Raw genomic sequence first — 144,179 nt, 5'->3', positions numbered from 1 at the left:
AGGTCTCCTAATAATATAATTTCTCTGGCATTTCCTATTTTGACGATTTCATCGTTGAACTGTTCATAGAACTCATCTTTGTTAGCTACCAGTGCGTCCTCGTTTACACCATATACTCCCAAAATAGTTATCCTATAGCCATATATGTTCATGTTGACCTTTATCATTCTTTCATTTATTCCTTCCCACGATGTTATGTGCTTTCTTAATGTCCTGCGTATGAAGATCGATATTCCTTGTTGAGCTCTTATGTGTTTTGGAACTCCACTATAAAAATGATCATAGTAGCCCAATTTCTGTGATCCTTGGCCTTTCCTCTTAGTTTCTGTCACTACTGCGATGTCCATTTTCGTGTATTTTAGCTCTAGTATAACTTCATCCATTTTATTTGAGAGGCTTTGAACGTTCCACGTTCCAAAATTCATAGTCCTTTTTCGTCGCTTTTTTCGTTGCCGAGTGATCCGTCCATTCATCCGAGTCTGACTATTGGGTCGTTTAACATTTGCTTGTTTTTACAAGTATCGAGGAGTTAGCCCGATGCCTTAACCCCCAACTTGGAGGACCAGGGTTTGATTTCAGAGTTCCTTCTCTTAGAGAGGTTGCTTTCTCCACAGCTAAGGAGTCCTCTCTACCCCACTTCAGTCATTTTTTTACAAGTACCGAGGAGTTAGCCCGATGTCTTAACCCCCCCTTGGAGGACCAGGGTTTGATTTCAGAGTTCCTTCTCTTAGAGAGGTTGCTTTCACCACAGCTAAGGAGCCCCCTCTACCCCTAAAATTGCTGATAGATGGCGCTAATAAATCGTATTTTTCCAATTAAAGCGCCATCTATCAACAATTCTGAAAAATGTTTTGAATAAATGTTGCTTAATTTTTCATGACGAATCCGAATCTGTAATAAAAAGTGGGGGTTGCTATTTAAGATTTTAAAGTTACCCCCCACCCCACCTCCAGGGGATGGGTTGGAGGGTCATGTTTGGTGTTATTCGATAGGTTTTTGAAAAGTATTACAAACCATTTTTTTTGGTTTCTCATTTGGAAGTGTATTTCTCGAGATATTAGACCGTTTCTATAATTTACCTGTGGTATCAGGATAAATCGTTTTTCCCAATTATAGCGCCATCTATCCACAGTTCGAAAGAATAAAAGTTGCTTACTTTTACGTAACGAATCCAAATCTGCAAGAAAAACTAGGGGTTTTCATTTGAGATTTTAAAGTTACCCCCCACCCCACCTCCAGCGGTGTAGTGGGGATTGGTGTTTGGTGTCATTGGATAGATTTTTGAAAATGATTGAACACGTGTTTCTCAGTTTTTCGATCCGATGTTTAGTTCGCGAAATATTCGACCGTTCCGCTACTTTTGGGACACCTTGTATAGGGTGAGGCAGATAACTGGCCTATTAGAAATATCTCGAGAACTAAAGGCAACAGAATCATGAAAATTGGAATAAAAGGGTTTTGAAGGATGATCTATTAAATGAAAATATTTTCATCTCTTTGCAACTTCCGGTTATACCGGAAGTTGATTATAACTTCGTTTTTTTAAATGGGACACCCTGTATATTTTTACATTTTTGGATTCTCTTCGATGTCTTCTTTCTTAAAATATAAGGTTTTGTAATATTATACAGGGTATTTTAAAAGATAATTACGTTTTTTTATTAATTTCGTAGCAACATTCACACCCTGTAGAATTGTAGTAGTTGGACATCTAAAACTCTACTTACGTTCAAATGATTTTTAATATACTCTACTATTGTTAAGAATCATTAGTATAGCTAAATTTTTAATTTTAGTATACAGGGTTGGTCGAAACTCGGAATGAGTATTTTCTGAGTTTTCTTAAATGGAACACCCTGTATTTTTGTATTGTAGTGAAATGATATTTTATAGTACTTTTTTATTTTTTAAGCATTCCCTATACCTAACTGCTTTAGTTTGTGAGTTATTGGTGATTCAAGCTAAACATTAATTGCAACAAAAAATACGTAAAATTTTATTAGGTTGGCCGTGAAAATACTCAATCCCAAATAATTTTTCAGAAATAAATACATATTAATCCAGACTGGTTCTTAAAATTACCAATAATGGTTTAGCTATCGAAATACCTACTTAGTTAAGATTGTTGGTGCGATTAACAATTAAGCACAAATTAAAGCAGTTAGGTATAGGGAATGCTTAAGAAATAAACAGGTACCATAAAATATCATTTCATTACAATACTAAAATACAGGGTGTTCCATTTAAGAAAACTCAAAAAATACTCATTCCTAGTTTCGACCAACCCTGTATACTAAAATTAAAAATTTAGCTATACTAATGATTCTTAACAATAGTAGAGTATATTAAAAATCATTTGAACGTAAGTAGAGTTTTAGATGTCAAACTACTACAATTCTACAGGGTGTTAATTTTGTTACGAAATTAATAAAAAAAACGTAATTATCGTTTAAAATACCCTGTATAATATTACAAAACCTCATATTTTAAGAAAGAAGACATCGAAGAGAATCCAAAAATGTAAAAATATACAGGGTGTCCCATTTAAAAAAACGAAGTTATAAGCAACTTCCGGTATAACCGGAAGTTGCAAAGAGATGAAAATATCTTCATTTAATAGATCATCCTTCAAAACCCCTTTATTCCAATTTTCATGATTCTGTTGCCTTTAGTTCTCGAGATATTTCTAATAGGCCCTTTATTTGCCTCACCCTGTATATACAATACATACATAACATAACTTGGTAGTTGTGCACCTAAAACACGGCAAAAACAAATTTTTTTGAAAAAATTAATTCAAAAAGTTTATAAGGCAAAATTGACCATACTTTTGCATAATTATTTATTACTAATAAATGCATTTTTTATTCACTTTTTTTAAACAAATTTTAAAGTTCTTGCTCAATCATGCTCTTTCATTTGACACATGTAGAGTGATTCTAAAATAATTTTTTCTGACTTATGTTATTGCAAAAAAAAAGCTCTCTGGGATAAACAATTTGAATAAAATTTAAACAATTGAATGAATCGCTTTGGAATTTTGATCACATTTCATATTAAGCACCAAAGACCAAAGCTGAACACTAATTTTTACAAATATAAAAACCATAAGTTGCACTGTTTTCCATTGATTTGAAAAAAACGGAAAAAAGTCAATTTTTTGACACTAAATTGTTTATAAATAAAAATGGCCGCCAGATCCTACACAGGAAATAGTTACAATTTGTTCTTATAGGCAGGGCCGCGTTTAGGTCAATTGACGCCCTAGGCAATTCTCTAGTAGCTTCAAGCATGTACCATTTTTGCGAAAAAAAAATTGCAAGCAGATTTTTTTATTTAAATAAGAATACATAAAAATTGTCATTCTAGTTCGATCACATCAGATTTCTTTCTTGATTTTTCTTTGGAAAAATCATCTACATATAATGTCATAATTTATCGCCTTTGTTACGTCACTTTCTATGGAAAAAATCGACAAATTGTTAAGACGTTCTTGCGTCATACTTGATCGGAAATTATTTTCATGACTATTTTAAATTCTTGACATTTTCGAAAATGACTTTTCAGCGGACACATTGGTTGGCAACTGGGAGACACAAATAAATGCGCAAAGCAATATCAAAATTAGGGAAAATATCTTTCAATCCACTCTTTTTTAAATATTTAGATATGTCAATTATTGGTGATTGCTGATTTTATTGTGGTATCCAAATGAACCTTTAAGTGAATGCATTCAAGTATGAATGATCTATTAGTACAGTCAGTGAGGGTATTTGGCTCCGAATTCCATCCTACTGCATCAATTTACTTGATATTTTCACTGTAAATAGGGAATAGCTCAAGAAACAAAGTCTACGCTATATCCTATGACGCTTTTAACTTAGGGGTGGTTCCCACCCGTTCTCGGGGGGGAGGGGGGGGGGGGTGGAATTTTTTTTTATCAAACTGACACCAGAAGTGGCCAGAGAACCTAATTCTAAGCAATAACTGTTATAAATTTTTTTAGAAAACTCGATACTTTTTGAGTTATTCGTGGTTAAAAATTTGCCATTTTCATTGAAAAATTACAATTTCCGAAGACTGTTTTTTTGGGAATACCATAACAATTGTTCATCTAACGAAAAAAACTAAATAAAACATTTTTGTAGTTTATGAAAAATCAGAGAGATTCATTTTTTCATAAATCTTCTAGTTTTAATAAAAAAAGAGATAGTATGTTAAAAAAGATTTTTTTTGGTGCATGCTCAAATCGGTGTATTCAACTTAAAATAACAGAGAAATTGTCGATTTTAGGGGTATAATGCTACCAATGTCTTTTGTAGTGCTTGAAAAGACCTTTAAAACGAGAACTGTTAAATGTCCGTTACATTTAAACTAGGCGAGATATGGTGCAAAAATTCTTGTGATGAATGTATTTTAAGGAAAAATGAGAAGTATATTTAACCCCTCATCCAACAGAATTTAAATGCATCGTTTTACTTCCAGAATACCTTCTACTATAGTGTTATTTCTATATTCAAAAAGTTGGACGGGTTTTAAAATTAATGGTTTTTGAAAAGAACAAGATCAAATTATAGAGCGCATTTTTAAATTTGCTTAAAATTCTTCCTTTTTCTTTATGTAATTCGAAAGTGATAAGAGATACGTAAAAAAATACCTTACAAAAATGTAGGTTTTCTTTTAGATAACAATTTTATTTTTCTTTCATTACTGTATCTCACTATCATTTTCTAGTTACATGGAGAAAAAGGAAGATTTAAAAAAAAATTAAAAATGCTCTCTATAATTTGATCTTATTTTTTTCAAAAACCGTACATTTTGAACCCGTCCAACTTGTTGAACATAGAAATAACACTATAGTAAAAGGTATTGTAGAGGCAAAACGATGCATTTAAATCTAGTGGATAAGGAGATAAAACATATATACTTCGCATTTTATCTTAAAATAAATTAGTCATCCTTTTTTGTTGCATCATATCTCGCTTAGTTTAAATGTAATCGAAATTTAACAGTGCGATCGTTTTAAAGGCCTTTTAAGGCAGTACTTACAAAAGATATTGATAGCATTATACCCTTAAAATCGACCATTTCTCTGTTATTAAGTTGAACACACCCATTTGAGCATGCACAAAAAAATTCTTTTCACCTACCATATCTCTTTTTATGTTATCACTAGAAGACTTACGAAGGAACGAATCTCTTTGATTTTTCATAAGCTACAAAAAATTTTTATAGTTTTTTTCGTTAGATGCATAATTTTTAAGGTATTCGCAAAAAACCGTCCGAAAAGGCAACTTTTTCAATGAAAATGGCAAATTTTCAACTACAAATAACCCAAAAGGATTCAGTTTAAAAAAATTATAGAACAGTGCGCCCGTCGCCTTTGCGGTGCTGCTGACGGCCCAATAATCTCTAGATTTACTTCTGTCCTTTTTGAATGAATAGTGTTAAGAAAATGCAATTTGTTTTCTAGAAATGAATGCCCACTTATATTCCATTGATGGATGTACCATTGTAACGATTAGTTATTACCATCGTTACTAAAATATTTATTCCAATAGTAACTAGGTATGCAACCAACTTTACAGACAATTGTATTGAAAGTTGCAGTTGATCGACGACAAAATTGGTAACTTTTGGGGAATTCAGAACCTAGAAGTTGGTTTGTGTGTCAATACGGCTTCCGGCTGACGTGATTGTCATTGAAGAAGGGGCTATTCGTGACTTCAATCTCGGCTGTTGTTGAAAGCAGACCCATCAGCCATCACGCCAGTGGCCATTACAGAGAATATAAAATTTTAGTTGAAATGTTTGAATAGAATATACGTTTACGTGGGAAGAAGTTGTTTTGTTCTTGGTTGTTAAGTGGTTTTGAAAAGAAGAGGTTTTTTTTTGTTTTCCAACACCTTTTTGAAGAGTAATGGCCACTGGTGGAGATCAAGATTAAGTCAATCTTTTTGGATATGGAATAGACGATTATTTTGGGTTATTTGGCATTGGATGGATTTTATTTTTTTTGTTTTGGAGATAGACAGTTTTCCCGGTGCTAGGAAGTACCTCCTTGTCGCACCACATCTTCGTACCTTCTGGTTGGTGAGAAGTACTCCCCCTAAGGTAGAGGAAACCCGGAAGATACCTTAGTTGGCTCTCCCGCATCAACTTAACCGGAGTTTGGAGAAGCCACAGGCCTACTTTTTGTAGAAACGACAGGTTTTATTATTAAAATTTACATTTTCAATTCTTCTACATTACATATTTCAACTTTAACATTTTTAATAACATATATAATCTTAATAATCATATAAATTCATTTTTCTAAAATCAATTAACGTAATCATAATCAATATTTTTCTTTTCCACAACTTTTATATGTCATTTTCATTATTGTATTTGTATTCTATTTTATTTAAAATAGTCCGGAGATCATAACCTATCTGGTAAGATACTGTGCACACTATCTCGGTTATTATCACAATATATCAGTATTGTCCGGTGTATCGTTCCGATCAGATGTGGGATTGTCAACCAATATTGTAATCCTCCTTAATAATAAGTTTTTGTACACACATATTTAGATCCATTAACTGTCTTGGTATAATAAATTCAATATATTTGCTTTTCTCTACTGTAATATCTGTGTAATAGACAGGAGCGTACTAGCCTAGTACGTCAGGTGGTTAGCTAGTTTGTATAAAATTGTATATAGGGGTTATAGGTATTTTTTTTTCATTAAATTTGTTGGTTGTACATACTTATATGTTTTATTATCCTACCTTTTTAGTAGTATTAGTTAGGTACAGCAATATAGGTCACGTGGAGAGCAATATATTCTATTCTTTCCTGGCGCTCAACACTACTTCTGAATATCTTCTTGGTCAATAGTTCTTTTCTTGTCATTACTCCTTATATTAAGTTATTTTCTTTATCATTCAAGGATTTCAGTAGGTACCGTCTTACTAGGGCGTGCAAATACGGCCTGATCCTTCCCTGAGCCCTACTGTTTAGTCTCTTCAATTTCCAGCTAGCCTATTTTGAGGAACCTTCCATAAATAAGTAATTACCCTTTAAAGCTAGATCTATTCTGCCACAACACAACCTCATTTTTGTTACAATTGGCGCCCAACGTGGGGCCCGATTTTCAGTAAGACAGTACCTTTATTTTGTTGCTTATTGTAAATTTTTCTAGTAAGTATCTTTCTGGTTCATTGTTGTATATTTTGTAATTATATAGATACATTTTGATTCCTTTTGTATGTTATTTGGAAAATACACTAGTGCACTTATATTGCTGTATTGGTACTATTTTAATTTATTTAAAATTATAATTGTAAATCTTGAGTAGGATAATATTTGAATAGGTGTATTGGTTGACATTTCGGTCTGGTCGGTTTGGTGATACCTGGATATTTATTTTTGAAAAATTTTGAATTATTTATTTTTTGATATCTAGGTACATTACTACTTTTGATTTAGGTGCAGCCACAATATACTACAGTTAGCTAAATTTTTGTTTACCATACCTATATATAATTTATAAAGTTTTCATTTTTTTTATATACATTTTCGTTTAAACATTTACCTAAATTATTTTAAATATCTACCCCAAATATATATCTCGGTTATATTTGGTTTGTCGGTTTGTTAGGTCGTTAGTTTAGCAGCTCGTCGGTTGAGCAGCTCGCTTAGTAGATTGTCGGTTAATTGGGTCGTTAGTTTGTTGGGATGGGTTCGGTTTGTCGTTGTTGGGTTGGGTTTATTGTTACTAATTCTTTCCCTATCACCATGTGTACCTTTCAGCCAGAACATTTGTTAGTTAAGGAGTTAGATTATGAGCTGAGGATAAGGGAAATAGAGGTTGAAGAAGCCGCTAAATGTGATAGAAAACGCAGTCTATTGCGTGGTGCTCTTAAACAGGAGCAAGGAAATAGGAGTTTCCGTCAGATTTCAGCTGCAGCTATTCCTTTCCTGGAACAACAACAGGGAATAAATGAGACACTAGAGGATCTTACGCAAAAGATAAATAATTTTAGAGGGACTGTCCATGATAGCATGTATTCTAGATACATTTCACGTCTTGCTCATATCTCTGGTCGTGTCCACTTATTATGTTGCTCAGATGAGGAGCAACAACTTTACAAACGCTCTATGTCCATTAGGATTCTCAGTTTAGAAGGTGAACTTGATTCTCGCGTAAATCCTTTAGCCACCTCCACTCCTGTTTCTTCGGTTCAAGCCTCTAATTCCTTGTTACATCCCAAGCCTGTGCAGGTACATAAGTGGGGAGTTTCGTTTTCTGGTGAAGGCCACTATGACAAAGTTATTTCATTTTTGGATAGGGTGGAATGTCTCCGTGTTTCAAGAGGCGTCAGTGAAGAGGATCTTTTTTCAGCTTCTGCAGAATTATTTACTGGCCATGCTTTTACGTTGTTTATGAACAACCGTGGTAGCTTTACCACTTGGACTGATTTGGCTCAGAAACTGAAATCTGACTTTCTGCCGTATTCTTTCCAGACTGATCTCTTAGACGAGATCAAGAACCACAAGCAGAAACCTGGAGAATCAGTGACCATGTTTATCAATACTATGTTAGGCATGTGTAGTCGATTAGACACTCCTTTAACGGATAGTTCGAAAATCAAAATAATTCTAAAATGTTTGCTACCTTTTTACCATGCCCAATTAGCACTGGTTGATATAGCCAGTATAGAAGACCTCACAGAAAAATGTAAACGCTTAGAGGAAACTCTATCTTGGTCTCTTAATTCCCCTACCACTTCGCAATTCAATTCTGGTCCTGTTGGTTTTAATTCTCAACCCTCAAGAAATCGTTCTTGGCAATCTAGACCCCATACACTGAATGTGTTTGTGACTACTTCTTCTTTTTCATGCTGGAATTGTCGGGAAGCTAATCACGCATTTCGTGATTGTACCAGACCCCAAACGCGGATTTTTTGCCACGGTTGTGGTAGAGACAACACATTAAAACGTAACTGTTTTAAGTGTTCGGGAAACGAGCATGTAGAGGCTCGTACCCTGAGCGTTCCTCAAACAGCAGCACCATCAGGGAACATGACCGCAGCTGTAGACGAAGCTTCAGGTCCAATACCCGCCAGCAGCTCGAACACCTCTCAGGAAGGAAGAAACACTTCCAACCGGAGACCAGCACGCAAACCGAAATCAGGGAAAAAGTAATTGTTAGTAACACTTCAGTTGACTCGTACGGTTCGCTTGATCGTAGATTATCCCCTCCAGTCTTAAACTGGAATTTTAGTAATAAGCATAATCGAGACAAGGAAACAGTTCCAAATTCTATACCAGGTTGTATGTTTGTAAATAATAATAATATGTCTATGTTAATACCAGATAATTTTGAAAATAAATCAGATATTTTGGATTTTGATATAAATTCGTTATTAGTTAGGAAGCATAATGATAACCGACCTTATCTTGAAATTGAAATTTTAGGACAATCTTGTTTAGCTCTATTAGATAGTGGCTCTAACATTTCTTTAATAGGTTCGTATTCGCTGAAATTGTTAGAAAATACTGATATTAATGTTATGCCTATTTCTTCTCTGCAAGTCTCTACTGCGGATGGTGCAATCCAGTCAATTACAGGTAAATTTGACACAGAAATCGTAGTTGCCAATGTTCGGAAAATGATTACATTTTATGTTATCCCTTCAGTTAAAAATTCTATAATTCTTGGCATGGATTTCTTAAATGCATTTAATAGTACATTAAACTGTTCAGATTTTTCGTTATTTATATCTTCCTTTAATGTCGCAACTGTAAGTGCCATTCGTGAGTTCTCTAGTTTGTCTAGCTTAGAACAAACCCAGTTAGAGAATATTATCTCTAAATTTTCTTCTATCTCTTCCAAAGATAAATTAGGCCGTACACATTTAATATCTCATACTATCGAAGTGAACACTTCAACTCCGTTTAGACAATATCAATATCCCATACCTCAGGCATGGCAAGCAGATTTAGGTAAAGAAATTGATTCGATGCTCTCTCTAAACATTATCGAACAGTCAAATTCTTCGTATTGTTCGCCGTTATGGATGACGAAGAAGAAGGATGGATCATTCCGAGTATGCTTCGATGGTCGCAAACTTAATAGTATCACTACTAATCGAGATGCTTATCCCATCCCTCGGATAGATATAATTCTGAGCAAACTTCAGAATGCCAAATATATCTCTTCGATCGATTTATCCAAAGCCTTCTTACAAATTCCGTTAAGCGAAGAGAGTAAGAAGTATACTGCTTTCGCTGTCAGTGGTAAAGGGTTATTTCAATTTGTCACAATGCCTTTCGGTCTAGTTTCAGCTCCGCAAACAATGTGTCGTTTAATGGACTTGGTTATTGGTCCCCAACTCGAACCATTCGTATACTATTATTTAGATGACATCATAGTTGTTACTCCTGATTTTTCGTCACATATTGAAATATTGGAGAAATTATTTTCACGCCTTAAAGAGGCTAATCTCACTGTTAATTTAGAGAAATGTAATTTTTGTCGTCCTAATTTGAAATTTCTAGGATATGTTGTTGATCATCAAGGTTTGAGAACAGACCCTGATAAAGTAACCGCTATTAAGGACTTCCCCATTCCTAAAACTACTACACAACTACGTAGGATCTTGGGCATGTGTGGGTACTATCGTCGATTTGTGCCTTCTTATTCTACTTTATTATCACCGCTTACTGACCTCCTTAAAAATAGGAAAAAGGGCCAGACTATCACCTGGACTCCTGAAGCTGATGATGCTTTCCATCGCATTAAAGAAGCTCTTACCAGTGCTCCTGTCATGACGTCACCTGATTTCAGTGAACATTTCTACCTCATGACTGATTGTTCGAATACCGCTTCAGGTGGTGTACTCTTTCAGATGAAAGATGGTTCTGAACACCCCATAGCATATACTAGTAAGAAGCTTAATAAGGCTCAGAAAAATTATTCCACTACAGAGCGTGAACTCCTTGCTATTATCCACGGCTTGGAGGCTTTCCGTTACTATTTGGAAGGTCGTAAGTGTACCCTTATTACTGATCATAGTTCTTTACTCTGGATGCATTCTATGCGTAACCCATCCCAACGTTTGTCTAGATGGATTTGTAAGTTGTCAGCCTTTGATTATAATATCGTCCATCGTAAAGCAAATGGTGTTGTAGTAGCTGATGCTTTGTCTCGAACATTTGATGTCAATCTTCTTGACTTATCCACTTTAGTTCCGGATGCATGGTATCAGAAAATGGTGGAAAAGGTTACCCAAGAACCTGATCAGTATCCTGATTTTAAAGTAGAAAATAATATCCTTTATAAGCATGTCGTTAGTTCAGTGGAAGCTTTGTCTAATATGTCTGATTGGAAAATTGTCGTCCCAACAGCAAACAGGGATGAAATCCTTCGTAGTTTTCATGATAATGTGACATCAGGTCATTTCGGTTCCTATAAAACATTTAGTAGGATAACAGAATTATATTATTGGCCTGGCATGCGCAACTATATTAAGAAATATATATCTAGATGCAAAGTTTGTGCTACTTGCAAGCCAAGTACTATGCCACAAGCTGGATTAATGGGTACTTTTAGGAACATTGACTTCCCATGGCAGATGATATCCATGGATCTGATTGGACCATATCCTCGTAGTTACAATGGCTATACCTATTGTTTAGTAGTTGTGGACTACTTTACTAAATTTCCACTAGTTTTTCCTCTTCGGAATGCTACTGTCCCTGCCATTGTGAAATATTTGGAGGAACAAGTCTTTTTGTTGTTTGGTGTTCCCCAAATTGTGTCTTGTGACAATGGTCCTCAATTTGTGTCTAAGGCCTTTAAGGATCTTCTAACTAAGTACAAAGTTCAGAAGATCTTTTATAATGCTGCATACCATCCGCAAGCTAATCATAGTGAGCGAGTGAACCGCAGTATTGTAACAGCCCTTAGATCGTACACCTATCCAGATCACAGAGCTTGGGACCAGTATATCCACTCCATAGCTCAAGCCATAAGAACTTCGGTCCATGAAGTTACTCAATGTTCTCCAGCTTATCTGAATTTTGGTAGAAATATTGCTTTGTCTGGTGATTATTTTGGTTTAATTTCAGACAATTCCACAAATCTCCCTCAGATCTCTGAGAAACTTCATCGTTTAGATGATGTTCAGACTTTGCCCCCAATATTTGCAGACATCAGGAAGAAGTTAAAATCTTCTTACCTTAAGTCACAGAGTCAATACAATTTGAGGAAAAGAGATTTGCGATTCTTTGTTGGTGATCGGGTATTAAAACGTAATTTTGTTAAGTCAAGTAAAGGTGATGCTATTTCTGCCAAATTTTGTCAGAAATATGTCCCATGTGTTGTCAGTAAAGTAATCTCTCCTTTAATATATGAATTAAAAGATAGTTCGTCCAACAGGAAACTTGGTCGATTTCACATAAAGGACTTACTACCAGATAATACTGTCAACGACTTAGAAACTTCGTCGTCAGAAGAAGAAGATTAACTTAACAATATTGATCAAGTTAATTCCTCTTTCTAAATTTTAGAAATACTCGATTGTTCAATGAATAGGTTAACGATTGGATTTTGATTTTAGTCACCAGATAGGTACTCTATGTTTTATCTATTATAGTAATCTTTCTAGCTTTCCATATTCTATGTATCTGAGATGTCATTAGATTATTATTGAGATTTAGCTTAGTTGGGCTTAATATTGAACTGGTATGGAACTGTAACACCTTGTATGTGATTATGCTTATATATGGCATCACTTGTAGATTAGTGTATCTACATAATAGGTTTAGTTTATGTTTATCTGGTGTTGTGTTTAATTTTGTAGGTTCTACTGGAAAGTTATTCCAATGCTTGGTATGATTCCTTGGTACATTAGCTTATTTTGGTCTAAAGAAGTCATCCTGATATTTGTTGTGGTAAATGCAATTTGAGTATACAGTGTGATTCCAAAGTTATACTTCATTAATCAAAAATTTAATTAAGTAGTTGAGATAAAATTTATGATAAAGATTATGAAACCATGTTGTTATTTATCGTATTGAACATTTCTTAGGAAAATGGTTTGCCTAGCTTGGCTATGCAAATACGTGGGTTCGAAACTTGTATTACTTATCAACTGTGCACATGATAGGAAGCAGATTTCATGGGTCACCGTTGCCTAGCCCTAGGTCATACCCTAATCAGTTCAGATGCTGAATCTTTATGAAAGAATGTTTAATCATCATTTTAATCATGCACTAGGCATTCTTATTCGATTTTCAGTGTATGATCATTCTATAGAGACTTAGTCTTAAACTTGTCTGTCTATTGTACACTTATTATTCTTAGTTTTGCTATTTGATTGTTCTGATAATAATGTGACTTCTTGGATATCAGTCCTATGGAAATATATAGCTTTTGGATGCACCAAGGGATTATTGTGTTTGAGCATCATCTTTCCAAGAAACTCATCTTTTTTGGTTCATATATGTACCTTAGGGTCAGGATCAATATCCTGTTCTCTGTGAGTAACTAGGGAACATTTTCTTAATCTGCAGTTTCTTTAGAAATTGATTTACTTGTTCTCTAGTATTTCCATAATTGGATTTATTTATAAGAGTTATTAATATGTGACTTCTTGAATTCTTTCATGAGAGATGACTTCGAAATATTGGTTAGCTTCTTTTCTGGCCATTCTTATCAATCTGTTGTAACTATAGCTATAGTTAGAGAATCCCAGAGTAAGCTAACTTCTGTTAGGTCAACTATTCCATTAGTTACCCTTAGATAGATCTCCCATTGAATCTGATACAAATCTGATGATCGGTTGAGTTAGGGTCATGGTAAAAAAATATGTAATCATCATTAGTACATTTAGTACTAGGTGTAGCGTTGCTCAATTAAATCTGCCTGATTGTTCCACCTTGGATATGCTTCAATATAAATCTGTTGTCCAATGTCGGATCAATTTAGGATAAAAGGCTTGCTACAATAATTTCCTTTCTTGTCAATAACTCTTATATTTATTTTGATATACTATGGTCTATGTTGGCTTATTGCGAATTGGCTACGAAATCTACTAATTGTTCACTTTGGATATGCTCTATTTAAATCTGTTGTCCATCGATAGAACGATCTTGTATTACTCGTCCCATTCGACATTTTTTTGATTAGGATTTATCTGAATTATGTAATTTAGAAAAGGGTTATAATAAACCTTAAATATGTATGTTGGTACCATATGTGATATATTGGTCATTAGGACAACTCCATTTACATGACTCATAATTTGCGGTTAGGTATAATCGATCGAGTCAAATGTAAGTGTGTATAAGTTAGTCGTTGTATAGGTTATGTTTTGTTTTGCAGTTATGAATATGGTTATTATGGTGTTCTTGTTGACTATAATTTGGGGTTTTATAAAAATCTACTGAATCAACTTGAACACAATTTGGTCTTTATGATGTATGCCACCGAGAACTTGTCCTACGAGTTCTGTGTCACCAATATAGGTTATTTTAGAGTAGAGTAGTATTCTTAGATTCGTAGTATATTTGAGATATTTGGTTATTCACGCCTGTGTTGGATCCCACAGCGTGTGATTTTTTTATGGATACTTGTATTGAGTATTTATATATGTATAAAAAAAAATTGTTCATTAGATCAATTTTTTTTTCTCCGAGTAACGGGGGAATGTAACGATTAGTTATTACCATCGTTACTAAAATATTTATTCCAATAGTAACTAGGTATGCAACCAACTTTACAGACAATTGTATTGGAAGTTGCAGTTGATCGACGACAAAATTGGTAACTTTTGGGGAATTCAGAACCTAGAAGTTGGTTTGTGTGTCAATACGGCTTCCGGCTGACGTGATTGTCATTGAAGAAGGGGCTATTCGTGACTTCAATCTCGGCTGTTGTTGAAAGCAGACCCATCAGCCATCACGCCAGTGGCCATTACAGAGAATATAAAATTTTAGTTGAAATGTTTGAATAGAATATACGTTTACGTGGGAAGAAGTTGTTTTGTTCTTGGTTGTTAAGTGGTTTTGAAAAGAAGAGGTTTTTTTTTGTTTTCCAACACCTTTTTGAAGAGTAATGGCCACTGGTGGAGATCAAGATTAAGTCAATCTTTTTGGATATGGAATAGACGATTATTTTGGGTTATTTGGCATTGGATGGATTTTATTTTTTTTGTTTTGGAGATAGACAGTTTTCCCCGTGCTAGGAAGTACCTCCTTGTCGCACCACATCTTCGTACCTTCTGGTTGGTGAGAAGTACTCCCCCTAAGGTAGAGGAAACCCGGAAGATACCTTAGTTGGCTCTCCCGCATCAACTTAACCGGAGTTTGGAGAAGCCACAGGCCTACTTTTTGTAGAAACGACAGGTTTTATTATTAAAATTTACATTTTCAATTCTTCTACATTACATATTTCAACTTTAACATTTTTAATAACATATATAATCTTAATAATCATATAAATTCATTTTTCTAAAATCAATTAACGTAATCATAATCAATATTTTTCTTTTCCACAACTTTTATATGTCATTTTCATTATTGTATTTGTATTCTATTTTATTTAAAATAGTCCGGAGATCATAACCTATCTGGTAAGATACTGTGCACACTATCTCGGTTATTATCACAATATATCAGTATTGTCCGGTGTATCGTTCCGATCAGATGTGAGATTGTCAACCAATATTGTAATCCTCCTTAATAATAAGTTTTTGTACACACATATTTAGATCCATTAACTGTCTTGGTATAATAAATTCAATATATTTGCTTTTCTCTATTGTAATATCTGTGTAATAGACAGGAGCGTACTAGCCTAGTACGTCAGGTGGTTAGCTAGTTTGTATAAAATTGTATATAGGGGTTATAGGTATTTTTTTTTTCATTAAATTTGTTGGTTGTACATACTTATATGTTTTATTATCCTACCTTTTTAGTAGTATTAGTTAGGTACAGCAATATAGGTCACGTGGAGAGCAATATATTCTATTCTTTCCTGGCGCTCAACACTACTTCTGAATATCTTCTTGGTCAATAGTTCTTTTCTTGTCATTACTCCTTATATTAAGTTATTTTCTTTATCATTCAAGGATTTCAGTAGGTACCGTCTTACTAGGGCGTGCAAATACGGCCTGATCCTTCCCTGAGCCCTACTGTTTAGTCTCTTCAATTTCCAGCTAGCCTATTTTGAGGAACCTTCCATAAATAAGTAATTACCCTTTAAAGCTAGATCTATTCTGCCACAACACAACCTCATTTTTGTTACACCATGTTATTTGATTTCAATTTTTATATACAAATATTTTTTGTACAGTATTTTTGCCGCCCTCTCATAATTTGCCGCCCTCTCATAATTTGCCGCCCTAGGCAACTGCCTATATTGCCTAATGGATAAAGCAGCCCTGCTTATAGGTATTACCTTATTACCTATTACCTGTCGAAAAAACGTTTCAGTACCCTGGCTGTTGAAGTGTTACGAACAGGGTATATTTTTACCTTATTACCCTGGTCCAATTATGAAACTGGACGTCTAACATTTCTTAGGTTGTTTTTCTTGCTTTTCGTTTTCTTTCCTTATATTTTCCTAAAAATAAGTCAAATATGTTTTGAATAACGCAATAAGTCTCATCATGGTACTCGATTTTTCTGGTTTCTTTTATTTAATTTAATTTTCATTAGCGTAAGTTTATCAATAAGTATGAAATTACGTTTTTTTCCTCAGTTTATGATAGCATTTTTATTTTTCTAGTATTTTGTATCTAATTAAATTTTATATTATTTTGTAACCTTGTCCTTAAGGATCGTTTAAACACAGCGATATATCAAACAACTTATCAAGGTCAATCGAGTTGTTGCAACTTATCATTGTGTGTAAACGGTGCATCGCACAACTTATCAAAGTTGGAGTTGGGTTGAAGGTGGTATCGCATTGAATCGCAGCGTCTAAACAGCGTTTCAACTTGTCATCACAACTAGTTGCTGTGACTTATCGTTGTGTTTAAACGACGCTTTAGTAACAGGGCTTCATGTTTCTTAATTAATTAAATATAAACATAGTAAGTTTTCTTTAAGTATAGACCAAGAGCCAATTATAAGTCACGTCGATATGGAAAAGATATATATCTTGAGGTTGGCCTACCGGTAGGCATCTAAACATTCCGTATATGTATTTGGAACCTAGGAGTTTTCTATTGGTTCGTTGCAGCACGCGGTAATATTTTAGCCAATAGGCGGCGAGGTTCCAAATGCATATACGGAATGTCATTTGGTCCCAAATTCATATACGGAATGTTAAATATTCGTACACCGAAAAAGTTAAGTTTTTATTAGAGTCTGTTAAAAGGATATTGATTTTAAAATACTTGTTACTGTAGTATTAAATAAAAATAAAACAATTATAGTATTTGGAATGTTATTTGGTGTAAATTCATATGCGGAATGTTAAATATTCGTAGACCAAAAAATGGGACTTTTTATTAATCAGTTAAAGGAGACTGATTTTAGAATACCTACTTTGTTAATGTATTATTAAAGAAAAATAAAACAGTTATTTGGTGCGAAATTCATAAATGGGATGGTGTAGATTTGAGAGACTTATTTCTTTATTTGACTGTTTCGCTTTCTAAGAATTTTTAATGACTTGCACGTGTTGTTAAGTATGTTTAGATCTGTTTCAGCTATTCAATTCAATTCTGTTGAAGTTTAGGGCTGTGTGCTATCAGACGAAAATAAATGTTAACTTGGTTATAACGTTTGCGGTTGTGTTTTAAATATTATTTATTCTATAAAATATTGTATATTTACATAATATAATGGATTTGCCAAAAAGTTTTAAATACATTGTAATCAATGAAAATAAGTACCGAGTCTACATTAGAAATGAAGAAGACATGAATAAATGGCTAAATGAATACAAAAGTGTATTCGCTTCATAATGACCATCATTAAATGCTCGTTGCATAATATACTATTAAAAACCAGTCTCATTTTAACTGGCTTTAATAAAATATCGTCTTTTTGTTCTACGAATATTTAACATACCGTATATGAATTTCGCACCAAATAACATTCGCAATACTATAATTGTTTTATTTTTATTTAATAATACAGTAACAAGTATTTTAAAATCAATCTCCTTTTAAAAGACTCTAAAAAAACTTATTTTTTTCGGTGTACGAATATTTAACATTCCGTATATGAATTTGGGACCGAATAACATTCCGTATATGCATTTGGAACCTCGCCGCCTATTGGTTAAAATATTAGCGCGTGCTGCAACGAACCAATAGAAAACTCCTAGGTTCCAAATACATATACGGAATGTTTAGATGCTACCGGTAGAGGACTCAAACGTAGACGAAACAAGGCTAGCACCTTTTGTAGAAAATTTCATAGACAGAAATTTTCTACAAAAAACACAAAGCCGGATGGAGAAAAAATAAATCGACCATAGAAAAGATTTTTACTCTAAGGCAGCTAGCTTCTTGAAAGGATCGGAATTCAATAGAACTGTCCACAATCTCTTTATAGATTTCCGTCAGCATTAAAAAAGATCATATGTGAAATGCAATGGCATAACTTTCAGTTTCAAAAAAGCTTAACCAGCTGTTATGATATGATGTAAATGGCTGTAGATCGAGAGTACGGATAAGTAACAAACTCTCAGAATCGTTTGAAATAAGAAGTGACCTTAAACAAGGAGACGCGCTGTCACCCACATTTTTAATGACAAAACCACCCCCAGAGCAAGCCAACCACCTTCAGAGAAAAATTCTAGGTGCGCTACTGTTCCTTGGATGCGTTCCGTTTTTTTCAGGTTTATGATTTGGTCACCTTAGTCTAGTGTAACATTTTATTCTATTTTATCTTGTCCCTTTTGTCTTTACTATCAGTTGGAAAATTGGATAAGGAAGTGAAGAGAATATAGGACTAGAGATAAATCAGTACAAAACAAAATACATGACGACAGGGAGGATAACACTCAGAAATATCTAATAACACAGAACCATAAACTTGAAACTGTATCCACCTCTAAAAACCGGAAAAGAAATAACAGAGGAAAGAATTCTGAAAGCAGAAAAACATTGTAATATGAAATTAATAGAACTCTGCTGAGAAGCAAGACTCTTAGTATAATATGAAGCCTATATAAGACCTTATTAAGGTCTTATATAGGCTTCATATTATACTAAGAGTCTTGCTTCTCAAAGACCTATTTATATAGGACGGAGATAATGATGATGAACAAGAAAGAGGAAGATAGCTTTCTGAAATTTGAAAGAAAAATAATGAGATCAATACTGGGCCACAATATAATAAGAGAGGGAAAAATAAGAATGAAAACAAATTCCGAAATTGAAGAAAAATTAAAGAGAGAAAATACAGGGTGTTAGTAAATAAGGATGAAAAACTTTAAGGGTAATTCTACATGGAAAAATAATGACAGTTTGCTCTATAAACGTATGTCCGCAAATGCTTCGTTTCCGAGATACAGGGTGTTGAAATTTTTATTTCAAACTGCAAATTTTTTATTCGTCTAAGACCGATTGAAATATGAAAATTACATTTGGTGGGTTTTAAGAGGTAGTTATGGCGCATTTTTTGAAAAACAAATAACAATTTTGTGTATTCATCATTGGCGCGCCTACCATTCAAAACAGCGAGATGTTTAAACTATGGAGAAACAAACAAAAAATACGTATCGATATGCCTAAAAACCAAGATTATTGAAAACAAGAACATTAGAACGAAGTATGGGATAGAACAAAAAAAAATCAGTGAATAAAAAATACGAACATGAACTGTAATCAACATATTATAACAACAGGTCCGTAAGAATAGAAAAGGACCAATCGCAAATGAAATGGTAGAAAATTGCTGAGAGAAAGGTGTCAGAGAACATAATTGGGGCTAAATACCAATATTACAACAAGCAAATGAAGAGAAAAGAGGGTGAAACGGATTTAAGAGGATGATGGTCACCTCTGAAACAGAATGAAATATAAACTCTTTCATTTTTTAGAAGATGAAGTTTTCGATCCTCATAGCATTATTAATAATATTTAGAAAATATTAAAATATTACTAAAAGATTTTTAAATTGAAAACTTATTGGTCCATTTCCTTGGTAACACCTCCAAGGCTTCTAAAATTTGCAAGCCAAATGGATGCTGAAGCGAAGAAGACAAGAGGGAATTCAAAAAACTTACAATTCACTCACGACCCCGTCTGTTCAGCTGGTAAATTCCAACAGAAAATGGACCTAGTTACTCGAAGGAGTAAAGACCAGTATAAAAATAAAATAAAATTTTTATTTTTAATTCAGTTGCAATGCGAAGGCAAAACAATCTTACTTTTCAATTAGAATACGGAGCGCAGTCCAGTCCTCTGAATCGCGATTTTCGGCTCTTATTGGAGCCTCATCGGAGAGAACGTAGGCTTGTTCTCCATGGAGAGAGGACTGGACTGCACTCCGTATTCTAATTGAAAAGTAAGATTGTTTTGCCTTCGCATTGCAACTGAATTAAAAATAAAATTTTTATTTTATCTTTCATTTTCTATTAATTTACTTATATTGTGAGTAACCGGAATCAACTTTCGATGGAATTTTACATAAATAAATTGGCGGGAGGTGACTTGGAGGTGAATTTTACCTAAATAAATTGGCGGGCATCTTGTAGAGTTCCTTTCGTCTGCTTTATTTATCGTCCGTTTGCTTTCCTTCAATATTTCGGATTTTTTGTTTTCCTGTTAGACAAAAATTTGTTATGATATGGCTGTTCAAAATTTGCATACACTCGCGATTAGTGACTCGCTCAAGCCATTTTAACCACAGCATTTATAAAAATAAGCACTTTGAACCAATAAAACTTATAGATGATATAAATAAAGAATACATAAGCAAATTAATTTGTGAAGCGGGAACGATTAACTTTATTTGGGATGCTAATTAGGGGGTAATTTTCCCGATTCTTTTTACCAAAAAATAAAAGGAACCAGCAATATTTTGAGCGTAACTTACTTTTAATGTTAGAAGTTAAAGCACGGATTTTGCTTGTAATCATAAAGTTGGTTCCACTTTATACAGGGTGTCCCGAAAAGATTGGTCATAAATTATATCACAGATTCTGGAGTCAAAAATAAGTTGATTGAACCTCTCTTACCTATATACAATAGTGCACATAAAAAAGTTACAGCCCTTTGAAGTTATAAAATGAAAATCTATTTTTTTTTCATATATCGAAAACTCTTAGAGATTTTTTATTGAAAATGGACATGTGGCATTCTTATGGCAGCAACATCTTATAAAAAAATTAAAGTGAAATTTGTGCACCCCATAAAAGTTTTATGGGGGTTTTGTTCCTTTAAACCCCCCCAAACTTTTGTGTACGTTACAATTAAATTATTATTGTGGCACCATTAGTTAAACACAATGTTTTTACAACTTTTTTGCCTCTTAGTACTTTTTCGATAAGCCAGTGTTTATCGACATATTTTGAATATTTGTCGAAACCACCACATATTTGTATATGGTTGAGTACGATTATAGAGACCTGTTAGTAATCTGAAAATGTATTTATAAGTTGCATTTTTAGGTATACTTTGAAAAAGAAGCCACATCTCGATAAAAGGTGACTTGTCAAAAAAAGACTAAGAGGCAAAAAAGTTTTAAAAACACTGTGTTTAACTAATGGTACTACAATAATAGTTTAAGTGAAACGCACACAAACGTTTGGGGGCTTTAAAGGAACAAAACCCCCATAAAATTTTTATGTAAATATATTAAAAAAGATGCCGCATCTCGATAAAAACTGGATTATCGAAAAAATACTAAGAGGCAAAAAAGTTTTAAAAACGTGTTTAACTAATGGTATCACAATAATGAATTGATTGGAACGTACACAAAAGTTTGGGGGGTTTAAGGGAACAAAACCCCCATAAAATTTTTATGGGGTGGACAAACTTCACTATAAGTTTGTTTTAAGATGTTTCTTCCACAAGAATAATACATGCCCATTTTCAATAAAAAATCTCTAATAGTTTTCGATATATTGAAAAAAATCGATTTTCATTTTGTAACTAAAGGGCTGTAACTTTTTTTATGAGCACATTTGTACTAAGGTAAGTTAGGTCCAAACGAACTATTTTCGACCCCAAAATGTGTGGTATAATTTATGACCAATCTTTTCGGGACACCCTGTATTTTATGATCTAGGACTCATTGTGAAACAAATCTCTATCTGAATAGTAGGAAGAAGAAATTTTATCATTCTTATTCTTATTTGTTATAAATGTACATTTGAGCGGTCAATTTCCTTTTTGTATAAGGGTGGTTCGCCAAAATAAGCGGCATATTGTGTAACTCGCTTTTTTTTAAGTCCTTTACATACTGTGTTTCAAATTGTGTTGCCAAAGTTAAGTTATATAATAGATGAATGTACGCCACTTAACATTAATTAAAAAAAAAAGTACTTTTACAAGCATTGTATGCAATTTTAATGTCAAAATATCAACTCCGAGGCTGTAACCCACCTTGGTTTTTGATCTGTTTTATAGTATTACACACTGAAAAGTTACAAAATAGTGGAGTCAATGAAGGTTTTCACCTCCGATTTCGTTGAACCTCCATCGATTTTCATGAAAATTGGTAAGTATGTAGAGGATACCTCAAGAAACAAAGGTGACATGGTACCAACTTGCGCTTTTACCCTGGGGAAGGGGATGCCACCCCTTCTCGGGGGTGGAAATTATTTTATTAAAAATAATACCACTAATCGATAGAGGGACAAATTATAAGTAAAATTTGTTATATAAAGTTATTTCAATAAATCAATAGTTTTTGAGTTATTAAAGATCAAAAGTTTTGATTTTTCCTGAAAAGATCCATGTTTTAAAGCAGTTTTTCATAAATAACTCAAAAACCATAAGTTTCTTCAAAAAAGTTGTTATTAGCAAAATCGAAGATAATATAATTATAAATAAGCTCATTATTCGAAAAATCCTTTATTGCATATACAAAGTGAGTTATATGCAATTGAATGTATATTTTTTTTCCGCGAGTACTCAAATCTTAGTATTCAAGCTTAAATAACAGGAAAACGATGCACTTTGTTAAATATAGATATTAAACATTTTAATAAAGTACTTAAAGGTAACTATCAAAAAGCTATATAAGAAGTCGATAGCATCAAAATTAAGCAAGTTATGATGGAAATAAGAGGACTTTTTCAGATTTTTAGGGAAGAATGAAAAATGAAACATACGTCATTTCCACAAAAATTAAAATTTATAGTAACCCATTTAAAACTTTATTTATTTTAACATGAGTAATAACTTCAACAATTTTGACCGGTTTAGAATGCATATTTTTGAAAAAAAATACGATTAAAAAAATTAGAATTTTTCAAATTTTCGTGAATTTCATTTTCTTTTGATAATAACTCCAAAAATACTCGATATACTTAAAAGATGGTAGACAACAAAATTTTAGTTTTAACTTTATTTAAGCTTTTTCTTTTTTTAATATTTTTTTACGACAAAAAATAACCGAGATAGAAACATTTAAAACCTAAATTTTACTGCGAGAACCATGTAACCGGGGCCCTTTCACCTTGTATTAAAAAAAAATAAAGGATTTAGAAAATTATGTTTAATACAATGTTATAGAACTTTTACTTAGCTTTGTAATGGTTTTTGGATACATCTCATATTTCAAAATTTAACGGAGTTATTTTAAAAAAACCAATAACATTTTCTTTGAAAAAATTTTATAGCGGAGATTTTGTATGTATACAGGTTGTGGAAAGTCCAATTAGTCGTTTGTTGTAGGAGATACGAAAAAAGTTTATTTAGGTGAGATTGGGGCATAGATAATATCAGAATTTAAATACATTTCCAAATATACAGGGCCACCCATATTGACAGGGTGAAACAAAATTATCTTTTGTTTAATGGAACACCCTGTATATTTTTACATTTTTGGATTCTCCTCTATGTTTTATTTCTTAAAATATCAGGTTTTGTGATGTTATACGAAGTAGTTTAAAAGATAATTACGTTTTTATTTTCAAATTTCATAGCAATATTCACCCCCTGTATAATTGTAGTGATTTGACATCAGAAAATCAATTTATGTTCAAGTGATTTTTAATATAATCTATTATTGTTAAAAATTATTAACCTAGCAAAACGTTTAATTTTAGCTAATACAGGGTTGGTCGAAACTGAATGAGTGTTTTCTCAAAGTTTGAGAGTATGAGTTTTCTCAAACGGAGCAGCCTGTAATGCCTGTAATGAGCATTGTAATGAAATTATTATTTCCCACCCTGCCAGTGAGAACTGAATTTATTTTTGAAATCCCTAACTTTATGTCTTTAATTATTTTAAATATTGTAAACGATTAAAAAACAATCAAATTAAATTGAAATGAATAACCAGTGTATATCTTCCACATTTACTTCATATTTAACGTAGCCTGTACCATAACATTGCACAGATTATTATCCCTGTATAGCAACGATATACCATGAATGTGAATTCATACTTGAGAAATGTCCTATATCCAGTCTCACAAAAAAAAGGGATTCCTCAAATATAATATATATGCAGACAAAATCAGCCAAAGTGATTTGCGATATCTAATTAAAGGCCCTACCAAGTTGGTTTTGTTGAATATAGCATGGAAGCACGACGATACTTTAGTGATAAGCGTATTTTTCGTAGTAGCTATAGTATGTTGTTTTATATTATGTATTACCTATATTAAATTAGTTTTAGTATGTTTCGTTTATCTAAAAAAATGTAAAACAAACAAAAATTCTGTTTTTCTTGTAGTTGTTTTTTCGTATAGATATCGTTTTATATTGTAGTAAATTGAATTTAGTTTTAGTATGTTCCGTTTGTTTGTAGAATTATATTTAATTAGATTTGCTTTAATTACTAAAATAAATAAATTTTCAATTAAATTTTATGTATTTGTGGAAAAGGAAACCTAGCATTAGCGGCCACATTTCTATAACGGCCAATTGTTTTCTATTTTTAGTGGCCGTTATTGTCAGGCTTTACTGTACCAATAATATTTTATTAAATTATGAAATATTATTTAAATAAAAAATTTATAAACTTGATAAAAGAAAGTTTGCTTAGAATTTACTCCTCTATCTAATTATGGGGTTATTTTTAATAAAATAGTGTTCACCCATGAGAAGGGGTAACATCCACCCCCAGGATAAAAGCGCAAGTTGGTACCACATCATTTTTGTTTCTTGAGGTATCCTCTAACTACTTACCAATTTTCATGAAAATTGATGGAGGTTCAACGAAATCAGGGGTGAAAACCTTCAGTGACTGCCTTTTTGGAAATATAAAAGATTAATTTTTTTCGTGATTGTCGATTTGCTAATTTTCTGATTTTTGGTTGCTATAAGGTTTAAAAAATTAATAAAAATTATAAATCATGCACATAAATGTAAAAAAATATTTATTTTACTTAATTAAACGAGATTACTTGAGCCAGAATGCTGAAATCTGCATTTTTATCATTAAAAAAAAGGTGGATTTCACCCCTAAAATGCAGAAAGCGCAACTTGGTGCCATATCACTTTTGTTTTTTGAAGTATCCTATAACTAATCAACAATTTTCAAGAAAATCGATGAAGGTTCAAAGAAATCGTGGGTGAAAACATTCAGTGACTACACTTTCAGAAATATAGAAGAATAAGGTTTTCGTGATTTTCGACTTGTTAATTTTCGGATTTTTGGTTGCTATAAGGTTTGAAAAATTAAAAAAAAAATGTAATTCATGCACATAAATATAAAAAAATATTTATTTTTCTTAATTAAACGAGATTACTTGCGCCATAATGCGGAAATCTGCATTTTTTACAATTTAAAAAGTAGGGGTGTATTACACCCCTAAAATGCAAAAGCGCAAGTTAATGCTACATAACTTTTATTGCTTAAGGTATCCTCTAACTACTTACCGATTTTCATGAAAATCGATGAAGGTTCAACGAAATAGGAAGTGAAAACTTACAGTGACTGCACTTTCAGAAATCTAAAAAATAATTTTAAAAAAAGGGGTGTATTTCACCCCTAAAATGCAAAAAGCGCAAGTTGACACTATGTCACCTTGACCTGAGGTAATAACTCATATCCACCTTCATTGACTCCACTAAAAGTGCAGATTATTTTATCAATAATTAATTAAAAACCCAATGTAATTTAAAACTGTCAAATTAATAATTCTCATTTTTAAAATTAAACCATAAAAATCTACTACTAAAAACTGTAACCAACTTTGTGCATCAACACCGAGGCCTCATGAAAATATATGAAAATTTAGGCCAAACTGCACTATACTGTATGGCAGGCAGCTTGACAAGAGAGGAACGCTTCAGTCTAACCCAAATTGTGGAAGAAAGTGGACGAACATAATATCGTTAAGCGATAGAAACATTTTCAACTTGTCTTAAGCTAAGCGTATGTTTTTATACAGTCAACACCGAAGCCTTCGTAAAAGCTTAATTTCGCTAATTTTTTAATATGTTTTTCTTCTAAGTATGCGCTATAAAGTTTTTTTGACACACGATGAATAAAGCAGAATTATTTTTAATATTTTGTAGAAAGTAGAATTAAAAATATATGAAATCATCAACACCGAAGCAATCAACTCCGAAGCCCAGTCGTGCCTCGGAATTGACGAACGTGCCTCGGAGTTGTTTAAAGTGTGTGAATGGTCATTCTTAAACTAAAAAAATACAATTTAAATTTAGTCTGATATAGGAAAAGGGTTACTGGGTAAGCTGTCAAGATGTTTCGGTTGGTTTGGTAATTATCTTCTTTTTATAGAAACACTGGAGTACGACATGAGGTCACATGGGTGTCAAATGATGGAAGAACACGTAACCAAATAGATCATGTCCTCATTGATGCAAGACACTCTAGTAGCATTATTAATACACGAAGTATGAGAGGAGCTGACAGCGATAGTGATCATTTTCTTGTAAAATCAAAGTTGAGAACACGAATATCAGTACAGAAGATGGAGCAACAAGAACAAAGAGAAAGATGGGACATAGAAGCTCTTCAAACACCAAATAAAGAACTGGAGTACCAAGTAGCCATAAGCAACAGATTTCAATTGCTGGGAGAGGAAGACCAAAATGTAGACCTAGGAGATGCATGGCAGCGAGTGGCATCAGTGATAGAACAAGCAGCGAAAGAAACCATTGGGAAAAAGAGGACTCGCCCAAAACAGAAATGGTTTGACAAACAATGCGAAGAAATGCTGGAAACAAAAACTCACAAAAGAATGAAAATGCTACAAAACCCTACAGATGAGAACAAAGCAGATTTTCGCAGAACGAGGGCACAGACAAGGCAACTACTCAGAACTAAAAAGAGAAGCTACATAGAACAGCAAATACGAGTAATGGAAATAAGTGGCGAGAGGAATCAAATAAGAAAATTCTTTAGGGAAGTGAAGACAGTCAGACAAGGTGGAAATGTTGGGGTAACACAAGCTATGAGAAATGAAGCAGGTGAACTGATAATGATGGAAACAGAAATCGTAGAGCGATGGAAGGAATACTTTCGGAATTTACTAAATATTGAAAGTGAGATGGAGGAATCAGAGACTACATTTCATTCTGCAGATGTGGAAATACCACCACCAACACTCCAAGAAGTAAAGAATGCAATAGCATCTCTTAAAGATCACAAAGCACCAGGAAATGATGGTATAAATGGAGAATTGATAAAAAAAGGAGGAAATTCAACCGAGATGTACACCAAATCTTCGTAGATTTCCAGCAAGCATATGACTCGATAAAAAGAAGCAGACTATGGCTAGCAATGCTAGAAATGGGAATACCAAGAAAATTAGTGCAGCTCACTCAAATGTGCGTGGCAGACTCATATGCACAGGTAAAGATAGGAAACAGAACATCGATGCCATTTAGTATAACATCAGGGCTTAGACAAGGAGACCCTTTATCACCATTGCTATTCAATTTGGCTTTAGAATACGAAATAAGTAAAATATCGTCTGAACTAACAGGGGGATTCGCAAATCGAGGATCAAAACTATTGTTGGCCTTTGCCGATGATCTAGATGCAGTCGCTCATTCTACAAGAGACGTAAGAGAGGTGTTTTCACAGCTCGAGGAGGAAACAGGTAACCTGGGCCTTCGAATAAATGAAGAGAAGACGAAATATATGCTGGTGACCAAAAATCCAAGACCAAGAGTTAGGCAGAACGTAACTATTAATGACCACAACTTTGAAGTAGTGAAAGAGTTTAAATATCTGGGAGCAGTAATCACAGAGGACAATCACATAGAAAAAGAGGTCTCAGCAAGAATAGCTGCGGGAAATAGAGCATTATACTCCCTATCATCATTATTAAGATCTAAGCTTCTGAAAAGACAATCTAAATTAAGACTGTACATGTCAATTATTCGCCCAGTTGTTACATATGGGAGTGAAACATGGACTCTACATCAGCGAGAAATAAATATATTGCTGATATTTGAAAGGAAAGTCCTCAGAATGATATTTGGTCCTCAAAGAGATGAGTTGACAGGAGAGTGGGGAAGGCGCCGCAATGCTGAATTGGTGACTCTATATGGTACTGAAAACATCGTCAGACATATAAAAGCTAATCGGATAAGATGGGTAGGTCATGTAGTAAGATCAGAGGAAGACAGAGTGCTAAAGACAGTGTTCTTCGAGAGACCAGACGGTAGAAGATCAGTGGGCCGTCCCAGAAAAAGATGGAAGGATGATGTTGAAACCGATCTATCTAGGATTGGGGTACAACAATGGCAAATCGAAGCGCAAGATCGCAGACGATGGAGGGCCATAGTGGATGCGGCGAAGACTCACCCCGAGTTGTAAAGCCAGTCAAGAAGAAGAAGAAGAAGAAGACTGGAGTACGACGAAAAAATAAAGGCGAAAACCCCCAAAATCGTTAAATAAAGATTTTATGAAAGAAAGTAATTTTTTATGCAGCTATGCTTATTTCTGTAAGAATATGTATACCATTTTGGGTAGTCTTCTCTAATGTTGATAAAAGAGACATCTGCTGTCTATGTAGGCACATTATGTAAAAACATGGAGCTCATGTGTGGAAGCGGATAAAAAATAATTATGTTGACATGGAGAAAAGACAGAAGAATGTGTAGAAAGGAAATGCCAAGATTGTGTTCAGAATAAGATTAGATTTTTGAAGTTTAACGGAAAAGACACGGCTACATATTGGAAAGTTTTGTCAACACGAAGGCCGGTCTAAATCAACTCCGACGCAATTGATATTTTACCTATTTTTCATGTTTTTCTGTAGTAGTTTATATCAAAATGGAAGTGTTTTGTATAGTTTTATCACATACCAGTTTTAATTTAATTGTTACGATCATAAATTTCAATTAACAGAGAATTAACGTCAACACCGTGGACACTTGTCAACTCCGAAGTCACAACATTTCCGTTTTTCGGAAAATATTTAAAAATGATCTCTGCTGGTATCATGGGTAAGTTGAATAGCTCATTTTATAAAAAATATTTAAAAATGAACTAATTCTAAACCATGTTTTAAATTAAATTTCTCTACCTCGAAATTGCCGTATATTTTGGCGAATCACCCATAAGTAGGTGATCATATTATTGGAGCCACCTAGTAAAATTCAATGTTTTAGAGGAAGTTTATATAATTGAGCTGTATCATATTATATTAATGCATTTGTTTCCATTTGGCTGTCTTGTTACACTTTATGAAAGTGCAATAAACAGTCTGACAATACTGGCAACACGCATGTGTGGCAATGCGTGACTCAGATGCCATTGTTTGTCAGTGCTGCCCAGCCTAGCTTCCAACTTGTGTGCCTATTATTTTGTATTCTTGGTGTTTAGAGTTATAATAAACTTTGCTAGTTTACATTGCTCTCTAGTGATATTCTGACAGGCCTATACTATTTTTTGTGAACTTAGTAAAAATTGCCCGTTCGTTACACGTTACACTAGTGGTACCAGAACATCATAGGAAATCCAAAGACATCTCACCAAGGAAAATATCAGATTAAAAACTTTAATATTCAATACTAATCACTCCAACAGAAACATAACATCCATTTCTAAAGTTTCAAAGGCAGCGTGGACCGTATAAAGAGAAAACTTACATACTATTATTAAACAAAAGTAAAATTTTCTGAGGTGGTTCTAATAATATGATCACCCACTGTACTATCGGAATAAGAAACATCTTGTAATAATAATTTGAAACTTGGCAACACTGTTGGCTGTAATATGCATTAACATGCAAGACACAAGAAAAACGAAAAAAATGCACATGACCACGTGAATTATGAATGTCCATGCTTGACGGAAAAGACGAGAAGAGACGGACGGCCATTATAGCACGTAGTCCTGTTGATTCCAATGAAGATCCTCGAAAAGTGGGTTGGATGTTATGCACGTTTTTCTCTCGTGATTATTGTCAAAAATAAACCAGGAATGTGTTTATCTTAGATATGAATAAATTTTGATGTTTATTTAGAACACTCAAAAATTTAGATATTCCGTCTAGTGTGATGTAATATCACAGAAAAATAAAATTTAAAATTGTTTTTCCCTGATAAACGTGAAGTTATGATTAAGTATACCTACTAATATGAACTTTTCATATACAGTAAAACCTCCTTTAACCAGGGCCGCGCCGTCCACGTGTGCAATGTGTGCGGCGCACACAGGCGCCAGCAATTAAAGGGCGCCACTAGAGTTTTCACAAGATTTTTAGGCGGATCAAAATAATACTTACCTACCCATTTTTTTAAGGCTTCTACCAAACATTGGTATATCATAAAACAACACTTTGCAAGTCTAGCTTTAAAGCATTTATCTAATACACGCTGGTCCAGCAAATTTGATGCTTTAAAGCCATTATACAAAAATTTGTCAGCAATTTATTATGCTTTATGTAATATAACGCATTAGGATAAAGATCGTGATTGAAACTATCAAGCTAGATGTTTAGGAATAAAATATCAAGATTTACATTCATATGCTCAGTTGTTCAGTCTACATACCTATGGTATAAAGTTCTGATAAAAGTTAACTTCGTTAGTAAAATTTTTCAATCAAAAACAATAAATATGCAGATGGCCTTAAATGCTTTACATGAGATAAAAAAATTGTTGCTAGAGTTTCGGACATATATCAAATTTAATGATGTTATTACTACAGCAAATGAAACTGCAGAGAAACTGGATGTGGAGCCCAGTTATCAACCAGCCACACAGTTACGATTTTGGAAAAAGCTGACAGTTCGATTACGAACATAAAGACGAACCGATTTTGGATCCTAAAATGTCATACAAAGTAAATTTCTTTCATTGTGTTGTCGAGCAATCATTAATTTGGAAATTTGGAAAAAACTCAGATTCAGTGATCATCTACATATAATAGAGGGAGACGATATGTTTAAAAAATTATATGAAGTATACAACTTCAGCCTTTGTTAAAAGAATTAAATAATGATGTTTGTAAAATTTTAAAATATATATATTTTTAAGGTATTAACTGCTTCTTCTTCTTAATGTGCCTATCTGTGACGCATGTTGGCGATCATCATGGCAATATTTATCTTAGCTATATCCGCGCTATGCAGAGCGGAAAAGCTGCACAGATGTTGTCTTGAACGAGGTTCTGAGGTATTTTAACCAGGATGTTTTTTTCTTGCTGGACCTCGCTTTCCAAACATTTTTTCTTGCGCGCTCTTATTTCTTGGTTGTTAGTCCATTCTTTATTTATTATGGTGCCGAGGTAGTTGAGTGCGTCACTCTCTCTACAGGGGTTTGGTTGATTTAGAGTTGCCCTTCTGTTATGTTTTTCTTGTTAATAATCATGAGCTTTGTCTTCATTACGTTTATATTAAGTCCATATTATCGACTAATATGTGATTTTGTTTATAAGGACTTGTAGGTCTTCCAGGTTGTCCGAAAATATTATGGTGTCATCTGCATACCTTATGTTATTTAGCAGGGAGCAGGAACACATTTAGTAGAACTCCTTTTTCAGTTTCGTTCAAAGCTTCCATAAATATTCTTTCAGAGTAGAGATTGAAAATTAGAGTGTATAAAATACAGCCTTTACTTACCTCACTCCACGCATGATGTTCACCTGCAACTCTGAGATTTTCATTCTGATTCCAGTAAGTTCTGGAAGGCGCGAAAAGTCAATTTTTTCTGAAATAGATATTTATTTTCGAGTTTACCTGTATCTTTAGTTATTTATGTTGTTACGCCAAAGATTTATTTTTACTTAATTATTTTAGCTTTGTTTATTATCTTGTTGCATATATGAAAAAATTTTGTTGAAAAAATATGTTGCATATATGAAAAAAAAAATTTGCAATAGATTGTTACTGATTTTTATTTGACTTTATTATGTTTTATTTATATTGACGATTTGTATAATTTTAGTAAATTGTATTTGTTATTGTTTTTATTTATGATTCTTGTAAGCTTTGTCTATAAAATTGTTAAATTTTTCATGACAATAAAGCATATTTCTATTCTATGAGAATTTTTAGTTATTTTTGTTTGGTTACAATAAATAATTGTTCATTTTCACATTATTTAATTTAAAGACGATTTTTTAAAAAATGCGTATTTTTGGGCGCCATTAAATGTTTTGCACACAGGCGCTAACACGTGCTGGCGCGGCACTGCCTTTAACCGAAACATCGTTTAACCGAAATGGCGGACAGTTTAAATAATTTCGTTAATAAAAAGTAAATTTAAAAAAAGCAATACAATTAAGGAAAATTAACATGTTTAAAGTGTTCTTTAAAGAAATCTTCAAATGTTCTTGTGTGTTTTCCTTTGACGCAGATGTTTTGCAGCTATACCTCTCCAATACTAAGTAATTTGATACAAGAAGAATACAAAAAACAATGTTATTTTTAACCGAAATTCTTGTTATCCGAAACGGCATCTCCCCCAATTATTTCGGTTAACGAAGGTTTTACTGTATACAGGGTGTTTGGTAACGAATGAGCCATAGCTGAACCTTAGATTCCTGAGGTTAAAATAGGTCGATTTAAGGTAACTTACCTAGTACGAAAGTTGATAATAACCGAAATACAGGGTGTCAAAGTTAAACTTGTATTTTATTTTCCTTGAATAAGTATTTCCTGACAGGCATGGGATAACAACACGACATTTGGTAAGCGGGGTTTTTTGGGACGAGAAATCTAAATTCACCAACAACAAGTATGTATTACCCAGAGGGCGCCACATACGTCTTTCAGCGCTCAGTTAATACGTTCAATTTTTTTATCCCCCACTCTACATAATTTTGAGATAAAAACTTTTATTCCACTATTATTTTTACTTAAAAAAGATATACTACGTGCATCTCACTAAACCGTTTTTGAGATAAACGCATTTTAAATCTACGATGCAAAATTTAATTTTTTGCATTTTATTGTAGTTACTAAAGACCATTTGACATATTATTGTTGTCACACTTGGCAGCAAGTGTAGGTACAACCTATTAAATTATGTTAAACAAACGTTTCTGGCTACTGCCAGTGGCGACGGGGGAAAGTGAAAGTGACCCTTCCCAAATTCTACGCCACTGATGGAATTGCTATTTTAGTACAGTTTTTCGATTCTCCAACTTTCTATGCAAATAGAATCTCTCTCATTCGTAACGATAGAGTTATTAGTTTTCGAGATATTTGAAGTTAAAAACGTATGTAAACACAGGATAGTCAATACATTACTCAAAATAACTGTCGTTTCATTTTTAACTTCAGATATCTTGAAAACTAATTAACTTTATCGTTACAAATGAAGACTACATTATTTAAATACAAAGTATTAGAGATTCTAAAATTTATGCTAAAATATCAGTTCCGTCAGTGGCGTAGAATTTGGGAAGGGTCAACCATTCACTATTCACTTTCCCTTGTCGTACGCCTCTGGTAGTAGCCAGAAACGATTATTTAACATAATTTAGTAGGGTCTACAGCACCTACACTTTCTACTAAGTATGACACGGATATGTCAAATTATACGTTACACCCCAGACGAATATTGATATACGTTACACCCCAGACGAGCGACTGTGGCCGGCTACAGTCGCTCATCTGGGGTGTAACGTCCACTCTTAGTGCGGCCGATATGTGAAACAATTGCACATGTAATGATACAAGCATATAATTTGGACCACATATACTACACATATAAAGGTTCAAATTAAGATATGAGGCCATCTCAGATTTTGCCTTTTACAAAAATGGCGGGCATTCAAAATGGCCCCCATACATATGTGTTTAATAGTACCATAACTTTTGAACGAAAAGTCCGATTTCAACCAAATTTGGTAAATAGGTTCTCTTTTTGATTTACAAGATGTATATGATGAACCAAAAGAATCGGTTTACCAGAAGTTGTGTTTTTACTGGTTGTTTATGTAAAAATATGTTTTTTTTCAATTTTTTTCCTCTGTATATATTAATTTTTCAAAATGGTAATACCGCAGTTGAAAAGAGCGTAAAAATATTTTGTAAAAAATATTTTGAACTTTTTAGTTATGTTAATTACCATTTAATAAATGCATAACATATCTTCACATGTACCTATGTGTGGCAGATTCGTGCAAATATTATAAGAATTATTGTGCATTTAACGGTAGAAGCACATAATTTGGACCACGTATACTATACCCATCAATGTTCAAATTTAGATATAACTCCATCTCAGATTTGACCTTTTACAAAAATGGCGGGCATTCAAAATAGCCACTGTACGTATGTGACTAATAGCACGATAACTTTTGAACGAAAAATCCGACGTCAACCAAATTTGGTATATAGGTTCTTTTTTTGATGTGTAAGACCAAGGTCTTGAACTAGAAGAATCGATTTACAAGAAGTTGTGTTTTTCCTGATTTTTATGTAAAAACATGTTGTTTTTTTACTAATTCTTTCACCCTGTATGTATTCATTTTTCAAAAAGTTAATATCGGCGTTGAAAAGTGTGTAAAAGTATTTTTTAGGAAATATTTTGAACTCTTTAGTTATTTTAATTACCAATTAATAAATGCATAACGTATCTTCATATGTACCTATGAACCTATGTGCGGCAGATTCGTGCAAATAATACAAGAATTATTGTGCATTTAAGGGTAAAAGCATATAATATGGACCACACACACTACACATACACAGATTCAAATTTAGATATGAGGCCATCTCAGATTTTGTCTTTCACAAAAATGGCGGGCATTCAAAATGAATTTGCCGCACATAGGTACATGTGAAGATACGATATGCATTTATTAAATGGTAACTTAAATAACTAAAAATTTCAAAATCTTTCCTAAAAAATATTTTTACACTCTCTTCAATGGCGGTATTACCTTTTTGAAAAATATATACAGGGTGAAAGATTTGAAAAAAAAACAACATATTTTTACATAAAAACAGTAAAAACACAGCTTCTGGTAAATCGATTCTTCCGGTTCAAGACCTCGATATTATTCATCAAAAAAAACCTTGATGCCTGGCTTAAATCGGACTTTTTGTTCAAAAGTTATCGTGCTATTATTCACATATGTGTAGCCGCCATTTTGAATGCTCGCCATTTTTGTAAAAGGCAAAATCTGAGATGGTCTCATATCTAAATTTGAACTTTAGTATGTGTAGTATATGTGGTCCAAATTATATGCTTCTACCATTAAATGCATAATAATTCTTATAATATTTGCACGAATCTGCCACAAATAGGTACATGTGAAGATACGTTATGCATTTATTAAATGGTTATTAACATAACTAAAAAGTTCAAAATATTTCTTAAAACATATTCTTACGCTCTTTTTAATGGTGGTATTAACATTTTGAAAAATTAATATATACAGGGTGAAAAAATTGAAAATAAATTATTTACATAATATAAAATAGTTTTACATAAAAAACCAGAAAAAGTACAACTTTTGGTAAACCGATTCTTCAAGTTCACGACATCGATCTTGTAAATCACAAAAAGCACCTATGTACCAAATTTGGTTGAAATTGGACTTTTCATTCAAAAGATATCGTGCTATTAGTCACATATGTATAGTCGCCCAATTTGAATGACCGTCATTTTTGTAAAAGGCAAAATCTGAGATGGCCTCATATCTAAATTTGAACCTTTATATGTGCAGTATATGTGGACCAAATTATATGCTTGTATCATTAAATGTGCAATTCTTATAATATTTGCACGAATCTGCCGCACTATCTACATAAGAACCCACGGTAAATCATCGGAATCTACTTTTGTGGATCCACAGCGTAGCGTTGCAGCGTGGTCCATCTGGCAGTGGCGGCTCGTACCACTTTAAGAAGGTAGTGCCACAACTCGGGCAGCCGCCAAAATTTTTAGTGACGGATTCAGGTATACTGACAACAAAAACTAAAAAAATATATGCGCGGATACTTTTATCTTATGTACATATCTTAAGTTTATTGATCTGAGGTGCCAAGCAATTGTCCAACATTGATCAAAACAGTTCCGTAAATTAATTACTAATAAAAACCTCTTAACCTACCACCAGCATTTACTGCTGATAGTGCTTGAAAATTGTTATTACGATTTAGTCTCTATTTACCAATTTATAAAAATAATACTATTTTATTATTCACACACATGCACAAATTTTTGTAATGTCAGTTTTAAAGTTTACGATATATGAAGTTCATTCTTCTATTTTTTGGTTGCAAAGTTTTCAATGACTTTATAATTAAAATTATCAATACAATTTACAAAATGCTTTTCTGCAGATAGCATACCTAAAGCACTAGGTTTCGATGTAAACATCGAAAAACAGCGTTCTGCTTCAGATGTTGATATAGGAATGGTAACTAAAATACTTAAAAGTTTAATAGTTTCTTCAAATGTGCTTTTAAACCTTCCCTCTACAAAAAAACCGATAGCGAAACAGCCCCAGAGGTAGTACTTAATTTCGTCTCGCTAATACAGTACCTACTTCTAATTCAGTTTTAAACCGAGTTTTGCTTAAAAATTAAAATTGTCTCCATGGTTCATTAAGAAATGATTCGGAGAACTGATGCTTATAAGCAGAAAACTTCTCCGATATAAATAAATTAGAAGCAACTAAATGTCCGGAGAAGGCAGACCTTTGAAAGATCTGGTACTTTGAATAATATGAACCTTTAAGTCGTTGTCTAATTCGGCGCTAAAATTGACCAGCTCCTTAAATATGCCTCTATTTTCTGAATTTTCTTTTTCGTCGTGACCTGTTAAAGCTAACTCGAAAGCTCCACAACACCTTATAACATTTGTAGTTTTTTTTTCTAGCGAAAAACCACCAAAAAAATTTTTAAAATACTAATCTTTATTGTCAATTAATAAAATTAAACTTAAGAAATAATCAAAATATTATCAAAATACCCACGATCATGATGCACTAAAAGTTTAATTATAAATACAAAAACTTTTTAACAGAAAATATACATAATAAAAGCGACAAACCAGCACGTAAAGCAACTCAAAATAAATAGACCTGGCTTCATACCCTCGTGCCTGGCACAGAGATTCTAATGTTAAGGTATACTAATAGTCCAATATAGCTCTTTCTCTGTCACTTACATATAATGCTCGTAAAATCTTTCTCTCTTTGCTCGTGCCAGTACTGACTTCGGCGCGAAGGAGATTCTCCTGTCGAATTCTCTCCGCTGTCGGCAGGGATTGTATTGCGCCCATAGTTGCCCTATTTTATATAATTCATGAAGAGCAAAAGAAATACACACAAAAAAATTCATAGGAATTAAAAAGTTTTGAAGATAAAAAATATATTTATGGATAGTTAGCAAGGTAGTGCCATGGCTCTATGGCACTACCTCACGGGCCGCCACTGCCATCTGGTTTTACCCTAATTCTCGGGGTCGTTCACGAACGTAAAGACCTAAAAGACCCTCTTCTCAAAGTTCGTGCCACTCTGGTGTAGTGATGTTAATTATAGTTACTTTCGAGTATTCGTTACAAATCGTTACTTTTGTATAAAGTAATCATTTACAGTATTCGTTACTTTGATTACTATGATTACTTTTGTTATTTTTGTATTTGAGTACCGGTAATCATATCGAGAATCCTATTTCTCAGTAGGTAGGCATTTTGTATAGGTCTAGATCTAGATAAAAATATAGGGTTCTCGCATTCGATCTTAGTTAGTGACATACATTACATATTTTACGTATACCATTATACCTCCCTCTGTTTAATCTTCTATCTTCTCCTCACCCTCACACCCTTAAAACGCTTTAGACCGATAACGATATTCGATAACACTCGTAAAATACGGTTCCCGTCCGTTACTCGCTGGGATACGATTGGTAGAAAGTAATCATGTGTACAGGTTGTAGATACCATAGTCGTTACTCCCTCTGATACGATTGGTACGAAGTAACGAAGTAATCAGAGAATCAAAGTAGATATTTACAATAGTCGTTACTTGCTCTGATACGATTGGTATGAAGTAACGAAGTAATCAGAGTAATCAAAGTAACGATTTGCCTCTTCGTATAGTAATCGTTACTTTCGGTATTCCTAAGTAACGAGTACTTTGTAACGAATAGTTACTTTTTCAACATCACTACTCTGGTGGGCCTCGAGATTAAATTAGGAAGATATAATCAAACAACAGAATTAAGTAGAACAGGACCAACATAAGCAGCTAACGGAAAACTGAGAGACGTCCTTAGATCAGATATTCCCATGTGCTTAAAAAGGATCAGTGTGTGCTTCAGGTTCTAACTTAATATGAAAAAAAAGGGTGTGTGTACTTTGTACGCACGTAAGAAGTTATACTTCTATTATTACGATTTTAACGAAATACATATATTTTAAACAATTTAATTGTATTTTTATTTAAATATTAAACTAATTTTAATACTTAAAATAATACCAAAATTTTACGTTAAAAACGTTAATACGTCATTTTTTATAAACTGTATCCTCCCCGCAATTACTTTTCCCTTGGCCCTTGATGAATCGTAGAAAATCTAAAAAACGTCAAATTTTCTACACAAATTTTTAATTTTCTTTTCATCATATTTTAATACTAATCATCATAATTCCCGATGAAGACAAATCCAAAGGCACAAAAATTATAATACCTAAATATATTTACTAAAGATACCAATATATTTTTTCACACTTTATTTGCAATGACATACACGTAACTTGAAAGATTTAACAACTAACTTCATACTGTCGATATGCGCGTACTTCATACTGTCGCTTCTATAAAAATTCACTCTTGACCATAGACGTATATATTAACATAGACTGAGCTTACCCTTCGCGCTTTCTGACGACAAAGTCTCTTGGACAGGTTTGCGGTATCTCTTTCTAGCACATAACAAATTTAATTTGAATAAAAAAAAAAGTTTTTGTGTTTCTTTAACAAATTTTAAATGCTAATGCAGTACTGTTTGTTAATTTTTTTATTTAATATAAATTTGTTTTAATACTCTTTTGTGGTTATCTTTGGTGCCAATTTTTATTTATCACAATATTAGATAAAAAAATAAAAAAAATTGTTTATAACAAATTGATGAACATTTAGTTCAAAGAGAGTCATGTATATGTTATTACTTATATATATATATATATATATATATATATATATATATATATATATATATATATATATATATATATATATATATATATATATAACAGCCCTACAGGCCTTAGAGGCCCTTGGCTTCGATAGTCTTGACTAATTTCTTCCACTTTTTGCGGTCCTGTACTTGTCCTCTCCAGTCTCTTGTACCCGTTTCTTCTAGGTCAGTCCGGACGGCATCAAACCAATTCCTTCGTGGTCTCCCTCTTCTTTTCTTCCCTTGTTCTCCTGCTGATAAAACTCTTAGGAGGTTTCCTTCTTGTGGCATTCGTAAAACATGTCCCAACCATTTAACTCTCTGTGCCTTGATTGTCTGAGTTATTTTAGGTTTCTTATACATCTCCATTATCTCCAGGTTTGTTCTTCTGCGCCATTCCCCGTTAGTCTCCTTTATACCCCAAAAAATTTTTCTCAATATTTTTCTCTCCCAAATCTCTAGCTTCTTTTCTACTTTCTGGTTCATTGTCCAAGTTTCACATGCATACAGCACCGTTGGTCTCACTATTGTTTCATACGCTCGGATCTTGGCTGCCCTGGACACGTTTTTTGCCTTCAACAATGAGTTTAATGAACCTACTGCTTTTCTACCTTTTAACAACCGTTTATCTATCTCTCTCTCTTCGTCTCCTCTATTTGTAACTGTGACTCCAAGGTACTCAAATTCAGTTACTTTCTCAAATTTATAATCTTTGTCATTTGTCCTTAGAGTAATCCACTTATTTTCTTCAGCATTTTCTCCTCTCATTTCCATATACTTGGGTTTTCCTTGGTTTATAGTCAGGCCATATTTTTTTGCTTCTTCTTCAAATTGCTTGAAAATTTTTTGAAGTTCTATTCTTGAACGCGTCAGAAACACTAAGTCGTCTGCAAAACCTATACACTGTTGTCTTCTGTTAAGAATCGTGCCGCTTGTTTGGATATTGGCTCCTCTAATTATATTTTCTAGTACTAGATTAAATAAGTCTGTTGACAGGGGGTCCCCTTGTTTTAATCCTCTGTTGACGTTAAACTGATTTGAAAAACTGCTTTCTATCATGACTTTATTGACTGTTAGTCTAAGAGCTAGTGAACTCTCCGACTAACGGTCGTCCTGTAAGGCTAGAAATTTTTCTAGTGATAATTCATAGCACATCAAGGCTAAAAACCATGACCTGGCAGGCCTCAGCGGTGCACGTCTATCTACCAGGTGAATCGAAAAGTGCAAATTTAGGGGGTAAAATAAACTTTCTCCTGTAAGGTTTAAATTTCAGTATGTGTTTGAGTAAGTCATTTAGAAGAAATGTGTACAACGACAGGCGATTCTGAAGAGCATAAGACCTTGCCAGGCGAGGGGAAAGATTAGGGGTTTTTCCTAAAATTATTCTTTTTGCATCGAAAAATTTTTTTTTAGGTTTTTTGAATAATTCCAAACAGAAAAGGTCTTTAGTGATTTTTCTCTTAAGTTAATAGTTTTTGTTATATAAGCGATTGAAAATTTTGAAAATTGCGAAATCGGCCATTTTTAACCCTAAATCGGACATTTATCTAAAAATTTTAAAGTTGCCAAGGTAGGTAGATATTCTTTAAACATTGATTGATGAAATCCCAAAGAGTTTTCTTTAATACAATATCGGAAACGCCTTTGTTTTTTAATTGCTAATCAAGCGGGCGCGACACTGTGGTAAAGTGAGGACGTTTGAGTTGGCATAAATTCATTATCTCGAGAATGGGCAAATTTCAAGAGAAATCCTCAGATAGGTCGATTTTTATTTTTAAATTAAGACTTTTTGGCATATATGTAATACTAGTGACGTCATCCATCTGAGCGTGATGACGTAATCGATGATTTTTTTAAATGAGAGTAGGGGTTGTGTGATAGCTCATTTGAAAGGTTATTTAATTCTCTATTCACTAATATAAACATTAACATAATTATTTATACAGGGTGTACAAAAAATTTTTTTTATTAAATTAACTTTGATTAAATTTGACAAATAGAAGAAAAATTTTTTTTGTACACCCTGTATAAATGATTATGTTAATGTTTATATTACTGAATAGAGAATTAAATAACCTTTCAAATGAGCTATCACACAACCCCTACTCTTATTTAAAAAATCATCGATTACGTCATCACGCTCAGATGGATGCCGTCACTAGTATTATATATATGCCAAAAAGTCCTAATTCAAAAATAAAAATCGACCTATCTGAGGATTTCTCTTGAAATTTGCCCATTCTCGAGATAATGAATTTATGCAAACTCAAACGTCCTCATACTACAGTGACGCGCCCGCTTGATTAGCAATTAAAAAACAAAGGGGTTTTCGATATTTTATTGCAAATAACTCTTCGAGATTTCATCAATCAATGTTTAAAGAATATCTACGTACCTTGGCAACATTGAAATTTTTAGATAAATGTCCGATTTAGGGTTAAAAATGGCCGATTTCGCAATTTTCAAAATTTTCAATCGCTTATATAACAAAAACTATTAACTTAAGAGAAAAATCACTAAAGACGTTTTCTGTTTGGAATGTATCAAAAAACCTAAAAAAAAATTGTTCGATGCAAAAAGAATAATTTTAGGAAACACCCCTAATCTTTCCCCTCGCCTGGCAAGGTCTTATGCTCTTCAGAATCGCCTGTCATTGTATACATTTCTTCTAAATGACTTACTCAAACACATACTTAAATTTAAACCTTACAGGAGAAACTTTATTTTACCCCCTATCTTTGCACTTTTCGATTCACCTGGTAGATACACGTGCACCGCTGAGGCCTGCCAGGTCATGGTTTTTAGCCTTGGTGTGCTATGAATTATCACTAGAAAAATTTCTAGCCTTACAGGACGACCGTTAGTCGGAGGGTTCACTAGCTCTTAGACTATGTGTTGGTTAACGTTATTTTAACTAATCGTATCAGTTTCTCTGATATTCCTAGTGCTCTCATTGCTTCGTATAGACCGTTTCGTGAGATAGAGTCGTAAGCCTGTTTAAAATCGATAAAGAGCATATGTAAGCCTAGATTTTGTTCATTACTATTGTTTTGTAATAACTTTAGCAAAAAAATTTGATCGGTTGTGCCTCTTCCCTGTCTGAAACCAGCCTGGTATTCTCCTATTATCTATGATTCATAAGCTTTCAATCTAGTTCTTATAATTTTTGCTAATACCTTATACACCACTTCTAACAGTGCGATTCCTCTGTAATTTTCACATATGGTCTTAATTATGGTTATTACTTATCTGCTACCCCAAATTAAAAAAAGAATGTGTGTGTACTTTGTACGCACGTAAGAAGTTATACTTCTATTATATGATTTAAACGAAATTAATATACTTTTTATTTATATTTTGTTTAAATATTAAACTAATTTATACTTACTACTTCTCAAACATTTTTATTAGAACAGTGCCAAAAATTAAAATAATAAAAGAATAAAACACACACAAACACATTAAACAAGCCACAAATGATGTCTGAACATTAATTGTCGAAATTTTTTTAACTAATTACGTATTTTCTGGAAATACAATTATATAATAAATATACTTACAATCATAAAATGTATTAAAAAAAAAAACAAAAAAGAAAGTTTCTATTGGGACTCGAACCAGCGCTGATAAGAGCGGTTGGTATTGGAATTCATTCGCCTTCTCCGCTTAGCCACGGACACTATGTGTCATTATATACGAAGATCGACTAACTAAACGGATTAAACTTGTGATATTTTGATATTTTGAAAATTGATCAAATTATTTTAATTTTGAATTGAAATGATTTATAATTGAAAAAGTACAACAAAACATAGAGTAAAAAAACAATATATTAGGTGAATATTGATAGAAATTTTGATGGTAATCAAATTATATAAATAAAAGTATTACATACTATGTATTTTGGCAGATCAAATAGGTAGGTTTATACCCATCATACATTAACAATTATTACGTACCTGTTGCTTTTAAAAACTATTTAAAAGTCACTACAATATTATAAACTTTTTTGTTTCTGTCCTCACAACAATAAAACTAATATATTATACATTTGTTTACCTTTACCTCCAAACCACAGCTGCCATATCGGATAATTTTTGACATGTCATTTGAACATCCAATCAGAACAAAGTTATAATGCGCATGCGCCGGGCTGATAGGTTTTAACATATAAAAAAATCACCCTCTATCGCCGGTAAAGAAGTATAACTTCAAAAAAAAACATTGAAATTGTTCCATTATTAACAGAGATATTGCAAACTTACTTCTCCACCAATTTTCAGGCAAAAAGTTTTCATTTAAGGTAGCTACGAACATAATTATTTTTAAAAATATTCTACAATTTTAACTATTATACATAAATGGTATTGTTAAGTAGTAGAGTTGGTAGATCTACTCACGCACTTTTAAATGTTATCTAATATTGATAAAATAATCAAATTATGAATTTTTAAATTTGGAAAAGATATCTCAGCAAAAATGATCCTAGAATTAATAGGTCTTGGTTTTTTAAATGTGTGAAAATTACCAGGAACACGAATATCGAAACAGCATTTAAAAATATTTAATCGCGGTGATGTTATTAAAAAAAAATTAAACAAACTGCATATAACAATTTACAAACGCCATTTTGTAGGGGAGTATAATTGAAATTTTGATTTCTCAAAGCATTTATCGAAAATATAGGTATCTTAAGAAATTGTATGTATACTCTATCGGCAACAACCGCCTTTTTTGCAATTAAAAAGAATGGTAATATTTAACAAACAAATTAAATATGTATCTCATAAAGTACTGAATATTTTTCAACTAATTTTTTTTGCTTTGGTACCACAACACAACTTTTTCTTCAAAATAAAATGTTTTATAGTGCTTATTTATAATGCAAATAATATATTTTTTGCAAATTTGTTTTTCAATCTTGATTTACAATCGAAACAAATTTTTATACCAATATTTTTCAACCAATGTCTTTTGCTTTATATTGGTACCACAACGCAACTTTTTCTGCAAAATAAAATGTTTTATAGGTACATAATATGGTACATATAATATACAGTAGAGCGTCGATAATCCGAACTAATTGGTACAGGGGTAGTTCGGATTATCAAATTGTTCGGATTATCGAACATATGTTCAAAATACATACAAAACTCATAAACATAGTACATATCATGTACATATGCACATATACGTTTTAGTTACAAGGAATAAAACACCTGCATAATAAACAAATATACTGTATGTATTTCTGCATAAACAAAACAAAAATCCGGGGTCATATTTTGCCCATATTGTCATATTAAATAAAAAACTTCGGTCCGCGATCATATTTTTTAATTTTATAATTTTTTTGCGTTCGGATTAGCGATCGTTCGGATTACCAGGGTTCGGATTATCGACGCTCTACTGTAATAATATTATTATTTGTTGAAATTTGTTTTTCAATCTTGTTTTACAATTATTTAAACAAATTAAGGGTCAAATTTAATTGAGTAAGATTATATGAAAGATTATTTCTTCAGCTTTGCAGAAAAAAATCTTAAAACCTTCATAAAAACATGAATTACCGCAGCAGTTAACAAAGTAAATTTTGTGCAAAATTACCCATTTTTAATTACTTAATGATCCCCTCATATAAATAATATGCTTTCTTGAAAATATCTGTTGTTTTGGTTTTGACCTAAATATTGATACAACATTTATTCCAACCTGTACGGAATTATATTTTGATTTTATTTTATTTTACTGAGTTAAAAATTTAGCTCATTATTTCATGCCAAATGTTGGAAGTTAGAAATAATTACTGTATAATAACAGAGATCATTATTTCTAGCTAGAGGCACCTAGAGGTAGAACTGAAGAATACTGAAGCCACCTGCCTAATAAAATTGCTAGTTGCAGTACAGATATCTGCAACTTCGTAGGTACCTACCCATCAATTATGATAATAACTTCGAATTAGACCAGGCTGTATCGTCGACCCCGTTAGATATTTAACTCCGATTCGTTTTTTTTGCACAAACTTACTCAAAAAGAGGTTCTTATAATAAATCCACAGGGTGCCGGGAGGTGCCACGGTCGGAAAATTGTTAAAACATTTTTTTTAAACAAATTCAAAAAATCAATTTTTCACTTCGTAAATTTTTTTAGATTCTTTGGGTCATTATGAGAAAAACACGTCTCTTATGATTTTTCTCTAAAATTGATTGTTGTCGAGTTATACGCGAATTAAAATTTGAAAAACGCGAAAATGGCTATTTTCAAGACTTAATAACTCGGTTAAAAATTATTATTATGAAAGCAAGAAAGTGACTAAATCAAAGTTTAAAGCCCCCCCTACATGATCCTGAAGAAATTTGTGTCATTAATTTATTACTAAGCTGTTATTTTTAATTAATACAGTAAGCTCTAACAGCGTATTGAGGCGGCCGTCAATGTGAGTGCGAAAGAGATGCACCATTCCGGCAGTACAATGGTGCATCTTACTCGCACTCATATTGACGGCCGCCTCAATACGCCGTTAGAGCTTACTGTATTAATTAAAAATAACAGCTTAGTAATAAATTAATGACACAAATTTCTTCAGGATCATGTAGGGGGATTTAAACTTTGATTTAGTCGCTTTCATACTTTCATAACAATAACTTTTAACCGAGTTATTAAGTCTTGAAAATAGCCACTTTCGCGTTTTTAAAATTTTAAATAGCGTATAACTCGACAACAATCAATTTTTGAGAAAAATCACAACAGACCTTTTTTGCTCATAATGACCCAAAGAATCTAAAAAAATTGTACGAAGTAAAAAAAATAATTTTTTGAATTTGTTTAAAAAAAATTGTTTAAACAATTTTCCGATCGCGGCACCTCCCGGCACCCTATGGATTTGTTAAAAGGACCTGTTTTTGAGTAAGTTTGTGCAAAAAAAACAAATCGGAATAATTTACCCAACGGGGGCGACGATAGATCCTGGTCTAAATTGCAGAACAAGTTTAGCATATTTGAAATGGATTTTTTTATGAATCTCTTGTGGTTAATTTGTAGACCTGCACATTTATTGGTCACTAAAATAAGACAAAAACAGACAACGGCCAAAGAGATTGCGGTAAGAAATAAAAAAGTGTACCTACTTATTGACATGCAAAATATTGGTAGGATAGAAAAAAGTGTATTCTGGAAATTGCATGTCTCGTTATTATTTTCTATGGTTTATATTAATTTGCAATATTATCCTATACACCAGCCTACCTGGGAAAAATCATTGATTTTACGCAAAAATCTTATACAGATATTTGAAGGTTCTAAAAGGTGTATGAGGGGTAGCTGATAAAAATCCGTGAAGACGTACCTACAGCTGATTTTACTTTGATTTTATTAAACAATCTTAAAAAGTATAGACAATAATCTTGACTATAAAATGTTTGTTATTCATTTTAGACAAAAATAGTTCAAATAAAACTTGTAAATCATAAAAAGATCATAAAAAGTTATTTAATTTTGAGAGTTTCCAAATTAAAATACATAAACAATTGACCGGCATAATTATAAAAAAACCTTATTTTTGTAGTAATTCATAAATGCTAATAACTTTGTAGCAGGGCGTCTGCAAATAAGATTAAATGTAGTCCAGAGAAATAAGGTTTTTGTCGGGACACTTGAGCAGCCAGGTTGCCAATGGATTTTTTGGGTACTAGCTATATACCTAATACATTATAAATACAAAAATGCCCGTCACAATTCGGACTAGAAACTTAGTTATTAACAAATAAGGGTCAAAAGTGGCAGTTTTTTCGTTTAAATCGCTACAGGTAAAAATAGGGTAATTAAATATCTTATTTATAATATTTTTCTTTTTGTAGATGAGCCAAGGTTTAAAATGGCACTTTTTGAATTTTGGTCCGATCCTTTTTTGTTTCGGAAAGTGCAAAATAAGACTAACATTTCAAAAATAAAAAATGTGCTATAAATTTTGCGAAAATGGCCTTAAGACTTTCATATTGTACGAAAAATTGAGTCAAACATTCCATATAATTAGTCCATTCTTTCACGGTTTTTGCTCTAAATTTTAAAGAACCGCTTGGATTGACATGGAATTTGGAATACATATAGCTTACATGTCAAAGAAAAAAAGTGATATTGTGCCGATGTGTGCTTTTGCCCTGGGGGTGACTTCAACCCTTTGAACTGTTTACTGTTTACCTTTGTTTTCTCTCCTTTATATGTTTAATCCTATTTACCGTGGCCTAGTTTTCCTGTGTATGTTTTATATTATAATGTCCTGATGGCCCCTGGACGTGAAGCGAGTGACCCATGTTAATGTGTATGTATATATATATTTTTTTTCTCTTCTTTTCACTAATTGTTGTATTGATTTCCAACTTTAAATGTATCTATTCTAGTCTATTCATAAACTTTTTACTGCGCCTAATGAGATTAAACGATCATGGAACTGGCTGTATGGCAAACTGCCGAAGCCATATTAAAAAAAAACCCTTTGAAAAAATATAAGTCCAAAATAAGTCCGAAAATGGGTAAACTGACTAATTTTAAGTAACTTTTGTTCTATAGAGCTTTTTCGCCAAGTCAACACTTTTCGAGTTATTTGCGAGTGAATATGTTCATTTTTCAACAAAATAACCACATTTTTAGACGGTTTTTTTGCAAATAACTCAAAAAGTAAGTATTTTGTCGAAAAAAACGTTCTTAGCAAAAATATAGCCTATAAAAAAGTAAAAAAAATGGTGTACGCGTTAGGTCTCTGGATCTCGTAGAACCAGAGTTATAGCCAATGAAAAATAGATTCATATTCACCAAATTTCAAATAGAATATTTCGACGTGAAATATCCAAAAAATTAAGCACTTTTTGGGGAAAACCCATTATAATTTTTTAAAGTGTTTAAAAAAGCTTATTTCTGTTTTTACAAAAAGTTTCCAGCATTCAATTTAAGCAAGTTACGCTCAAAATAAAGTTGCTCCCTTTTGTTTTTGCAAAAAAAAATCGGGAAGACCACCCCCTAATTAGCAACTTAAATGAAATTAATCGTTACCGCTCCACAAATTATTTTACTTATGTTGTGTTTATATGATCTGTAAGTTTCATCGATTCAAAGTGCTTATTTTTGAAAAAATTTGGTTTCAAAGTAAAATTTTTAAAAATTAAAATTTTGAAAAATATGCTTTTTTTCAAAATAATTTAAAAATTGTTAGAGATACCAAAAATCTCGAAAAACAAAAAAAGTCAGATTTGCTTTTCTGAATATCATGTATTTTTTTGTTTTTCTGTTAGACAAAAATTGACTAAGATTTGGTGTTTGCATACAAACATAACTTTGCATACATTCGTGATCAGTGACTCGTTCAACCCCTTTTAACTACAGCCCTTTCAATAATAAGGACTTTGAACCGAGGAAACTTACAGATCATATAAACAATATATACACGAGTGAAGAAACTTATGAAGTCGTAACGATTAAGTTCATTTAAGATACTAATTAGGGGGTGATTTTCTCGATTTTTTTACCAAAACCAAAAGGGACTAACTTTATTTTGAGCGTAACTTGTTTAATTTTGATGCTAGAAATTTTTTTTATAAAACAAAAATGAAGCTTTTTTTAAACACTTTAAATAAGTTGTAATGAGTTTTCCCCGAAATGTGCTTCATTTTTGGTTATTTCACGTTAAAGTATTCCATTTTTAATTTGACGAATATGAACCTATTTTTCATTAGCTATAATTCTGCTTCTACTAGGTGTATAGACGTGATATATACACCATTTTTTTAAATTTTTTACAGGCTATATTTTTGCTAAGAATATTTTTTCGACAAAATTCTTACTATTTGAGTTATTTGCGAAAAACCGTCTAAAAGCGTGGTTATTTTGTTGAAAAAATGAACATATTCACTGCCAAATAACTCGAAAAGTATTGACTTAGTGAAAAACCTCTATAGAACAAAAGTTACTTAAAATTAGATAGTTTATCCATTTCCTGACTTTCTTTGGACGAATATTTTTTCACCCCCAAAAGGGGGTAAAAATCACCCCCAGGGCAAAAGCACATATCGGCACAATATCACTTTTTTTCTTTGACTTGTTAGCTATGTGTATGCCAAATTTCATGTCAATCCAAGCGGTTCTTTAAAATTTAGAGGTTTTGCAATATTTTACCATTAAAGAACGGACTAAATGCACAAAAAATTTTAAGACGACTCGTCAATTAGTTTAAATTTTATTCAATTTGTTTATCGCAAAGAGCTTTTTTTTGCAATGTTATTGTTCAGAAAATAATAATGACATAGCAATTCTGTGGAAACCACATGCAAGAATAATAGTTATATTTTTTAAGTATTGAAAAAAATCATTAAAAAGTCGTTTTTATCACTCCGAAAAAAGTTTAGTAAAATAGAGTCATTTTTGGCTTCTAAACAATTCGAATAACTTTGTTAATATTGACTATAGAGTAAATCTACTTTAGGATTTCAAAAGCTGGTAATTTTATACGAATTTTCAGAAAAAACTTTTCGCCTAGGTTAATTAGGTTCAAAGTTAGCCACTTTTATTATTTAATTTGCAGTTACTTCTATATACATCAAATTCTCCTGTAACAGTGTTAGTTACCATACTACTCCGAAATGGCTTGGCCGATTTTTATAAAATTTTACACGTTTGTCCCGTAGGACGTTGAAGGGGTTTTAATCTATTTTTTATACCCATAAGTTATAAGGAGGGTTGCCCCCTGACATTTTTTTTTATTTTTTTGGACAAAATTATCTACCTTAATTTTATATGATGTAGAATTAAAAAATACATACAACCCTTAATTTTCACTCTTCTATCACCAACCCCTATTTTTAAGTAGCCACCTATATATTTACATCTATAAAATTCTCCTGTCACAGTGTTAGTTTCCATACTCCTCCGAGACCGCTTGACCGATTTTTATGAAATTATATATGTATATTCGGTAGGTCTTAGAATCGATCGTAATCTATTTTTCATATCCCTGAGTGATAAGGGGAGTTCCCCCTAACATTTTGTAATGTTAGGTGGGGTTGTGTGTACATAACGTACTCTATAAGACTACGAGTACATGCAAATTAAAAAAATTATGATCAAAATCCATCAACAAGTTCCAGCGATATTAATCGCAGCATATGTTTGCAGAATCAGTTTCATTTTTTGATTGCACGTACATATTTTAGTAATTCCCCTCCACCGACCACGAATTAATTCCGTTCGGACGCCATTTTTAAAGCTTTATTAACCACTCTGTTGAGGTTCAAAGTTTACTCAAACTTTTACACATAGCCTATATATCTTCAACTTCAAAATGGCTCTAGTTAGGTTGCTTAATTGTTATAAACAAAGTAGCCGTCAATTAAATAAAAAAAGTGGCTAACTGTGACCGTAATTAACCTAGTCAAAAAGTTTTTCTTTGAAAATTCGTATAAAAATACCAGTTTTTCAAATTCCATTGTAGTTTTAGCCTACAGTCAATATTAACAATGTTATTCAAATTGTTTATAAGCCAAACACATTTATACATTATAACAAAAGTTACAACGCATTTTTTAAATGCGTTGAAACTATTTTTCTTTTATGTTGTTTTCACATAATTGCTGTATCATTGTTATTTTCTGAACAATAACATTGCGAAAAAAGCTCTTTGGGATAAACAAATTGAATAAAATTTAAACTAATTGACGCATCGTCTTAAAATTTGTGCATTGTATGGACTGTTTGACTCAACTTTTCATGTAATATGAAAGTCCTAAATTCATTTTCTCAAAAGTTATAGCAACTTTTTTATTTTAGAAATTTTAGTTTTATTTTGCAATATCCGAAGCAACAAATAATCGGATAAAAATTCAAAAAACGCTATTTTTAACCTTGGCTCATCTACTAAAAGAAAAATATTATAAATCAGACATTTAATTACCCTATTTTTACATGTAGCGATTTAAACGAAAAAACTCTCATTTTTGACCCTTAAATTTGTTAATAACTAAATTTCTCGTCCAAACTGTGACGGGCATTTTTGTATTTATAATGTATTAGGTATATAGTACCCAAAAAACCCATTTACAACCTGGCTGCTCAAGTGTCCCGAACATGGTATATTTTTGCCTTATTTCCCTGGTGTAATGGGCAAATGTAATGGGTAACGTACTTATGGATAAGGCACCGTAATAAGAAGAATAACTTTGTCTGTTGCATATCGACATAAGTATAATATTCTTCTTCTTTAGGTGCCGTGTCCGTATACAGACGTTGGCCATCATCATGTTTACAATTTCCTGAAACCTTTCTTTATCGACTGCGCGAAATAATTTTTCTACTGTGGAACCAAACCATTGTCTAACATTACGCAGCCATGAAAGTTTCTTTCGACCAATATGTCCCGTTCCTTCCACTTTTCCTTGTATTAGGCCTATAAGGCGAAGTAGATGGTATTTAGGTGTTCTAATTATATGGCCAATGTATAATGTTTTACTCCGCTTTCTGATGTTTATGAGCAGACGTTGTGAATTCATCATTTGAAGAATATTTTCATTGGAAGTGTGCGACGATATCTTTAGGATTTCGATAGCACCACAATTCGAATGCTTCTAATTTGTTTAGCATTGTGATTTTTAACGTCCATGTCTCACAACCATACAATAGGATAGACTACACATAACATTTCAGAATCTTCTTGCGAATATTCATCGGCAGGTTTCTGTTACCTAAAACTGGTTTCCAGGTCATAACAGTCTTACGTGATATTTCGATCCTTGTTATTATCTCTTCATCAGAGTCACAATTTCCATTTAACCAGCTGCCAAGGTACTTAAAATGGTTTACTCGTTCTACCTCCTCTCCATTAAGAGAAGGCAGACCTTGATCTATATTAATCTTTCCAACTTCCATCCACTTCTTCTTTGAAATATTGATTTTAAGGCTTCTCTGATAACTTGCTTCAATGACTAAATTTACTAATGTCTGGAGATCTTGTAAATTTTCTGCAAGATTGGCTGTATCGTCAGCGTATCTGATATTGTTGATTACATATTTCTTCGCCTAGTCTTACTCCCTCTTGTCTGTCATCCAAAGGCTCCCTAAAGATTACCTTGAGAGTACAGATTAAAAAGAGTGGGTGACAAAATACAACCCTGTCATACTCCACGTTTGATGGGTAGTTTTTCAGTACGACTATATCCAACTTGGATAGAAGCTACTTGATTGTAAAATAAGTATTTTAGCAGTCTTATATCGCAGTGGTTAAGTCCCGCTGCCCGCAGACAATCGAAAAGTGTATCGTGTTGTACTATGTATTCATTTGAATGCCTTCTTTAAGTGGATGAAACAAACGTAAACGTTATTTTGGAACTCACAACTGTTTCTAAGAGAAGACAAAATAGTGCCTCTCTAGTTTCTAGATAATTTCTAAATCAAAATTGCTTATTTCTTATTCTACTTTCGCACAGAAGGAATACTCGGTTTTGTATAATTCGTAAAAGCATCTTAAGTGATTAGTCTTTAGTGAGAGTATCTTAACTCATCAAACTGATTTGTCTAAAATCCCTGCATTTGCTGGGCCTGTTTTTTCTTTGGTAATGTTGTAAACAGTGGCTGCAACTAATCATCTGGTATTTTTCCTTCATTGTAAATTTTGTTAAAGAAAGTGGTTAAGTAAGTAATGTTTTCCTTGTCTAAAAGTTTAAGTAGCTCAGCAGGGATTTGATCTGGTCCAGGTGCTTTAATGTTTTTGTACATATCTTTAAATATAATATAACTATACTAAAATATTGCTAGAAACAGCAGAGATGAAAACCCTTCGAAAAATTAATACTAAGACACTATGGGACAGAGCTAGAAGTACAGATATACGATGGAGATGCAAGGTCAACAACATTAATAACTGGGTAAGAAACAGAAGAGTAGAATGGAATAACCACATAAGCCAAATGACAACAAATAGAGAAGTAAGGACGGCGAAAGACGGTTATCCAATAGAGGACGATCAGTGGAAAGACCACGAAAACGATAGAACGACAACTTACTGGAGACACATTAAAAAACAGACAGAGGCATGTCTATACAAAAAGAAGAAGAAGAAGAAGAACTTTAGTGACATGCTTTCTTAGTCCACGTTCTGTTTCATATGAAACGACTTTCATGTGAAACTAAATACTTACATACTTTTTAAATAGATAATCATTTAACAAATAACAATTTTACTAATAAAATGGAAAATCCCCGTAGCTGACTGTATACAGGGTGTACCCGAAAATAGTGCGTTCCTTAAAGGTATATCTTTAAAGGTAGAAGGCCCAATGTAGAGCAAAAAAGTCTTATAACATTTTTTTCTAAATTCATCCGTTTGACCAAAAAACCAAAATACATTTTGATATGCAAATTGAAGTCTGGCAACAACGCGTAACTCAAAAATCTAATTAAAAAAGTAGGTTTGTAGGTCAGTTGCATCTGGTAGGTAAAATAATGTAAATATCAACCAAACCCATATCCATTATTTTGCAGGTAGCTACATACGATGTCAACAACCCCAAAAATCACACCTCAAAGTAAATAAACAAGGGGTTATAGGTTAAATTTTCACAGTCACAGCAAGTTCTTCTAGGCTACGTTGCCATGTCATTCAAATTTATGAAAATAAAAATTCACTTATATGGAGAACAATGTAATTATTTTCTTGAAAACGGTTAACTTTAAAAAAAATGTTATAGGACTTTTTTGTTCTAAATTGTGTATTATATCCATACGTTAAAGGAACGCACTATTTTCGGAGACACCCTGTATAGTTATAAAAATTTACATAGAAGTAAAAAACTTCAATTCGTATGACGGTACAGGGTGTCTGCGTAACTTTGCACCATATGGGAAACTTTTTTACTATCAATTTTACGAAAAAAAAGTCATTCTTTATAAAGTGCTCTGCATAGTCTAAAACCTAAGATGCAATCATCAGATATCAAATTTTGTCAACAGTATACGAGGTATGTCAAAAAATATTAATTTCGCTCAAGAGCAAACTACCTTTATACTTCAAAATATCAAAAAATTTTATTATGAAAAGTTATTTGTAATTAAAAACCATATTCAAATATGCAATAACAGCCTTCTACGTGAAAAAAAAATATTCTGAGATTTTCCTAAATTACCGATTCCGAACATCGTTTTTATTTATTAGACATGTAATAACTCTTTTATTAATAATTTTAGGAAAAAAACTTATTCTTCATAAAAATCTGTGCATGGTCTAAACCTCAAGATGCAACCATCAGTTATCCAAGTTTGTTAATTTTATACGAGGTGTATCAAATAATATGAATTTAGAAAGAATTATTTCTATATTCTTTCTAAATTCATATTATTTGACACACCTCGTATAAAATTAACAAACTTGGAAAACTGATGGTTTTATCTTGAGGTTTAGACCATGCACAGATTTTTATGAAGAATACCTTTTTTTCCTAAAATTATTAATAAAAGAGTTATTACAGGTCTAATAAATAAAAATGATGTTCGGAATCAGTAATTTAGGAAAATCTCAGAATTTTTTTTTCTCGTAGATGGCTGTTATTGCATATTTGAATATGGTTTTTAATTACAAATAACTTTTCATTATAAATTTTTTTGATATTTTGAAATATAAAGGTAGTTTGCTCTTGAGCGAAATTCATATTTTTTGACATACCTCGTATACTGTTGACAAAATTTGATATCTGATGATTGCACCTTAGGTTTTAGACTATGCAGAGTACTTTATAAAGAATGACTTTTTTTCGTAAAATTGATATTAAAAAAGTTTCCCATATGGTGCAAAGTTACGCAGACAACCTGTATAAAAATTTTATTAAAACTTTTTAAAAACGGTGTTGTCCAAATGGAGTAAAATAACAGAATGTTTTATTTACTTAACGGAATGCACTGAGGATGATCTGAATCAGATCGAAAACGTTCTGTTGTTTGACTCCATTTGGACGACACTTTTTTAAAAAGTTTTTAATAAAATTTTTATGTCATCATACAAATTTAAGTTTTACTTCTATGTAAGTTTTTTAACAATTTTACTGCTCTATAAGAGAGAATGTTCGAGATGACGCATTGTCCAGTTAAAACAATCGCTTCTAATAATAAGCGATACCTTACATAAACAACAAACGAAATGACGTCTGGTAATTGTTGGGCTTCCTTTGGTCAATTACATTATCAACACGCTTTATGCACTCGAACCCTTTCAAGTAATTGAAATGAATAAAATGGTTATCCCAATCTCATGTCATAACACCTCCAAAGCAATTTATCTGATAAACTGAGTTTAATAATAATTATATTTATTATCCTAAAATTTGTATTATGGCCATAAAAAATTACATATTTATATAAAAATACAGTCCGTCTAATTTACTTACCGTTGCACGTCATTATTTACGTTAGAGATCTAAGTTGACATTGTTGCCCAATTACAAAAAATTCTTGAATTCATTTTAAATCAAATACATCACACAATATTTGCGGAAGTGAATTATACAGCAAAACAAATTAATATTCAATGTAAATAAATAAAAACTTTAGAAATAGAAAACAAGAATTAAGTTATAATCTTACGTTAAAGTACATAATAAAAACAGTAAATATAATGAAACAAATACTTATAGTAAAGAATATAAAAAAATATGAAGTGTCATCACCGCCACTGTCAAATAAATGTTACCAATTTATGTCAAAATATCACCTTCGTTCGATTATGGTTACAGTGTATTCCGAACAAATGTGCTTCATAAAAACGCTTTATAATCCATTTATACAAATTAAATGAAACATATTATTGTGTATTTCTTTAAGTTAACATTAATAGAAATCTTTAAATATTATTTTTACGCGTATATTGTGTACTCGGCAAAGTGATTCTAAAAAAGAACACACCTACCGCCTAAATATTTCGTGTTGGTATCATGTGACGTCTCGGGCTATGACGCGGATGACGTGCAACAGTAAGTAAATTAGATGGAGTATACATGATTAGTACAATCATTCAAGCTTAAAATGGATCCAAACCTCGCAATTCTAATTGTCTTCATCGATCTTCTTGAAAATTTGGCATTAAGTTCATTTTATCCTCCTCTTCAAACCTGAATTAGTCGCAAAGTATGCCTTTTATTTTTAAGGGGTGAAAACTACCCTTGCTCCAATAAATTGAAAACTAATGAATTAAAGCGGTAATGGGCTATAATTATGTTTAAATATGTTAAATGTTGATTGCTTTGAATCATGACTTTAATATCTTGGTATTTTACAGCTCACCAGCCCTTAAAAACAACCCCTCATACAAAGATTATTTAAAAAATATGGTCAAGAAACATGATTTTTTTTTTATTTTGGATCGTAATAGGAGAATTTCTTTCCTTCAAGTACAAGAAATCTGACACTTCATTTTTTTAATAATGCAACCACCAAAAACCACCCCTAAGAATGAAACTTGGGAAAAAATTGAAAATTAATAGTATCATAATAGAGCTTAATGTATCAATGTACGTACAATAATGTATATCATAAATTCTGAAGTTTATGCATTCTAGTAGAATAAAATAGGATATAATAGGAATAAAATACACAGTGTGATATTTTTGATCAAGTTCACCTTTTTACTAATTTATTTTTATAATTTCCTTACAATTTTCATGCGAATATTCCCTTTTGTAACCAAGTATTTGAGTCTGGCGATAGCTTATGTAATACACTACCTTTCTTCTATGAGCTAAAATATATTCTTTAGAGGCTTAACCTAAAAAAGATTTTCTTTTTGACCTTCAGTATAAACCTATTATGAAATGTTCTTTCATTATAGAATGGAAACCATTAAAATACATCCGGACTACCTCAATACAGTACATCTTTAATTTGTGTAATATTAATTTAAACACAAAAATAGTACAGAAAAATAAGAAAATAACCTACTAAAATTATAATTACTAAAAAAATTTGAGAAAATTTGCTAAATTTGAAGACGAAAGTAAAATTTGATCTTTGACTTATCCATGAAAACAATAAAAAAATACATAAAATTGAAAGAATAACTCAGTATTCTCTAGCAAGCTCTAATCAAACTACACACTACACCTACACAGGTTGCTACTTAAACTTTTTCACCATAAAATTTTTTTGATGCCTAGAATGCCTAGATGTAAACTTAGAGATACGTGTCAGCCACGGGCGCCCATATAAAAATTTTCAGGGGGGGGGGACAGACGTGAAGATGTTGCACATTATATTTTGTATACTTTGGATAACCATATTATATAGTTTACAGCACACGAAAAGCAAGGGGGGCCACGGCCCCCATCCCTTGCCCATGGGTATGGGCGCCCATGGCGACCGCGGATGGCAAGAGACTCGATCTTAATCAAAATGAAACCGTTTGTTTTTATTTTGTATATGCCCATGTTAAAGACCGCCAGCTTTTTGGATGTCTTTTGATTCATAAAATAAAGTTTTAAAAAACCAAATATTTTAGAATCCTTAAACGTACCTACTGACGCCTTTCTTAGAAATCCGTTAAAAATTACTACGTATAACGTATATTATTATTGGTATTAATATGTTTAATATACATTATATATGTGTATTTATATATCTGGGTGTCTGGGTGTAAACGAATAAAGATTTTCGAATGGGACAAAAACTGATCTATTCCATTTGTAATACACTTTAATATGGCGTAGGGAAAATCATCCCCTTAATATTCATCCCTTAGTACAACCCCTAACTTTAATTTTTATAATTGCACCCTGTACATTTTTTTTAATTTTTTTAATGTGGTCTTCTATCGTCTATTCAACACATTTTTTAATAATAAAATCGGTTTCTTATATAATCAACAAAATATCAGTTTATTTTTGTTAATTATGTGTCCCAGACTAATTTATCCAGGCTATATTTCTTAAACGAATGCAGATTTTCGAATGTAACAAAAACTGATCTATTCCTTTTGGAAAACACTTTAATATGGCGTAGAAATAAATCATCCCCTAAATATTCAACTCTTAGTTACAGGGTGCTATCAAAAAAAAAATTAAACTTAGGAGTTGTAACTAAGTGATGAATATTTAGGGGATGATTTTTTCTACATCATATTAAAGTGTATAACAAATTAATGGAATAGATTAGTTTTTGTCCCATTCGAAAATATCTATTCGTTTAAGAAATATAGCCTGGATAAATTAGTCTGGGACACATAATTATCAAAAATAAACTGATATTTTCTTGATTACTTACGAACCGATTTTATTTTAAAAAAATGTGTTGAATAGACGATAGAAGATCACATCCAATAATATATAAAAAACATGTACAGGGTGCTATTAAAAGAATTGGGAAGTTGTAACTACGGGATGAATATTTAGGGGATGGTTTTTTGTACGCCATATTAAAGTGTATTACAATAAATGGAATAGATCAGTTTTTGTCCCATTCGAAAATCTCTATTCGTTTAAAAGATATAGCCTGGATAAATTAGTCTGGGACAGCCTGTATAATATTTGTTTCCTGCGAGCTGTTCCAGTTTTTATTTCAGATATAGTATAGTCCATTCATTAACGGTAAAATATTGCAAAACCTTTAAATTTTAAAGAACCGCTTGGATTGACATGAAATTTGGCATACACACAGCTAACAAGTCAAAGAAAAAAAGTGATATTGTGGCGATATGTGCTTTTGCCCTGGGGGTGGTTTTCACCCCCTCTTGGGGGTTAAAAAATATTCGTCCAAACCAAGTCAGGAAATGGGTAAACTGGCTAATTTAAAGTAACTTTTGTTCTATAGAGTTTTTTCACTAAGTCAATACTTTTCGAGATATTTGGCAGTGAATATGTTCATTTTTTCAACAAAATAACCACGCTTTTAGACGGTTTTTCGCAAATAACTCAAATTGTAAGTATTTTGTCGAAAAAGCATTCTTAGCAAAACTATAGCCTATAAAAAATTTAAAAAAATAGTGAATATATCACGTTTTTTATTTAGTAGAAGCAGAGTTATAGCTAATGAAATATAGGTTCATATTCGTCAAATTTCAAGTGGAATACTTTAACGTGAAATAACCAAAAATGAAGCACATTTCGGGGAAAACTCATTTAAACTTATTTAAAGTGTTTAAAAAAAGCTTCATTTTTGTTTTATAAAAAAAATTTCTAGCATCAAAATTAAACAAGTTACGCTCAAAATAAAGTTAGTCCCTTTTGGTTTTGGTAAAAAAATCGAGAAAATCACCCCCTAATTAGTATCTTAAATGAACTTAATCGTAACGACTTCACAAGTTTCTTGACTCGTGTATATATTGTTTATATGATCTGTAAGTTTCATCGGTTCAAAGTCCTTATTATTGAAACGGCTGTAGTTAAAAGGGGTTGAACGAGTCACTGATCACGAATGTATGCAAATTTAGAAACACCAAATCTTGATCAATTTTTGTCTAACAGAAAAACAAAAAAATATATGATATTCAGAAAAGCAAATCTGACTTTTTTTGTATTTCAAGACTTTTGGTATCTCTAACAATTTTTAAGTTATTTTGAAAAAAAGCATATTTTTCAAAATTTAAATTATTAAAAATTTTACTTTGAAACCAAATTTTTTCAAAAATAAACACTTTGAATCGATGAAACTTACAGATCATATAAACACAATATAAGTAAAATAATTTATGGAGCGGCAACGATTAATTTCATTTAAGTTGCTAATTAGGGGGTGGTCTTCCCGATTTTTTTTTGCAAAAACAAAAGGGATCAACTTTATTTTGAGCGTAACTTGCTTAAATTTAATGCTAGAAACTTTTCGTAAAAACATAAGTAAAGCTTTTTTTAAACACTTTAAAAAAGTTAAAATGGGTTTTCCCCAAAAAGTGCTTAATTTTTTGGATATTTCACGTCGAAATATTCTATTTGAAATTTGGTGAATATGAATCTATATTTCATTGGCTATAACTCTGGTTCTACGAGATCCAGAGACCTAACGCGTAGACCATTTTTTTTTACTTTTTTATAGGCTATATTTTTGCTAAGAACGGTTTTTTCGACAAAATACTTACTTTTTGAGTTATTTGCGAAAAACCGTCTAAAAATGTGGTTATTTTGTTGAAAAATGAACATATTCACTCGCAAATAACTCGAAAAGTGTTGACTTGGCGAAAAAGCTCTATAGAACAAAAGTTACTTAAAATTAGTCAGTTTACCCATTTCCGGAGTTGTTTTGGACATATATTTTTTCACCCCCAAGAGGGGGTGAAATTCACCCCCAGGGCAAAAGCACACGTCGGCACAATATCACTTTTTTTCTTTGACATGTAAGCTATGCGTATGCCAAATTTCATGTCAATCCAAGCGGTTCTTTAAAATTTAGAGCAAAAACCGTGAAAGAATGGACTAATATATTTGAAGGGAATAGGTATGTTCATATACCTATCTAAATAAACATAGGTACCAAGCAGTGGCGGCTCGTCAGAGGAGGCAAGGGAGGCTCAGCCTCCCCATAAATTTTTTACACACTATACTGTTTTGTTTATCATGAATCGCGAAAACAACAATTACTCTCAGTATTATACAACGTGTAAATTCCATATTATCACTAATTATCCATACGTACGGAGCATTAGCATTAGAACGCATGATCGCGTCTCAGTTTTATTACATATTATTGTAGACAGCCCCTGGGTTATCCCGAGATGCACGAACGGAGCCGAGAAGCCCAGCTTTCTCCGTTGCTAATGCTCCGTGCAGCGCAAGACCCGGTCTCCTAACAGTGGCATCTACGGCGCCATCACACGCTGCCCGGAGATATACCAAGGGAGGCAGTGTAGCTTCTCAGCTCCGTTGGGTGGTTGGGTGCGTCTCGGGACAACGAATTTTAGGGTCCTGACTAAAAATAATGAAAAATCTAAAAGTGCGAATTTTGTTATGAAATTTGGTATGTGGGGTTATAATAATATTTGGAACAACTTGCTCAAATAACTTTTTCCGATATCTCTAACTCAAAGTAAAATATCGGTAATTTATCGTGTTTTTGAATTCGCAGTAGGCCGCGTTTAGAATTAAAAAAATTCAGTTGAGTATCTTAAAAAATTTGAAGCTTCATTATGTATGGACTGCAAAACTTCAAATCTGTATTTATTTTGATATGCATAGGTATCTATTTACAAATAAATGGAATTGTTAACAAATAAACGACACAAACTTTGGTATTAAACTTTTACTATTAGACAACTATTTTTAAAATGATATGATATCATGAAATTATGAATTAGGATGATATTATGAAATGTAAATAAAAAATGGTCAAAAGATGGGGCCTTAAATTACATTTTTTGGCGCATTTTTTTGCTAGTGCAAATTTGTCTAGATATTTTACAGTTAGGTATAGCCTCCCCTATTGTAAAAATCACGAGCCGCCACTGGTACCAAGTACCTATCGATTCTACTTGGTACTTGCTCATTGTTTAGCCAAGTTTTCTTCTGGTTCCCGTCTGTTATTTCGGTATTTGGTTATAGCAGTGGCGATGCGTGACTTTTTCTAAAGTGTTACCAAACCCAGATGTAAAAAATCTTTTTAAAATAACCTCGCAAATATAAGTTTTTGTTTATTTTATCTGGAAAAATGTTTATAACAGAATCGTAGAAACAGGGTTCTGTCATTAATCCATTTAAAAAGCGTTACTCAATATGGAAATTAAAGAAAATGATGACATTCGATCTTGCAATTGGGTATTTCTTTGGCATGTTTTAATCCGTTTCATTGCTGAAAAACTTCTTTCAACGGATGCACTTGTAGCCGGAATTATTAAAAATAGGTTTGCCAATTTGAGAGGTTCCTGAAATGCATTATCAAGTTCTAAAGACGTTAAATATTGATTTAATTCTTGTACATTTTTTTTTAAGATAATCTGGATCATTATAAAGAACTGTCAATTCTGTTTTTAAGTTTACTGTATCAAATTTTTGTCCATATAGCTGTACAAATTGATGAAAGGTCCTATCTGAAATTTTTTTGCTTTAAATTAGAAAACCTATTTTTAAGTTGGATAATCATATTGTCAAAAATTTCCAAAAAAATGTCGTCAATGACACTCATCCATGTTTAATTGCACGCACGCTGTAATAGGTAAGTAACCATTCCAAAAAGTGGTAACAAGCCTACTAATATCCACAGCGCTCCCACGCCTTCGCCTTTCAACATTTTCAGACACGATCCGTTTCCGACTGTCCGACCGATAGCCGATAGACCATCATGTGTATCCACATTTAAAAGTGGTAACAACTAACCTGCAACCGAGTCGCATAAATTCGCCAATATTTTCGTGCGTCTAGTTGGCTTTTTAGTGAATTACTATTAACACTCATATTTCTATTGAAAAAAAATATAATGGAATTATTTCACAGTAGTCATAAAATATTTATTGGCAAGATTTTCAACTGTTATCAATGGTAACAGTGGTTACATGGACGCTTCGCCAGTGGGTTATAGTTATAGTAAGTACTTAGATTAAATTTTGTTTATTTTCAGATTAATTCCTAAAATCTTGCATCTTGCAGTCACAATTATTGCTCAATAGATTTGCGAGCTCTTTCAGACTAGTCGTTTAATAAGGCACTCCAAGAAAGCTGTTGGTCATCGCATATTGGCTTTCCAGACAAGTTCTAAGAGCCGGTACTTTATGTCTCGAAGTCTCGAGTCTCGGTTAAACCTCGGTTGGCCAACCGGGGTTTAATCGGGACAGAAATATATGCATAACATAGACATAAACGCAATTATACTTATTATTATAATCATAAATACAGTCGGAAAAATGAAATAATACCACCCGTGTTGAGCTGCCCCCCCCCCACTTGCAAAAATCAAAAAACAAATAGCCCTGATTTATGAGCTCTCATATTCCGCAAACTAAAAATTTTGAGCTCGTTCCACTGAGCTGGAATTTGATACTTTAGTGGGGGGGGGGGCTGAGTCAGCCCCCCCACTACTTAAAAATAGGAATATTGAATCGGTTTTTGCGGCAGAATTACGAGCTATTTATGAGCTCTTGAAATTATATAGTTTCGATTTTTGAGCTCATCCCCTTCACCCCCAAACAACCCTTTAATTGATTTAACATAAGAGGAAAATGCTGAGAAAACTTAAAATATATCGTATTGCGGATATAATTCCTATAACTTATATACTCTAAGAATAAACTATTAAATCACGTGCATTTCGATTATTGAGCTACAACCCCTTCGCAAGAAAACCACCCTATCTTCCCGGCTTAAGAGAAAGTTGTACTTAAAATGCATTAAACTAATTATTTGGCGACGACATATCATTGAATAATTTATAAGCTTCCAAATTACGCGAATTTAGATCAGTAAATTACAATTTATTTTGTATAGTGCAGTCACTGAAGGTAAAAATCAACGATTACCTTCAATTTCGGTGAACCTTCATCGATTTTCACGAAAATTGGTCAGTAGTTAGAGGATACGTCAAGAAACAAAGGTGACATGGTACCACCTTGCGCCTTTACTCTGAGGGTGGATACCGCCCCTTCTCGGGGGTGAAAATTATTTTATTAAAAATAACTGCACAAATCAATAAAAGAACAAATTAAAAGCAAAATTTATTATATAAAGTTAATAAAATAAGTCAATACTTTTTAAGCTATTAAAGATCAAAGATTTTAATTATTCGTGAAAAAAATGCATGTTATGAAGAGGTTTTTCGTAAATCACTTAAAAACTATAAGTTTTTACAAAAAAGTTAATAGTAGTTTAATTCGTAAAGCTTATATTCTAAGAATAAACTCTTAAATCACGCGCCTTTCTATTATAGAGTTACAACCCCTTCGCAAGAAAACCATCCCATATTCCCGGCTTAAGAGAGAGTTGTACTTAAAATAATTTAAATTAATTATTTGGAGACTACATATCGTTTAATAATTTATGAGCTTGCAAAATATACGCATGTCAATTATTGAATTGCCATTTTCTTTCTATAGTGCAGTCACTGAAGGTAAAAATCAACTATGACCTTCGATTTCGGTAAATCTCCATTCATTTTCACGAATTAACAATAACAACTTTGGGTTTTAACCTGGGGTATATGTCACCCCTTCTCGGGGGTGAAAATTACTTTATTAAAAATAACCCCACAAATCGGGAGAGGGACAAATTGTAAGCAAAATTTGTTATATAATGTGATTAAAATAAATTAATACTTTTTTGAGCTATTAAAGATCAAATATTTTAATTTTTGTGAAAGAAAATGCATGTTTTAAAGCGATTTTTCATAAATAACTCAAAAACTGTAAATTTTTTACAAAAAAGTGTTCATCACTAAAATTGAAGCCAATAAAAAATATAATAAATTGCTTACTTGAAAAAACCAGTAATGTTAATTTAAAGTAAGTTATTGGTAATTAAATGTATATTTTTTTCTGCGACTGTTCAAATCTAAGGATTCAAGCTTAAATAACGGGAAAGAGATGCATTTTATAACACTTAGGTACTAAATACTTATCAAAGTACTTAGAAATACCTATCCAAAATGAGCTCCAGAAAAAGTTGATAGCATCAAAATCCGCTCACCAATTTTCGTGAAAATGAATGCAGATTTACCGAAATCGAAGGTCATAGTTGATTTTTACCTTCAGTGACTGCACTATAGAAAGAAAATGGCAATTCAATAATTGAGATGCGTATATTTTGCGAGCTCATAAATTATTAAACGATATCTAGTCGACAAATAATTAATTTTTAATTATTTTAAGTACAACTCTCTCTCTTAAGCCGGGAATATGGGATGGTTTTCTTGCGAAGGGGTTGTATCTCAATAATCGAAAGGCGCGTGATTTAAGAGTTTATTCTTAGAATATAAGCTATACGAATAAAACTACTATTAACTTTTTTGTAAAAACTTACAGTTTTTTCAGTGATTTACGAAAAACCGCTTCAAAACATGCATTTTTTTCACGAATAATTACAATTTTTGATCTTTAATAACTTAAAAAGTATTGACTTATTTTAATAACTTTATATAATACATTTTGCTTATAATTTGTTCTTTTATAGATTTGTGCAGTTATTTTTTATAAAATAATTTTTCACCCCCGAGAAGGGGCGGTATCCACCCTCAGGGTAAAGGCGCAAGGTGGTATCATGTCACCTTTGTTTCTTGAGGTATCCTCTAACCACTGACCAATTTTCGTGAAAATCGATGAAGGTTCACCGAAATTGAAGCTAATCGTTGATTTTTACTTTCAGTGACTGCACTATATAAAATAAATTGCAATTTACTGATTTAAATGCGCGTAATTTGAAAGCTTATAAATTATTAAATGATATGTAGTCGCCAAATAATTAATTTAATGCATTTCAAGTACAACTTTCTCTTAAGCCGGGAAGATAGGGTGGTTTTCTTGCGAAGGGGTTGTAGCTCAATAATCGAAATGCACGTGATTTAATAGCTTATTCTTAGAGTATATACGCTATAGGAATTATATCCTCAATACGATATATTTTAAGTTTTCTCAGCATTTTTCTCTTAAGTTAAATCAATTAAAGGGTTGTTTGGGGGTGAAGGGGATGAGCTCAAAAATCGAAACTATATAATTTCAAGAGCTCATAAATAGCTCGTAATTCTGCCGCAAAAACCGATTCAATATTCCTATTTTTAAGTAGTGGGGGGGGGCTGACTCAGCCCCCCCACTAAAGTATTAAATTCCTGCTCAGTGGAACGAGCTCAAAATTTTTAGTTTGCGGAATATGAGAGCTCATAAATAGCTCATAAATCAGGGCTATTCGTTTTTTTATTTTTGCAAGTGGGGGGGGGGGGCAGCTCAACACGGGTAATAATACCCATGAACGAACATATAAAACACGCCGTATTTTCCTGTCACCCTGTCACAAAGAAAATTGCCCAGCGCAAGTACATGTAATAATAATTATTACATGTACTTGCGCTGGCCAATTTTTTGTATGACACGGTGACAGGAAAATACAGCGTGCTTTATATTATGTTCGTTCATGCATGGGTATTCTTTCAATTTTCCTACTGTAATTGAAACGATGGTTATAATTGCATTTATTACAACGCAAGAGGTCCTAAGAGGTACTTTGCTGTCCCGATTAAATAAGGTGACCAACTATTTTTTGTTCAAAAAAAGTACAATTTGCAAGTACAGTGGATTCTCTCTATAACGAACACGGATATTACGAGGTTTTGCTTATAACGAGGTACATGAGGTGTCCCATGAAATTCCTATTGAGCTGTAACCCTCGATAACGAGGCATATTTGGTTATAACGAGGAAAAATTGAATCGAAGAATATGTTTCTTTCTTTACCTGTTTTTAGCGCAGTAATGGTTATAAATAAATACACCAACTGCCTGTATGTAGAAAAACCCAACATCTGTGTTATTATCGAGGACAGTGATGGAATAAACTCCACCTTAAAAATGAAAATTTAAAATTTACGATGGCGGTCATTGTTCAGGTCGACCATCGACACCTAATAAACTACGTAAGAGGTATCAAAACATTTCAATATTATTGTTGTCTTATATAACGAGATCCGCTTATAACGTGGTAATTAGTCCGCCATTTCAGTTCTCGTTATAGAGGAAGTCTAATGTGTTTCATATGCGAAACAAAAAAAGAAGAAGAAAAAAAGATAAAAACTTTATTTTCTTTTAAAAACATATTTTTCTTCGGAGTGGATTTTTTTGCTAAATGAGGATGTTCCTATAATAATGTAGCCACATCCGAACAACTTTGATAATTAGTTGGTCTGTGCTAATTCAAATGGCAAGTACCTAGTTTTTTCGAGCAGGGAAGCATGTTGCTCTTTAGGCACATACATATTTTAATCTAGTAACATCGACTTGTAGTCATAATATTTTATCATAAGGTATAATGTAAGCCATATATTTTGAAGTTACCACCTTCATTGGTGTGCTAGTTACAACTACTTTGCGGAATGCACTGAAGATGTTCTGTTCAGAACGAAAACGTTTTGCAATCCATGTGGATGACTTTTAGAAGTTTTAAATAAACTATTTTATACCAAAATACAATTTGAAGTTTTTACTTCTGTATAGGTTTTTTTAAACTATGGTATACAGCCAACTATTGGGATTTTTCCATTGATTTTAACTTTGATAATGTTTTTCCAGAAAGTTATGACTTCTTATTGCTCCAATAATCATTCCCTAGTGAAAATACCCTTTCAACAGCAGCATTAGTTAGTGCCTGGACAACATAAGAAAATTTCTCTTAAAACTTTAAAATTTTCATGTGGGATATGTTCTACTCTAAAATGCCGAAAGATTTCTACTTATCTTTTGTCAAGTTCTATTTTCTCATTGTTCCATTTCTTCAATTTTCCTTCATTTAAATATAAATTTACTCTTCGAATTTCTTCAAAGAGAAAATTGTCATTACTAACAATATTTTTTACTTCCTTCATTAAAAATTCGACTGCTGAAGAAACTTCTTTCCATTCAACTTTACTGTTTAGAAGGGTCCATTTGAAACAATTTAATGCTCTAAAGTTCACTATTCGTCCAGGGCGCATCTGTTTTGAGATGGACGTTGAGAGGTGACTCAAATGTTTTTGCAGAAATTACTTGAAAATAAATCAAATAATATTTGAGTTATCCTCCCTCTCAAAAAGGTCCGGAACATTGTTTAAATAATCAAAATGTCAAAAATTGAAGGAAAAATTCGATTTTTTTCTTCGTTTTTTGATTATAACTTTAAAAGTATTCATTTTCCAGAAAAGTTGTACTGATATAAAAGTTGCGTAATTAAATTTACTACAATATAGAATTGGTTAAAAATTTAAAAAATAGTCACCCTAGTTGCAAAATAGCAATAATTGCGAAAAAACCATACAAAAACACGTATTCGCATTTTCCGTTTTTCAACCATTTATGCTACACTTAGGACCTTCATATTTCATCTAGAAAAACTTTATGATACTATAAAACAAAACTGTAAATTTCATTAAGATCGGTTTAATAGATTTTGCAAAATAAATTTTGAAATCCAGCTTTCGCAAAAAAAATTTATTTTTTCAAAATGTTACAGGACTAAAAATAAAGCAGATAGCAAGTTGAATTTTTTTTTTGCTTATAGAAGTGTACTGTACCTTTCATTTGCAGTTTTCAAAATTAAAATCGATTAATTACCACGGCGACAGAAAATTTTTTAAATAAACAATAATTTTTGGTGCTACGCGCAGGACAGCGGTGTTCGATTCACACAAGTTGATTTCCACCAAAATTTCTTCCAATCTTTATCTAATATATTATTTTCTTACTCTATATTTTGTTGTATTTTAATATTTTAATTCCACAAAAATCAAACTAATTTTATTATTGTTTGTGAAATATTGTTTAAACAATTGCATATGTTTAAAAATAATAAACTTTTATTATTTAAGTTAAAAAATATGAACAAAGAAAGTTTTTGCTAATAAAAGTGTTATTTCAAAGGATAGAGTATTTTTTTTATTTTGCAATAAACAAATTTATTTATTTATATCGAAATATAATAAAAATTAAAATGTATCAATCATTATCAAAGGTCATTGGAATGCCTAATCAGAGCAACCTATCCGCTGTTCTGCGCGTAGCACCAATAATTAATGTTTATTTAAAAAAAATTCTGACGCCGTGGTGTTAATCGATTATAATTTTGCTAAATTGCAATTGAAAGGTACAGTACACTTCTATATGTAAAAAAATTTTCAACTTTCTATCTGCTTTATTTTCAGTCCTGTAACATTTTGAAAAAATGAATTTTATTTACGAAGGCTGGATTACAAAATTTATTTTGCAAAATCTATTGAACTGATCTTAATGAAATTTATAGCATTGTTTAACTGTATCATAAAGTTTTTCGGGGTGAAATATGAAGGTCCTAAATGTAGCATAAATGGTTGAAAAACGTAAAATGCGAATACTTGTTTTTGTATGTTTTTTTCACAATTATTGCTATTTTGGAACAAGGGTGACTATTTCTTAAATTTTTAACCATTTTTATATTGTAGTAAATTTAATTACGCAACTTTTATGTCAGTACAACTTTTCTCGGAAATGAATACTTTTAAAGTTATAATAAAAAAACCAAGAAAAAATCGAATTTTTCCTTAATTTTTTGACATTTTGATTATTTAAACAATGTTCCGGACCTTTTTGAGAGGGAGGATAACTCAAATATTATTATTTGATTGATTTTCAAGCAATTTCTGTAAAAAAATTTGAGTCACCTCTCAACGTCCAAATGTACTAATATTTTTACAGATGCGTCCTGGTCTATATCCATTCTATCCGTTCACAATGAGTATAAAATTATACAAATGAGTACTTTCAGAGTACAGGATTTGAAAAGAGTACGGTTTGCGAAAAAAGAGTACAAAACTCAGTAAATGAGTACAGTTGGTCACCTTAGATTAAACCTCGGTTAGCTAACCGGGGTTTAACTGAGCTGAGACATAAATTACCGGCCCTAAAGTCTGAGTAAAAATGATGAAGAAATGGGGAGTTTAATCAACAATCAATAATACTAATCAGAAATTCAGAACGAATGGATGGGAAAATTCGTTATATTTTTATCCAGAAACTTTTTTCTATCATTATGTCGTAATGAAAATACACCCTCACGAACGTACAAGAATAAAACAGATCAATGGGTCACAATGTCGCGATCTGACAACATCGGTGGAAACTTCCATCCACACCACTGAAAGAGGAGCAGAATAAAACAGTCAGAATTCAAACACTGTTGCCATGATAGTTTCTAAGCACGCTGTTTGAGATTTTTCAATACCTTTTTCACCAATATTACCTATTTGTTTTATGTTTTTCTTTGATCATCATAATATTATTCTGGCATTCTTGTTGTCATGTAAGGTGGAGCTGTTTTGTTTCCTTGTGCTTTTTTTGACTTAAGTTAAAAACTTATTATTTTTTTCTGAATTTATTTGCTTGTATATTTTCGTGTGTCCCTTTCTTATATACGCTAATAACAAAAAGGATCTCATAATTTTGACACAGGAGAAAAGTTTAATCGTTATTTATGTACCAAGCCAGTAAAGTTACTCTTTATCGAACGAGTCTGATATTATGAGCCGAGCGAGCCTAGCGAGCGAGGCGAATAACAGACGAGTTCGATAGAGAGTCTTTACTGACGTGGTGCATACAAAATTATATCGCCAATCATAAAAAACATTAACACTTACTTAATTACATCGTAATGAAAAAAGAGTGTGTGTACTTGGTACGCACGTAAGACGTTAGATATACTTCTATTATTATGATTTCAACGAAATAAATATATTTTTAACAGTTAATCGTATTTTTATTTAAATATTAAACCGATTTTAACACTTAAATAAAATACCAAAAATTAAAAATACCGTTAATAGTTACGTCATGTTTATGAAGTGTAGCCTCCCGCAGTGCAGTTGCTTTTCCCCTGATGAAAAGTAGAAAATCTAAATAAATATATTTTCTAACAAATTATCATTAATATTTGTCACCGTCCTATATACATATAATCGAATTAACAAAAACACCATTTCATAATATACAATTTGTATTTGCATTAATACAAAACTTAAAAGATTTAAGAATTTTATTAATTTTAGACCAAATAAAAATTTCGTATGACAGTAATGACGATGACAGTGACAGAAAGCTTTTGCATGTTGGCCGATTTTGATGTTTAATACAGTAGGAAAAATGAAAGAATACCCATGAACCGTGTCACACAAAAAATTGGCCAGCGCAAGTACATGTAATAATTATTGTTACATGTACTTGCGCTGGACAATTTTCTTTGTGACACGGTGACAGGTAAATACAACGTGTTTTATATGTTCGTTCATGGGTATTCTTTCATTTTTCCGACTGTAAATAGTTGTTATCAATATTGAAGAAGTACCTAATTACTAAGTCTGTAAAGTTTTGATTTATGTTTTATGAATATAATTGCAAAATACTACAGAAGTTCACTTGCTGACATAAATTTAATTAATAATAACGTAAATTTTGTACAATATTTTTAATAATTAAAGTAAATAAATTTTAATTTCACTCAAATAAATACAGTAATACCTCGACTTACGCTACCCCGACTTACGCGAACCCAGAGGTACGCGATTTTCAAATCTTGTCGATTTGTTATTTGATATGCGATTTTAAAATCTTGTCGATTCCTGATTTAAGCGCCACACAATCGTTTAGTTATCGACAAGATATAATTACCACCCACACACTATTGCTCATCCAACGTATTATACATGTTTGGACTTTTCACACGGAATCAGCGATTTTATTTTGTATTAGGTATTTCTTATCTACAGTTTTGTCTAATTGAGTGGGTGTTTGTTACTTTTGTAAAGAGATTTTTAGTTTTATATCTAAGAAGACTTGAACGAGTAATAATGTCATCCTAACATACATATACATATACGAAATTATACCCCGACTTACGCGAATTCGACTTACGCGATTACCCGCTCGGTCCCACCTATCGCGTAAGTTCGGGGTATTACTGTAATCGATTACTGCCGTCGACCACTTACAGTCAATCTCAGTTTATTTTAATTAATCGCCGCAGGTAAAGTAAAATTCTTCTTTCAGTACAATAAAGTGTTACTTTACTTCCGCAAATGGCGTCAAATAAGTACAATAATGAATGACTTTAGTGATGGTTGGCGATAAAAATAATTTTTAATTTTTAGCACTTACATAATACTCGTCTATCGTCTCCTTGAGGTGTCTACAAACTTATAACATTTCAAGTTGAAGCGTGTTTTTTTCAGAAAAAAAAACAGCCAACAAAACGTTCCTAAAACAGAATATTTATTTTGGACGTTTGTGTTCGAGAACTCGATCTGTGTACTATGTCTGCTTGAGTTTTTCTTAGAGGTTCACCTCACAAAATAAAATATCTCTTTAATCTATGTTTGACAGAGAAATCCATACCATCTGAATGGAATAGAGCCAAAACAATTCTTCTGCACAAAAAAGGAGAAAAAAATGATCTGTAAAATTACCGACCAATCAGTCTGTTAAACCATCTTTATAAACTTTTCACAGAGTAATCACCACAAGATTAGACAAGAAATTAGACCTATATCAAAGTAGAGAACAAGCTGGATTCAGAGCAAACTTTGGAACCAATGATCACCTCCAAACAATAAAACAACTCATCGAAAAACCCATAGAATATAACAAGCCCTTAGTTTTAACATTCGTAGATTTCCACAAAGCATTCGATTCAGTAGAACTCGACAGTGTTATAGAAGCACTAAACGAGAGCCGCATTGATAGCCGATATTCGAGGCTAATATGTAAATATATAAAAATGCGACAAGCTCTATACAACTACACGCTAACAGCAACCAAATAAAAATACAAAGAGGTATCCGACAAGGTGATATGTTTGTCACCTAAACTTTTCATATCGGCTCTAGAAAAGCGATCAAAATCCTCGAATGGAGTGACAAAGGAATAAATGTGGACGGAGAGATGGTACACCATCTAAGCTACGCAGACGATAGTTCTGATTGCAGACGATTTGGGACAAATAAAGAAAACTTTGGAAGAACTTAGTACAGCCTGTCATAAAATAGGCTTAAAAATGAATATAACAAAAACAAAATATATGACGAACTTAGTATATACCAAGTAAACACCTTGAAATACAAAATGAACAAATAGAACTGGTAGACAAATATACAGGGTGTCCAGAAACTCTACCGACAAACGAAGACAGGAGATTCCTCAGATAATTTTAAGACAATTTAACCCAGTTCACCTAGTCCGAAAATGCTTCTTAAGGGAGCTAGAGCTCTTTGAAGATGGCGTCATGAAATTAGTTTTTCTTAAATACCTCCAGAACGCTTCTATTTAGAAAAACGAAAATTGGTATGCATATTTACTTTTCAGAGATGAATCGATTACATCCATTACAAATTTCTAGTACCGGTCATAGGCATCCGTTTTGGGTAGAGCAACGGGTATTTTATCGCATAACTTTTTTGTTCTTAACTTTTATGCATTTTTGACACCGGGTTATTAAATTGTGAGGTATTCTAGTACTAAAAGGTACTATTGCTTTAAGTCAGTAGGACACACCGTTTTCTAGAAAAATCGATTTGAAAGTTTTTCGTTTTTGGAATTTGAAAAATAATTGAAAGAACTTTTCAACAAAAAACGAAGTATTTTACCAACATAAAGTAAGAGTAACTTTTAGTACTCGAATACCTCATATTTAATAATCTAGTGTCAAAACTGCTCAAAAATTCAAGACAACAAAGTTATGCTATAAAATAACTGTTGACCTACCCAAAACGGACGCCTATGACCAGTACTAGAAATTCGCATTTAATGAAATCGATTTATCCCTGGAATATAAATAAATGTACCATTTGTCGTCTTTCTAAACAGTTTTTTTTTTAATTTTTTTTTTTAATTCAAAAAGCAAAAAATTTTCAAATCGATTTTTCTAGAAAACGGTGTGTCCTATCGACTTAAAACAAGAGTACCTTTTAGTACTAGAATACTTCACAATTTAATAATCCAGTGTCATAAATGCACAAAAGTTAAAGATAAAAAAGTTATGCGATAAAATAACCGTTGTCCTACCCAAAACGGACGCCTATGATCGGTACTAGAAATTTGCAATGAATGGATTAGATTTATATCTTGAAGATAAATACGCGTACAAATTTTTGTTTTTCTAAATGGAAGCGTTCTGGAGGTATTTAAGAAAAACTAATTACAAGACGCCATCTTCAATGAGCTCTAGCTCCCTTAGGAAGCATTTTCGGACTAAGTGAATTGGGTTAAATTATCTTAAAATTATCTGAAGAATCTCCTGTCTTCGTTTGTCGGTAGAGTTTCTTGACACCCTGTATATATTATCTGGGTCACGAAATTAAGATAGGTAAGGACAATCAAACAACCGAAGTATCCAGAAGAATAATACAAGGATGGGCAGCAGGCACGTAGCCAAAGGGGGTTCCATGGGGTCCGGACCCCTCCCAAAACTGCCACAGCTTTGGTACCAAGGCAGCGACTTTATCCCCAAGATAATATTATTATTTTTGAGAAGCGAACAAAATTATTTTTATTGTGTACTAGGTTTATTTCTGTTGTTATTCAGTGTACAGATCAACCTCTATCCAATTTCAAAATCAGATTTGCTAAAAATGTATTATAAAAAAGTATTATATCAGCAAATTGAATAGATACTATATGTATCAGCATTTCAATTTCTTTTACCTGGATTTGCCTCTACAGAAAAATCAAAATTGCTAGAAAATTTGTCTGCCTATTACTTTCACGACACTTCCCTTTTATAGCAATAAAAGCTGAATATATGTTATGGTGTAACTGTAATACAATGTCATCTTTGGAATCAAATATCGAAGTTTCCACGTAATGGAACATTGTAATAAAGATTTTTCCAAACATTTACAAATTGGCTCTTTGGCCCGTTCATTGGAATATTGAATAAAAGCCAGATATATCAAATAACCAAATATTATTGAGTAGACAGCTGAATGGAAGACCAGATGATGTACTTTTTTCTATGGAATCCTATACCTATTTCAATATCATCAGGGACGCTAAAATGATATTAAAGATACAATGGTGAAATTAGGTATTAAAAACAACTTACTAGGGTGAGATTGTGGTCATATAGATGTTATATCTTATTAAAGTAGTAAATACTTATTATAGTAAAAGTAATTTGAAATTTTTTAAAAATAATATAAGTTTTACTCGATTAAAATATTATTTTATTGAATTTAAAAATATTATTTAATGAAATGAGATAATAACAACAAATTGCAATTTTTAAAATAATAAAATAGTTTTTTTTTAAATTTTGCATATGGATGTAAAATTTATTCTGAATATTTTGTCAATACCTTACCGTCTACCTGAATATTCTGAATATTTTTTCAATACTTAATTAAGATAGGTAAGGACAATCAAACAACCCAAGTTTCCAGAAGAATAGTACAAATATGGGCAGCATACGAAGCTCTTAGGAACGTTTTTAAGAGTGACATTCCAGCTAATATGAAGAAAAAGTTTTCGACCAATGCGTGCTACCAGTGATGACCTATGGTGCAGAAACATTATTATCGATCACAAAGAAAAACGCACAAAAACTAAGAGTAGCGCAGAGAAGAATGGAGCGATCAATGATAAGGGCCACTCTGCGAGACAGGATTAGAAACGAATATCTACGAGCTAAGACCAAAGTCATAAACGTCATTGAAAGAAGCTGTAACCTAAAATGGAAATGGGCTGGACACGTTGCCAGAATAAAGGACGGAAGATGGACTCGCAAACTAGTTGAATGGAGATCAAGAGCCGATAAACATAGCAGAGGAAGACCACCAACACGATGGCAAGACGACGTACGAAAGACAACTAAAAACTGGATACAGAAAGCACAAGATAGAACACTTTGGAGACAAACAAGGGAGGCCTATGTCCAGCAGTGGATGGAGAGAGGCTGACGATGAACTATCGTCTACCATCTTATCACTTATTGCCCTCTTACATCTAATCTAACAAAACATTTGAGTTGTGTTTGGACCCCCCTCAAGCACATATTCTGGCTACGTGCCTGATGGGCAGCATACGGAGCTCTTAGGAACGTTTTAAAGAGTGACATTCCAAGTAATATGAAGAAAAAAGTTTTCGACCAATGCGTGCTACCGGTGATGACCTATGGTGCAGAACCATTATCGCTCACAAAGAAAAACGCACAAAAACTAAGAGTAGCGCAGAGAAGAATAGAGCGATCAATGATAGGGGCCACTCTGCGAGACAGGATTAGAAGCGAAGATCTACCAGCCAAGACCAAAGTCATAGACGTCATTGAAAGAAGCTGTAACTTATAATGGAAATGGGCTGGACACGTTGCCAGAATGAAGCACGGAAGATGGACTCGCAAACTAGTTGGATGGAGACCAAGAGCCGATAAACGTAGCAGAGCAAGACCACCAACACGATGGCAAGACGACTTACGTAAGACAACAAAAAACTGGATACAGAAAGCACAAGATAGAACACTTTGGAGACAAACAGAGGAGGCCTATGTCCAGAAGTGGATTGAGAGAGGCTGATAATGAATGAATGATGTTTCCACATATCTGCATACGAGTAGCACACATTATACAGGGTGTCCAGAAACTCTACCGACAAACGAAGACTGGAGATTCGTCAGATAATTTTAAGACAATTTAACCCAATTCACCTAGTCCGAAAATGCTTCCTAAGGGAGATAGGGCTCTTTGAAGATGGCGTCATGGAATTAGTTTTGTTTAAATATCTCCAGAACGTTTCTATTTAGAAAAACGAAAACTGGTACACTTATTTATCTTGGAGAGATAAATCAATTACATCAATTACGAATTTCTAGTACCGGTCATAGGCGCCCGTTCTGGGTTGGGTAACGGTTATTTTATCGTATAACTTTTTTATCTTTAACTTCTAAGCATTTTTATACTGGATTAGTAAATTTTAAGGTATTCTAGTACTAAAAGGTACTCTTGCTTTAAGTCGGATGCACCGTTTTCGATAAAAATCAATTTGAATCTTTTTCGTTTGTTGAATTTGAAAAAAAAACTATTTAGAGAAACGAAAACTGGTACGTTTATTTACCTTCCAGAGATAAATCGATTTCCTTAGTTGCGAAAATTTAGTACCGGTCATATGCGTCCGTTTTGGGTAGGTCAATGGTTATTTTATCGCATAACTTTTTTGTCTTTAATTTTTAAGCATTTTTGACACTTGATGATTAAATTATGAGGTATTCTAGTACTAAAAGTTACTATTACTTTAAATCGGTAAAATACACAGTCTTTAAAATCTCTTAAAATCTACAATCACAGAAAAACTAATTCCCAGACGCCATCTTCAAAGAGCTCTAGCTCCCTCAGGAAGCATTTTAGGACTAGGTGGATTAAGTTAAATTGTCTTAAAATTACCTTAAGAATATCCGGTATTCGTTTGTCGGGAAAGTTTCTGGACAGCCTTATACAATCAGTAACATTATCACAAAGTACACAGAAACAAACCCATCAAAGTTCACGTGATTGATGGATTCACGTTTAAAATTTGTTTGAAAACTTGGCAACGTCGATTATTTTCTGACCGGCGTGATCTAACCTTACATAAACCGCATGTATACAACCATTTGTTTTGGTTTCATGTTTCATGACAAGACACGATAATTCATCATTCTTCAGTGCATTTTCGCAGTGATAAAACCAATTTTTGTGAAATGGGAAATGGTTTTTTAAGTTTAATACACACTTTATATTGCGTGTTCTTCGAGTATCTTTAAGACTTTAAAAGGAATAGTATTATTAATTCTTAATTCCTAACTGAACCGGTGCCGATAGCAAGACTGTGATATTTTTTAATAAGTAAGTAGTCTATTATTTTTTTTTTGGACTAAGTCCATACATTTTTCGTTCAGTAATAAAACTATAATGGCCGTTTATATCGCAAAAGTAGTTATACATTGTAAAACACCCTAGTAATGGACGACGGGAACCATGTAGACGGTAGAAATTCTATAATAATTAATTTTAATTTTTACCATTTAACTTTTAACGTTTTAACCATTCATTTGTAGATTTGTATAAGACATAATATGTACCTACATCTTATCACTATATTACTATAAGTACCTATATCTTCACTGATTACGTTTATTTATTTTAGATCAATTTTTTCCTTTTGCTCAGAGCGTAGGCGTAAAATTTCGGACCAATATATTTAAACGCAATCATTTTTTTTTCGAATCCTGAAAAAACTAATAGGTACCTATCTAAATATTTTTGAAAAATTTACACGCAGAATGAAAGATTACCTACATTATTACCGTACCGAGTGCCGAAAGTCCCTCAGAATAAACATAAAGTTTCTTTTGAATGAGATATTTGAAATTAAAAATCACACCCAACGTTCTCTTTTTTTCACCCCTGTAACTTATTAAAATAAAATATTTTAGATTTCAGGGACTGTCGGCCCTCAGTAATAATGTAATCTTTCATTCTGCGTTTAAAATTTTTCAAAAACACTTGTAATAATTAGTGTTCTCAGGATTCCACAAAAATTAATGAATTTAAAAAGTGTTGGCCCGAAATTTTGCGCCTACGCTCTAAGTCTTTGGTTGGAAACTATGTATAGGTTTTTGGAAAAAAATTTGATAAATTTTGTAATGTAGGTAATACCTACATCTTTCTTTTCTATATTATCTGAATTTTTTTTCTTTAAGTTCCGTCTCCCAATGGGAGGTTGGATATCATCATCACTATCTTTACTCTATCTGCCGCTGCTCTGAAAAGTTCTATAGAACTGCATTTAAACCAGTCCCTTAAATACTTCAACCATGACAGTCTCCTTCCTCCTATACTTACTCCTTCGTCGTCTTATCTTTCCGTGTATTATCAGTCTAAGCATTACATATTGCTGTCATGCTGTCCACTCATTACGTGTCCCAGATACTGTAATGATCAAACAACAGAAATAAGGACCAGGATAGAAATAGCAAGAAATGAGTTTGACAAAATGGAAACAATTCTCTACAACAAAGACCTTAGCTTAGAACTGTGAGATGCTACGTGTTCTTGATACTGCAATATGGACTTGAAAGCAGCGCCGGATTAACCATTAGGAGGAGGACTAGGCGGCCGCTAAGGGCCCGCGCACTTGATGCGGCCCGCGTTTCACTCAAATGCATTAATATTGAATTATTTAAGCAGTAATTAAAAAAAAAATGTAAAATGTTAAATAAATCAAATAGGGCTAACGGAGACAAAGAAAAAAGAGAATGGTTAGTTTATGATTTCCAATCAAACCCAGTTTTTTGTTTTATCTTCTTTCAAATATGTCAGGAAAGCACAACCGACTTCAAACCAAAATTAAGCAGTTATCTCCAGCGGAATTTTATATTCCATGTTCTAATCATTCCCTCAATTTGGTAATCAATTTTGCAAGCAAATTTTGCTTAAAAGCTGTTAATTATTTTGGTATGGCTTAAGAACTATTCGTTTTTTTTTTCAATTTCTACCCATCGATGGGTCTTATAGTCCATTCGCTCACGGTAAAATATTGCAAAACCTCCGGATTTTAAAGAACCTTTGATTTTAAAAGAAGAGCTTGGATTGACATGAAAGTTGGCATACACATAGCTAACATGTCAAAGAAAAAAAAGTGATATTATGTCGATGTGTGGTTTTGCTCTGAGGTTAAGTTCACCCCTTCTCGGGGATGAAAAAAATATATGGTCAAAATACTTCCGGAAGTGGATAAACTGACTAATTCTACGCAACTTTTGTTCAATAGAGTTTTTTCACTAAGTCGATAGGTACTTTTAGAGTTATTTGCGAGTGAATATGTTCATTGTTCAACAAAAAAAAAACACGTTTTTAGACGGTTTTACGCAAATAACTTAAAAGTAAGTATTTTATCGAAAAAATGTTCTTAGTAAAAATATAGCATATTATAAAAAAGTGAAAAAAAATGGTGTATGTGTGAAGTTTCTAGACCCAGTAAAAGCAGAGTTGTAACTAATGAAGACTAGGTTCTTATTCGTCAAATTCCAAATCGAATATTTCAACGTGAAATAACCAAAAAATGAAGCAATTTTGAAGTGTATAAAAAAAAGCTTAATTTTTGTATTTTAAAAAAGTTTCTGGCATTAAAAGTAAGCAAGATACGCTCAAAATAAAGTTAATCCCTTTTTTGAGTAAAAAGGTATTATTCGTTATTAATCAAAAATCGGGAAAATTAATCGTTACCGCTTCACATGCTACTTTACTTATGCATTTTTTATATGCTCTGAAAATTTTGTCGGTATAAAGTGCTTATTTATGAGGTAGTAGAAAGGGCTTGAACTTGAACAAGTCACTAATCACGAGTGTATGCAAATTTTGAACAGTCATATCCTAACCAATTTTTGTCTTACAGTAAAACAAAAAATCCAACGTATTTAGAAAAGCAAAACCTATATTTTTTACTCTCGATTTTTGAGTATTTTTGGTATCACTAATAATTTTTAACTTATTTTGAAAAAACACTTTAAAAAAGTGGTAATGAGTTTTCACCGAGAAGTGCTTAATTTTTTGGTTGCTCCAGCTCTGCTTATACTGGATCTACATACTTCATACATACACTATTATTTTTACTTTTGTATACCTACGCTATATTTTTTCTAAGAATATTTTTTCGATAAAATACTTATTTTTTTAGTTATTTGCGAAAAACCGGCTAAAAACGTATTTTTTTTGTTGAAAAATTAACATATTCACTTGCAAGTAACTCGAAAAGTATTGACTTATTGAAAAAACTCTATAGATCAAAAGTTACTTAGATTAAATCAGTTTATCCATTTCTGCACTTATTTTGAACGTGTTTTTTACCCTCGAAGGGGTGGTACTCATCCTTAGGGCAAAATAACACATCAGCACAATATTACTTTTTTTCTTTGACATGTTAGTTGTTAGTTATGTGTACATATACCAAATTTAATGTCAAGCCAAGCGGTTCTTCTATTCGGAGCACAAACCGTGAGTAAATGGACTGCTAATAACAAGTTGTTGCGAAATGTCACTTAAAATACTTAGAATACTAGATGGCATACCATGGATGGTATATATGTTATAGTCAAAGCCCGAATTTCAGGCACTCCTAATGTGTGTCCGCAATTTCTTAAGAGCTCAGTACAGGCACGTACAAGTTTAACCCTCATTAGTGGGCTTAAATACAGAGAGGGTAGGCAAAATGATTTATAATAACGGAATCCAACCTAAAACTGGCAGTTTAAGATGTTTTCGACTAACCCACCTTGTATCTGAAGGAATACAATAGACCTGTAAAAGTTAAATCGGATTATGTAGGTATATTTTGGGTGCAGATGATTGACCAGGGCCGTAGAGTATATAATTAAAACATTTTTTATTTAAACTAAATAAATATATTTTTTAAACGGTAACTACGTAGGTAAATTGTATTTTTGTTTTAATAAAATTTCTATATTTTATTCAAAAATAAACAATTCAAAAATAAAAAGTTACTTGCAATTTGTAAAACATATGTACATTTATTTAATTAATACCTATTTTTAAATTATACAAATTAGTCCAATCATTTGGTAGTTTTACCTGGAAAGTTTTCCGGGAGTTTTGAAAATTGGTAATTTAATGGATTTCGGTACCTTATATGCTACCTTGTATCCTTGCTACCTTGTATCTCCGCCGCCATGTTTAAAAAATGGCGCCTAATAACAGTGTTTTGGGAATATCTTCTTTTTGACGCATTTTACGAAAAAACATTTATGTAAAAAATTAAACTAGAAAAAATTTCCCACAATTTACATAATTTTAATTTTTTCATAAAATTAATCGTATTTGGCGTACGAGCGCTGCAAAATATATTTCAATAGACGTTTTGAAAAAAAAACTCATTGGTAGAGTAAGCGGCGCGTTTTTTTTATTGTGGTTTCCCCTGTAGGCCTAATCCACATATGATGTATTTATTAATTTACAAATTTAGAGCAATCTCCTTCGTTTTGCAGTTCCTGATATACCAGGAACGACTTCGTCCTAAGCATCGATCGAGATATCGCAGACCGAAATTTAGTAGGACATTTTTTCTAGTTTCATTTTGTGCATAAATGATTTTTTCGTAAAATGCGTCGGAAAGGATGTATTCCCAAAAAAACTGTTATTTGGCGCCACATTTTCAATATGGCGGCGCGAGCGGCGGAGATACGACGTAGCAAAGTTGAAATTCAAAAAGGGCATAAAATCCACAAAATAACCAATTTTTAAAACTCCCGGAAAACTTTCCAGGTAACTCACTTTTTTTTTCGACTATATGACTAAACTAAATTACGATTACAAAACTATTCAAATTCAAAATAAACAGGATCATCTTCGGAATCCGAGTCGTCTTGCAGGTTAATAATTATCGGTTGTATCTCTACAGTCGCATCAATTATGTTGTCAAGATCCCACATTTTTTGTTCTTCTTCCATTACATGTCTTACGGCATCTCGCCAGTTTTGTTCTGTAATATGTCCTAAAGACTCATATAACAATTCACGCACAGCTTGTATTTTATATGATGTATTTTTTTCTAGCCACATAACCTTTCATTTTGGGCCCAAATGAGTTTAATTGGATTTATTTCACAGTGGTAGGGTGGAAGTCTAAGGACTGTGATGTTTCGCCTTTCCGCCATTTTGTCAACTACATATTTCTTGTACTTAGATTTGTGTTGCCGGGCAATTTTTAAAAGTTCCGCTTTAACCATTCCATCTTCGTAAGTCAGAGACTTATTCCTCAGGCAGTCAAGGACATCTTGTTTCTTCCACGCAGTCGTTGGAAGTCTTTCTACTAGTCTTGAATGATAAGGTGCATTGTCTAATACTATAATTGAATTTGGTGGTATATGCTCAATCATCTGCTCAAAATACTCTTCGAAAACATCAGCTGTCATCTCCTCGTGATAATCTTTTGTGCTTTTGGATTGAAATTCCAACAAACCGTCCATAAGAAATCCTTTTTCACTGCCAAGGTGAGAAATTATTAATCTACTATCTTTACCAGAGGGTGGGGAAATACTAGTAGACCAACCTTCTATAAACGCTTGCCTGGAGCTTAATATATTTTTATCTGACCAAATTTTTGTTAGAGTATGACCTGCATTTACCCAAGTTTCGTCCTGATAGTAGATTGGCCTTCCTTCAGCCCGGAATTTTCGTATGGATCTTAGATAATGTCTTCTCCAACATATTATCTCTTCGCGGTCAATCAAAACTGATTTTCGGTCTGATTTCTCCCACCGGAAATTTAATTCTTTTAAAACTTCCCACAGTTTGGTTCGTCCGATATTAGGCAAATCAGGATCGTCTTTAACTTCTTGTAAAATTTTGTTAAGGTTGGGTATTTCCTTTTTGAAAAAAAATCCGTGAATTTTCCTTCGAATAATATTTTTGGCAAATTCATTAATTTCAACAGGCTTTTTCCCCTCTTCAAGTGTTCATTTGTGTTTAGGTTAGTTATACCTTGTTTTTTTCTTTCTGATAGGAACCTATATATTGTTAACGCTGCTACGAGCGTCGTGTTGGCACAACTCTCGATTATGTTCCGAACAGTGTTTGTGGGATTCTGAAAAACCAGAGCATCGTGAACGTTCAGAACAATAGTCTTCTCTCTTGGTGAATAGACAGACTTACTGACTGTACGCAATAGCACCGGTGTAAAACTTGATGACGTTGATGATGATGAAGCCATCGCAAGCAATAACAAAAACAAGCACGAACGAAAGGTAAGTATATGTTTGTAGGAATATGGAAAAAAGAATGTGTGTGTACTTTGTACGTACGTATTATATAATTTCAACGAAATAAATAATATACTTAACAGGTTAGTTGTATTTTATTTAAGTATTAAACTAACTTTCTTACCTACCACTTTCAAAAATTTTTTATTAAAACAACCAAAAATTAAAAAAAAAATATGAATCATCCGGGACCTCTCGATCTCTGGTTCAATGCTCTACTAACCAAGCTATCGAGCCCCTTGTAAGTAACCAGTAACGTCTCGGATATAATTACACAACACGGTGACAAATAGATCAAGTGAAGTATAAAAATGTTATACCTAGATATTTTATTATCTTACTACCGACGAAGACAAATCCAAAGACACAAAAATTATAATAAATAATACATTTACTAAAAACACTAATATATTCTTTTAATGACTTATTTGCGCTGATATATACATACCTATCTTGAAAGATTAGCAACGAACTACATACTGTCTGTATGCGCCTGCGCCAGGGAATTAAAAAATTTCACTCACGATCGTAAAGAAGTATAACTTCAAAAACACTACTCACGCACTGCACAAAATTCGCAAAAGAAATTAATATTCGATTAAATGCGGTCAAAAACGTACTAAACAAAAAAATTGTTTTCGTTCCTAATAACACCCTTTCAATTCAAGTTTCGAATATAAACTATAGAGGCGAGGCCAAAGCGCCAAAGACGGTATCTCTATACCTTTCTTCAGCTTCAGGTATGAATTCCAAAGGTATTGGAAGGCTGATTCACATTATAGCTCAGGTCACGGTTCGCTCACGCTCAGCTCAAGGTTCGGTCAACTATTCTTAAGAGGAAAACTGACAGAGCGTGTTGCGACACTATGAGTGAAATAAAAAAATGTAACAGAAAAGGATAAAAACTGAAGACGGAATTCAACCCAACGTGAAAAAGATTAAACGTAAGAATAGATAGAGAAATTTCTGTCAAAATTTGGTATTTATGACCCTTAAAATAACACCAAATGCTAAAATTTATTAGCCTGCGGATAGTGTGGATGTCTTGTCAGCCGAGGGTATGATCAGTGGCGTGGTAATTTTATGGTCAAACTACGTTTTGTTCTAATTTTTATCATTGTGAGAATTAAAAAAACCAACTAATATTTTTATCTCCACCACTGAGAGCAGTCAACTTTTTGGTTGCCTGTATTCTTCGGGACATATTCGGGACATTTTATCACAAAGTGTAAATATTACTAATTTTACCGTCTTGTAGGGTATCTGCGTTCTCTTTCTTTTCCACTATTATATAATATTATATCTCTCTTTGCCGACGTTTAAATTAGGACCCACTTGAATCTCGCTTCAACACGCGCCTCGACCTCGTCGTCAGAATTCCCCATTACACGCATCTTAATCATGCTGTCCGCACTAAACACGACGGTCAAGTTCCGGCCCTTTTTTTTTGACTGCGTGGTTTCTCCGAGAGAATATTTTGATCGTGGCTTGAGCTGACCGTGAGCGGAGCGTGACCTGAGCTATTATGTGAATCAGTGTACTTGTACAGAAGTCAAAATTTTAAGTTTCTTCATAAGTCACGTCTTAATATTAAATAATGTACATTGAAGGTTTAGTATTGAAATATGCAAAGAGATCTCTAAAGATAATCTTATTTACAAAATTTGTAACGGTTAAATTATCAAACATTAGCGTTGAACGTTTTAATTTTTTTTTTTGCTAAGTAAATAATTATTAAAAACGTTATTTTATTCAAAATAGAATATTGATAAACATTTTGATTTTAAACACATTAATAAATACCTCAGGAACCTCCGCCTATGATTTTACGACACTTACGGCCGTTTTATGGCATTGACCCTCATTTCGTGCTCTTAACAAATTGCGAACGGAATTATAGGTTTGACTAGGCAATCCTCAGGTCTGACTGACAATCTTAGTCAAAGCCCGAAATAAAGTTACAGTTTCGGCCTTTGACTAGTCAAACCTAGGAGAGACTAAGTTGGCCAGGCAAAGGTCGAAATTTAATTTTATGAAATCGGGGTTTGACTAGTCAAACCCCGATCAGCTATTAAAATGTCGTATATTGTTAGATTAGGTTTAATAAAACGTCATTTTTTAATTTTAATGTTTTATTATTTTTATATTGTCGTAATTAAAATTACAAAAATAGTGTTTATTCTCACATGTTGAGGCATTATGACATTTAGAGTTGCACAATACGTTAGACCTTTTTACACTTACATAATTTTGAAGAGCATTTCTTGTTGCAGTAGCATTTTATAAAGCCTTGTCCTCCAAATTTAGAATCTTTTGTACTCATTTCTCTTAGAGACAACTTAACGTCTGGACCATCTTCGAAATTAAGAAAATTCTTTTTGCATTCTCTTATTTGATTTCTTGAAACAAGTTTGTTTATTGTTCCATATTTTCATACCAACTCTATATAAACCGTCAATTCTTTTATCTTGTGTGATACTCAATATATTTCGAGCATCTCTTCTGGCTCTATCAAAATTGGGGATAGGTATTGTTACAGTTATTCCGATCGAAATTGGAGGATTTTTTTTTTCATTTAATTGTTTCATAGTATTAGCCTGGGCATGAAGACCTTCAATCACCTTTCCTATATTTATTTTAATCTTTTCTGTCTGTGTAACAATACCTATCCCCAGCTTTTGTATAGCCAAAGGAGATGCTCGAAATATTTTGGGTATCATAAAAGCTAAAACAATTGACGGTTTATATAAAGTTGGTACAAAATACGGAACAATAAACATTTTTTCAAGAAATAAAATAAGATAATGCAAAGAGAATTTTCTTAATTTCGAAGATGTTCCAGATTCTAAATTTGGAGGACAAGGCTTTATAAAATGCTACTGCAATAAGAAATGCTCTTCAAAATTATGTAAGTGTAAAAAAGGTCTAACGTATTGTGCAACTCTAAATGCCATAATGCCTCAACATGTGAGAATAAACACTATTTATTTTATTTTAATTACGAAAATATAAAAATAATAAACATTAAAATTAAAAAATGACGTTTTATTAAACCTAATCTAACAAATTACGACATTTTAATAGCTGATCGGGGTTTGACCAGTCAAACCCCGATTTCAAAAAATTAAATTTCGACCTTTGCCTGACCAGCTTAGTCTCTCCTAGGTTTGACTAGTCAAAGGCCGAAACTGTAATTTATTTCGGGCTTTGACTAAGATCGTCAGTCAGACCTGAGGATTGCCTAGTCAAACCTAGGAGTGCCTGATATTCGGGCTTTGACTATAACATATATACAATAGACGTATACTAGATGGTCAGTTAGATTTGATGCTGTTATAGTAGTACAAAATGTTATAAAGGAAAATGAATAAGTATCAAATAGTTCTTTTAACCATTATGTGGTCCAAAATTTTAGAACATTTTAATGCTTCTAGTTGACATTAAAAAATTTAGTTATCTACAGTTATTTGCAGTTATTTAGGAGACGGCACTTAAGAAGAAGAAGATATTGTAACTTTCTTATTTTTATTGTGTTTATTATTTCGTATTCCTCGTATTCTTTGTCTTTGCCCATTTCTCGCAATACTTCCGTGTTCGTTTTCTTCTGTGTTCATGCTATTTTAGGCATCCTCCTGTAACACCGCATTTCATATGGTGTTCCTGTTCAATGTCTAGCTTTCAAGACCATATTGCAAGATAGTATATCAAAGGTCTTACTCAGCTCTAATCTAAATTCTGGTATTTTTGAATTTTTTAAATATTGTACCTTTACCCTCTGTATCTGTATTAATAAAACTACCGGGATTCCTATACGTCATATTAATTTAAATATGTACATAAATTTAGTAGAAAGTATCGTCATCAGTTTCATAGAAACGTATCATAAAAGTGTGAATCAGATTTAAAAAATTTTGGCTACTAGGTACAAAGTTTAGGTTTTTCTAGTATTTGATTGGATTCCATGGACATATACATTCTATTAGACATTAAGACTCACCAGAAATTAATATACATACATCCTTTTTTTATGAAATGTAGTTTTTAAGTAGGGGAGCAAAGTATGCTAAATGTGCAGTCACTCGAGCGCTTTGGGGACCTATTGGGTTGTAAAGAGTAGGTCCTAAAACCAAAAAAAGTTAAGTAAAGTTTTTCATTTTAGTGGGCGCTTGCCATTTTTTAATTTAATTTTCCATTTCCAACAATCGTTTTTTCCGATTATAACGCCATCTATCCATAATTCGAAAAAATGTTTCGAATAAAAGTTACTTATTTTTACGTAAGGAATCCAAATCTGCAATAAGAAATGAGGGTTCCCATTTAAGATTTTAAAGTAACCCCCCACCCCACCTCCGTGGGGGGTCGTGTTTGGCGCGATTCGATAGATTTTTCAAAATATTGAATAAGTGTGTTTTACAGTTTTTCGATCTGATGTTCATTTCGCGAAATATCGTGGGATTCGTATTTAAAATATTAAATTTACCCCCCACCCCTCTCCGTGGGAAGTCGTGTTTGGTATCATTCGATAGATTTTTAAAAAATATTGAGCACATATTTTTTAGTTTTTCGATCTGTCAATCATTTCGCGAAATATTCGCTTTTTTCTTGTGAAACTTAGGGACTCACCCATTACCTTACGCCCGGCTCAAATCGTCAGATTTTTTAAATATACACTCTTTTGCATGTACTTAACTTACCTTATCTTAATCTGACAATTTCGAGTTTTTTTAAGGATAGATTTTTTTTTTCGGGCCCCCCTTAACGAACTCCCCTGTGTTAAGAGCCAATATATGGTAGAGGTACATGTACAGGGTACCAGGTTTCTCCCCATATGATAATCTGACGCGCTCGAGTAACTGCAAAAATCCCCGCTGGGCTCCCCTACCATAATATAGGTATGTAGGTACCTGATATTTTCATACTTTGCCATAGACAAAAGATAAATATTTGGAAAACTAAGCGAAGTGCACTAAAATATCAAAACAAGAACTATTAAGAAATATTTGTTTTGCTTGTTTATTTGTGTACATTGTTTAAGAAGTTACATTTTACAAATATTTAGATCTGTTAAAAGACGTTTATTGCAACTACAGTTGATTTAACTTTATGACACGTAAAGCATAAATAAATTCACGTGCGATTCACGTGAACACCAGGTAGATGGTATGTTTAGGAGCTTTATAACAGTGTCTGCTCGTACCACTTTAAGAAGGTAGTGCCAGAACTCGGACAGCCGCCAAAATTTTTAGTGACGGATTCAGGATATTGTCAAAAAATATATACTTACAACAAAAACTAAAAACAAACATTGATCAAAACAGTTCCGTAAATTAATTAATAATAAAATCCTCTTAACCTACCACCAGCATTTACTGCTGATAGTGCTTGAAGTTTGTTATTACGATTTAGTCTCTATTTACCAATTTATAAAAATAATACTAATTTTGTTATTACGATTTAGTCTCTATTTACCAATTTATAAAAATAATACTATTTCATTATTCACGCACATAGTCCATGTGGTGAGACCGCTCCCGTCTGAAAAACATTTCCAATTCGGTTTCTCTGCGGATTCATATTCAAAAATGTCCCCTTTAAACAAATCTGAAGGGTGCCGGACGGAATTTTTGGGCAGAAATTGTTTAAACAATTTTTTTAAACAAATACATAAGATCACCTTTAGACTGACAGGTCTAAAGCCAGTCTATTAATAATACATAAATAAAGAAGAATCAATAAGGCCAATGACTAAAAACACCGCTAACTTACATTATTATGCTTCCAATGGCATTTCTCCTTTTTTTTTTTCAAAAAAATATATTGATTTTTTAACCTTAACTTTTTTTATTTTTTATCATAGAAAGTTTAGTAAAAAATAATTTTGTAGATTTTTACAAGATCTATAAGAATCTTAATATTAAATCTTTTTAAAATCCTCACTCGCAAAAAGAGGTGACCTTGAAAGGGTTGGTAAAGGTGGTTTTTGCATGTTATTACAAGTTTAAATTGTCAATAGCTCACGGAATTTTTTGCGTTAGTAAAAGTTTTTGCAAACCAGGTTCTTGGGAATTAAATAAGCTACAATTTCATATGGAATAATTATAAGCCGGTCAAACTTCTAGAGCCTATTAATAACACATAAATAAAGAAGACCAAATAAGGTCAATGACCAATTTTAATTAGGGTGGTGATTAGGGGGTTGCTTCAAATCACTTTTTCGCTGAAAAAAATAGGGACTGACATTTTTTTCATTATAAGTCACTGAATTTTTGAGCTAAATACTTTTTTTTATTTCGGAAGATAGATATTTTTAAATACTTTAAATTAATCTGAACAAGTTATTCTCGAAAAATGCATAGTTTTCCCGTATTTTGACTTTAAAACTACAATATTTAGCATTCGACGAAGAAGAGCTTAAATATAACAAAGTATAGCTCGATTACTCTTGTTCTTAAAGAAAATTAAAAAAAACGGTTTTGTTTATTTTTTCAAAAGGTACATTTTTGTTAAGTAAAGTTGTTTTGATAAAACGAAAACTTTTGGAGTTATTAGGAGAAAACTTATTAAAAGCATTGATTTTTTCGATATCAAACTAACATTTTTGATAGCGAATAAATCGAAAACTGTTAATTTTATAAAAAAAATGTATAGAACGTTTTTTGCTTAGAATGAATGTTTTTACCAACTTTTGCGGTCAAAATATAATAAAAAATTTCCACCCCCGAGATGCGGTGGCAACCACCCCCATGGCAAAAGCGCCTTTCGGCATCATATACAGTCGAACCCGCTTATTAGAATACCGGTTATAGGAATATCCCGGTTAAGTAATAGAAATTTGAGGTCCTGAAACGAGTTTACTAGCCACTAATGATCGGTTATTAGAATATCCCGGTTATACTAATACTTTTGCTTGGCACGAAGGCTATTCCAATATGCGGGTTCGACTGTAGTATAGATTTTGATCCTTTAACTATCCACTACTTATTCTCAAATTTTCAAGCAAATCGATCCATTCTGTAAAAATTGCGAGGTTTTGTCCCATTTTAAGCCTTATTACTTGGACTAAAATGCCCTGGTCTATTCTCCCTTTCGATGTTTTGATATAACCTGTGTTGAATTGAAACTCGGATATTAATTATTTTATGCGAATTCGCTATTATTTGTGTGACTCTACAGGGACCTACTATTGGCACGTTGCGTGACGTCAAAAATAATTACAACTGATAAGTATAGAGAGAAATGAAAACAATTGAATACACAACGGATATTCATGATCCACCCATTGAAATATGGCAGTTGTATACGGGACGGGAAGTTCTTCCAACATACACGCAAAACGCAAAATTCACAAAAATATCCACTAGACATTAATCTACAGGGTAGCGACAAAGTATGGAAACACGGTAATTTCTCTGAAACCGGATTTTTATAGATTTTGGTATTTAAGGGTCTTCTAATGCGGCCGATATTATAGTGATAATTACATTGTTGTCAAATCTTCCGTTTTTTCTGGAAATCTAATGAACTTTCTTATTTCAAATGGAACACCCTATATATATATTTTGGGTTTTGAAGTCCATGAGAAATACTGATTATTTTTCATGTTATATTCCCTATACCTAAATGCCATAATTTCCGAGTTATTGCTACATTTATTAAAAAAAATTTTTTGGACAAATTATAAAAATCAATTTTTTCGGCCCGGGTAGACATTACTTCAGGTTCTTTGGATCATTGGGAATAAAAAAGGTCTTTTGTAATTTTCCTCTAAAGTTAATCGTTTCCGAGTTATAAACAATTTAAAACTGAAAAGATCGAAAAATGACGATTTTCAAGGTTCAAAAACACAAGTAAAAAAATAATTTGTGAAATTACGAAACACCTAAATTGAAGCTCAAACCTTCTTCTATCAGCTCCCTATAAGAATTGTTGGCACTTTTTATTCTAAACATTGTTTTTTTAATTGTCCATGAAGCGCATATGAGAGGACAAGCGATCAAGCTCCATTAACAACTAAAAAACAATGTTTCAAAATGAAATAAGACCAAATTACTTACCGGTAATAATTAAAATAAAGTTTGAGCTTGAATTTAGGCACTTCGTAGTTTCAAACATAATATTGTTGACTTATATATTGTGTTTTTGAACCTAGAAAACCGTCATTTTTCGATTTTTTTCAGTTTGAAATTGTTTATAACTCGGAAACGATTAACTTTAGAGGAAAATTAAAAATCACCTTTTTTGTTCCCAATGATCCAAAGAACCTAAAATAATGTCTACCCGGGCCGAAAAAATTGTTTTTCATAATTTGTTCAAAAATTTTTTTTTAATACAGGTAGCAATAACTCCGAAATTATGGCATATACAGTAGGAAAAATGAAAGAATACCCATGAACGAACATATAAAACACGCTGTATTTTCCTGTCACCGTGTCATACAAAAAATTGGCCAGCGCAAGTATACATGTACTTGCGTTGGGCAATTTTCTTTGTGACACGGTGACAGGAAAATACAGCGTGTTTTATACAGGGTAGCGAGAAAATATGGAAACACGGTGATTTCTCGGAAACCGCTGGAACGATTTTTATAAATTTTGGTGGGTAGGGGTGTTCTAATGCGACCGATATTATAGTGGTAATTACATTGTTGTCTAATCTTCCGTTTTTCTGGAAATCTAATGAACTTTCTTATTTTAAATAGAACACCCTGTATATTTTTTACCTTATGAAGTCCTTCAGAACTACTGATTATTTTCCATGTTATGTTCCCTATACCTAAATGCCATAATTTCGGAGTTATTGCTACATTTATTAAAAAATAAAAAATTTAACAATTTATAAAAATCAATTTTTTCGGCCCAAGTAGACATTATTTTAGGTTCTTTGGATCATTGAGAACAAGAAAGGTCTTTTGTAATTTTCCTCAAAAGTTAATCGTTTCCGAGTAATAAACAATTTAAAACTGAAAAAAATCGATAAATGACGATTTTCAAGTATCAAAAACACAAGTAAAAATTACGAAGTACCTACCTAAATTTAAGGTCAAACCTTTTTCTATCAGATCCCTATAAGAATTTTTGGCATATTTTATTCCAAAACATTGTTTTTTTTTTAATTGTTAATAAAGCTCATATTTATGAGAGGACGGGCTATCGCGCATCATTAACAACTAAAAAATAATGTTTTAGAATGAAATAAGACCAAATCACTTATCGGCATCTGATAAAATAAGGTTTGAGCTTGAATTTAGGCAATTCATTGTTTCAAAAATAATATTTTTACTTATGTTTTTGAACCCAGAAAATCGTCATTTTTCGATTTTTTTCAGTTTTTAATTGTTTATAACTCGGAAAGGATTAACTTTTGAGGAAAATGACAAAAGACCTTTTTTGTTCCCAATAACTCAAAGAACCTAAAATAATATCTACGCGGTTCAAAAAAATAAATTTGTATAATTTGTTAATTTTTTTTTAAATAAATGTAGCAATAACTCCGAAATTATGGCATTTAGGTATGGGGAATGTCACATAAAAAATAATCAGTATTTCTTAAGGACTTCAAAACGCAAAAAAATATACAGGGTGTTCCTTTTAAAATAAGAAAGTTCATTAGATTTCCAAAAAAAAACGGAAGATTTGACAACAATGTAATTACAACTATAATATCTGCCGTATTAGAATACCCTTACCCACCAAACCTTATAACAATCGTTCAAGCGGTTTCCGAGAAATTACCGTGTTTCCATACTTTCTCGCTACCCTGTATGTTCGTTCATGGGTATTCTTTCATTTTTCCGACTGTAGGTATAGGGAATATAACATAATAAATAATCAGTATTTTTTAAGGACTTCAAAACGCAAAAAATATACAGGGTGTTCTATTTGAAATAAGAAAGTTCATTAGATTTCCAGAAAAACGGAAGATTTGACAATGTAATTACCGCTATAATATCGGACTCATTAGAAGACCCTCACCCACCAAAATCTATTAAAATCTTTCTAGCGGTTTTCGAGAATTTACCGTGTTTCCATACTTTGGCGCTACCCTGTATAGAATTAGCTACTATTTAAATGCAATACGAGAACAAAGTAAAAAGCTTGACGGATTCGACCACTACTTGGTGGAAATTCATTTTGTCTAATAATAAAACACTGAAAACTTTTGTTTTCACTATTTCCACAAAATTTATTATAACTCATAGTCACTACAGCTGTTTCGGCAGAGTGCCTTTCTCAAGTGATTTATTTTACTAGGTGTCTCCACTGTAAAATATATAGCTGAATAGATTGAGTTGTTTGTCTCAAGTCGGTCATTCAGAATGATATGCAATCTATATTTTAAATGTGAAAAGCTCTTTTGTGTTCTGCTATGCGTTTGTCAGTTTGACCGACGTAAGTTTTTGGACAGTAACTCTCAAACGGGAATCCATACTTGAAGGGTCGAAACCTCGACCCAGCCTAGCCAAATGCTAGATCCTACTGATCTTAATAAAATCCTCAAGCTGGCAAAACAAAACTCCACGCTCGGATCTGGTTTTATTTTACTTCTTAGCGATTGTAAATGTAAACACTTATTCCGCTAGCGGCCATTTTCAAATGAAATAAATGATTGGATCTTTTTTATTAAATATTGGATTTGTTAAAGAGTCACTAAAAGTTTTTTTTTTAAGATTTTGAGATGTTTAAAAAACACTTTCATTCAGATTATAATAATGTAGGACGCCGTCGAATAATAAATGTAAAACTATTATAGGCCTGGACCCCGCGTACCAAAAAAAGTTGATTAATAGCAAGCTGAAAATTTGTTAATAGCTTAACGGGGTCTAGTCGGACAAACTTTGATGTACAGGAACACTGGAACAGGGGAAGTTTTAATTGTGACACAGGTTAAAAATTTGGAACGTCAGACTACGAAAATGTCCCATGTATTTTGTCGGACAGAACTTCCAATTGATTTGTTACCCTTTCATTAAAGTCTCATGCAAAAATCAGACTGCCACCTATCACCTGTCATAATTCCTGTCATTTGACATGTTCTACGTGTCGGACTTATTAAATTGCCCAGTTGGTGATAAATACTAGTCTGATTTTTGCATGAGAGTTTAATGAAAGGGTAATAGATCAATTGGAAGTTCTGTCCGACAAAATACATGGGACGTTTTCGTAGTCTGACGTTCCAAATTTTGAACCTGTTCCACAATTAAAACTTCCCCTGTTCCAGTCTTTCCGTACATCAAAGTTTGTCCGACTAGACACCGTTAAGCTCTTAACAAATTTTCAGCTTGCTATTAATCAACTTTTTTTTGGTACGCGGGATGCAGGCCTATTATGAAGGATTGAATTTAAAATACGTGAATTAAGGGGGGCGGGGTATGGTTTGGAATCAACATTTCAAGCACATTTTTGTGAATGTTTTTTTTTAACTATGGCAGGAATATTTTATTTTTATTAATTAAATAAGCTTTATTAAATTACATTTTTATTTAATCAAATAAACATATTCAGATAATTCAAAGAATATTCAATAAAAAAATTTAAGGAAAAAAAAAATAGAAAAATAAGCCAACGCGCAACGGTGGCAAATTTTTACACAAACTTAAAAAAAAAGCATTCTGCGGTGGACATTTGAATTCGTTATTGGATCATTTGAAACAAATACTTCAAAAAGATTTTATTAGCTTATGAGTTTCTAGAGGTAATGCTGTCGATTGTTTCGAGTTTTAACGGTTTTTTGCCTTTTTGGTATCACTCAGAAGTCAAAATAAGGAAATTTTGTGTAAAAAGGGTGAAAACCAACATATTTATTATTGTTAAACAAAAATAAGCATAAAACAAAAAACATCTCGACAGCGGTACCTCACGAAATATTTAAAGAAAATCTATGCAAAATTTCATGTGAATCGGTCAAGTATTTTGTGAGTTACAATGTCCACCGCCCTTAAAAGACCAGTTTTGAGAAACACGCGTTTAAAGTTTTCCTTCTGTCAATTTGTCTTATTGTTTATCTGTTAGATCGTAAAGTGATGCACACCGGAATATGATTTTGGATCGCGGAGTAATCTACAAAATAGAAGGGGAACAGCTGTTGAACGTTTCTCACTACGCTCAAGCGCGTTGACGCGAAGCTGCTACAAAATGAGTTGAAGCTAGAGGATATTAAGCATGCTGTATATCCGGTAATTTGCTCCGATCAATCTGAAATTTTCAGATAGTGTTCTTGAAGTTATGTACTTGACTTAAAATAAAAAAATCGAAAACTTAAAAATTTTCAAACCAAATCATACCCCCCTTAAAATGTATAGGGTTTTTTTGGTTCGTTACTAATTAATAATTTAACTAGAAGAAAGTACGACTCTTTACTTTAAACGTAATTAAAATAACTATACAATACAGTTTCTCAAAAATAATACCAACTTGACAACTATATTCAAGGAAAATAGTATGTTTGCATTACTATCTTAATCTTCATAATTCTCGTTTTATATTTAGACTATTTTTAATCAGAAGAGCAATAATTTTGACATCCAAGAGTAAATATTTTCATACCTTTGTAACAGTTCTGAAAGGTTAACAAAAGATAATATTAAAAAGTAAATAAAACAATTTTGAAGTTTCTATTTTCTAAATAACAAATAAATACCGTTTACCAGTGGTATCAAAAAATATTATTTATGTTTTATTTATTATTTTATTTTCTTGGTGTTGATTAATTTTATTTCATACATTCGGGAACCTTTTTCTTTTTACGATTAATGCATTTTTTCTACAACCGTGTTAAAAATGCAATTTTTAGCACTCCATAGGAGCGTTAAAATGCTACTTTAAGGCACTAGTGCTTTAAAATTTTTAAGGCACTGCAGTTAAAAGTGAATTGTCAAATTGTGAATCGTCAAAATATTTACATATACCTATTTCATTTATTAACATTAATATTAATAGTACATCTTGCGCAATTTGAAAAAGGTGGTTTAAAAGGTTTTTTAAAATTTAATTTAAACTGTAATATTGCATTTTTAACACGTTTGTAGAAAAAATAAGTTTATGTAACGGTATAATATTTTCGCTAATAATTTTTAGACATTCCCCTCGAGTGTAGACAACCAGTTCTACCTTTTACGGGTCATAGGTTTCATGGTTTCAGCAATTAACAAAAATATTGTATTTTATAAATTTATAACGTTTGTAGAAAAAATATTGTACCTATGATATACGTGTTAAAAAGTACATTTTTAAGGCACTCATGTGAATTGCAGAATTCGCTTCACTCATTCTGCAAACTTTCACATGCGTGCCTTAAAATTGTACTTTTAACACATATCATAAATAACTATTTTATTATCTATGTTGTTTAGTGCCAAATGGTATTGACTTTTTATCGAAGCATTGGTGCCTTTGCTTACGTTCTCGATTGCTACATCTACAGGATTATTATCTCTATATAAACAAATCCTTTTTGAGAATAAATTAGGCCACTTAACAATAACATGCCACAAAGCAACAACATGCCGAATCGTCTTCTAAAGCTGCCCATCTTTTAGTGAGCTTGCCGACCACATTGACCCATCTTATTCTATTCACAGCAGCTTGAGATATATCAGATCACGTTAGACCAGTCCATTTCCTAAGATTGGACAGCCATGATATACATCTACGTCCAGGACCTCTCTTGACCTCAATCTTGCCTTGTAGAACAACTGTAAAAGTCGGCATTTTTTTAATATTATGCATAATGTGGCCGAATTAAGCCAATTTTCTGTTCTCTACGGTGTTAATAATGTCTTTGTCTTGTGGGAATAGTTGTTAGTTGTTTGGTGTATATTTGAGACCCATCGGTATACGTCCGTCGGTAGCATCAGATTTCAAATGCCTCTAATTGTTTTATGGCAACTTCTGTAAGACTTCCTCAAGCTTTCTACTCCGTAGAGGGGGACACTAAAGACGTAACATCTAAGGCCCGTATTCATAGACGAGACTCAAGTCAGAGTCGATGCTCAAGGTCGACCTTGAAAAAATTTGTATACAAATTTGTATAAGAATTTGTTCAAGGTCGGACTTGAGCATCGACGCTGACTTGAGTCTCGACTATGAATACGGGCATAAGAATTATTATGCGTATATTGATACTTAAAGATAAATTGCAGATAATCTGCCTGAGACAGTTAAAAGAGCTTCTGGTTTTTAAACGCTTTTTTTTAGTTCAATAGTTTGCGTCAAATCTTTAGACGTTAATTTGAGTGCCTTTTCTCCAATGCAAATGAATGAAAATTTGCAGACATAATGCATTCGCGGGAACAATACACGAATAATCAATAAAAATTTGTTTTTATGTTTATTGATTGTTTAAATAAAAAAAAAACGATTTTAATGGAAAATGCTTAAATTCTCTTGTTTTTACAATGTAAAAACTTGAAACTTTTACGTTTTGTAGCTAATGATATGAACTATACATAATTTCACTTTTTTACGTTAATTGTTTACGTTATGCTTCATAAATAAACAATAAAGTTTCAAATTTTTTGCCGATTCCGACTACTTTTCATGTTAGTACATCATTTGTTTTATACATATTTTAAGAAACATGACGATATATTTTAATGTTTGAAAAGTGTAAGACTAAAAAGTAAAAAATAAAAAAATATAAAAAAAAAATTTTAAGAAACGCTTTTCTTTAGTTACGAGTGACTAAAATGAAAAATATTATAAAAAAAAATCAACTAAAAAAAAATAAAAAAATTGAAAAAATCTAACACATTCGAAAGAAAAGCGTGGGGCGAAAACCGTTTATTCGACGAAGACGCGCCACGCTTTTCTTTGATGAATGTGTTAGATTTTTTCAATTTTCTTTATTTTTTTTAGTTGATTTTTTTATAATATTTTTCATTTTAGTCAGTAGTAACTAAAGAAAAGCGTTTCTTAAAATTTTTTTTTTTCATATTTTTTTTATTTCAATATGAGTTTTTATTTCGTAGCTATGATCTCAGGAGCCCTTAATACTGCAGCCCAAATAGCATTTTCTCCACTATTTCTAACGGTTTATCCTATATTGTAATTTGGGCGTTGATTTTCGTGTTCTTACTAATGATCGTTATTTTTGTTCCACAATTTAATTTTAGCCCGTGTTTGTTACATGTTTCTATCTACAACATTATCCATTATTCTTTGGAGACTCTGCTCACTATCTGCCAGTACTGCTGTATCGTCTGCATATCTAATATTGTTTATAAGTTGGTCATTTACTGCATTACCATCTTTTGATTCGTCCAAGGCCTCTCCACAGATGTTAAATGGTAAATAATGCTGGTGACAATATGAAACCCTGTCGTAACTCCTTTTCTGACTGTGAAGATCTCGGATAGTTCTTTTGCTTTTTATTGGAGATATAAGTTTGAGATCAGTGTTATAGCCTTACGGCCGATTCCTCCTGATGTTTTAAGGGGTACACGACAATTAGACCGAAATCATTAGACCGAAAGCAGTAGACCGAACTCATTAGACCGAAAAGCACTTTACCGAAACCTCACTAGACCGAACAGCATTAGACCGAAATGGTAAATAAATTAAAAAAGATTGCAGTAAATTATGCTAAGATTTTGTATATCTGTCTTTTTGTTTATTGTATTTTTTTTTGTATTACCCCAGGCTGTGGGTGAAAAATAGGTCGATTTCAGGATATAATTCAGGAATTTTTGAAACCTATCAGGTGTTGTAAAGGACGATGCCATGAATAACTTCTACTAAAATGTAACCAAAAATATTGTGCGCTTTTTTTATATTGCGATTTTCATTTGTTAAATTTGCAATTTTTAAAGATTTTTAATTTTGCAGCTTAGGATATTGATTTTAGAGAAAAACTTTTTTATAGAAAGTTGTAGTAAATTAAAAACCTACAATCTCAGCTATGGTAAGTTTAATTTCGTTTATTGGTTATTGCAAAACAGCCTGCGAAAGGTCCAAAATGGCCGTTTATTACAATTGCATTATTTATTGAACAAATCATTTTTTTTATATTTTTTAAAGCTTTAAAATTAAGATCTTTCAATTCCAAACATAAAAAAAGTTGTAAAGCCAGATTAACAAATTTGTTGCTTAGATATTTTAAATTGTTTATCCCAAGAGGTCAAATGTCGAAGGCTATAACTTTTTGAAAAAAAATCATAGAGAGTTGGTGAAACATCCAATCTCCTTCTAAAGAGTTATATTTTCATATTCTGATGTAAATAAATGCGTAAATAATTTTTAAACCTCTAATTTTTGGGTTTGAAAATAAGAGGGCAAATTTCGTTATAAACATTTAGAGCTGAAGCGGCCCTGTATATCCTTTGAGTTTTTAACTTACAGATTATTGTTGCTGAAGACGATACGAAGATTTATAAAAAATAAAAATTTTCTACAATTAACTAAAGCCGAGATAATTGTTTTTTTTTTCTTAAATCGTAGTGCATTTATTTATAGCAATTAAGAAATTATTTTGCAGTCATTGACTAAAGAAAGACTTATGTTATCTTAAAATAAGAATTATTATAAAATGTAATTACATTTAATTATTAAAAATTATTTTTAAATCGGTGCTTTTGCGAACGGCCGAATTTTGCAAATCGCCCGGCTCGCTTCAAATCCGCGCTCGGAAAATTTTTACGTAACTTTTAAATTTTGACAGAAAACAATTTAATAATATTACCATTATAATATACAGTCTGTTTACCACTGTATTTGTTTTTCTTGATAAACTTTTATATGTGAAATCTCATTTCTGAAGAAATAATATTACAAAAATGATACATATAATAATATATGAAATATATAACTATATTTTTAATTTTTTCATTGTTATATAAATATAATAATAATGATGTTACTTCTTACTATACAATATAAAACTTTTTCTTCTTGTAGTGACTATCCGTTTTGGATGTTGGCGAAAGAAAAAGTTTTATATTATATAATAAGAATATTATACAATTTAAAAATTTTCTTCTTGTAGTGACTATCCGTTTTGGATGTTCGCCAACATCAAAAACGGATAGTCACTACAAGAAGAAAAAGTTTTATATTGTACAATAAGAATATTATACAATATAAAACTTTTTCTTCTTGTAGCTTCTTGTGGTGACTATCCGTTTTGGATGCTCTCCAACATCCAAAACGGATAGTCACTACAACAAGAAAACGTTTTATATTGTATAATAAGAAGTAACATTATTATTATTATATTTATATACCAATGAGAAAATTAAAAATATAGTTATATATTTCATATATTATTATATGTATCATTTTTGTAATATTATTTCTTCAGAAATGAGATTTCACATATAAAAGTTTATCAAGAAAAACAAATACAGTGGTAAACAGACTGTATATTATAATGGTAATATTATTAAATTGTTTTCTGTCAAAATTTAATACAAGTTACGTAAAAATTTTCCAAGCGCGCGGATTTGAAGCGAGCCAGTTTGCAAAATTCGGCCGCTCGCAAAAGCACCGATTTTAAAAATAATTTTTAATAATTAAATGTAGTTATATTTTATAATAATTTTTATTTTAAGTTAATATAAGTCTTTCTTTAGTCAATGACTGTAAAATAATTTCTTAATTGTTATAAATAAATGCACTACGATTTAAGAAAAAAAAAAAAAAAAACAATTATCTCGTCTTCAGTTGTAGAAATTTTTTTTATAAATCTTCGTTTTGTCTTCAGCAACTTTAATCTCTAAGTAATAAACTCATAAGATGTACAGGGCCGCTTCAGCTCTAAATGATTATAACGAAATTTACCCCCTTATTTTCAAACCCAAAAATTATCTCGGCTTCAGTTGGTGGTAGAAATTTTTTATTTTTTTATAAATCTTCGTTTCGTCTTCAGCAACAATAATCTGTAAGTTAAAAACTCATAGGATCTACAGGGCCGCTTCAGCTCTAAATGTTTATAACGAAATTTGTCCCCTCATTTTCAAACCCAAAAATTAGAGGTTTAAAAATGATTTACGCATTTATTTACATCAGAATATCAAAACATAACCCTTTAGAAGGAGATTGGATGTTTCACCAACTCTCTACGATTTTTTTTCAAAAAGTTATAGCCTTCGACATTTGACCTCTTGGGATAAACAATTTGTAATATCTAAGCAACAAATTCGTTAATCTGGCTTTACAATTTTTTTTATGTTTGGAATTGAAATATCTTCATTTTAAAGCTTTAAAAAATATAAAAAAATGATTTGTACAATAAATAATGCAATTGTAAAATACGGCCATTTTGGACTTTTCGCAGGCTGTTTTGCAATAACCAATAAACGAAATTAAACTTACCCTAGCTCAAATTGTAGGTTTTTTAATTTACTACAACTTTCTATTAAAAAGTTTTTCTCTAAAATCAATATCCTAAGCTGCAAAATTAAAATTTTTAAAAATTGCAAATTTAACAAATGAAAATCGCAATATAAAAAAAAGCGCACAATATTTTTGGTTACATTTTAGTAGAAGTTATTCCTGGCATCGTCCTTTACAACACCTGATAGGTTTCAAAAATTCCTGAATTATATCACGTTTTTTCACCCACAGCCTGGGGTATATTATTTTATATATAGACTGTGTAAATTGTTACTCTGTACAGTTTGATATGAAATAATTTTCATCCGTTAAACAAATTATTGAAGGTAAAATTAAATTAAGGGTAGAGTGACGTTAACACCATTTTAACTGTTTATAATAACCATCCAAATAACATTTAGTTGTAATTACATTAGTCTTATCTCTTTTACTGCGGCAAGTAAAAAGAACTGCTTTTCGGTGTTCTGCTGTTCGGTCTAATGAGGTTTCGGTAAAGTGCTTTTCGGTCTAATGAGTTCGGTCTACTGCTTTTGGTCTAATGATTTCGGTCTGTTTACAGTAAACCGTTTTAAGGATATAAAATAGTTTCCCATGTGGTAGTTTGTCAGTTGTCTTCTCGAAATCAATGAAACATGCATACACATTGCAGTTCACATTCCTGGCTGTTTGTATTAGAGCTTGCAAACTGAAAAGAGCTTCCCTCGTTTCGAGTCCTCTGAATCAAAATTAAACTTCATTCAGGTGCTTCTCCAACTTTGTGTACCTATATGTGCGAGTGAATGATAGTAAGGAGTACTTTAAGAACTAAAAGATTAAGTGGCCAACCGAAGATATAGTGGAAGGAACTACACTCACCGGCACAAAATTCCGCCACCCAAAATTTTTGATTAAGTTTGACAATCTATAACTTTATTATTTGTAGTCCGGTTTTCAAGATTATTTCATCAGTTTGTAGGTACATGTATTGATGTCTTTTGGTATTATTCCGGTCAAAATTTTTTTTGCTTATGGCATTATACGGGGTGAATGGAAGCGTTGTTTTGTCTCCTAAATTTAAAAAATTCTGTGGAAAAATTGGATGACTGATTTTGTTTTATACTCCTTTTGTATTATCCTGGAGGTATCGCTAAGGTTTTGTTTTTTGAATTATCCGAATATCTCTTTTCTTGTAAATAAAAACACTGCTTTGATGGTTTATTTAATTAAAAATATCAAACGCACCAAAATTAACAAAACAAAACAAAATTAACAACAAAACAATTCAATAGCGGGTATGTCCACCTCTTGCAGCAACGACTGCTCGCAATCTGTTTAGCATCGAATAAAGATGTGTATGTTATCCTTGCCTGGGGAATAGCCCGATATTCCTCTACCAGGGCCATAACTGTACCAAATTTTCTGGAGGCCTAGGATGACGGCGAATCATAAATGCTCAATAGGATTGAGATCTGGTTCGCATGTGGGCCATTCTAATCTTATCAATCCAACCTCTATTTTATTAATCATTCAGTGTTTTTATTTACAAAAAATGGTACAGCTCTTACAAGAAAAGAGATATTCGGATAATTCAAAAAACAAAATTTTAGTGATGCTTCCGGGATAATATGATAGGACTATGAAACAAAATCAGCTATTCCATTTTGTCCACAGAATTTTTTAAAGTTAGGAGAAAATACAACGTTACCGGAATAATACTAAACGATATCAATACATGTACCTACAAACTGGTGCAAGAATCTTGAAAATCGGAGCACAAATAATAAAATTATAAATTGTCAAACTTAATTAAAAATTTCGGGTGGCGGAATTTTGTGCCGGTGAGTGTATATGAAAAAATACATAAAAAGGGACATGTAGCAAACATGAGGGAAGTTAAAGATGGAAAGAAAGAATGGATGGATATAGTGGAAAATTGCGAATTGTAAAAGAACTTGCCAGTATAAACAGGTACATCTTTAACAAGAGCATGAATCTTGTAAGTAGGTATTTATAAATATATAAGGAAGATATATTAGATAATAATCTTAGGAAATAATCTTATAATTTCAGTAAACAGGAAAACCACTTTTTGTATTTAAAAACTCTCCCCACGAGAAAGGTCAACATCCTTTACACGGTTTGAGTTTAAATTTGTTAATGTGATGTTTACTCCCAGAAATACCTACACTGTTGCTGTTCGAATGAAAATTAATAGAATGCCTAAATTTAAACATCCGTCTATTTTAATAAGGTCTATTTTTTAACAATGTACCCATCTGTGACAGTTTCAGTTCAAACCTTTCGGTATATTAATATATCAAAGAGACACTGTGGTAAGTGCAAGAGAAAACAATTAAGCGTGATTTAACACTTCCATTCTGTCGTTTAAGTTATGTAATACAACTGCATCCTTGTTACCTAGGTCTTGACCGTAAGTCACATGTGAATTTCTGATCCCAATGAATGAGTAACTAGCAAACACGTCTTCGATTCGACGAGTTTCATTTAATTTAATAATAACAGTGTTAAATATATGAAAACAAATGACGGTAGAACTGGAAATACCAGAAATGACCACAAATGATAAAGTTAATATAAGTATACACTGGAAGTTCGACAAACACTTGAAAAGCTGAAGAACAGATGCAGGTAAACATGGAATACCAAACGGATTACTGAAATATTGTGGAACAGCAATGACAGAATAATTAACAACGTCATAAAACAAAATAAAATACTGGAAGAAAGAAGAACGAGCCAGCTAATTCTACTATTCAAAAAGGAGATAAAAACAGCCAGAAAATTACAGAGGTATCTTCTTAGATAGTGTCTGCCATAAAACTTACAACTAAAATTTTACAAGAACTAATGAATAAGTGGTTAAGTCTAGCCGAAGAACAACGGTTTTCGTACTGGAAGATCGTGTACAGATGCAATATTTGTCATAAATCAAATTCCTGAGAAATCGCTAGAGTATAATAGACCAACATTTCTATGTCTGATTGACTTGAAGAAATCATTTGACAGAGTAAGACTCAAAGATAATAGAAAAGTTCCCCTAGATATCATAAAAACTATTGAAACATCTACCAAAACAACAAAATGGAAGTCAGAATAGATGGACAACTTATAGAACCTGTAGACACAAGCAGCGGAATAAGACAGGGTCTCATTAAACTCTATGCTCTTCAATTTAATCATGGATGAAATCATCATAAGCATCAACAAAAGAAGATGATACAGAATGGGAAACAAAGAAGTAAAAATACTCTGTAACGCACGCGACGCAATTATCAATGCCCAAGATGAAGATAGTCTGCCAAGATTAGTTCACAGATTTAACATAACAGCAAAAGAATTCAATATGAAAATTTCGTCTCAGAAAACTAAAACATACGTAATCAGTAAATAACCAATCAGATGTAAAATAGAAATTGATGCCATCAGTATTGAACATGTAATAGAAATAAAATACCTTGGAATTACACTGTCCAGCTACGGTGACATGGACAAAGAAGTGATAAATCAAGTACAAAAACAAATCGACTGGCAGGATGCTTTAATAGGTAACACCATAAATGGTGAAACCAACATATTAACACTGACATTAAGTCAAGAATTTATAAAGCCAGTGTAAGGCCAATAATGATATATGCATTAGAAACAAGACCTGATACAGCCACAACACAAAGACAAACAGCAGAGATGAGAGTACTGAGAATAATTACAGGAAATACATTGAGAGATCGAAAGAGTAGTGAAGACATTAGAAGAAAATGTAAAACGCCGTCCACACTCGCCGAAGTCGATCGAGGTTCAACAAGTACGAGAGTGTAGACGGCCACCTTGTGTAACTTTGCCTAACTTCGTTCTACTTCCGAAATCTGTCGGTCTGGCGCGTCCGAGTCAAAGGGATCTTTGTCGGTATCGCACCGCTTGAATGTGTTCCTCGCGAAGTAGAACGAGTGTGTAGAGAGGCACTTCGGACTTCGGTCAACTTTGGCGAAGTAACTTCGCCGAAAGTGTGGAGCCCGTTTAACGTTATGAGTAAAGTCCGGATTATAAGCATGACAGAAAGGTCAAAATAAGCACTTATATAGGCAAAAAATATCGCAAAAATAAGCAAAGTTTTTATGAAATAAGCAAGGCTCCAGAAAAAAAAAACGTGTAAGGACATTAATATTAAATTACATTTATTTTTAATTATCGTACACGACGATAATTAAAAAATTATTTCAGAACAACTTTAATTATCGTATTATTACCAATAAATAAAAAATTTATAAAGTGTTAAGCTATAATATAATAAAAAAATCGAGAAATAATTAACATATTAATATATTTTTTTTTCATGGCCAATTAGCAAAAAACAATTAACAATAAAATGTTTTTCAAAATTTTCTTGTAAAAAGATATGTCTTCTATCTGTACTATACATATATTTTATATTTATAAGTAGAAAAAGTTCTTTCAACATTTGCAGATGTGATTGGTGCGTATTTAAATTTAGACAAATGTACCGATACTATTTTACAATAATATAATAAATTTGGGCTGTCTGCAGACAATTAGTTTATTACATGGATAGGTATAGCGATGGATTTTCCCGTTTATCTCCTAAGCTTAAGGGATTAAAATTCTTATGGTTTATTTAATTATTAGAGTTTTATAGCTTCATAGAATTTTGCTTAAGACAGGAAGTATCATGAAATTTTGCTATAGTTTAACATAAGAAGTAAAATAAACAAAGATAAGCAACATATCTTTAAAATAAGCATTTTTACTAAAAATCCTAATTATAAGCAAAAAAAAAGCAAAAAAAGCAAAATACTTATAATCCGGACTTTAGTTATGAGTGTATAAACGTAATAATGTATAAACGAAGGAACATTTAATAGAAAAAAAGGAATGTAATAACCACATAATCAGAATGGCGGAGAACCGTGTGGTGAAAATAGCAAGAGATAAATCCCCAATCGATAGAAGAAGTATCGGCCGACCGCGCAAAAGATGGAGTGACAACCTTCCATATAGGTATCAATCTGCCAGTGAACAAGCGAAATTGCTTATAATAAAGAAGAAGAAGAAGAAACCTTAACCATTTACGTGTTTAGTATTTTTCCAAACTTAGAAAAACGGAATTTACGTTACTAGGTTTATAAGGCTTTGATTCTTCTGTATCATGAAGAAGAGACCATAAAAAAATGTTTGAGTTTCTATTATAACAATTTTATAAACTATCATAATAAGTGCAGAAACAATTAACAATAACTTTAATAAACACCTAGAAATCTACCCATTAATTAACAATTAAAGATATGATATAGTTTTAATACCATTTTCAAGACAAAAATCACGTAAAAACTAATGACCCCTAAGTGTTCACTGCGTGTTATGACGAAAGTTTATCTCTATATTTTGTAAATAAGGGGGTACCCATCCAGAGATAACCATAATGTTACATGTTACATTTGGATTTTCTAATTTTTATATTGGTACGAAGTCTAATTTTTGTGAGTAATGTGACGAAATTGTTGTTATTTATTGCTTATAGATTGTTTATTGTTTATTTTGTCTACCGTGGGTAGTTTCTAGGATCACTATCTCAAAGTTCAAATATGAGATTTGGACCTATCATAAAACATAATGATAATAATGGAAATAGTAGCTGTGTTGAAACTGGGGCACAGCTATATTTCGTTTTAGATTATTCTGCTGTTAATTTTTTTTTCGAATTTATAATTTAAATGTTACATTGACTGACTATGACTCAAATAATTTTTAAGCTGTGTCCATTTAGCAGTCCCATTATTATCATAATAACCTTTCACCTATTACTAAGTATGTTTGCTGTTTTTTCTTGATAAACACTTTAGCTTGTCTCTGTCCTGGTGTCTCTCTACACTTTACTCTAGACCAGGGGTCACCAATTATGTTCCCTGAGGGTCCGTTTCGCAAACCTATGACACTTGCGGGGTCCTGATTGAATGCTTTGAATGCTACCTGTGTCTGGTGGTTCTGATTAGGTTTATTTGCGGATTCTTGTTAAAAAATATCCCCTTTAAACAAAGCAGAACCATGCCGGAAGAAATTTTTGGACAGAAATTGTTTATTTTTTTAACAAATTCAAAACATCACCTTTTTTGCCAACGAAAATATGTTTTTAGCATTTTTTGGGTTATCTTAAAACAAAAAAGATCTGTCATTTTTCTCAAAAGTTAATAGATTTCAAGTTTTAAGCGATTTAAAATCTGAAAAATGCGAAAATAAGATTTTTCGAAGCTTGAACGCTCCTGTGTAAATTATTATTTTTGTAGAAAAAAAAAAGAAAATAATCGTTTTCCTTTTGATTCAATTCGAGTCTCTTGCCATCCTCTGACACAGTGTTTCTGGGTCTCTACCCTTTATCAAAGAGGCTATTGCAAGTAGACTGAATTGAATCAACTCGAGACGAAGAAGAACTGCATCTATTAAAATATCTGCAGTATATTGTGGTTAGACTGTCCTCTAACGGGGAATGACAAAATAAATAAAATAAATAAATAAATAAATAAATAAATAAATAAATAAATAAAGAGGACAGTCTAACCACAATATACTGCAGATATTTTAATAGATGCAGTTCTTCTTCGTCTCGAGTTGATTCAATTCAGTCTACTTGCAATAGCCTCTTTGATAAAGGGTAGAGACCCAGAAACACTGTGTCAGAGGATGGCAAGAGACTAGAATTGAATCAAAACGAAAACGATTATTTTCTATTTCTTTTTCATGCTTTACTCGGTTTAGAGTACAAAATGACCAAGTGTTCTTAAAGTATTCTGAGACGCATTGTTGGAGAAGCTCCTCCTAGCGGCGCCGCTTGATACTATCGTATCTCGGTTAACAGAATCCTGACTCTTGGTCGAAATTTATTTTATTTATTTTATTATTTTTGTGGTCATCAATTACCTAAATTGAAGTTTAAACATTCAATTTCAAGATTGTGATGAGTAATCGGGGCTTATTTCAATTTAGAAAATTTTAATCAATTTTCGCATAAGTACGTATATAATAATTTCGCATAAGTACGGTAGAAGCTTTAATTTAGGCACTGAACTAGGCAACCTGAACACTAATAATTTACACTTAATGAGTTTTCAATCCTCGAAAATGCGTATGCGTATTGTCGCATTTTTCGGATTTTAAATCCCTTATAATACCTCGAAACCTTTTTAGTTTAAATTTGCTCAAAAAACCTAAAAATACATTTTTCGGAGAAAACAGGTAGGTAATTTTGAATTTGTTTAAGGAAATGTACAACCTGTCTGAAGTTTGGAATGAGTTTAGTTCAACTGATTCTCAATAGAGAGTTGAGATATTTATCTGTTAGCTGAGATTTTTAATAAAGTTCATTATTGAAAAAGCTGCTTTGCACACATTGTTGAGCCAAACATATTACACAGTTTCGTGGCCAAATATTTTCAAAATTGCAAAACACTATATTCCAAATTTAATCGCGGTCCGCACAAAATTATCCTACGGTCCGGATGCGGACCGCGGTCCGCTAATTGGTGACCCCTGCTCTAGACCCTTCGTGAAACTTATGTTGCACCCATGTGTCAATACCTGAATTTTCTGTGTATTTTCATTTCTGAGGAAAGGTTCCGGGCCAACTTGTGGAGCGCATGCTGCTTCTCGGACCAGGTGGGTATACATCAAGATCGTGTCTTCATCGTCAGTCTTATGCTTTGTGAACATTTTGTTTTTTGAATATTCTCGATATCTTTAAAAACAGAAAAAATGAACGGTTTTATTCTTAAACATGTGTTTTAACTGAACAATACTAAATTAATAAGAAATAACAATAGTTAAGAAAACTTTAAAGACCGAAAGGAATATAACGTAAACTAATATCGCGTGTTCTTCCTCTAATTCTAGTAACAGTTTCCCATCACATAGGCATGCTGAATATTAAGCAGGCTTCTTGATTTTGGTCCATGGAGTTTCGGGCAGCAATAACCCTGGTCCTATATCTTGCAGGGAAGCAGGAAAGCGAGGACGAAGTCTTGTCCAATAAGTGATCCAATAAGTGATCAATAGGATTTATTTCGGGACTATGAGGGGGCCAATTCAATATTTGAATATATACCTCACTTAAATATTGAGTAACGACCAGATCCGTTCTTGTTGTTAAGGAAATTCCACCCCAAAACATCGTAGAACCTCCATTAAACAATCTCGTCTCTCTTATGTTTTGCTATGGATACCGCTCACGTGGTCGACACTGTAGACCAGAACTGTTTACGTTATGTGTCTTTCTGTTTTTAAAGTTGTGTTAAGTGTTGACATTTTTTATTGTTATTATAGTTATAGTATTGTTTCAGTTCAAACACATGTTAAATAATAAAACCGTCTATTTTCTTTGTTTTTTAAAGATATCAGAAAAATTCAAAAAACACTACAATTTTTGAATTTTTCTGATACAAATATAACATACATAATTTTAATGTATACCCACCCATGTACCTTGTCCTCCCTACATGGTGTCAAACTTAACATAAGAAGAACATTTCTTTACTTTCACCCGGTACAACCCCAAAAAAAGTTACGAGTAAACATTTGCCCGACATTGTAAATACCGAACAAAATTTAAAATAAAAAATTAGCGGAATGGGAAATTTTTAAAATGAGCATAATTTTTGGTGGTGCATAATTTTTGCGGTAAAGTTTATTAACGAATGTCCTTGATAAATAAGTACTTATATTAAATGACAATAATAATTTGAATGTTTATATCTCTTCAAAACGTTATTTTTACCTAAAGAACCATGTCAAGGTAACAGTCGTTAATAAAACAAAAACTAAATGGAGGAAGTTTGTTAAAGAACAATATTGACATTTGCTGTGCACAACGACTTCCTTATTGTAAGCAGTACATTTTTCCATTTAATTTATAAAAGATTTTAGTAATTTTTTACATTTCTCCGGTTTTAAGATATTTTACATGCTAATTTAAATAAGTAGTATGTATATATGCTTTTTCCATAAAGTAACTGGTTAGTATAAAAATAAAATAACTGAATAAAAGAAATAAATATAATATAGGGTGTCATTTCTTTTGGTGTGCTAAACCCATTTTTTTGGTCTTCTACTACTGCACACATTCGACTATTCCGTTGCTATCTAATTTCTTCATCCTTATTGTGGGTTTTCACTACATATGTTCAGCTAACGTTCTGTCTGGGCCGTCTATGTACCATCCATTTAGTGCAGTCATTGAAGCTTTTTAGCTCAGAAATTTTTTACTATGAACCGATTTACATGAAATTTTGGAATTAGGCTTATCCTACCCTTAACTTCAAAAGTGATATTGACCCGAAATCTGTTTTCACTCTGGGGGTGGTTGCCACCCCTTTTCGTCGGTGGAAATTTTTTTTCAAAATAATCTCAGATATCGATAGAAGACCTAATTTTAAGTAAAAAATGTTGTATAAAGTTTTTTCAAAAACCCAATACTTTTCAAGTTATTGGCAATTGAAAATTCAGAATTATCTCACGATTTTCAACAGTTTTGTTTGCAAATATCTCCAAAACTATGAATTTTATCGATAATATTATAATAAACAAAATTGTAGCAGGTAACAAAATAAAGAAATTGGTTTTCTAAGTGCAATATTATGCGAGATATTGAAGATCAAAGCCGTTTTTTATTTTGTGTGAAATTTAATCGATGTATTCAATGCCATCTAGCGGAGAGCGAATAAATTTTATGCATGCTAATAAGAAAGGAGTTTATAGTGCATAAAATAAGCTTTAAAATAAGCACCGTTAAAAGTCTTTTGTACGTAAAATGAGTGAGCTGTAATGAAAAAAAGAGGAACATCTCATGGTTTTTTTAAATAAATGGATTTCATAAGTGCCATTTCCATCAAAATTAAAATTAATCGTATTCCGTCGAGAATCAACTTTAACATAAAGAATTTGAGATGGATTCTAGCAGTTTCGCTGCTTTGGAACACATTTTCTGGAAGAATCACAATTTTAAGAAAAAAATTTCGAATTAAAAAAAAACACCTTTTTTTTCATAATATCTCAAAAATAATGAAAGATACGTAAAAAAGTGTAATAATAAAAAATAGGTTTTTTTGACAAAAATTGTGGTTTGTTTGTTTTTCCTATTACACAAAAATTGACAAAGATATGATTGATTAAAGAGAGCGCGCTAGCGCAACCACAGTCTCTCTCGAGCTCTTTGACCCTTCACCGTTTCAAAATAAAAGGTTTTTCACTACATATTATAATGAAAAGAGTTGTAGCTCTTTTAATTACCTTCAAAATGGTTTTTTTTATAAGTTGTGATAGCTTCAAAATTGAAGTAGTTATGGCCCAAAACTAAATCATACATATTCAATATTTTAATTTAGGGCTAGTTTTAAGGGTTAAAGAACTTGAGCATATGATTTTCCAGCATAGCTTTTTCGAGAACGTGGAACGATATTTAAATCCTTTTTAGTTTATCAAAGAATTTTTGTATAAGATTTTTAATCGAGGGGTTGATTTTAAGGGTTGAAAGGGGTTAACAATTAAATAATTAAGATAGAGAACGTAAAATATTGTTTAATCTATGTTTAAGTCTTCTTGTCAATGTAGCACGATTAATTTTATGAAACAGCCCCACGAATGGAAGCCATTTTAATGAAGCGCGACTAATTGGATAAACATGAAGATATACTTAGATTGGACAAAATTCGTGCTACAAAATTTATTAAGTACCTCGGTTGCTCAAGTCATCAAGAGATTTTAGGAAGTGGATTCTTTAATAGATGTTATGATATACTCTTATTAGCTTAGAAAAATTAGAAAGATAGAAAAATCGGAATATGGATGTGAAATAAAAAATAAAGAGAAAAAATAAAATATTGGGCGCCACTGGTTACCTAAGGAACCAGAATTTATACTAAAAAAACAAATATTAAAAGAAAAATGGTTTTAAATCAAAATAAAACAGAAAATAGTCAAATAAAAAAAATATACATAATATACAGAATATTATAACGTAACTTACCTTATTTATTCAGAATTCTATACTCAGTCAATTTTTAATGTTCTTACGATTCAAGAGAGAAGGGAAGAAAATAAATTATATGTTGAAAATCAAACATTATTTATTAAAAACAAAAGAATTAATCTCTGATCTCTCTGTTATAATTAGAGACCAGATTACCAATTAATCAAAGATGAAACGAACAGTTTTACAAATATAAAAATTATACCTTAACAATTAGTGTCCTGGCTTCTTCCTCGTAGCTTGATTCGAAAGTCCAAGGCGCTATTGCACTCGCGAAACACTTCACTGTCGTTAGTTACAGCAAACAGCAAACAGTACATTGTTTATAAACAAACATTATTATAGAAAAATTCAGCTTTCACTTGAAGATAAATAGTTTAAAAGTTCGTTAAACTGGATCAAATTTTACTTTTACTCGAATAAAATTATTTAGTTAGACTCGAACATAAATCATTTAGTTAGACTCGAACATGATTATTGAAAGTTCATTAACTTTGACCAAAATAAAGTATGTGAGCATACTACATGTTTTAACTGCACTGTTAAACATAGTAATGAGAAAATTGAAACTCTTCTCTCCTACTTCTGGTTCTGACTGCTTAAATGAAATTAGTGGATACCAAAATTGGTATAAAATGATAACGACGATTTGCTTAGAAACAGCGGGAAAATCGCCGGAGTTCACGATACACCATCACATTCACCGGGCTGGAATTAACCTAGCCGGCTGGGAAACTGGAAAACTACATTCCGAAACACTTAATGGAACTCAACTCCATGACGATGGCCCTAAGGGAACCAAAACTCAACTTAACTCGATGATGGCCCTGGGAGAACTCTTCTCCATGACGATGGCCCTAAAGGAACCAAAACTAAACTCAACTCGATGGTGGCCCTGGTGGAACTAATCTCTAGGACAGCTAACTCGATCCTTCTCAAGCTTGGGTTCCTCTCCCAAAAAAAGGTGACTTCTCACTTAGACCAATAGGAATCATACCAGATATTTCTCTACCAATCAAATGGTCAGAAAAACTCTCAAGACATCCCTCGAACGCCATGATGGTTTTACCCTCAACCAATTACAAACACTTAAACTTCGCAACAACAAAATCTCTTGAGTTTACACGAAATGCCTGACTCATAATTTTACAGTTAGTTTTGAGAACCAATATTACTAAAGACATCGGCTTATTTTAGGTTGAGCCTTCCGGTCCCGATACAAACATTCAATGTATTTCTTGTCTGTAAATATCATAAACCTTTATGGCTCTAGTCTGCAAATGCCATAAAAGCCTTTATCTTGCAAATACAACACTGCAGGGATTCTTCCTCTATATAGATATTTGGATACCGACGAAACATATAACCGACAAACCAAAAATGTAAATATCATAAAAACCTTTTTACCTTGTAAACTACAACAATTCAAGGGTTTATTGAAAAATATTCCGTTTCTTAAATGCGTAGGATATAAACAATTTGGGGCACCTTTGTACACCAAATTTCAAAGAATCGCAAAAACCGAAATAAACATCCAAATCCCGTGAGAATTGAATAACGCCATACTCTGTACTTTGCGGAAGATCGATATACAGGGTGTAGCGAAAGTGTACAACTGTAAACTGAGTCGGAATTTTCAAATATTTAGACGGAGGACTTTCAGCGTCTCGTCTGGGACAAGGAGACGAGGTAGACCAAGAAAAAGATGGCACGAAAAGTTTCAAGAAGATATAGGATCGATGGAAATTACAGACTGGAAAGAGAAAGCGAAAAACAGGATACAGTGGAGAAACATAGTGCAGCAATTTTTACATAGTCATTAAATCAAATTATATAATAAATATAAGACACTAGTATATATTGTTATTTGTATTATGTAAAATTGTTATTGTTAAGTTGTAAAGCCCTAGGCCTCCAAGGTCTGTAGAGCATGTTAAATAAATAAATAAGACTTTCAGCGTGTTTCATCAAACCAAATTAATTTCTGTAAATTTTTTTCTATTTAGGGGTTGTTTGCAAGGGTTGTACAGTTTTCAAGGGGATGAAAATGAGTTTAACATGAGGTTATTGCGTTAGAAGACACTTCACAATGTCACTCTTTATTATTAAACACGTTTTCTGACGATAAAATGGCTCAATGTCAATTTTTCCATTAAGGGGTTGTTTTCACCCCTTTAAAATAAAAAACGGAGTTCGGGTCAATATCTCTTTTAAAGTTAAGGGTACGATAAGCCTAATTCCAAAATCTCATGTAAATCGGTTCATAGTAAAAAATTTCGGAGGTAAAAACCTATTTTACGCTTCAATGACTGTACTAATTAGTTTTCGTCATAGTCCGTCAATTATCTTAATAGTCTGCTCCGATAGTTCATAGTTCCTCAAATTATTGAATATTTTTGTGTGGTCTTTCGTCCATCATTCCCAGTCCAGGACTCCCTTACATAATATACGTTCCTTAGTAGGAAGTATCCAGGTATGTATATTCAGCACTTATCTGATCACGTGGTTCTGGATGGTTTTTATTTTTTGGCAAAATTATAGAATTTGCCATCCTAATCTTTGCCTTAAATCTCAGTTTGCTCTTCCGACCTATTGGCGAGGAACCGCAAAGTGGGCGACGCCTGGTGGCGAATTTGAAAAGCATCAACTCTAGGAAAACATTGACTTTGCCATTAATGTGTGTACATATTTGCGGTCAGTTTATATTGTAATTAACAATGATTTCGACTTAAAAAAACTATTGCAGTGTTCCTCAGTATTCATTCCTATTATACTCTACGTAATGACCTAAACTAACCAATGCCAAATCACACATTTTGTTAATTTAACGTTTGTATTAAACGTAGTATTTTTTAATGTTTAAGCGACTGCAAAATTAAATAAATAAATAAAATGTAGTATATACCTAATATATTCTGTACATATAATGTACATTGTTATGCAAAATATTCCGACCACCTCGTAATTTCCAGAACACAATTATTATAAAATAAATTCACCTACTTAGTTTCCAGTTTTTATTTAATTAAACATTGTTATCTGTTGGTGTAAAATAAATTGTAGTGTACCTATTAATTAAATTAAAAACAAAATTAGAAATTCTAAGATAGATTAATAATTTTTAAAACGCTGTGTGATTATCGGGGGGCCAGATTTTTTTATGAAAAAAAGGTAAAAACAAATCAGTAGTTAGCAACAAATTTTAATTAATGCATACAGATGAAACATAATTTTGAGTCGTCTTTAACTTATAAGATGTCTTAGTGGCAAAACTTAGTGCTTACTTTGGCAAAACACTCGTGTAAATGATTTCAATTTAACGTTTTACAACTGTGAGGTCAAATGACAAAATGAATTGTTTTCCTAGAGTTATCGTCCATCTTTGAAATTTTGAGCGCCCTCTGTCAGAATTTAATTTTGCGAATTAGCGATGAGTGCATTAATTTGCTGTTTGTTGCCGTTTGTTTCACGTGTTCTGTGAAGGTCAGTTTTTTGTCCAACGTTACGCCTAGGTAATTGGCTTGATTTGACTATTCAAAACGTGCAGTTTTTTTAACGTTGATTATTAAAAATTTGTCTTTTAAACAATAATTGCATTAAATAATGTTTCTATAGAGTCTAACTTACTAACAGTAACACTATTAAACTCTTTTTAGCGTGTTCACTAACACTAAGTCGAACTATGATCTGCTTTTACACTCGTTGTTTACACTTGTTTTTCACTTCTGTCTTCTTTCTTGATCTGCGTTGTCCAGGAGTTGGATTGACTCGACAGTAGAGACCGACCGAATGTGACTTTTTTGGCCGAAGCCGAAGCCGATGCCGAAGTTCGGCCTGAAGGATACCTTCGGCCGAAGCCGAAGCCTAAGCCGAAGGTGACTAAATATTTGCATTTAGAGTAGGGATAGTCGATGGTCGATATTTTGCCATTAATATTTAGGTAGTCAAAACACCAGTAATCTTGAGTTTTAACAAATACAATAAAATTATTATAGTTTCTCAGAATTTTACTACGTGAGAAATATTCAAATGAAGATCTTTGAGACATCTTGGCCTATTGTTAAAATTTATATCCTACCTACTACCTGAAAGTTTGTAAAACGTTTTGGTTTATTAGGGTGTAAATATTATTCAAAGTATCAAAGGCTCGCCGAAACATATTGTTTAGAGATTATTTATATAGTATAGTATACTCGGAGCATTTTATTATCCCACCTTCGGCGAAACCTTCGGCTTCGTTTTGGCCGAAGCCGAATTTTGGCCGAAGGTTTAAATATTGGCCGAAGGTGGCCGAAGCCGATGCCGAAGCCGATTAATCGGTCGGTCTCTACTCGACAGTCACTCGTTAAAGCAATGTTCTGCTAATACCTCTCTTCAACCTCTCTATCATTTTTAAAGCGGACTTTACATCAAGGCTATGCAAGTCCCATGCTATGCAAGTCCGTCTTGCACATAGATTAGGGGGTGAGGTAGATAGGGAACTCTATAGGCCAAATTGGTCCCATATTCCAACGCCGTCGATATTTTTGGAAGCCAACTAAGCCTTTACAGTTGGAAGATTTCTGTAACGATTTGGAAGATCTCTGTAACATTTTGGGAAGATATCTGTACCGTTTTGGAAGCTTCGCTATTCATACCAAATTCTATAATGTGCACGTTATTAATTTTTAGTTTTTGCAATAAAAATATTTTTATTACAGAAACCATAAAAATAAAAATAATTATTGCAAAAACAAAAAATTAATAACATACACAAACATAGAATTTAGCATGAGCAGCGATTATATTTAAAAAATGATAAGTATGTATGTAAGAACAATAATGAAACCAACAAATGACAGTAATAATTATTATTTATATAAATTTTGACATGAATTCATTGTTTTCATAACATAATGTAAAATAATTGTCTTTCTACCTTAGGAATTATTAACATTACCTGGAAACAACTAGGCACAGTTGAGGGAAGAAAAATAATTTATACACTGTAAAAATGTCTATTAATAACTAAAATATGAAACATTCACTTCACTAATCACTTGGGTACGGGATAAAAACTTAATACACAAATATTGTATAAAATTGATATAAAACGCATACACAACACAACAATTACAAAATGACGCACTCAATTCAATACAAGACAACGTTGCCGTATTTTATTTAGGAAATATATTGCATGCTTGGCTAAAATCTACTAAATCAAGAATTAAAACTTTATTAACTTATTTGAATATAATTTAGGTTTTTTTATTATAAAAACAGCAGCTAACTTAACTAGAAATAAATAAGTATAACGTGAATGTAAAAAAACCAAACTTTTTTTATATTTTAACAGGGAAACAAAATGACCTAGGTACTTAATTAATTTTTATCAGTTTTATATTTAATATTTTTATATAATATTTTGTCATCCATTGATTTTAACATATGCATGTCTGGATCAAATTTGGTACAATTCCCAACCTCATTCATACCTTCTTTGACAAATAATCATGAAAATACATTTTTTTCTACAACCGTGTTAAAAATGCAATTTTTAGCACTCCATACGAGCGTTAAAAATGTTACTTCAAGGAACTAGTGCTTTAAAAATTTTAAGGCACTGCAGTTCGTATTGACCGCAATACGGCAATTTGATGTAATGTCAAAAAAATATAAAAATGGAATGTCAGTCAAGTTCAAGTAAAAGTTTTTGTAGATATTGTCCTGTAATTACGTTTGTAGAAAAAATATTGTGTGATATGCGTGTTAAAAAGTACATGTTTAAGGCACTCATGTGAATTTGCAGAACTCGCTTCGCTCATTCTGCAAACTGTGTACTCACATGCGTGCTTTAAACGTGTACTTTTAACACTTATATCATAAATAACTATTTATTCAAAAGTTTATTGCGATCATCAGTTGTAATACGATTAAAACCGGAAAAAAATCTTTCTCATTTTACGTTAATAGAAACGGGTAAACACATTATTTTTGCAAAGTTACATTTTACATACATATTTTAGTTTTCCGTGGTTAGCTTAATTTTAATAGCCTCACCGAACCGAATGTCAAAACTCTTCGTTATATAAATATTATCCGAAACACTACTGCACTGCTGCTTGAAACAAGAAAGTTTGGTATCAGACTCCAGTTTCATTTCTCTAATCTCTGTATTCATACCTACGTCCTGAATCTTATTTTCAGTAATGACATTAGGAAATTGTAACAAGATGTGAAAAATGTAAATACTATTAAAGAGTTAATTTCATTTTAGTCATAATGCATATAGCACAGAAAATGTTGATATACAGTGATGAGCGCGCTAATAACCGGCAAAATAGCTCAAAAGATGGAAAACATAATACATTGCGAAACAAAAAGAGATGAAACTAGTGGAGGTGGAAATTATCGTTAAGGCCGCGTCCCACGATCAAATAATTTGATCAAACTGGTTTGAGCAAACTGAAAGTGACAGTTAGTGACGTCACATCCTGAGTGTTCATTGTGGATAATAATGAAAAATTTTAATTTTAAATAAAGTACAAACAAGTTAGACAACTCAATACAAAAAATTTGATCAAACTAGACTGATAGTGAGAGCACAGATTTTTAGAATTTCAAAAAAACTGCAATTGTGACGTCACTTTGACGTACTTCTTCAAGTACGTCAGGTTTGCTCAAACTGTTTGATCAAATTATTTGATGGTGAGACGCGGCCTTTATAAACGTCTAAAATACCATTACATTACATAGTTTCTCACCTTTAGACGTATCAGAGGTATGACAACTGTCACTGTGAGAGTAGAATTTTATAAAATACTCCTGTCACAGACGTCTACAGGTGGAAAACTATGTAATGTAATGTTAATTAATACGTTTATAACGATAATTTCCACCTCCACTAGTTTCATCTCTTTTTGTTTCGCAATGTATTATGTTTTCCATCTTTTGAGCTTTTTTGCCGGTTATTAGCGTGCTCATCACTGTATACCAAAAACCTACTAAAAAATATTGCTTACTAGAATTAAAAAAAAATATATCAAAAATCTATCCAAAAAGTAGAAATCTGCTGAATGTGGCAACGCTGTTACAAAATAAACACCACTGTCCAACTCAAAATTCAATTGTCAAATATTCTTCTTCTTTTCAATTAGCCTTGTACCACATATATTAGCGATCTACATTATGTGTCGCCATCTCTAATTCCGGAAGCTCACTATATATATGGAACCAATTTTTTCCATTGAGTTCGCAGCCCATGGTCTTGCATGGCACATCTGTTGCCTAGCCTGGCCTTTTTACATCGGAGCTATTTCTGTGCAATTTTAGATACGACTTTCATTGTTGCCAACAGAAGAAATATTTCAATTTGAGTTTATTTTATTGTATATAAATACTGATGTAAACTTAAGGGGAAACAGTAGCGATCAACAGGTAGCAAAAACGCGTTCCAAGATTGCGGCTGTAATTTTGAATATTTTTTTGAGATATTTGGCACACGTAATCGTAATATAATAAAGAATGGCGGTACAGAGCCCAATTTGAAAAATATATTAATATGTGGAAATTACTCTGTAATTAAATACAATATTAAAAAAACGAGCCTGTACCGCCATTAAGAAGAACAAAAAATACACTTTCTTCAAATAAAATTTTTTATCCGATGCCTAGATTTTGTGTCATTTAGGAACTACTAATGAAATAAAAAATTTTAGTAGTTCCAAAATGACACAAAATTAGGCATCGAATAAAAAAGTTTATTTGAAGAAAGTGTATTTTTTTGTTCTTCTTAATGGCGGTACAGGCTCGTTTTTTTAATATTGTATTTAATTACAGAGTAATTTCCACATATTAATATACTTCTCAAATTGGGCTCTGTACCGCCACTCTTTATTATATTACGAATGCGTGTGCCAAATATCTCGAAAAAATATTCAAAATTACAGCCGCAATCTTGGAACGAGTTTTTGCTACCTGTTGATCGCTACTGTTTCCTCTTAAATAAACAATATAACTATACTATTATACTATTTATAAAAATAGAAAGGTAGAGGATGTCAACAGAAGTAAAGAAAACATTGTTATTACTAAATGTTGCTGTTGTAGCAACAACGATGAAAAATAAAAAGAACAGAAAACCTCGAAAATACTGGGTCAAACCTTGGTGAATGCAGGACTGGGAAATTTGAGGTTACCCCAAAAAGTTCTTGGATGCTAGCGACCTGCAAAGTTTTAAAAACTTTCTTAGAATGAACGAGTGCACTTTTCTTAAGCTCCTGGAAAATATTAATCCACTAATGATTAAGTCTAAGATAAAGTAAAGATAAGGTTATGTTTTTCTTTTACTGTCTGTAACTGTAATAAATTTTGTTAGGTTGGCAACATGAATTTTGATAACAACTTGCATCAAAATAGCATGAAAAATAGAACATGTTTTAATTTTTCGTCTAGCACAGGAATTGCATGGAAATAGCGCGTGGGCATGCGCAGTGGCGTGATCTGTCTTTACATATCATGGATCACTACAAGTTTTCCTTAGCATTTCCATTCCGGAAATTGTTCTTAACATGAAAAATAAATTAAGTTTGAAGGTCTGGAAAATTTCACAACCTGATGTTATTAGGTTATGTATATGTATATGTACTTTTCAAACAAATGAAATTATGGTCTCAATCTTATGGACTCTGGCAATCTGTGGTTGAAAATACATTGTTTAAAATTATTTTAGTATCCTGTCTTCTTCTTCTTCTTCTTCTTATTCTTCTTCTTCTTCTTCTTCTTCTTCTTCTTCTTCTTCTTCTTCTTCTTCTTCTTCTTCTTCTTCTTCTTCTTCTTCTTCTTCTTCTTCTTCTTCTTCTTCTTCTTCTTCTTCTTCTTCTTCTTCTTCTTCTTCTTCTTCTTCTTCTTCTTCTTCTTCTTCTTCTTCATGTGCCTTGTCCGTTGCGGACGTTGGCTATCATCATAGCAATTTTAATTTTGTTTGCGGCGTTTCTGAATAACTTGATCGATGTTAGTCCAAACCATTGGCGTAAGTTTTGAAGCCATGAGTGTTTCTTCTTCCGGGTCTTCGTTTGCTCTCTATTTTACTTTGTATTATCAGTTGGAGTATATGATATTTATCATGTATCATAATATGACCGAGGTATTCAAATTTCCGTTTCTTAATTGTGAAAAAGATTTCTTTTTGTTTTCCCATTCGGCGCAGTACCTCTACGTTGGTAGTGTGAGTCGTCCAGGATATTTTGAGGATACGTCGATACACACACATTTCGAATGCCTCCAGCTTTCTCATTAATGTTTCCGTCAGTGTCCATGCCTCTGCGCTATACAGCAACACTGGAAATACATAGCACTTTAGCAGCCGCATTTTTAGTGGGAGAGATATGTCGGAATGGGTGAATATATTTTTCATGTTAAATGTTGCTCTTGCCTTTTCAATTCTAGATCGTATTTCTGTTGTTTGATCCCATTTCGAGTTGACGACTGTTCCAAGGTATATATACAAGTGAACGTGTTCAATTAGTTGGTTTTTATTTTCAATTGTCTGGCAGGTTTTTGAGTTTTGCTGACCAGCATCAGCAAGATACTGAAGTTCATCTATACTACTGGCAAGTACGACTGTATCGTCCGCATGTCGGATGTTATTGGTCAATTCTCCATTGATTTTATGCCTTCATTTGCTTCATCCAGTGCTTTTTTAAAAATTTGTTCGGAGTAAATATTAAAAAGGAGAGGGGAGAGAACACATCCCTGTCGCACACCTTTTCTGATATCAATGCTCTCTGTGGACGCATTGCCGACTTTTACCCTGACTGTCTGATTCCAGTAGAGACTTGTCACAATTAGGGTGTCCTTATGATCAATTCCTAGTAGAATTTCAATTAGTTGGTCATGTCTCCCATTGTCAAAGGCTTTCGAGTAATCTCCAAAGCGCATATAGACATCCTTGTTCATATCTCTACACCTCTGTACTAATACTTGCAGACAAAACACTGCCTCCCTTGTGCCCAAAGCATTCCTAAAACCAAATTGTGACTCATTGATTTCCGCTTCACACTTGTTGTAAGATTCTGTTATACATGATTTTAGTGAAGACTTTGGTGATAATATGATTAATTAGGTTTATCAGTCTATGTTGGTCACACAATTTAGTGTTTGGTCTTTTAGAAATGGCCACGAAGGTTGATTGTAACCAAGTTTCCGGAATTCTGCCGCAGTCATATATATTAAAAAGAGTGGTTAGGGTTTCTAGGAATGAGTTGTCCGTTTCGCATAAGAGTTTTAGCACTTCAGCATGAATATTATCAGATCCTGGAGATTCTGGAATATCTGGTATCCTGTATAGCGTATTAATTATTATAATACCTACATTACTTTATGTACTATATTCTTATTTTTCTTAATGTTTGTTAGTTTTTCTTTTCTGCAGATGTTTATGAGATAGAAAAATCATTGTTTACAGTGACCTAATCGGTTAGTTTTCATTAGCATATTACCTTCAATACCGATCGGCTTCTGCCATGATGATTATTTTATTCAAATTATTTTTTCTATTACATTTAAACAGCCCATTAAGAAATAAAACAAAATGTAACTCTCATATTATGACACTATTTACGTAGTGATTGATTGTAATAATTCAATTAGGTTGATGTGAGAGGACTGTCCAAAGAATAATTAATTTTTATCGATCCCATCAACCATGACAATTTTAAGGTCAAGTGTTAAAATAGCACACTGGCTTTTGAAATAAACAGAAGAAATTGTTAAAAATACTCATCGAACATGTAGGACTTTAACTTTTCATAGTGATAATTAAATTAATTAGATTTAAACATTAACCTATTGTTTTACCAAATCTTCATCACTTCTTATGTACGTGATTATAAGTGGTTTATTCTGTAGTGGCTTATTTGTCGGTTCTAGTCACATAGTGTATTTAAGGGAAAAGGTATTACTTAAGACGGGGTCCCATGGAACGTAGCGCGATACTCTTCGCCAGTTCTCGTCGGCAAAGAGAATAAGAGAAATAGAAAATATATAGTACTGAAAAGAAAAAAGAACACGGTTGGCGCCCCACGTTACAGTGAACTTAAAAAAAATTCTTTTTGATAAATTAGGTCGGACCATTCCGATCGAGTTTGTCCCCTCGAATATCAAGAGTACACCACCAGTGTTTCAGTAAGTTGGTTAATTCATACTACTACTACTATCGGTTTACAGCGTTCTCCGACGCCTTCCGACTCATAACCGCCATTCTTCTGACTCATAACCGCCATTCTTCTCTGTTTAACCATAGACCTGGAGGGATTTCTCTTTCCTCTAGTTCTTTTTCAGTTCCCTCCCTCCAGCTTCTTCTCGTCCTTCCTCTTTTTCTTCTTCCTTGTGGTGTCCATGCCAAAATCTGCTTAGGGATCCTGTCATCTGGCATTCTCTGTACATGTCCGTACCATACTAATTGTTTTGTTTTTATGTCATCAGTTATTGTATGTGTGACTCCCATCATTTCTCGTATTCTCTCATTTGGTACCCGATCTCTTCTTGATTTGCCTGCTGCCCTTCTCCAGAAGTCCATTTCTGTTACTAGTAACATTTTCTCCGTTCTTTGTTTCAGTGGCCAAACTTCACTGCCATAATAATATGTGCTTATACTTTTAAGTATGCTATTGTATATGAGCTGTTTGTTCGCTTTAGATATTGTCTGGTCCCACAGAATGCCGTTCATCATGGATATGGCTTTTCTGCCCTGTATGTTTCTGTCTTTTATAGCAGCATCGAGTGTTCCATCTTGATTTATCTTCATGCCCAGGTACTTGTATTCATCGCAGTGTTTAATTTCTACTGCTTTGTTCCTCCAATAAACATGGCTTCAGTTTTATTAATTTTGACTTCGAGACCCCATTTGTTATATTCTTCTATTAGCTTTCGACTCATGTAACTCAAGTCGTCATGATCCTGAGCAATCAGAATTTGGTCATCAGCGAAACATAAAGTGTATAGTGTTGTCTCGTCATTGAGAGGGATTCCCATGCCATTACATTTTCTTTTCCACAGCTTGAGTGCTTGTTCCAGATAAATTTCAAAAAGGGTAGGCAAAATACAACAGCCCTGCTTCAATCCTTTCGTGACCTTAAATCCATCAGATATCCTTGATCCAGTTTTAATTTTTGCACTCGTTCCATTATACAGAATTTGGACTGCTTTGACAAGACCATGTTTAATGTTGGTTTGATGTAGGGTTGACCATAGTTTGCTGAGGGGCACACTGTCATATGCTTTTTGTAAGTCTACGTACATCAGGTGAACTTCTTTATTGACGGCTATTTTTTTCTCAATAACTTGCGTAATAGAGTACAGATGGTCTACTGTGGACCGCTCAGCTCTAAAGCCAGCTTGCTCCTCTGCTTCGTAATCTCTATAGTAATTTTCTATTTTGTTCTTAATAAGTTTCCCATACATCCTACTCATTGTGCTGTTTACCGCAATTCCTCTGTAGTTTTCACACTGATCCTTGCTGCCCTTTTTGTGGATGGTTGACATGATAGTTAATTTCCATTCTTTTGGTAATTCGGTACCATTTAAGCAATCTTGGAAGAGTTTTCTTAGCTGTTCTTGAAGTTTGTCTCTACCGGCTTTCACTAATTCTGCAGGGATGTCACCAGGACCAGGGGATTTTCCATTTTTCAGGGATTTGGTTATTTCTTCCATCTTTGATTTACTTATTTGTAATGGTGATGAATTTATATGTATACCTATAAATTATGGTCTTTGTTCTGTTAGTAATTTTTTGAAATATTCTTCCCATTTTTCTGTTTGTATTGGTGATATAACTTCTTTTTTCTTATTAGTTCTAATATTTTTAATTAACATCCAACTCTCTGTGCTTCTTCTACCTCCTATGTAAGTGTTGATTTTTTGGCAGTTCTTTTCCCATGATTCGTTCTTTTTTGAGTTATTTTCTTTCTTACTTTGGCTTGGGCTTCTTTGTAAATTATTTTATCGTTTTCTATTTTTGTGGATAGGAACGTTTGGTATTTCCGACGTTTATCTGTAATTTCCTTTTCTACTTCTTCATGCCACCAGCACGGTTTTATTCCTTTATGGTTTTCGTTACATTTCCCCAGTGTTTCTTCTGCTGCCCAATGAATTGACTTTTTGATGTGTTCGTAGTGTTCTTCGGTATTTTCAAAACTACCCATATCTAATTTTTCGTTTAAACGTTTTTTATACAGTAGCTTTACACTCTTATGGTTTAGACTGTATAGGTTAATACCGTACTTGTTTTATTAACTGATTTAACTTGATGTGCCCTCTTTCTTTTTCATATCTGTTTGGGTGTACCGCTTTAACTTTTAGCAGATGATGATCGGTGCCACACGATGTCCCTCTGGCTGCTCGCTAATTCATAAAATGATACAAATTCCAACACAACGTCGTTAGACCACTCCATAGTAAAATTACCACTGCACTGACCATTTCCTAGCCGAGTCGGAAGGGTTGGAGGGGTACGCATGTACGTACACAGTCTGTATCAGCTTATAACTTCCTTTGGACCGTGCTCATTTACCGATAAATGATGGGAGAGCTCGCGCCTATCCGCGCCGACTATAATAGAGGGTTCGGTCCTAGCCTAAGGATCGTAAATCACAAATTTGGAGGGAAGTAACGCTATTTCACGTTGTGTTGATTCTCGTCTTTAGTTTTTATCTTTTTCTATTACAAATTTTCTATTTCTTTTGGGATCCCAGCTTTATGTTTCCCATATTTCTGACATTTCTTAAGCATACACTTAAAACTAACCACCATTTGTATGGCTAAGATTTTTTAATTTTCATTCAGTTGAGTGCTTTTAAAATACCACGTTTGAATAACATTTGTTTTACATGATAACGAATTATCATGTGTTGGACATACGTTATACTATTTTTGCATAAACTTATCTGCTTTAAAGATTATTTAAATTTTTGGTCTGTATAACACGTCGCTTTATCGAAGGTCGTCTAACAGAAAGGTCATGATCATTTGATGCATTATACTTAAATTTAAACAAATGATAATATAATTATTAAAACATTAGGTCAATATAAATTAACTTTTGACATCTAATAAAATTGGCGAATTATTGTCAATTAGCATATTTTTAAACAATATTTGAAATATGGCATATTTATATTTGTGCTCTTGCCTCTTCACTTGCCTGTTACCTTGCAATCTTCCCTAGCCTTTATTTTATTTTTTTATTAATTTCGTAGCAAAATTCACACCCTGTAGAATTGTAATAGTGTGACATTAAAAACTCAGCTTACGCTCAAAATGATTTTTAATATATTCTACTTTTGTTAAGAATCATTAGTATAGCTAATTTTGAAATTTTAGTATACAGGGTTGGTCGAAACTTGGAATGAATATTTTCTGAGTTTTCTTAAATGGAACACCCTGTATTTTAGTATTGTGATGAAATGATATTTCATAATACTTTTTTATTTTATAAGTATTCCCTAAACCTAATTGCTTTAATTTGTGAGTTATTGGTGATTCAAGCTAAACATCAATTGCAACAAAAAATACGTAAAATTTTATTAGGTTGGCCGTGAAAAAATTCAATCACAAATAATTTTTCAGAAATAAATACATAATAATCCAGACTGATCCTTAAAATTACCAATAATGGTTTAGCTATCCAAATACCTACGTAGTTAAGATTGTTGGTGCGATTAACAATTAAGCACAAATTAAAGCAGTTAGATATAGGGAATGCTTGAGAAATAAAAAAGTACCATAAAATAGCATTTCAATACAATACTAAAATACAGGGTGTTCCATTTAAGAAAACTCAGAAAATACTCATTCCGAGTTTCGACCAACCCTGTATACTAAAGTTAAAAATTTAGCTATACTAATGATTGTTAACAATAGTAGACTCTATTAAAAATCATTTGAACGTAAGTAGAGTTTTAGATGTCTACTACTACTACAATTCTACAGGGTGTGAATTTTGATACGAAATTAATAAAAAAACGTAATTACCTTTTAAAATACCCTGTATAACATTACAAAACCTCATGTTTTAAGAAAGAAGACATCGAAGAGAATCCAAAAATGTAAAAATATACAGGGTGTCCCATTTAAAAAAACGAAGTTATAAGCAACTTCCGGTATAACCGGAAGTAGCAAATAGATGAAAATATTTTCATTAAATAGATGACTCTTAAAACCCCTTATTTAAAATTTTCATGATTCTGTTGCCTTTAGTTCTCGAGATATTTCTAATAGGCCCTTTATTTGCCTCACCATAATAAGTACATACTATGTTGTAGAGTGTTTGGGTAGACTCTAAATCCGTTCGCGTAGACTCGCGTATTTCGATAATACATAAATATGTATAGTTCGATAATGAGCAACAAAGTGGCGGTATCAATTTTATACAGGGTGTCCAGAAACTCTACCGACAAACGAAGGTAGGAGATGCCTCAGATAATTTTAAGACAATTTAACCCAATTCACCTAGTCCGAAAATGCTTCCTAAGGGAGCTAGAGCTCTTTGAAGATGGCGCCATGTAATTAGTTTTTCTTAAATACCTCCAGAACGCTTCCATTTAGAAAAACGAAAATTTGTATACATATTTACTTTCCAGAAATGAGTCGATTCCACCCATTGCGAATTTCTAGTACCGGTCATAGGCGCCCGTTTTGGGTAGGGCAACGGTTATTTTATCGCATAACTTTTTTGTCTTTATCTTTTAGGCATTTTTGATACTGGACTATTAAATTTTGAGGTATTCTAGTACTAAAAGGTACTCTTACTTTAAGTCGGTAGGACACACCGTTTTCTAGAAAAATCGATTTGAAAGTTTTTGGTTTTGGGAATTTGAAAAAAAAAGTTGAAAAAAATTAAAAAAAAACGATGTATTTTACCAACTTAAAGCAAGAGTAACTTTTAGTACTCGAATATCTCATAATTGAATAATCTAGTGTCAAAAATACTTAAAAATTAAAGATAATAAAGTTATGCTATAAAATGACTGTTGACCTACCCAAAACGGACGCCTATGACCGGAACTAGAAATTCGCCATTAATGAAATCGATTAATCTCTGGAATATAAATAAATGTACCAGTTTTCATCTTTCTAAATAATTTTTTTTGATTCTTCTTTTTTGAAATTCAAAGAACGAAAAATTTTCAAATCGATTTTTCTAGAAAACGGTGTATCCTATCGACTTAAAGTAAGAGTACCTTTTAGTACTAGAATACCTTACAATTTAATAATTCAGAGTCAAAAATGCTTAAAAATTAAATACAAAAAAGTTAGGCGATAAAATAACCGTTGCCCTACCCAAAAAGGACGCCTATGACCGGTACTTGAAATTCGTAATAGATGGAATCGATTCATTTCTGGAAAATAAATATATACACCAATTTTCATTTTCCTAAATAGAAGCGTTCTGGAGGTATTTAAGAAAAACTAATTACATGACGCCATCTTCAAAGAGCTCTAGCTTCCTTAGGAAGCATTTTCGGACTAGGTGAATTGGGTTAAATTGTCCTAAAATTATCTGAGGAATCTCCTGTCTTCGTTTGTCGGTAGAGTTTCTGGACACCCTGTATAAACCAATGTTTAAAAAATTCGAGAAGCCGCTTTAAAGATAAAATATTTTAACATTCCCTTAATCATAATGTAAATTTGTGATTTTAGCAATTACAGTAGACAGTTGGATATTAGTACAGTTAAAATAGACGATAAATATTACGCAAGGGAAATTAAACGTTTTTCTACTTTAAAGGACAAAGAAAGCTAGTTCATTAGCGGAACCGAATTCAAAATTATTTTGCACAGCATTTTTGAAATATTATTTGGTTAAAACATCTCATTTTTGTTGGTAAAAACATATTAATTAGTTTTAATTAAATTACGATTCTGTTGATATCCTTCATATCCTACAACACTTGGTATTAACACAATGTTTTTAAACTGAATTTCTTTATATTCGGTTAATAACCGAAAAAAATTAATAAATATCACATTAAACTTTTTTATCATTAACTCACTATTTTGTATCCGAGACATGTTCCTCAATCGACAAAATAATGCAATTAAAGGAATTCTTGAATACTCACTAAACCACGAAGAATGTACATCAGAAGCTGAGTTTATAAATGCTTGTATCTGATTAAAATCTGGACTCCATCCTGGCTAATAGGAATGTTGAATTTATTAAAATAAAAACATAATGTTATAGCAAAACAGTAATTTTTATAATAGAGAAACTAAACACACGATATTTTTCTTTGTATTTTTGAGGAATTTTAATGTAAGTATGTACATATTATAATGAAATTAAATTACTCTAAGACGCGTGGCAACTACCACCAACCAAATTGTATGACGCTACTTGTTCACCAACATCATCGCTGTCATTCATTTCTATGCAATTACTCTAAAATTTCTCTACTAACTGTTTAAAAACAATTTTTATAACATTTTTCCCATTATAAAGAGTGGATTTACTAGGTCCTATTTAAAAAATAAGTTGTCAATTATTCATGAACATGAATGAGTATGAAATTATTTTTGTTTTTTATCAAACCAATGATTTTACTTTGTTTAGGTCCTCAAGACGTTTTTTTTCTGGGAGCTGTCATTTTCCTTTTACTCGTGATACGAATTCCAGAAATCTGGAAGCCTTTGCCAGCTTGTACAGGTCTGTTTTGAATCAGTTGTAGTCTCTATTAAGTGTTTTAATATAGGTACTGCTTGTTTACTAGTTTTTTCCGTACTTTCATTTGCTGTGCTGATATTCATATCATAGGATGCTAATCTAGACCCTATGCTCTTCATTTGTCTATGTTTTCCAATTTCCTCATCGATTTTCTTACGTTTGCCTATAGAACCCTAACCTGTTAGTTTTGCCATCCACCTTTCTTCTTTAAAGTAGGTATTGGTGTCTATGTTTTCTTTCGTTCATCTGCTGATTTGTTATTCTGTTTTATAGAAACGTTATATCTTCTTATCCAAAAGCTCACTTTTGTATCATTTATTTTATTTATTTTTTTTAGGATCCACCTTTGTACTGTATATTTTCTGCGTATTGTAATTTTTTTTATTTTTTGTTAATCCACAGAGAACGGCAGTTCTCACCAGTGGCGCACAACACCCCTACATGCGACACTATATATACACGAAATTTTCGATTTTCTAAACCTGACTGAATTGAAAATTGGGCCAAATCCCATCTTAAAGTTTAGGAAAAGACTCGTCCATCCATATGTTACTTCTCCATTTTGGTCCAAGGGTGTGGATTTTACGGCCCTTCCCATTTAAAGCCTGTTTTTCGTTCTCGTCCCCAAAACTCCCAAAAATTTCAAAAATTTAAGCCCGACCTTTGCGGCTTCTGATAGCATAGATCATTACCTATCCAACGCATGTTTAATTTTGAAAATCGGTTATACCATTCAAAAGTTATCGAGCTCAGAAATATGACTCAATTTTTATTTAAAAAATGGAAAATGTTTGTGGATATGTATGTTTGTATGTATGTATGTGGAAAAGTTAAACCGATCTGAATTTTTTTTCGGTGTTTCAAGAGGGTGTGAGGGCCGATTCAGAACCGGTCTAATTTTTGACTTCTGAGTACCCGTAAGTTAGCTAGAGGACTAGGTAAATACAAAATAGCGTATTTTTTGGGCGTATATATCTTAGGTTCAAGGAAAGACAGGAAAACCGCAAATACACCAAATCAATAGGGTTGAGTTAAGCTTTCAAATGGCGCCTAAGCGATCAAGCTGAGACATACGCACTGCTCACCATAGCCAAAAAACTGAAAAATTAAACTTTGCAAATTTTGGTTTTTCGAAAATTACTCAAAATTTCAACGTACGAATTGCGCCAATAACTGAGCGTTTGTAGAAGGACTCAGGACGCGTCTAACGGTGTATACCTTATATCTGGGAAAATTCGAATTTTTAAGTTATAGGCTTCATAAGTATGATCAAATCTATTTCTTATGGGAAAAAACGGTTTTTCAAGCTCAATAATTCCTGTAATACGTTCAGTTATCATACTCGATCTTGGATGCATCAGATACTACTTGTCAACATCAGGTAAGCCGTTCAACAGTTATAGAGCTCCAAAAGTATAATTAGTCCAGGAACTGAAATTTTTCACTTCGCAATTTTTACAGAATGGATAGATTTGCTTAAAAATTTGACAATAAGTAGTGGATAGTCCAAGGATCAAAATCTATATGATGCCGAAAGACGCTTTTACCATGGGGTGGTTGTCACCTCATCTCGAGGGTGGAATTTTTTTTTATATTTTGACCGCAAATGCTGGAAAAAATATTAATTATAAGCAAAAAATGTTCATTATACGTTTTTTTTGATAAAATTAATAGTTTTCGATTTATTAGTTATCGAAGCTGTTAGTTTTATATCGGAAAGATTACCAGATAACGGCAGTTCTCGCCAGTGGCGCAGAAATAAACCCTCCTACACGCGACACTATTATATACACGAAATTTTCAATTTTCTAAATCTGACTGAATTGAAAATTTGGCCAACTCCCATCTTAAAGTTCAGAAAAGACTCACCCATTTATATGCCAACCATCGATTTTGGTCCAAGGGTGTAGATTTTAAGGCCATTCCTATTTAGGGTCTGTTTTTCGTTCTGGTCCCCAAAACTCCCAAAAACTTCGAAAATTTAAGTCCGACCTTTGCGGCTTCTAACAGTATTACGTTTCCAACGCAAGTCTAATTTTGAACATTACCAGAGAACGGCAGTTCTCGCTAGTGGCGCACACCCACACCACCCTACACGCGACACTATATATACACAAAATTTTCGATTTTCTAAATCTGACTGAATTGAAAATTGGGCCAACTCCCATCTTAAAGTTCAGAAAAGACTCACCCATTTATATGTCAACCATCGATTTTGGTCCAAGGGTGTAGATTTTACGACCCTTCCTATTTAGGATCTATTTTTCGTTCGCGTCACCAAAACTCTCAAAAAGTTTAAAAATTTGTCGCGGCTTCTAATAGAACTGATCATTACCTTTCCAACGCATGTCTAATTTTAAAAATCGGTTATACCATTCAAACGTTATAGAGCTTAGAAATGTGACTCAATTTTTATTTAAAAAAGGGAAAATGTTTGTGGGTATGTATGTATATGTGTTTGAAAGTTAAACCGATTTGATATTTTTTCTCTGTGTTTAAAGAGGGGGTCAGGGCCGATTTAGAGCCGGTGTAGTTTGTGACTTTTGACCACCCATAAGCCAGCTATAGGACTTGGTAGGTACAAAACGGCATATTTTTTGGGGGTATATATATTCGGATCAAGAAGAGGCAGGAGAACCGCAAATACATCAAATCAATAGTGTTGACTTTCAAATGGTGTCTAAGCCGTCAGGATTAGACATACATACGGCTCAGTATAGCCGAAAAACTGAAAAACTAAACTTTGAAAATTTTGGTTTTTCGACAATTCAACGTACGAATTGCACCAATACCTTAGCGTTTGTAGAAGGACTCAAGACGAATCTAACGATGTATACCATATATCCGGGAAAATTCGAATTTTTAGGTTATAGGCTTCATAAATATGATAAAATCTATTTCCTGTGGGAAAAACGGTTTCGAAAGCTCAATCATTCCTGTAATAGCTTCAGTTATCATACTTGACCTTAGATCCATCAGATACTACTGGTCAATACGTTTCAAACTCATGTTTACTGATCAAAATCGGTTAAGCCGTTTATAAGTTATTAAAATACAAAAGTATAATCCAATTAACGATTATTCCCCAAATGGTTTATGTAGTTGTAGTGGTTACGACGCTAAATTTGATCTGGCAACGGGCAATCCGACTTCATTTACCGGCCATCTGAATATATATTTTTTTTCAATATATTTCGAATAGAAAAAAATCTAGTGTACATTCGATGGACACTAGATCATTTGGAAGATAATGCAACAAAGGTGACAATTTATAAAGCTTGACGTGTAATAGAGGAACATTGCATTCAACTTCATACATTTAATGTATAAATAACTTTGAAAAACTCCTGATACAAGAATAAAAAACCGCTAAACGCCGTAAAAATGAGTGGCGCATAAAATATTCCAGCTACAAAAGATCTGATATGAATGTTACGTGGCGCGAAAATGGATTTTCATTTGATGCAAAACAAAATTTTAGTTTTATTTTAAAAATTTTTTCCATAATATTTGCTAAATTTGAAGTAAACGCGCCACAAAAGAGTTTCAAAATTCAAACTGTTTCAAAGTTACTCTTTTGTGGCGCGTTTACTTCAAATTTAGCAAATATTATGGAAAAATATTTTAAAATAAAACTAAAATTTTGTTTTGCATCAAATGAAAATCCATTTTCGCGCCACGTAACATTCATATCAGATCTTTTGTAGCTGGAATATTTTATGCGCCACTCATTTTTACGGCGTTTAGCGGTTTTTTATTCTTGTTTAATCATTACACAGAACTTTTGATACATTATTTTGTTGTACCTATTTGTAGCTATGATGAATCCTAGATTCCTAGATATTTCAATTGGTTCGTTTCTTTAACTCTTCCTCGTATTCTATTTCTAAATTGGTCATTCCTTTTTCCTTCCACCAGCTACCACCAGATATTTCTGTGGTATGTCTTAAAAGATCTTTTAAAACACTTCTGTTGTACCTGACCGGTTTGAAATTTATCTTTATTAAAAGTTCTTTTTGTCTTTATCATATTTCTCAAAAACATTTAAACTTAAATATTACTATGACGCAAATTGGTACCACTCTTTCATTGTTATTTTAAGAGATATCAAATTTTGTTTGATTAATTTATTATTAACCAGCTTTTCATTTTGCAATCAAAATATTAGGGTCATAATTTATCATTTTTGCATTAAAAATGCCTCTTGGTAGTTGATGGTAGCAGTTTTCGTATCACAGAGGTAAGTCAAACTCCAATATTTACCTCATTTAAGACATTTTTCATCGTGACTAAATTTTTTTAAAAACAAAATAGGATATTGTCAACTTATTCTTCTTTGAGTACTGTCCCCAAATGTTAGGCATCAGTAGCTTTTATGACAATTATTAGCCCATATTGTTCTCGATCTTGCGCAGCATGTAATAATTCATCTGCGGATAAGCTAGTCCATTGACGAAGGTTTCGGGGCAATGAATATTTCTTCCTACCAATTCCACTTTTTGCCTCAATCTTTTCATTGAATATTAACTGCAGTATCCAGTATCTGCTACCTTTCATTTTCATTATATCCCCTAGGAGTTCAAGTTTTCTCTCTTTTATCATTTTCGTTAAGTCTCCTTCGCCTTGACCTGTGCTGTTTAAGGCTTCTATGTTTGAAATGCGTTGAACCCATGATATTTTGAGCATCCTATGATACGACCACATCTCGAAGGCTTCTAATTTGTTCATCATATTAATCTTCATGAGTTTTCACAACCTATAGTAATACAGGATACACATAACATTTTAATAAGTTGGTTCTTAGTACTTATAAGTTCAGCTGAGAATTGTACAATATAGATCTAAGTTTTATAAGCGCTCCTGTTGCAATTTCTATACGAGTTTTAATGTCATCATCAGGATTTAGTGTCTCGATTATCTAACATCGTAGCTACTTGAAATGGGTAATCCTGGTATTGTCGTGAACTAGGTCCTTGTATTCTGACCTTAGGCGTATATTTTTCGTGTCTATAACATAATGTTGCTATACGCATTTTAGACGACGCTGCTCACCTTTTTCCCATCTTGATTGTGTAATTTGACAAATAAAACTATGAACTGCACTCTGCGTATTCTGGTTCGCAGATATTGTCTAAGATGGAATTTCAGTATTCAATGTTGTTCACTCCAATTTTAAAAACACCCTAGCTTATAATATTAATCTAGTGCTCTCTCCAATCAATATCTTCTTCTTCACGTGCCATATAAGAATTATCTGGCGTGTGGCGATCATCATCCCGAACGATTCTCGATCTTCTGCAACATGGAATAATTGCCCAGCTTTTGGGATCTAAGTCCATACACGAATGTTTTTTAACCAAAAAACTTGTTTTCTTTCTACACTTATACGGTCCTCTATTTTGCCTAAGGATCAGTTATCGTTATATCGATTTCTCACTATATGTCCCAGATAAGACATTTTCCGGAGTTTAACAGTCTTTAGCAGTTTTCTATCTTTGTTAAACCTCCTTAGTACTTCCTCATTAGTTTTTCGTGCTGTCCAAGGTATCTTTAGCATCCATCAATTAATTCACATTTCCAATGCTTCAATTAGCTTCATGTTCGATGCCTGTAGTGTCTACGAGTACACTTCTGCACATAAAAAAGTACAGACCAAACATAGCACTTCACCATTCTTTGTCATAGTTCTAATTTTCATAAAAATAGGTTTTGTAAAAAAACGAATATCCAAGAAATGGCAACAAGAAGCACAGAACCGTGAAGAGTGGCGAAGAATGGGAGAGACCTATGTCCAGCAGTGGACAGAAGAGGTTGCATGATGATGATGATGATGAGGTTTTGCTATTCTGCATTTTATTTCTATCTCTGGATCTAGTTGGTCCGTTATGACTGTTCCCAAATATGTCATTTTGTGAACTTTTTCAACGTGGACTCCATTTATTTGAAGCATCTGGATGTGGGTTATGGTTATGACTAAAAACTAAAAATTTGATTTTGTTTGAGTTAATTTAATGCCTGTTTTCTCCCTTACTAAGCAGGATTTGGAGACCTTCAATATTTTCTGACAGAATTACTGTATTAGTGCAGCCGATATGTGAAACAATTGTGCATTTAATGATAGAAGTATATAATTCGGACCACATATACTACACATATAAAGGTTCAAAATTAGATGGGAGGCAATCTCAGATTTTGCCTTTTACAAAAATGGCATTGATTCAAAATGGCGACTATACATTGTGACTAATAGCACGATAACTTTTGAACGAGACTTCAGATTTCAACCAAATTTGGTATATAGGTTCTTTTTTTGATGTATAAGATCGGGGTTTTGAACCGGAAGAATCGGTTTACCAGAAGTTGTGTTTTTCCTGGTTTTTATGTAAAAATATGCTGTTGTTTTTTTCAATTCTTTCACCCTGTATGTATTAATTTTTCAAAAAGTTAATACCACCATTGAAAAGAACGTAAAAATATTTTTTAGGAAATATTAGTTATGTTAATTACCATTTAATAAATGCAAAACGTATCTTCACATGTACCTATATGCGGCAGATTCGTGCAAGTATTATAAGAATTATTGTGCATTTAATGGCAGAAGCATATAATTTGGACCACATATAGGTACTACACATATAAAGCTTTAAATTTAGATACGAGGCCATCTCAGTTTTTGTTCCTTATACAAAAATGGCGGGCATTCAAAATGGCGACTATACATATGTATGTGACTAATAGCACGATAACTTTTGAACGAAACGTCAGATTTCAACCAAATTTGGTATATAGGTTCTTTTTTGATGAATAATATCGAGATCTTGAACCGGAAGAATCGGTTTACCAGAATTTGTGTTTTTACTGTTTTTTTTATGTAATAATATGTTGTTTCTTTTTCAATTCTTTCACCCTGTATATATAAATTTTTCAAACAGGTAATAACGCCATTGAAAAGAGTGTAAATATCTTTTTTAGGAAATATTTTGAACTTTTCAGTTGTGTTAATTACCATTTAATAAATGCATAACGTATGTTCACATGTACCTATGGGCGGCAGATTCATTTTGAATGCCCGCCATTTTTGTAAAAGACTAAATCTGAGATGGCCATACATCTAAATTTGAATCTTTGTATGTGTAGTATGTGTGGTCTAAATTATATGCTTCTACCATTAAATGCACAATAATTCTTATATTATTATTTGCACGAATCTGCCGCACATAGGTACCTACATGTGAAGATACGTTATGCTTGTATTAAATGGTAATTCATATAACTAAAGAGTTCAAAACATTTCCTAAAAAGTATTTTTACGCTCTTTTCAACGCCGGTATCACCTTTTTGAAAAATTAATATATACAGGGTGAAAGAATTGAAAAAGCAATAACATATTTTTACATAAAAAAAACAGTAAAAACACAAATTCTGGTCAACCGATTCTTCCAGTTCAAGACCTCGATATTATTCATCAAAAAAAGAACCTATATACCAAATTTGGTTGAAATCTGACATCTCGTTCAAAAGTTATCGTGCTATTAGTCACATATGTATAGTCGCCATTTTGAATGCCCGCCATTTTTGTAAAAGGAACAAAAACTGAGATGTCTCCCATCTAATTTTGAACCTTTATATGTGTAGTATATGTGGTCCAAATTATATGCTTCTATCATTAAATGCACAATTCTTATAATATTTGCACGAATCTGCCGCATTATATCGTCCGCATATCTAATTACATAAAGTAGTTTCACGTTGATTTTTATTCCATATGGCGGCCGCCTTTCAAGTGTCTTTTTAAATAACTGGTCCGAGTTAACATTGAACAATGTTGGGGACAAAATGAAACCTTGTTTGACTCCTCGTTGTATGGAGATTTGTTTTTTGTTTTGTTTTGTTATTTGTTTTGTTGCCATGTGTTTTCTGTCGAATGGTGTGATCAGTAGATTTCGATTTAGGTTTTAACACTTGCACTCTCGTTTATTTCGATCAAATTTTTTTTTTATATTTTCACTGTGTGATTATTATTACATAAGATGTATAAAGTTGTTAGAAATTATTTCTTTAATGCAAGACACGCTCGGGTGGAATTTTTATCTAGCTTTAAAGGATGTCATAGCAAACGAAGTTATAAATAATGTTATTATCAATTATATGATAAACTATGCCCAAATCTGAACTCATAAAAGTTGCTCTCGACAATTAAAGATTAAAATAACTGCATTCGTATGCACACTTATATCTTTTTCTAAAAATTTGTTCATACAAATTGTAATAAATACTAGAACAGTTACATCATAGATCGATTATAAATTGTATCAAATTGTTAACATTTTGTGGACTGGATTGATAATTAATTTTATTGATTAACGTGTGCACTCAACAAGGTCTTGAAATTTGTAAGCACTCTAATTAAAAACATACAAATAATAATTATTATATTATCATTCTAGTAATTTTCTAACTATTTCATAAATTAAATAAAAATAGACGGCTTCGTTTTGATTCAATTTGAGACTCTTGTCATCCCCTGACATGTGTTTCTAGGTTTACCCGTTATCAAAGAGGCTTTGCAATATTCTATCAACGTATGCCTTTAGCGACCTCGTACGAGGTAAGCTGAAGTGAGCGTCGATAATGATTAACCTTCGGAGTACGAAGACTGGGTCAAACGTGACCCGAAATTCACCTATTTCTTAATATTTTGTGAAATAATTATTTTACAAATCCGATTGATCGTAAGTTCTCCTTATTTGTTTTAATCTATTTTTTCGTATATAATTCGTGAACATGCAAATTACAGTTTTTCATCGACGTAACATCTAGGATGCCGGGTCAGTCCTGACCCGGTCTTCGGATTTCGAAGCATATTTTCAATATGTTTGTAGGTACACGTAAATCGCAGCCGTCTCTGTTTACGGGTATACGTATTCAAATATATGTCCGGAGCGAATTTACCTATGCCCGTTTTCTGTAAGGTATTAAAATCTTGCCGTCGCACCGGAGCGAACTAGAACTAGTATATGCCCATGGGGAACCATCTTAAAAAATTCAAATACAATAATTTAGGATTATAATTGCTATGTTTTTTTGATTTTTGTTGAATTAAAGATACTGTCTAATAATACTGACTATTTAAAACATCCTTATAAATAAAATGAGAATGGGTCACGCTTGACCCATCATCGTAATCTAAGTAAGTCAAATAATCTCCGTACTCCGAAAGTACAAATTTAAAATTTTCTGTATTTTAAAATAGTTCAAACGACCCGTGACGTCACATACTTTAACTATATGGTTCCGTTTATGGTTATATTTAGGTATATTCTTCCGCTTCTTCTTTAGTTTATTGGCCTCCACCTACTTGGGTATTTGGCCAGCTCGTCGTCGCGGAATAAAGGAAAAATATTTATATTCTAATGAGATTTATCGTATGTTATTGTAATAATATATACCAGTTTTTTGAGATTGGAGTTTGATATAGTTATTGAAGGAAAAGACAGAAGGTTTACTATGGAAAATAAAACCATTTTGTAAAAGTACCTACAAATTTTCTATGAATAGTTCAAACGATCAAAAACACTTGTAACGTCACATAACTGCATTTTCTACTGACGTTTATAATGTCTAATTTAAAATTATATACAATTTTGTTTACTTTGTTGGTTCAGAATGTAAACATATAGCCCGATGACGTCACGACGCGTTTTGGGCTGGCTGGTATAATTTGAATTTTTAATCGCCTTTAGGGGCCAAACGAAAAACAAACAAAACTTTTTTATCTTTGATACACGTTTTAAATTATGTTCTGTTGTGATTTATAACATTTTTTTTTGAATTAAAAATTTTATGAAAGTTCCCTATTTTGTAAACTGATCTCTGGCTTCAGCTGTTCTTATTAGTCTAGTCGCAACATAGGGGGTCCCGTGGACACTTTTAGTTCGCCGCGATTTGATGGTGGTATTATACGTTTTTTGGGTCGCTGAATCCAATGGAAGTGGCCTGGAAGCCCAAATGTGGTGCGTTTAATTGTTATTAACAAATTATCGTAAAATTAGGTGTTTTTCAGGAATTATTAGAAGCCCTGTAAATAAATTGACAGTGTTAAGGTCTTCTCTGGTGTATTTTTGGTCGCTGAATCGAATGCGACTAGTCGCGATTACTCAAAATGTGTTCGTATTTTGTTAATAACAAAATAATTGTTTATTCAAGTTTGTAGTCTTTTTCATAGTATTTTTATACGCTAAATCGATTGTCACTAGTCGTGATAGCTTAAACCACGTTCCGACTTTATTATTAATAAATTATTGCAAAAATAACGATTTATGGTACGTTTACTCACGGTTTTTGCTCTAAATAAAAAAAAAACCACTTGGAATGCCATGAAATTTGTCATGCACGTAGCTAACATGTCAAACAAAACAAGTGATATTGTGCCGATGTGTGCTTTTACCCTGGGGGTGACTTTCACCCCGTTTCGGGGGTGAAAGAAGAAACCTTTAAAATAAGCCCGGAATTAAGTAAACTGATTAATTCTAAGCAACGTTTGTTCTTTACAGTTTTTTCACTAAGTCAATACTTTTCGAGTTATTTGAAAAGTATTGACTTAGTGGAAAAACTGTATAGAACAAAAGTTGCTTAGAATTAATCAGTTTATCCACTTCCGGAATTATTTTAAAGGTTTCTTTTTTCACCCCCGAAAAGGGGTGAAACTCACCCCCAGGGTAAAAGCAGACATCGGCACAATATAACTTGTTTTGTTTGACATGTTAGCTACGTGTATGCCAAATTTTATGCCAATCCAAGTGGTTTTTTAAAATTTAGAGCAAAAACCGTGAGTGAACGTACTATAAACCGTTATTTTTGCAATAATTTATTAATAACAAAGTCGGAACGTGGTTTAAGCTATCACGGGGTGTACTTCTGTACTTACTATAAAATATAAATTATATTTCACTATTTAGCTATAATATATATTATAGTATAGCTCCCCGTGCGTGACAAACTAGTATTCATAATAATTATCAAAAAACAGATTTAACAAATGAATTATATTATGTATTTTAAACACTATCAAAAATGTCCCAATTGTATTGAACTTTATACAATTCCACATAAGGTCTCTGAGTCTCCAACTTGTATTCCCCGAACGATTTACGAGAAATAATAGGTAGTTAATGTGTCTTTTTTGTTTCAGATAAATACCAAAGATGTCAACGGAGGTGAAGACGATTTCTGCGAGAGCCATTACGAAACTAAAAATGGAAGAAACACAGCCAAGACTGACCAGATCATCGTCGTTAGATAAAATAAAAAAATTCAACACATTCATCTGCTCCCAACAGTACTACGTGTTGCCAGCTCTACTTAATTGGCTAAAATCTTCACAAACCAATCTACAAGCATCAACAGAGAGCACGATATATTTCCTAAGGGCATTTATTTTTAATGCTTTCTTCAAGTTCTACCTGCTGTTCTTCCGGAAACAACAGTTCAGTGTGGAGCAAATTAAAATTGTCGCAAAGAAAGTTATCGCAGTCGTGATTTCGAATTTCTTTGAGACGTTCTCAAAATGTTTCGAACCAACTTTTCTACTTATGGCCGGTGTCTACTTTGGTTGCTTTATCGTATGCATGCAGTTACTATTTACTATTTATTTAATGTATTTACTGTTTTTACCACTTGGGTTCCTATTTCTTATGGGCTGTATGATGAGTATTCAGTATCTCTGCTACAAGACTATGATTCCTGCTAGACCTCTTAGTGGAAAGGGGAAAAAATTAAAGTGATTTTAGGTTATTTTACAGACTTTTCCACTTACATTAAGTGACCGTAATATAGATGGTTTTTAATTTTATAGAGATTCGACTTGTGGACTTTGTAGTTAATTAGGAAAACTATGTTTTTTTGTACAATAAAAAAATTTATATACACATTTGTTCGAGTTTACTTTCTATAATATATAAGGAACGCAGCTAGTTTATACTAATGTAAATGATGCTTATGAAATCTAAAAAAAAGAAACCTAAACAAAAAAGAAGAAGAAAAATTAATAAAAAAATATCATTAGAAATAAAAAATACTGAGAATGTGAACAGTGAATATTATGTGGAGCAAAATCCGAGATTCTGTTATAAAGACACAGACAGAATATCTACAAAAGACAGCAGAAACCCGAAAATCTTGGATGACTTAAAAAATACTGGAAATTATGGAACAAAGAAAATATAGAAACAAAAACACAGATAAATACAGAGAAAAACATAAATTAATAAGGAACAAAATAAAAGAGGCTAAGGAAAGTGGATAAATACTTGCATTGAAGTGAAAGAATTACAGAAAAAAATAATGAATATAAGTTAATAAGAAAGAATTCTCTGAAAAATCACGAACAAATACACCTAACCGATTAATTGACAAAAACAATAAACCTATTAATAACCCAATTGAAATAAAACAAGTATGGACTAAATACATTGAAACATCTTTTCATGGACGCAAGAACGGAACCAACACAAATTGATAGCGGAGATGAAAAGTAAAACATGTTATAGACAACTCAAAATCTAGCAGAGCTCTTGGGTCAGGTGAAGTTCATATCTAACTGATTATACTTATAATAGATGAAGATAATTTAAGCGCAATAACTATCACTATAAAAAGGATATTTCAAATACTCCGTTTTTGTCGTACTAAGCTTTAAACCTTTTTCCTTAAGAGCTTGCCTCCACTGTTTCAGTTAGTTTTTATTCTAAATCTCTTTGAGCATTTCTTACTAACATTAGCATCAGCATACATTAAGCATCAGCGAATGTTACCCTGTAGTTTCCCTGTTGTCTGATCCAACATTAATGAGGATAAATAAGGACTAAGTACCTACAGAGCTCTGATGCATTCCTACTTTCACATGAAATTTACTATTTAAACTATTTTCATCTCGAATACATTTAAGGCAAGCGTCCACAGACCCGCATCGTACGCATCGTACGCAACGGATTTTA

At 32.4% G+C, this 144,179-nt stretch overlaps 2 protein-coding genes across 3 annotated transcripts; one reads left to right on the top strand and one right to left on the bottom strand.

Annotated features, from left to right (window-relative positions):
• Positions 1-77,947: 77,947 nt before the first annotated feature.
• On the top strand, positions 77,948-143,113 carry LOC126881110 (uncharacterized). Of its 2 annotated transcripts, none has more exons than XM_050645155.1 (2): positions 77,948-78,199; positions 142,376-143,113. In XM_050645155.1, exon 2 carries the CDS (start codon positions 142,389-142,391, stop codon positions 142,965-142,967), a length of 579 nt encoding a protein of 192 aa, XP_050501112.1. In that variant the 5' UTR covers positions 77,948-78,199; positions 142,376-142,388; the 3' UTR covers positions 142,968-143,113. The 2 variants fall into 2 exon arrangements, with proteins under 2 accessions (XP_050501112.1, XP_050501113.1); XM_050645156.1 differs by lacking the exon at positions 77,948-78,199 and adding an exon at positions 135,339-135,424.
• On the bottom strand, positions 82,920-88,755 carry LOC126882507 (uncharacterized). Its single transcript, XM_050647474.1, has 2 exons — positions 88,752-88,755; positions 82,920-83,815 (listed from the first exon to the last, which is right to left on the bottom strand). Exons 1-2 carry the CDS (start codon positions 88,753-88,755, stop codon positions 82,920-82,922), a joined length of 900 nt encoding a protein of 299 aa, XP_050503431.1.
• Positions 143,114-144,179: the final 1,066 nt, after the last annotated feature.

Source organism: Diabrotica virgifera, chromosome 3 (assembly GCF_917563875.1).
Source record: "Diabrotica virgifera virgifera chromosome 3, PGI_DIABVI_V3a".
Lineage (NCBI taxonomy): Eukaryota > Metazoa > Arthropoda > Insecta > Coleoptera > Chrysomelidae > Diabrotica > Diabrotica virgifera.
This window is presented reverse-complemented; position numbering and strand designations above follow the sequence as displayed.

What these genes read in the sequence shown, in the direction of transcription:
- LOC126881110 (XM_050645155.1), top strand. Translation starts at nt 142,389, where the DNA reads ATGTCAACGGAGGTGAAGACGATTTCTGCGAGAGCCATTACGAAACTA.